The 144179-nt window shown below is 39.7% G+C and overlaps 3 protein-coding genes and 1 pseudogene across 6 annotated transcripts; 2 read left to right on the top strand and 2 right to left on the bottom strand.

Annotated features, from left to right (window-relative positions):
* The first annotated feature begins 33886 nt into the window (after positions 1 to 33886).
* Positions 33887 to 129277, top strand: LOC132106027 (zinc finger protein 883-like). Of its 4 annotated transcripts, XM_059511623.1 has the most exons (4): positions 33887 to 34101; positions 34133 to 34825; positions 57734 to 57749; positions 127900 to 129277. In XM_059511623.1, coding segments are annotated over exons 1-4 (2088 nt in total). In that variant the 5' UTR covers positions 33887 to 34100. The 4 variants fall into 4 exon arrangements, with proteins under 4 accessions (XP_059367606.1, XP_059367605.1, XP_059367607.1 ...); XM_059511622.1 differs by lacking the exon at positions 57734 to 57749 and having other exon boundaries at positions 33888 to 34101; positions 127875 to 129277; XM_059511624.1 differs by lacking the exon at positions 57734 to 57749 and having other exon boundaries at positions 33889 to 34825; positions 127875 to 129277.
* LOC132106115 (E3 SUMO-protein ligase ZBED1-like) lies at positions 45873 to 47236 on the bottom strand. Its single transcript, XM_059511753.1, has 2 exons — positions 46827 to 47236; positions 45873 to 46463 (listed from the first exon to the last, which is right to left on the bottom strand). Exons 1-2 carry the CDS (start codon positions 47205 to 47207, stop codon positions 45915 to 45917), a joined length of 930 nt encoding a protein of 309 aa, XP_059367736.1. The 5' UTR covers positions 47208 to 47236; the 3' UTR covers positions 45873 to 45914.
* Positions 57757 to 59587, top strand: LOC132106051 (zinc finger protein 271-like; annotated as a pseudogene).
* On the bottom strand, positions 119476 to 123887 carry LOC132106154 (uncharacterized). The gene is made up of 2 exons (XM_059511811.1): positions 123003 to 123887; positions 119476 to 119823 (listed from the first exon to the last, which is right to left on the bottom strand). The coding sequence occupies exon 1, from the start codon at positions 123654 to 123656 to the stop codon at positions 123006 to 123008; it is 651 nt and encodes a 216-aa protein (XP_059367794.1). The 5' UTR covers positions 123657 to 123887; the 3' UTR covers positions 119476 to 119823; positions 123003 to 123005.
* Positions 129278 to 144179: the final 14902 nt, after the last annotated feature.

The raw sequence follows: 144179 nt of genomic DNA, 5'->3' as shown, positions 1-144179 counted from the left end.
ACTCAACTGTAATGCAGGTCCAGAAACGCAGTAAAGACATGGGTAAAACAGTCCATGTGGCATCAGTGGCTCAACTTCAGTTTTGCAAAGAAAACAAAAATAACAATGTATTCAACAATTCTTACATACGCACGCTGACACGAATGCTAATTATGCATGTTCATGTGCTGATTACATCGATTACGCTCTTGGGAACTCTCCAAAATGGCAAAAGATGTAACTCGGGAAGAATAGCAGTTGAAATAAATTGTTATTTTTGTTATCTAAATACACTATAAGTACGTGTTAGTACACGTACTGTAAAAAAAAGTGCAACCGTAATACCTATTGGTCTTTATAGTTCTTTTGCACTTTAATCTGTGTAAAACCTTAACTTTATATAGTTTTCTGTATTGCTTTATTGTATTTTTATTTAAATATTCAGGGTTTTTTTTACGAAAAAAGTTTTTAAACCTGTTATACTGCATTATAACCATTTTTTAATACTAAATTTCAATATTGTGATAATACTGTATACCTTGATAAAGCATTAGTAATTAATCGCAACATGAAAATCTGATACCGGTATATCCCTACTCTTGTCATTAAATTTTGGGCAGATCAAATTTATATTTTTACTTTCAATATTGACATTTTAGCCATTCTTATGAGTTTAGTTCCAACCCTCATCCAACAATTATCATCTGGTTGGAATTAGAGAAAAATTTTCAACTAGTTGAATTAAATGGATAAACTATCTAAAATAAGTGACCACACATATTTATTAAGCTTTTGCATGCTATTTCTAGGCAAACATTTAGATCCATTACTTTAAACACAACGACAAAACTTACATTACCTGTTATATTGCTTCCCCAATCACAGAAAGTTCTCTACAGTCAACCACACTCACTCAACAACGATATCCACAGTTCACACTTGATCAAAACCAAGGTATGTGTATTTATTGTGACAGAATTATTAGACATTACGCATTGTCACGCATATTAAACATTGGTTCTGAATTCCAATCTTGGGGACATATAACACTACACATTCTGGATGTCCGTCTCATCTAGCATGCTCTGTTGGGTTAAGGGGATTCTATTATATGATGAGTTAAACCACATGTAAAAGACATCCAAAATGTGCAATGCAAGTGTCTTCCAAAACTTGAGTTGAGAACCACTGCATTTGGCTTATCAGGTTAGTGCACTGCATTTTCTGTGTGTGTTAATATCACAGTACCATGGATTGCAAAAAACCATCTTACTGGACATTGCGAAGAAAAGCCAAGGCTAAGCCTGTCTGACTCGTGGAGAAATCAGAAAACTATAAGCGCAACAGCACACACAAAGAAACCAATGTTAACAAACATACTTCGGTAGAAAAAAAGATAAATATTCTAATTCCATCAGGTGCGTGATTTCACATAGAGCAGCTGTTTTTACACAGAGCCGTTGATCACAGAATCCTAGCATATAATGAGCGTGGATTTGTGCAGCTTGTCTGTGAACCATGGCTCTGTGTAGTAATAGCTGCTCTATGTGAAATCACGCACCTAATGGAATTTACCGCTGATTAGAGAACCGGCTTTACTGAAGAGATGTGCATTAATCATCGGCCGATATATATCGTGCACCCCTATTTAACAAAGTCTATACAAAAATTATGTTAGTCCACCAACGTTTATCCGGTCATTTTTCTCCGGTCTGGTTTAATTGTTGGACTAAAATCACAGATTTTGCGATATGATTGGTCAGCCTGCCTGTCAATTTTGCCAATTTTTTTTTGCCACATTCAAATAAGAAGAGCTTCTTTATTTTATATTTTGGCCTTTTCCTAACCTACCTGGGTTATTGTACGGTGTCAGAAAACCTGTATATAGACCACAGAAAGTAGTATGCACCCTTTTTGGAGTTTGAATTGGAAAAGGAAATTACACTGTATTTATTGCTTTTTTTTGTTTTTGATTTTTTTTTAATTGACAGACATGCTAGTTTATTACCTATATAATCCATTTTTGTAAAATAATCTAATTCCCTGATTTTGCTCTTAGAAAGAAAACATTCTCATCAGATGATGAGCTTCATGAAACCCCCAACAAAAAAATTAAAATTAATAGAGACAAAAATCCACCTACACCAAAAATCCAGCCCGCACCAAAAGTCCCGCCTGCACCAAAACCTCCAGCACCTCTAAAATACATCAAGACAAAAGGTAAAAATACAATAAAACAGTTAAATTACTAAGACATAATAGTGTGTGACTGCTGAGTGCTATTTTTTTTTCAGGTCCTGTTGTACGACCTCTGCTTACAACAAGCAAAGCAGTGAACTCTTTCAGCAATTGTGAGTTTTAAATTTAGATAACTGATATTTGTGGATGTTTTGTTCCATGCTCAAGAATGTTCCTTAGCCATGGTAATATCAATGTATAGCACAGGCTCTCATGACTTGTTGGTTTACATCACTTTTCTTTTTCAGCCTTACCCAATTCTGTTGCTATTTTAACAGTTTGGACAGAACTACTATCATTACATTCATAACTTGAGGATTTACATACTAAGAATGATTTAATAATAAACATTTGGTTGCCAATTAGAAGCGATAGCAATTTCAAGCTTTAGTAAGGCTTTGTGTAGCACAAAATCTTGTTTTGTGAGGCAGACATAACATCTACATATCAATTCTTTCAACAGCACTTGTTAATCACCACCAAAGGGCCATGGAGAAGCCACAGCAGGCCCGTTTTGAGACTTTCCCCAGCTGTCAAGGTAACAGGCTCTACATGAGTACTGTAAACACAAATAAATTCACAGCATTTATGACAACTCAAAAGTCTGACTCCATAACAGGGTGGGTCTTTTACAGGTAAAATTGACCAAAAAAGAGATTTAACTCACAAGTTTACAATTATTAAAGGGGTCATATGATACGATTTCATTTTTTCCTCTCTCTTTGGAGCGTTACAAGCTCTTGGTGCATAAAGAAGATCTGTAAAGTTGCAAAGTTTCAAATCCAAAGAGAAAGTAAACCACACCCTCCTAAAACGTTCTAACATGCCCCCACGTCTATGTCAGTACAGTCGTGGCCAAAAGTTTCGAGAATTACATAAATATTGGAAATTGGAAAAGTTGCTGCTTAAGTTTTTATAATAGCAATTTGCATATACAGAATGTTATGAAGAGTGATCAGATGAATTGCATAGTCCTTCTTTGTCATGAAAATTAACTTAATCCCAAAAAAACCTTTCCACTGCATTTCATTGCTGTCATTAAAGGACCTGCTGAGATCATTTCAGTAATCGTCTTGTTAACTCAGGTGAGAATGTTGACGAGCACAAGGCTGGAGATCATTATGTCAGGCTGATTGGGTTAGAATGGCAGACTTGACATGTTAAAAGGAGGGTGATGCTTGAAATCATTGTTCTTCCATTGTTAACCATGGTGACCTGCAAAGAAACGCGTGCAGCCATCATTGCGTTGCATAAAAATGGCTTCACAGGCAAGGATATTGTGGCTACTAAGATTGCACCTAAATCAACAATTTATAGGATCATCAAGAACTTCAAGGAAAGAGGTTCAATTCTTGTAAAGAAGGCTTCAGGGCGTCCAAGAAAGTCCAGCAAGCGCCAGGATCGTCTCCTAAAGAGGATTCAGTTGCGGGATCGGAGTGCCACCAGTGCAGAGCTTGCTCAGGAATGGCAGCAGGCAGGTGTGAGCGCATCTGCACGCACAGTGAGGCCAAGACTTTTGGAAGATGGCCTGGTGTCAAGAAGGGCAGCAAAGAAGCTCTTCTCTCCAAAAAAACATCAGAGACAGATTGATCTTCTGCAGAAAGTATAGTGAATGGACTGCTGAGGACTGGGGCAAAGTCATATTCTCCAATGAAGCCCCTTTCCGATTGTTTGGGGCATCTGGAAAAAGGCTTGTCCGGAGAAGAAAAGGTGAGCGCTACCATCAGTCCTGTGTCATGCCAACAGTAAAGCATCCTGACACCATTCATGTGTGGAGTGGCTTCTCATCCAAGGGAGTGGGCTCACTCACAATTCTGCCCAAAAACACAGCCATGAATAAAGAATGGTACCAAAACACCCTCCAACAGCAACTTCTTCCAACAATCCAACAACAGTTTGGTGAAGAACAATGCATTTTCCAGCACGATGGAGCACCGTGCCATAAGGCAAAAGTGATAACTAAGTGGCTCGGGGACCAGAATGTTGAAATTTTGGGTCCATGGCCTGGAAACTCCCCAGATCTTAATCCCATTGAGAACTTGTGGTCAATCCTCAAGAGGCGGGTGGACAAACAAAAACACACTAATTCTGACAAACTCCAAGAAGTGATTATGAAAGAATGGGTTGCTATCAGTCAGGATTTGGCCCAGAAGTTGATTGAGAGCATGCCCAGAATTGCAGAGGTCCTGAAAAAGAAGGGTCAACACAGCAAATACTGACTCTTTGCATAAATGTCATGTAATTGTCGATAAAAGCCTTTGAAACGTATTAAGTGCTTGTAATTATATTTCAGTACATCACAGAAACAACTGAAACAAAGATCTAAAAGCAGTTTAGCAGCAAACTTTTTGAAAACTAATATTTATGTAATTCTCAAAACTTTTGGCCACGACTGTATGTGGGAAGATTTGCATAACGCCGCCCAAATGTTCACACAAATAAAGAAGGCATAATTTTCATACTCGCTGTTGCCGTCGCTACCATGTTGTGGAGTCACTGTGTGTTTTGTTTTGAAAGCAAAACTAATTTGTTTGGCCTTCCAAAAGAGGACATGACTAGAAATCAGTGGTTAAGTTGTAGTTCATCCCAAATATACAGATGTGTGCAGCGAGGAGCAACAATAATGTACATTATGTGAAAAATGTAAACCACATAAACACATTGAATTGCACCAATTATGCAACAATGTTCTTTTTAGCAATGTCATATGACCCCTTTAAATGCCCAGGAGAAAGATGCAACACTATAGCAATTGCAAAATTGAAGCTTACTTGAACTAGTGGTGATACCTCAAGAGTCACTCTTAACCTATCTTTATCCTATCCATGAAACCCATCCATAAAACTTTTTTTTTTAAATCAGTCTTCATTTATGACACTTTAGCTTGTGGTTATGGGTTATTATGGTTTGTAATTGGCAAAATACTTGGATTTTTTTTTTATCAGATATATACATGCATAATAATTATGCACACACTGTAGATGTTTAGTCATGTGCTTATTCTGCCTGATGTCAGAAGTTGCTATACACTTTAATGAATAAAAACCAGCCATTAAAATGAATGTGTCATGTAAAATTATTTAAATTTACCAGTTCCATCATTCTCAGCTCCAGATGTTCCCATGAGCTTCTCCCAGGCAGATGAGCCACAAGATGCTTGGGGTGAACACTCACCTGACATTCAAGGTAAAAAAAAACAATTAGTATTTGGTAAAAGAAAACAAAAAGGACAATTACTGTACACACATAAGGTAATTCAGCATGTTATGTACAATCCATCAGAGAATGCATTTTCTTTGCTGAGACCTTCAAGTTCCAAGCAAGAAAGAACACAGCGTAAGTTGTATGACTCACTTTTGGTAAGTACTGTAGGATTTCATGTAGGTGTACTATAGAAAATGTGCTTGTTTAAAGCAAAAATGTAAAGCTAAATAAGCTAAAATACAAAGAAATAGAGAGCACAATTCAGCAGCAGCAGAATGGGTACCTTTTGTAATGTCAATTAAGCTCATTTAACAGAGAGCTTCTCTCATGCAGACCGCCAACTGGAAACTTGGGAAGAACACCCATCTATCACTCAAGGTAAAAAACATTAATTAGTATATGGAGGAAATCAAAAACACAATTGCAAATGAGTCATGGCCTAACACAACCTAATACAATTTTTTTCACTTTTTCTAATTAGAGAACAAATTCTCTGCCTTAAGACTCTCTCAAGACCAAAGACCATCAACCACACAACAAGGAAGAATGCAAAGTAAAAAAAAATAAATAAAAAAAACTGTCAATTTCAGTCATTACTAGGGTATCACTAAAAGGGGTCATATGCTATTTTAAAGACCATTATTTTGTATATTTGGTTTAACAGAATATGTTGAGACGCTTTAATATTCAAAAAACATTTTTCAAATACTGTACTGTAACGATAAAACCTTCATATTCATCCGGAAGAAGGAGGCGGGAACCGGCGGACAATCAAAAACATTTTAATAACAAAATAAACACAAAACAGCGCACCAGCCCCTCACGGACGACTGGTGCGCATAAAATAAAAACCACAACACAACTAAAAGCCCAGGCCTGGTCCTCTCTCGTCCTTCACTGTCGTCGCTCCAGTTTTATATCCTTCCATCTCCTCCATGGGCCTCGAGACCGGTGGGACGAACAGGTGTAGTTCATCTCCAATCACTCCCCCGGCCTCGCTCCCATGTCCCTCGGCCCCGCCCCACTCGTCACATACCCCCATCGCCCCTCGCAGGCCGGGGGGTACTCCCGAGACTGCGCTCTACTCCCCCCCCCCCCCTCCCTCCGGGGGGGACCGCTCACGGGGACCTGCGGGAACCTGGGGGTAGGACAGGCGAGGCGAGAGAAAAGGAGATGGAAGGAGGAGCGACAGAGACGAGAGAGGGGAGAGAGGAAAAAAAAAAAAAATTCCGGTTCCCAGACGCACCGCTGCTCGGCCCTCCACCAGCTGGGTGATCTCCTCCGCGGTGCCTGGCGGTGGCACTGGACGGCCCTCGGCGGACGGCACGACACTCCTCCGCCGCCCGGTGGACGGCGACGGCTACTCCGGTTTTGGGCAGCCGGCAGGAGTCCCCCGTTCCCTGCTCCTCCCCGTTCCGGCGGATGGCAGCAGGCTCCGGCCACCTGGCGAACGGCGCCGACTCCTCCGCTCCCTCACGGACGGCAGCCGTCTCTCCACATCGTGGGCGGCCGGTAGCGAGCTCGCCCGTCCCCGGCAACTCGCTCCAGCCCACCGCCTCGAGCGTCCATGGCGGCACACTCCTCGCCAGTTCGTTGGCACCGCGGATTCACCACAGCGGCGAGGGATCTTCAGCAGCGCGTCCCTCCTTCTCCCGGGTTTCGGCACCACTGTAACGATATCAACCTTCATATTCATCCGGAAGAAGGAGGCGGGAACCGGCGGACAATCAAAAACATTTTAATAACAAAATAAATACAAAACAGCGCACCAGCCCCTCACGGACGACTGGTGCGCATAAAATAAAAACCACAACACAACTAAAAGCCCAGGCCTGGTCCTCTCTCGTCCTTCACTGTCGTCGCTCCAGTTTTATATCCTTCCATCTCCTCCATGGGCCTCGAGACCGGTGGGACGAACAGGTGTAGTTCATCTCCAATCACTCCCCCGGCCTCGCTCCCATGTCCCTCGGCCCCGCCCCACTCGTCACATGTACATTATTGTAGTTCCTCTATGTCCCGCCTCTCTCAAAAACCAAATTTTCAACAAAGTCCCTCCATCCGACAAGCACAGGCTGCTCTGATTGGCCAACTTACCCAATGCATTGTTATTGGCTGAACACCGCAAGCACTCGTCGGAAATGCAACGCCCCTTTCCATAATCGCGAGCTTCATCTTTCAAAGTAAATATCAAGACTGTTAATAATGTCATTAGTTTTACCATCAGTTCAAGCCCGAAAGGGCAACAGAGTCGTGTGACCGACACAGTGATGATGCAGTACACAAGCCACGGTTAAGACAGCTTATGTGCTATGATTTCTGACAGTCTGTTTACTCTGCTGTGATGTTACCCTCACACACACACTTAATCACACAACACGTTACTCTACGCTGCGCAAAACTCTGCATTTGAACAGTCAATAGCAAACACTTAAACTATTAAGAAAACATACTTAAAAGTAGCGATTCAGAATAAGCACCAGATTCAATTCAAGTTTATTTGTGTAGCGCATTTTACAATACAATCGTTGCAAAGATTGTCATAGCAAAGTCGGAATTTACCTTTTTTTTTTTGGAATAGCCTTTGTGCACAGCCAGCCTTGTACTCTCCTAGGTTCACAAAACTGTCATCCATTAAATGTGTTGTACAAATTTGAACATCTGGGTTGTTCTGTTGTAAATAAATCTTAACAATGAATCTTCATTGCATCTACTTTCGGAAGGCCACATAAAGTGCTTTTGCCTAGAAACACGAAGCGTCTCCCTGACATGACTGCTTTAACACTAACTGCGGTTCCTGAAACCACACCTTTTTTTTGAGTGAACATTACGCAAATATTTCCACATCTTGACGTAGATGTGTGGGGGCGTGTTTGAATGAGCCGCTTACCATGGTCTGGATCAGCCTTATCTTTTAGATAGAATAAATCCTTTAGTGGGAGACTTTAAACTTTGTAACTCTTTAAATCTTATACATGTACAAATACCTACATAACACACTGAAGAAAAGGAAAAATAGAAATCACATTATATGACCCCTTTAGGAGCCCTTGAGCCAGATTTACTAAACAGACCAAATTAGCATTAGAGCGCAATTCCATAAATGTGCCGATGGGAGGGAAAATTATGCGTGTGATTTACTGACAATGCAAACTTTAAAGAACAGACGAAGCCAGATCATTCCCACAATAACCAGTGCAATCTACCAAGAGCAGCGCAAATTACCGCCTGCTTTAAGACATGCCTTTTTTGGGTATTAAAAATGTATCAAATACAAATAATTTGAAGAGCACAAATGTTATTAAATCATTGCGTGATTCATCTTAATACTCACCTCCCATAAATGTTGTGTCTCAAAGGAAAACTACTACAAATGCATATTCAAGGTTAAACGAAAAAACAACTGTCCACATCTTTTCAGCACTAATTCTTTACTGCGCCTCTTTAGTAAATCCTGACAGTACTATTTTAACACCAAAAGAAGGTTGGCTGGTGCAAGCTGATAGTAAATCTAGCCCATATTGTATCAGTGTCATGCATTGTCATTGTAGCAAATACAACTTACCAACTTCACCTTTCTTAACTCCAGCTGTTCCAGTGAGCTTGTCCAATGAAAATGAGCAAGAGGATGCTTGGGGTGAACACCCATCTAACTTTCAAGGTAAAAGAACATTCATAAACACATGCAGTAAAAACATACACTGCAAATTAATAACACTAGGTTTATTAACATTACATTTTCTGTACAATCCATCGGAGAACACAATCTCTGAACAGAGATCCTCAAGTACCCACCAGCCAAGAACAAATAGTAAGTCATTTGTAATTTTTTTTTTTTGCCTGTTGACAGCATCGTTGCCCAAAAAGTATGTGTATCATCAGCCTAAGGCTTTAAGCATGTAGCCATATCTTCAGAAAATCAATTTTTCATGATGTGTTAGTTTAATCACATTTAAGAGCTTTATATGTGCTTGCAGGTGCTTCTGGTGTGAGACGATGGAGCTGCATCACTAATCAATGTACACGTACGTTAAATTGAAGTGCTAAATTTGTAAAATTATACATCTTATAGTTTAATTAAAATACTCTCCCAGATAAACCTACTGTGTTGCAGCTGTTGAGAGGACAATTCTGGAGGCACTTAATGAACTGGACATGAAGATGAATCATCTGACTTCAGTGGTCCAGTCCCTTGCAGCAAACAACCGTTCCAGTGCTCCAGTGGTGGACAGCGAGGATGATGTCTTTCCTCTCACAACCATGGAGGAACTAGACAAACTGGAAAGACAATTATCAGAAAAAGCAATGATGCAAAAGATGGTAAAAATCATTGACATTTGAAGGTTTCACAGTTGCAGTGAAGTAAATAATATCTATTATATACCCGGTTTCACAGACCAGGCTTAAGGCTAGTCCCAGACTGAAATGCATGTGTGAGCTGTCTTAACTCAAAATAACTTGCAATGACATTCCTTACAATATGTCAGTGCCATTGTTTCATCTCAAGATGCACACATGCAGCATTTTTATAAAAGCAAAACTAGGACCTGTAGTCCTGATTTAAACTAATCCCTGTTCTGTGCTCAGTAGTAATAGATTACATGTAATCTGGATTACATAAACAGATTCTAGTAAATAAATAACTTGTATTTATATTAAATTACATTATATAAAACTAATAATCAGACTACAGTTACTTTTTATGGATTACATGATTAAATATTATTTACAATATAGCAATAGATTATTCTGAATTTAACCCCCCCTCCCCCCAATTTCTCTTTTTAATCTTTTAAATTTTCCTTTCTAAAATAGAAGGCTGCTTATATACATTCAGAAAGTCTTCAGGTTTTGTGGATACTCACACAGAGACCCGTCGTTAGTCAGGGGGCAGCGTTTGATCACTGGATTTCAAATAATTTAATGTTTAAGAACATAGCATCAGCATCAACACATTGATTTTTATCTGTAGGTTGTTTAACCATGTATTTCTATGTCTTTGGATGGCTTTAGTCTTTTAAACGCATTAAAATGCACAAATTCACGAACTTTTTTTTTGTCATCTGATCACCTAATATATTTACTTAAAAGTACTCATGAGATTTTAAAATATATATTTTTTAATAATTAAGTGTCACATTTCTATGTTCATTGGTTCTGCGACAATGGTTATGGTCACATGACATGCAGGTAAACAAATTAAACTTTTTATTTTTTTTTATTGATTTTAAAATGCTTTATTTTGTTTGGGCATTGTCTATAATGTTTTGAAATGTGTTTTTATTTTTAAGGTGAACAGGTTATCCATCAGTGGAGGACACACACTAAAGAAAACAATATGGAGAATATGCTCCAAGGTGTTTGGTCCTGTAGCCAAACAGCTGAACTGGTGTGGTAGGGGAGAAAAGCGAGGGATCAGGAAAACAAACATAGGAGCACTCCTAATAGGTAAGTTACGTCCAAAATGTTTTCCAATGTACAGTGTACAGGGAACACTTTAAATTAAGGTTCATTAGTTAACATTAGTTGCATGCATCAATGCATTATTAAAATCATACGTTGTTCGTTAAAGCACGATTACCCCTCGTGAGCTTTTCATACAGATTATTAGGCCTACAATAACATAATATATATTATGCATGCCGTTTTAACAGTGTAAAACGCGGTTTCATACTCACAAGAGAAATATTAACTCTAGTTTTACGATTAACAGTTAGGCCAAGTGACGAAGAACTGTTGATGAACCACAAAATCAGCTGTTACCGCCACTTGACTAAACCACAGAAACACCTATTCGTCAATATTAAGCTAATACTTATCTGTTTAATTTACTTTATATAAAATCAAACATACACCACACATATTAATGACAATGAATCAAGCTACGTACCTCAGTTTTTTCCACAGCGATCACTTCCACGTGCGCATCGATGTGATGATTTGTAAGCACATGCACAGTACTGATGAGGAGTCGACTCTAAAAGAGTCGATTCCTTGAATCTGACCAGCCCAGTTTTCGAAGTAGACTTAATGTAAAATTATTAATATTCAACTCAGGCTGTGTCTCCACTAATCTGGGAGTCACTCTAAAAGAGCCTGAAACCGATAGCAGTTTAAAGTTTTTATGACTGAAGCAGAATTTCAGCACCACTGGAAATGAACAGTGACCAATCAAATAGAAAGCACAGACATGAAACTTCCTAATTCCTATGTTATATTACATCACGCTGAGTGATATTAAAAACAGTAGACAAGCATTAACTGCACATCAATTATCTATATTAATTAGATTTTATTAAGGCAGGCTAATCATTCTCAGCTAGTAACTCGACTCGGGATCATATGAACAATTAAACAGACATAAGACGAAATAAATGTCTTATTTTACATTATTTTGCGCAGTTAATGCATAATTCTTAAATGGATTTGTTTGGATCGGCATGCATTTATCTTACATGACTAATTGAATAATGAATAATTTAAGTGATACTGATACAGACATTATAGCTTTAGGGAAGGACGGATGTTGCAATCATTTTTTATACTTTGCTTATCATTGTCTAAATTCATAAGAGCCCAGTTAAAAAAAAACATATTTTGAGGATTTAATTAAACAATAAGTGAAAAAAGTTTTATTTGTTAAACTTATTTAAGTTTTGCTTTTTAACATGCAGGAGCAGCTATGAAGAATCCCGTGCTTCCGTCGTCAACTGAAGCAGAGGCTGAAAAACACATTAAGGATTATCTCCGCTTGGCCCCAGGGAGAATGCCTTGTTAGTCAACTTGCTTTTTTGTTGTTTGTTTGTTTGGTTCAGGATTAAAATAATAATAATAATAATAATAATAACATCAACGACTGCTTATTTTCATTCACCGTTAATAAAAGGATACAAATCATTCAACAGCATGTTGAGTTCTTTCATTCTGAGTGGAAAATACTTGGGTTTATTTATCATACTTTTCACATATGTGAAGACGCATGCATAATCAGTGTAACTAAAGCTGTGATCAAGAACAGTAAATATGAAGGAACGTATAAAATCGTACAATTAAGAACGACGTCTATGCTATGTAAATCAGATGTCTAATAGACATAACATTCAAATATTAAACGTCTGTAATACGTCTACCGGAGGTCGCTGGAACGTCGGAAAAGGACGTCTATGCGACGTCTTCCAGATGAGCAAACGCCCTCAAAACGATGTCTCCCAGATGCAAACGCATACATCGCACAGACGTCCCCGCGACGTACCTGTGCTATCTGGGTATATCCATTAAAATTGAAGCTTAATAAAATTTAGATTTTTAAATAATTTGTATCAAACACTGGTGAAACAACCACTTATGTCCATGGTGTTACCAATATTTGAAGTAAAATTTTGGTTTGTTCTTAAATGAGCAGGGATATGCAACTTTAGGTAATAATTAATAAATACATAAATTACTGTAAGGACTCAGTTGCATTGATCATTTAAATTTAATTTTTCAAAAGAAATGTTTAATTGTTCATCTTGGCCCCTATTTTTGCCAAAGAAGAATTGTTTCGTTTTTTTTAATGTGTATATACATAAAAAAGGCAGGAAAAATGGTTTGTGCTACTTTTATAGTGTTTATTCTAAAATAATAAAACCACTTTACAGTCTAAAAACATTAAATTATATGATCAAATGGCTCTGAAGGAAAGAAATTTCAGATACTTTTTGAAGTAACACCACAGACATAATATTGCATAAAAGGTTTAACAATTTAAAGTTTATTGAGCAAAATACTGAAATTCATCATGAGTAAGATTACAAGAACTATCTTCTCTGATCAAAGAACATTTAAAGAAAAACTGAATAATAATTTACAGTAACAATCCCTTTTATTTGTCCTAAAACCTAACCTGGATGTGCTGGGTATCCTCCTTGGACTATCTGAACTTAATGGTGTGTCTGGTGGAGTCAAGGTGCCCTGTTGTTACTCTCTGTGCTTTCTTGCCCTGTATTCTGCCTTATACACTGCAAAAACTCAAAATCTTGCCAAGTATATTTTTCTAATTTCTAATTTCAAAATATCTCATCACACTTAATATAAGACACAATCACCTAAAGAGCCAGATTTAAGTGAGATAAAGGAGCTTGTTTTTAGACTGTGCATCTTGAAAATCTTGTTAAGTGAAACCGTCTTGAAAACATCTTGTTTTGAGTCATATCTCAGATGAAACAAGCTTTTTTGACATGTCATAAGGTTTTTAAGCTGCTGTGTTATTTATAAAAGATGCATCATCTTGTTTCAAGAAATAGACTTAACTTGAATTGAGACAACAAATTTGCTTTATTGAAAACTGCAGGTCAGCATGCCCAACTCACAAAAACTCACAATGCTCAGTACAGTGTGGCTATTTTTCTTACTTTCCATCAAACCATGTCCATGTGATATGTAAAAAAAAGACAGAAGCAAAAGTTGGAATTATGTTTCCTTCTCTGTTTTGGTGCACTCTGTTATTCCAAAAGTAATAAGTGAAAATAAATGCTGTCATCAATCAGTGTTTGTCAGTGCTTAAAAAAAATTAATTGCGCACAAATACCCACACTCAATACAGACTCAAGAATGATGTTTGATAATGTCTGTGAGATCATACTTCAGTGGAATGTACTTGCTATTATTGACGTTTACACAGTAGTATGTTGTATAATCAATAAGCTTTTCAGCATCCATGAAAATATTGGCTTGAGCTAGGTCAGGAACTTCTACCTCATAAGCTAAATAATGATCAATCCACCCAACTGTAGTGAGAGGTTGGCATTCAAAACAATACAGTGAAGCATTTAAAATATAAATGTTTTTCACAAGTGCAAACTCTGGAGTATCATTGATGATATTAGAAATAACCAAGGATTTTCCACATGTATGCTTATTCCCATGTTGCATAATCCACTGTACCGAAACTATATGTTCAACGTGCTCTATTCCTAAAAAGTCTTTAATCTTTCCTTCTACATAGTGAACATTTTTCACCTCAGAGGCAGGGCCCATGTCAACTTCACTTGAACAAATTGGATGTTTCTCATGCACATTCTGACTACATTCATAAAGTTGGTTGTGCTTCACAAGAGACTTACATATATTTTTAAAACTACTTTTCAAAGCCCACTGCTTAAAAAAGCAATGCTTTGACTCAAAGCGCATACACATATGCCTCACTGTAGGACCAAGTGCCTTAATCTGAGAAGGAAGATGCAGCAAGTAATGCTGTTTAGGTATAATATTTGCATCTGGAAACAGTTGTTTGAAATGTTTTAAATGTTGCTCTATTAAAAGCTTCAGCCTTGAAAGAGTTGAGAGAGCAATAATAGGTGAAAACAGAATTTTGACTATCTCTAACAACTTCAGTAGCATTTGTGTGTAATCTTTTTCTCCAATTTTGTCAATAAGAAATGGCAGGATCTTTAACAAAACCAGCATCTGCCCAGCTGACTGTTTCAATTTATTGTCATTCGATGACAGTGTATTGACAGATATGGGGCAAGGCTTATCCCTTGCATCCTCAGGAGAATAAGGGAAACAAATAATTGCACTGTTGAATGCTTCTAAGTCCACATGCCCTGAAAGCACAAGATGCTTTAAAACACATTTGATTTCATATGGGGCAACACCTTCAAGAATGACATGCATGATGTCCTGTGGGGTTTGATTGATTATATCAAAGTGAGGAAATTCTGTTAATTTGCTTCTCCTGTTTATGCCATATGTCATTTTTAGATTGTCTTTCAGAAAGTCAGTATTTGCCTTTTCAATGTCATTACATTGTCTGTTATGACTTGCCATTGTCCTTTTGACAAACAAATCTTCCTTAAATTGCTCCTGCATGTCTTCAAAGTTGCATACACAGTGCCTGCATTTACTGTAGGCAAATCCCACTCCTATCTTAAATCCAGCCACTTCATGCTGAGCAAGTGTCTCCGCACACAGACATAAGTGCCCCATAAATTGTCCTCTCATCATTTGCAGTGACAACCTGGACACCATCACACAGCTCAGTTAAGTCATGGTTAATCCTCTTAAATATCTCATCAATGCCACAATGGGAAAGATCTTTTGATTTTACCATGGCAAGCAGACGAATGGCAGCAAGTCTTGATCTGTATTTAGGGTTGATGTTACCTAAGGTGTAATAAATCAATAACAATTTGTTTTTGTTTGCCCGAGATCCAAGAGGATTGCATAACTCAATTTCATCTGTATATAAAATTAACTGTAATGCTGTGGGAAATTTCAAAAACAGTGGGTGCGACTTAAAAATGTCTCCATCAATGAAATCATGAAAAAATCCATCCTTGCATGCCTGTGGCCTTGTATCAATCATTGCCATTATTCTTGGATGTGATAGCAGCTGCTCCAAACTTTTCACCAACGGTATATAATGAAAAAAATGGTCCTTAATGGTAAGAACTCTGGAGTCTCCATTTTTCACATAACATACTGTTTGTTTTGCGACAAGAATCTCTGGTTCAACTGGTTTTAACAGTTCTTTGATGGTCTTATCCTGCAAATGGGTGGAAGAAATTTGACAGAAAGGGTCAACAAACTGGTCAAATATCCCCATTGCATCACTCTTTAGCAGATCCAGGTCCCCAGAATGTCTCTCAATCATGTCGCTCATTTGCTGTTTTAGGTGCTCCAATAATGCGGCCTGATATTGCTGGACCCCTCTCACCATTTGGTTAACAGCTCTCTGGGGAGTAGAAAACAAACAAACAAAATTTATATATTATAAAAATTTATATAAAAATGCAGTCAACATGCAAACTCACAGACACTTCTTTTAAAAGTAGCCCTTCAATTACATATTGTTAGTGACATGCAATGATCAAAATAGGCTATTTCCAGCAAAACTATCATGAAATAATATAGACTTCTGCAGCTTTAAGACCTTGATTATACTTTGTCTTAAAATGTGTTTTAAGCAATAGGATCACAAGTGGACAGTGCTAAATAAAAGTGTAAGTGTTGTGTGTATTATGTTGTCTATATTCTTAGCTCATGCTCAAAGAATATAGTAGATGGGCAGATTTTGTAAGCAAAGTATGTGTCCATTTGCATCTAGCGGGGAAGTGAGATCTGATAACAAGTGGTCACTGAAGAAGCATATGGAGACACATTCTAATGTCAGGTGTTCTTCTGACATACCTTTAGCTGTCCACCTGTGATCGGATCAACCAAGATGCCAGGTCTGAACAGTGGCTAAATCTTTCTACAGTTTAAGCGTATTGCTTTTAAGCTTGCTACTAAAAATTAAATATAATTAATTGGAAATCAATGGCATCAATTACCTGTGTCAGTCGATGGGTTTCTCTGGCTTGAAGAAGAAATGCAGTTGCATGTTTAGAAAGGTCAACATTCATGCGACCCTCTGCATCTTCTTGAAATCCACTCTGAAAGAGATTAACAACATATCTATTAAAACAGGGAAAATATTGTAATTTGTAGGTATCACCATCAGACAATCTGACAACTACCTGGGTAACCTAGCTAGCTAGATTTTTTTTTTCTTCCTATAAAAAGGTACAAGATGGGTGTATTTTTACTGATAGGTGTCTTTATTTTGAGTATGTAAAATAAATACAAACACAACAACTAATAAAAACAAAACAGTACTACAAAAAACAATAACTTTGACATCATCAGAAAAAATATGTACTTCATGAGTAAGATTGACACACATACTAAATTGTATGCATTCACTTGCTCTCTTGTCAATAAATTAACATTAAATGCTTTGGAATTGAACTTGTATTCCAATAAGTTAACTAGCCGATTTAAATCTCAGTAGGCTAACTTAGTTGTATTTGCTTTAACATTACTGGTTCATTACTCGTTACTGACAAAAATAGTGGAATTACAGTAACGCATTACTTTCAACACTGCTATTACTTTAAATTAAAATTACAACCTGAGCCTGTCACTGACACAAACAAACATGTTCAGTGGACAGTTGACCTAAATAAATGTAAAAATTTCGCTTGTGTAACGACTTACCGCTGGAATGACGATGTTTGAGACCTCAGCTTCAGCCACAGGGCTTGCATAGGTTTGGTGATTCGTGGCTGCCCTTTGTGCTCCAGGTAAACCGTGGCGAGTCGGTTCTTCCTTCTCCGCCGCTCCAACCTGGAGAAGATGATGCGCGTGTGTCCGCTTCACGTGATAGTAGAAGGAGTTATACACCCTGTACTCATTTGGACAGCCATCAATCCCGCACACGACGCGAAAGTCAGGGCTGCGACTGTGCATGGTGTTAATGTGACTTAAAAGTTGTTTCAGAGTCAATGCCACAAAAATGTAGCATATAAAGCAACGCCAAATCATGTTGGAAGCAAAGATGTCACAGATATGAGGACGGTAAACTGATCACAGGTTGATAGAACAGGACTGCCGTAAAAACTCGTTACTATGGTTACACCCGCCAGTTAGCTGCTGCAAATGAGAATGTGGGCGTAAACTAATGGTTTTTGGGAGCCAGGACCACTTTGGATTTGAACTAGGAGGACAGCGTTTGTCGTTGCAGCCGAACAGAGACAGCGAGGTGAAGCTAACAGCATGGAAGAATTGGATGATGTCGCAGTGTCGATTTTAAGGGGTATGTATGAAAATATTTTTCTTTATCATATAACGTTTTATAAACCTACGAATGCAGACGCTTAATTGAAACTAAAAAAAGAAGCTAATTGCTTCCTGGGATGCTCCACAATGACCCGCTACAGCAGCACACTGTGGGCCTCAAACTTTCTCCCACTTGTCACATCACGCTCCTTCTTTCACCTGTTGTGTGAAGTGTTATGTGTGGTCTGTGAACTGTAGGAATTGCATTGCGCTTTGGGAATAATGTTGTTTTATTATGTTTTGTTCAGAACAAAAGCAGTTACTCGCGCCATTTTGTTCCTGCTAAATTCATAAACCGTGAAGACTAGTCAACTAATGGCGACAAATGACAATTGTTGGTCACTAGAAAAATTCTTAGTTAGTGGCATCTCTAATTATACAAGTAACGTCTATGTGCTGTGAAGAGAGAACTGAAGATGAACATCGAGCCAAGCCATATAACCAAGCTCAGTCTGTTGTTAATGAATGCTCTACTGCCACTAATGACCGGATTTAGGGCTAATGGGTGTGATTGATCTTTATGAGCTCTTTTGGAGCATGTTTTACATGACATGACGTTGTCAATGAACAAGTTCTGTGCCCGAGTATTGATTGAAACTGTCGGGCAGTGTTGTTGATCTGTATTGTTGAAAACTTTAAACAATTAAACAGAATTGTGATATATTCGGAATTATGTTATACGAGCAGAACTAAACTATGTTTTTGGGAAATATTAGATTCCTGGCCACTTTTACAGTCTATAGGCCTTAGGTCTATAGAAAGATGTGCTAAAGCACAGTTGTGGTGTGTAATTGAGATGCACCGAAACTTTTAACAGTGCAACAAAATATTTAAAGAGCATCAAGCTATTAAAATCTCTTATGTAAGCACAGAAAATATAACAGTCAGCTACAGAGTCGAGCTACAGAGAAGGACAGCAGCTTGTGAGTGTTTTGCCTTGTTTTCTCATCAGACTAGTGTGTGACCGTCATTGCTAGGAAAGTTTTTGGTTTAAATTGTGTGTGTCTTACCCTGGTTAATACGTGCTGAAAGTGGCGCTTGGTTTTGCGTTTGCCTATCGCGGGACTGCCTGGTTTCGATCTGCTAAATAGTGAGGCGTGGCCAAAGCCAGTTAAAGTACTTAATTAGCTGTTTAGAAAGCACTTGTCAGAAGAAACAGTCGAGCTACAGAGAAGGACAGCAGCTTGTGAGTGTTTTGCCTTGTTTTCTCATCAGACTAGTGTGTGATCGTCATTGCTAGGAAAGTTTTTGGTTTAAATTGTGTGTGTCTTACCCTGGTTAATACGTGCTGAAAGTGGCGCTTGGTTTTGCGTTTGCCTATCGTGGGACTGCCTGGTTTCGATCTGCTAAATAGTGAGGCGTAGCCAGCTGACTTCAATCACAGATAATCAGGCTAATACAAAAGCGCTAAGTTTCACCGCGGCAGCGGTCGCGGCAGCCCTCGTGTGAGCCCTCCTCGTGTGAAGACGGACGAGTGTAAAGACAATCGACTCTACCTGTGCGACTCCACCGACAAGGACACCGACAGGGGCACTTGAGTATTGCTTTTTTTTTTTTTTTTTTTCTCCTCTTTCTTCACTTTTTGTATACCTTGTTCTCAAATATCTTACACTTGTAGTCACTATGTGCTTCCAGATCTCTACTATCACTGCTAACACTCGGAGAGCACGCTATGGACGTCGCAGGAAGGCCTGTCTGACAAACCTACAGCCTGTCCCTCTGACCTCTACTACTACGCTCTCTATTCCAGTTGGTCTCTGGAACTGCCAGTCTGCAGTTAACAAAGCAGACTTCATTTCTTCTCTTGCTACTCATTCCGGTCTCAACCTCATGGCACTGACAGAGACTTGGATCAAACCTGAAGATACTGCCACCCCGGCAGCCCTCTCCACTAATTTCACTTGTTCCCACACTCCTCGTACCACTGGGAGGGCTGGAGGGACAGGTCTCCTTATATCAAAAGAATGGAAATTTGATCTTCAGCCATCACCTACAGGTACTGGTTCATTTGAATCACATGCCATTACTGTAACCCATCCTGTTAAAATCCACTTTGTGGTCATCTATCGTCCCCCAGGTCAATTGGGAAACTTCTTGGAGGAGTTGGATGTGCTGCTATCAAACTTTCCTGAAGATGGTACTCCTCTGGTACTGCTTGGTGACTTCAACATCCACCTAGATAAACCCCAGGCTGCTGACTTCAAAACTCTGCTCTCCTCATTTGATCTCAAGCTAGTGTCTACTACAGCGACTCACAAATCAGGCAACCAACTGGACCTCATCTACACGCGCTGTTGCTCTGTGGACAATTCTTCAGTTGCTCCACTGCACACCTCAGACCACTTCCTCATTACTGCTAACCTAGCACTTACTCCTGAAGTGCCTCACACTCCAACGCAGGTCACCTTTCGATGGAACCTACGCTCACTCTCTCCATCTCGCCTATCTTCGGTGGTTTCATCCTCGCTTCCTGCACTCTCTCAGTTCTCTGCTCTGGACACGAACAGCGCTACGGACACTCTTTGCTCCACTTTAACATTTTGCTTGGACAACTTTTGCCCACTGTTGTCTAGACCAGCACGCACTGCCCCATCTGCCCCCTGGCTGTCTGAGGTTCTCCGTGAACATCGCTCTAAACTCAGGGCTGCAGAGAGGAAATGGCAGAAATCAAGAAACTCTACAGACCTCAGTGTGTATCAGTCTCTCCTCTCTTCCTTCTCTGCAAATGTCTTCACGGCTAAAACATCCTACTACCACAACAAAATTAACAGCTGTTGTGACGCTCGGACACTCTTCAAGACTTTCTCTTCTCTTCTTAATCCGCCGCTACCACCTCCTCCAACTCTTACAGCAGACGACTTTGCAGTTTTCTTCACAAATAAGACAAGATCCATCAGTGACCAATTCTCCACACCGCAGACTGAGGACAACTTCACAATGACCGACGCACACTCTTTCTTCTCCTTCTCCCCACTCTCAGAGATGGAGGTCTCCAAACTTCTCCTGTCCAATCATCCTACTACTTGTCCACTTGATCCGATCCCCACTCACCTCCTTCAAGCGATCTCTTCTTCAGTCATACCTTCGCTTACTCACGTTATCAACTCCTCTCTTCACTCTGGAACATTTCCCTCAGCATTCAAGCAGGCTCGGGTAAGCCCACTGCTCAAGAAACCATCTCTAAATCCAGCGCTTCTTGAAAACTACAGACCGGTATCCCTTCTTCCATTCATTGCAAAGACACTTGAGCGAGCTGTGTTCAATCAGTTTTCTATGTTCCTTGTACAGAACAACCTCCTGGACAGCAACCAATCTGGCTTCAAAAGTGGCCACTCAACTGAGACTGCTCTGCTCTCGGTTACTGAAGCCCTGCGACTAGCAAGAGCAGCTTCAAAATCCTCAGTACTCCTCTTACTGGACCTTTCTGCTGCTTTTGACACGGTTAATCACCAGATTCTCCTGTCCACCCTCAGGAAGATGGGCATCTCTGGAACAGCACTCCTGTGGGTTAAGTCCTACCTCTCTGACAGATCCTTCAGTGTGTCTTGGAGGGGTGATGTTTCAAAGTCACACCACCTTGCTACTGGGGTTCCTCACCCTTGCTACCACTTCTCTTCTCAATCTACATGACATCATTAGGATCTGTCATTCAGAAGCATGGCTTTTCTTATCACTGCTACGCTGATGACACCCAACTCTACCTCTCATTCCAACCAGAAGACCCGACGGTAGCTGCTCGCATTTCAGCCTGTCTGAGTGACATCTCTAGCTGGATGAATGACCATCACCTTCAGCTTAACCTTACGAAGACATAACTCCTGGTGATTCCAGCTAACCCATTGCTTCATCACAACTTCTCTATACAGCTGGGCTCATCAACCATTACTCCTTCGAGGACAGCTAGAAACCTAGGAGTTGTGATGGATCATCAGTTAAGCTTCACAGACCACATTGCTACAACTACCCGGTCCTGCAGGTTTGCCTTATACAACATTAGGAAGATTAGACCCTTCCTGTCAGAGCAAGCAACCCAACTTCTTGTCCAAGCTCTTGTTCTCTCCAGACTGGACTATTGTAATGCTCTCCTGGCGGGCCTTCCTGCATGTACTGTCAAGCCTCTGCAATTGATCCAGAATGCAGCAGCGAGGGTTGTCTTCAATGAGCCAAAAAAAGCTCACGTTACTCCTCTCCTCATCAAGTTACACTGGCTACCAGTAGCTGCTCGCATCAAATTCAAGGTACTGATGCTAGCCTACAAGACGACCACTGGCACGGCACCAACTTACCTAAACTCATTGGTTAAATCTTATGTGCCCTCCAGAAGTTTGCACTCTGCAAGTGATCGACGCCTTGTGGTACCATCCCAAAGAAGTTCAAAATCACTCTCACGGACCTTTTCCTGGACTGTGCCCAGCTGGTGGAATGACCTCCCAATCTCAATTCGTACAGCTGAGTCTTTACTCATTTTCAAGAAACAGCTTAAGACTCATCTTTTTCGCCTGCACTTAACCAACTAACACTAGCACTTTTCCTTTTCTTGTCTTTTAATTAAAAAAAAAAAAAAAAAAACCTACCTATGCGTTCTATACTAGACTAACTGAGACTTGTCATGGCACTTGTATACTGTTGTTGTTCTCTTGTAGACCTGACTGCTTCTATTGTTCTCATTTGTAAGTCGCTTTGGATAAAAGCGTCTGCTAAATGATTAAATGTAAATGTAAATGTCAATGTATAACAGTTTATTAGTCAGTCATTTTTATTAGGTTAAACTGATTTGATAACGTTTTTAATTTAAGGCACAACCACAATTAGTCTGGCCCATCCAAAACTGGAATCCTGGCACCGTACCTGGTTAGCACTGGCTAGCTTATTTGAATGAAATGTCAACTTCTAATAGTCTCATGCAGTTTCATTTCTAGGGCACTCATCTTGCTATGTTTTTCTTCCAATTTTTTCATAGCTGCAAACATCACAGAGACGATGAGCACCCTGTCTCGTGAAGACTTGCGGGATCTTTTCCCAGGCCCAGAGAACTTTATACGGAGAAAAGCTGTCTGGCATGCCTGTCATGATGTGTTGGAGGAGGTCAGTTTCTCAGTTTAGTGGCCTTAACTAACAACCTATTTAAAAGGAACACGCCAACTTTTTGAGACTTTAGCTTATTCACTGTATCCACCAGAGTTAGATAAGTCCATACATACCCTTTTTATCTTCATGCGTGCTGTAACTCTGTCTGACGCACCCACCGCTAGCCTAGCTTGGCACAAAAACTGGAAGTAAATGGCTCCAGCTAGTATACTGCTCCCAATAATTTACAAAATAATGCCAACATTTTCCTATTTACATGTTGTGATTTATAGTCACTATATTCTCAGAATGCAAAGCACTGCTACTTCCGTGGAGTTATTTGCTCGCAGCCATGTGAAGCACCGTGTTGAGCAGCAGAGAGTAGAGATGTTCCGATACCCTTTTTCCCTTTCCGATACCTGGGCTCAGGGTATCGGCCGATACGGAGTACTGATCCAATACCTGGGCGTGTATCTGTATATAAAGTTGTATCACTGTTTATACAGCCCTGTGTCAATTCTACATTGCATTTTGTGTTGTCACAAAAAATAAAAAATGTTGCTTTTTGCAGGAGTTCTGGCCAAGAACATCCAAAATTATTTGGATTTCACCCATGCGACAGACATCCACTCCTGTGAACGCAAGTCCTCCAAAGTACACAACCCCTGAAAAGGTTGTGAGGTTATCCTTTCCAGAATATGTATTGCACACCGACACAGAACTTGAGCAAGTCCTACAACAGTACTTTGAGTTGTCAAAGAGAGGCGAACAGCGCAACTTCCAAATGTCAAAGGAGCTCAGATGCCGGCTCATTCGAAACACTATGACCAGTATGATTGCAATCCTGAGGGCAAAGGGGGATAGAGAATCACACAGATACCCATCAAAGCCAGAAATTACCGCAATGGCAAAGAGAATGGTACTGTACTACCCCATGCTGCAGGACCAAGGCCTCCATACATGGGTAAGTGAAATGCACCCAGTTGATGACTGTTTCATGTTGGACATTTTTAGTAGTGATTTGAAAAATGTATTAAATGTCTTGTGCAGGTCACTGTGTACTCACAGCTATACAAAAGACTGCAAAATGTGAGATCCCCCCAAAAAAGAACTCCAGATGGGAGACATTCAAAGAGGTGAGCTGTAACTGATTATTTTCATCAAAGATTCTTCTGTTAATCATTTTCAAGATTAATTTATCAGTTGTCAAGGTGATGTCCTCAAAAGTCTTGTTTGGCCCACAACCTAAAGATGTTAATTTCACATAGAGGACTAAAGAAGCTAGAAAATATTCACATTTGAGAAGCTTAAATCATATTTGACATTCCAAAAAAACAAGGAAAAATGACTCAAATGATCAATCATGTCAATGTCCTGGGTGATCTGTCTCCCTCACTTCCTGTTTTTAATGAGTGCTCTTATTTAAGTGTTTGACTACAAAGAAATTGCTTTGGATGTGTGTGGAGGATATTACATTATTACATTTTGGAGTGTTACATTTTGTTTGTATGAAAAGTGCTATACAAATAAAGTCAGATTGATTGATTTAGTAGTTGACAACTAATTGATTAACTGATTAATCTTTGCAGCTCTACAAAGAGGCGCTGTCTTGAGCAGCCAACAGACATGGATGAAATGGATTCAAGTGACTCAATCATTCTAGATCGGTCCACAGAAGGAAGTGGCAGCCCAGGCTCAGACTGCAAAAAAAGTGAGTTAGAAGGTGAGTTTCAACTTTGTTTTTACTAATAAACCCACTTTATTGGTCTAGATCAGAGGATAGGTATTTACACTACACTTGTACTTTTTTATTACCGATTTATTAACATTATTGTAGAATTTAAGTTTTAACAGAAATTTGGTATTAATCAAAAGCTGGTAATGTGTCAGGAACAGCTAGGTAGTTCCTGTAGAAGTATCTTTAAGTATCAGTCTACTGTGCAACAGTATACTTATACTTTATATAACCTCTCCAGCATATCAAATAATGTTATGCATTTAAAATCCTCTCGTGGCATTTTTGCTCTTTTTAATTAAATGTCATTTTTAGTTCCAAAATAACAGAAATGATCCTTAAAGTAGATCACATCAAAGGACCGTGACGTTGCCCGGTATGGCGCAGCCGGGGCCCCACCCTGGAGCCAGGCCCGGGGTTGGGGCTCGTATGCGAGCGCCTGGTGGCCGGGCCTCCCCCCACGGGGTCCGGCCGGGCTCAGCCCGAAGGAGCGGCGTGGGGCCGCCTTCCTGTGGGCTCACCACCTACAGGAGGGACCGTAAGGGGCCAGTGCTTAGAGAATCGGGCAGCAGTCGAAGGCGGGGGCCTCGACAGCCCGATCCCTGGACACGGAAACTAGCTCTAGGGACGTGGAATGTCACCTCACTGGCGGGAAAGGAGCCCGAGATTGTGCGTGAGGTTGAGAGGTTCCGACAAGCGATAGTCGGGCTCACCTCTACGCACAGCTTGGGCTCTGGAACCACACTCCTCGAGAGAGGATGGACTCTTCGCCACTCTGGAGTTGCCCATGGTGAGAGGCGGCGGGCTGGTGTGGGTCTGCTTATAGCCCCCCAGCTCAGCTGCCATGTGTTGGAGTTTACCCCTGTGAACGAGAGGGTCGCTTCCCTGCGCCTTTGGGTCGGGGATAGGTCTCTCACTGTTGTTTGTGCCTCTATAACCTCTACAGGGTGCTGGAGGGTTCATGGGAGTTTGCCCAACAAGTCCTCATGTGCTTTGTGGATTTGGAGAAGGCATTCGACTGTGTCCCTCGCGGCGGCCTGTGGAGGGTGCTCCGGGAGTGTGGGGTCCGGGGCCCTTTGCTAAGGGCTATCCGGTCCCTGTACGACCGGAGCAGGAGCTTGGTTCGTATTGCCAGCAGTAAGTCAGACTTGTTCCCGGTGCGTGTTGGACTCCGGCAGGGCTGCCCTTTGTCGCCGGTTCTGTTCATGATTTTTATGGACAGAATTTCTAGGCGCAGCCAGGGGCCGGAGGGGGTCAGGTTTGGTGACAACACGATTTCGTCTCTGCTCTTTGCGGATGATGTTGTCGTGTTGGCTTCATCAAGCCAGGACCTTCAGCATGCACTGGGACGGTTTGCAGCCGAGTGTGAAGCGGCTGGGATGAGAATCAGCACCTCCAAATCCGAGGCCATGGTCCTCAGTCGGAAAAGGGTGGCTTGCCCACTTCAGGTTGGTGGAGAGTTCCTGCCTCAAGTGGAGGAGTTTAAGTATCTTGGGGTCTTGTTCACGAGTGAGGGAAGGATGGAACGTGAGATTGACAGACGGATCGGTGCAGCTTCTGCAGTAATGCGGTCGATGTACCGGTCTGTCGTGGCGAAGCTCTCGATTTACCGGTCAATCTACGTTCCTACTCTCACCTATGGTCATGAGCTTTGGGTCATGACCGAAAGGACAAGATCCCGGATACAGGCGGCCGAAATGAGCTTTCTCCGTAGGGTGGCTGGGCGATCCCTTAGAGATAGGGTGAGAAGCTCATCTCAAGTCACCCGGGAGGAGCTCAGAGTAGAGCCGCTGCTCCTCCACATCGAGAGGGGTCAGCTGAGGTGGCTCGGGCATCTTTTATTTATTTATGAACATTTATTAGAGGATAAACCCCATGAGATGAATCATCTCGTTTTCATGGGGGTCCTCAGAATAGAACAGAACAGCAAAGCAGCAGAGTAGATGCAATCAAAAAAATTATACAATAATAATAATAATCTTAACACACTCTCTCATTCTCACCCAACATACAAACACACATACATATACACACACACACACACACACACAAGCTCTCACTTTACCTACCCAGTGTACATATATACACACATATCGATGCAACTGTAAGTCTGAAATGCTAGAAACATAGACAAGTATTCTGAAGATGTGTTAACAAAGCAGTTCGGAACAAAGGAAAAGACGTAAGCGAGCGAATAGATGCAGGAAGGCTGTTCCAGTCACGTGGGGCTCTGACACAGAAAGCATATTTCCCAATTTCTCTCTTAACTCTAGGGACAGTAAAGAAGATCTGTTCGTTGTGACGAAGGCTATACTGTGAACTAAAAGGCACAAGATATTGTGATAAATAATATGGATATTGAAAGTAAATACTTTTAAAAATAAGCTGAAGCCAATGATATTGTCTTCTGGCTGAGGGTGCAAGCCAGGACAGCTGTTCATACATCACACAATGATGAGTCCTATAGGGGCAGCAAAGGACGAATCGGCACAGGCTGTTATATACCACATCAAGAGAATGTAGACGAGTGGCAGTAGTATTGGCATATATAGTATCAGCATAGTCCAGAATAGGTAGCAGCAACTGAGAGACTATTCTTTTCCTAACCTGAAAGTTAAAGCAGTCTATCGATTGATATAATGCTTTAAGACGAAAGCTAAGCTTGTTATTAAGCGCATGTATATGAGCCTTGAATGAGAGATCAGTTTCTTGCCAAACACCAAGATATTTAAATTTTTCGGTTGGCTCTAGAGGAGAAGAATCCAGAAAATGCAAATTAAGATTATTTCGCTCATTCTTCTGGAAAAGCATAGAGTAAGATTTTGATTTATTCAGCAGAAGTTTATTAAATGACAGCCACTTGATTCTGTACAGAATCAAAATCATGTTGTAAAGAATAATTAATGTCAGAAATGTTTGGTTTAGAGCAGTAAATAATTGTATCATCTGCATAAAGATGAATATCACATCCTGAACAGCACAGTGGCAAGTCATTAATAAAAATTGAAAATAACAAAGGCCCAAGCGAAGAACCCTGAGGTATGCCTTTATCTACCCCTATATAATTCGACTGACTGCCCCTGAAGGACACACACTGGCGACGGTGATGAAAATATGAGTTAAACCATAACAGAGATGAACGGGAAAGGCCAATTGAATATAATTTATCCAGGAGCAGATAATGATCTACTAAATCAAATGCTTTTGGGAGATCTAAAAAGATGGCACCAGTACACATATTATTATCAAAACTAGAAAAAATATCATTCGTATATTTCAAGAGAGCAGTGGTAGTTGAGAAGTGTTTCCTGAAACCTGACTGGCATTGAGATAGTAAGTTGTTATGAGAGAGATAATTAGATAATTGATCGAAGATAATTTTCTCATAAATTTTCACAATACTATTAATTATTGCGATCGGTCTGTAATTGTTCATATTTTGAATGTCACCTCCTTTATGCAATGGAATGACTTTGGTACACTTCCATGCCAAAGGCACTTCATGGGTTAGAAATGACAAATTAAAGAGCGTAGCCAATGGAGAGGATAAGACATATGAAGAAAATTTTATAAACTTACCCTCAATGCCATCAGGGCCAGGTCCACTACTAGAGGATAGCGTGCTAATGGCCAGCTGGACATCAGCTGAGCTAGCTTGTCGAAATGTGAAAGAGCTATGGAAAGGCTGAGAATTTACAGTCGGCTCAGGAAGAAAGGTAGATGACTGTACCTGTGGAGTTTGGGAGAAATGCAAACTAAATGCGTTGGAGATCGCTGCTGGATCATTAACAATTTCATTGTTGATTGTCATGTTGCTCATTGTACTATTAGACTTACCAAGTAGTGTTTTCATTTTTTTCCAAAATTGTTTAGGATTACTGAAGTCATTTGACAAGCTATTGTAGTAATTGGCTTTCGCATTTCTTGTTTGGGTGGTTCATATTTCGTAGCCGATCTGTTTCGGATGACTCCTGGACGCCTTCCCGGGAAGGTGTTCCGGGCGCGTCCCACTGGGAGGAGACCCCGGGGAAGACCTAGGACACGCTGGAGAGACTATGTCTCCCGGCTGGCCTGGGAACGCCTCGGTGTCCCCCCAGAAGAGCTGGAGGAAGTGTCTAGGGAGAGGGAGGTCTGGGGTTCTCTGCTTAGACTGCTGCCCCCGCGACCCGGCCCCGGATAAGCGGAAGAAGATGGATGGATGGATGGATGGATGGATCCTTAAAGTACATTATCCTATCAGAAATATGTCATGTGTTAAAGGAAAAAGAAAATCCCAAAGCCTACCTGAAGAAGAACCCTCTGCCCTGTCCAGTCCTGATGGTGAGTTTGACCAACTGTGCTACATCTTTGTAGGGGTGTACTTGTGTGCCTACATGCAATTGTATGTAATTGCATGACCATATGAGTTTCAAGCAAATATTTCTCATGTATTTATTATACAAAATTTTTATTTATTTATTTTTTTTTAAATTGCATTTATATCATTAAAATTCCAAAAATGAATAGGTATTTGGTAGTTGTGATCAGGGCTGATATTTGTTAAAATAATTAGTTCCATGAAAGTTTAATCTAATATTAATGTATGATTTTTATGGCAGGTTTTTGACATTTTTGTTCTGCAACAACATGAGATGAACTTTTCTTTAAACTGAAGCATATTATTTAGGTATTTTTGTGTCTTACAGCTAACAAGTTTGCAGATGTTGACGGTGCAGACACAAGTCAAGCAACCTTGGCCAAGCACTACAAGGCCCTACAAACTTTGTATAAAAGAAAAAATCCAAACCACTAGGATGTTTCTCATCTCTTGGATTTGGAATTTGTATCCAGAAAAGCATTCATTGATTCAAATAGCGTTCGTGAGGAGGACAGACATGAGAAGGTTCTAGAAGCATATCCTTGTTTCAAGGACATTGTACATGTAAGTCATTGACTGTGCATGATTAAAACCATGGTATCATACACAAAATAGCAATTTCCTCTTAAATGATATTCAAATGTCTGTATTGGTATATTTGATATTTCATAGGTGAGCTTGGAGGAGCTTCAACGCATTTTGGATATTGACAATATCAACTTCATCGATGAACTGAAGGAAAGATGGCATGACTTCTGCCAGAAGGTACAGTTTTTTGGTGTATGGAAAAAGGTGCTGAAACCCCCAATGGGCATGGACAAAGGTAGGGAATGATGTTTTGGTGTTATTAGTGAATAGGGTTTAGGGTGGACCTTCAGGCATGTTAATTGTCAAGTAGAGCTAGTGTTTTGTCATCCTTTTTTTTCATCTATGATGGCTATTCCATTATTTGTTGTTTTATTTATTTTTTAATAATTGTCAGATTTGACCTTGTGCACTTTGTCCAAGTGCTTAAGTAATGAATCTTTCCTGTACAGCTGAACAGGCTCTTGAGATTCTACGTGTGCTGCCATCACTGTTCCCCTCCACATCTGCTCCTCCAAAGAGGGTACGAGATGCAAGTGAGGCTCTGGTGCATGTCCTCGAGGTGAGCTGTGTAAAATGTTGCAGGATCGTTTTGACTGCAGTATCGGAAAAAATTATAACTGAAGTTGCTGCCCCTAATGACTCCCGATGTATTCCCTATTCACATATTGTATGTTCGAAGCCTTCAAAGACATCTAAAACATTTGTTTTTAGAAACAGGATTTCACTGTATGGTAGCAGGTTTTATCACCCTAATGATAACCAAGCAAGACTAGCCTAGCCTTGGTTTTTACTTCTTTTGGAAAGCTAGACATGTGTAAGCAGTAAATGCATTTGGGATCGTTAAACACAGCACTTTCAGATGGAGCTTTCTCAGTACTGTAACTTTTGTCAGAATTTTGCTTTGTATAGTTATGTGTTTGTAAACAACCCTCTACCCTAGGTTCCAAATGACCAAAATGCATTATCCTGACAGAAGGATGTCTGTGTTATGCGTTACAGGAAACAGAAGACCCCAATTCCTACTTAAAGAAACGCCCTCTCTCCTGCCCAGTCTTGATTGTTGGTCCGTCTAACTGCCTCCTAGCGGTAGGAGATGTGGCAATAACCACCTTTCCAAAAGACAAGCTTACTGAGAGTGCTTTATACCTTATGGCCTACTATTATACCCTACACCTGACTTATCCAAAGTGTGTAGCCACTCTGCTTTGAGTGCTTTTGGGGGAAGTCGTGGCCTAATGGTTAGAGAGTTGGACTCCCAATCGAAAGGTTGTGAGTTCGAGTCTCGGGCCGGCAGGAATTGTGGGTGGGGGGAGTGCATGTACAGTTCTCTCTCCACCCTCAATACCACGACTTAGGTGCCCTTGAGCAAGGCATCGAACCCCCAACTGCTCCCCGGGCGCCGCAGCATAAATGGCTGCCCACTGCTCTGGGTGTGTGCTCACAGTGTGTGTGTGTGTTCACTGCTCTGTGTGTGCACTTTGGATGGGTTAAATGCAGAGCACGAATTCTGAGTATGGGTCACCATACTTGGCTGAATGTCACGTCACTTTCACTTTGTCATACAGACGGAGATCCTCTTAGACAAAATCCATGAGAGAGATCTCACATCGTCTTACAAGAAGAGCATGGCTGAGTGGAAGGCTTTTATTGGCCAATAAAAGCAGTGGTCATGTAGGACAGCACTTCCTCTCTCCCTCCAAGGGTACTAGTAGGGCTGCATGATAAATCGCATGCAATATTTAATGCGCATCTTGTCAGTAAAGCTGGTTCTTTAATCAACGGTAAATCTCTACACGTGCGTGATTTCACATCGAGCAGCATGAACTACACAGAGCCGTTGTTCACAGACAAGCTGCACAAAACGTCCAAAATATGATCGTGGTTTTGTGCAGCTCGTCTGTGAACAACGGCTCGGTGTAGTTCATGCTGCTCGATGTGAAATCACGCACGTGTAGAGATTTACCGCTGATTAAAGAACCGGCTTTACTGACAAGATGGGCATTAAATATTGCATGCGATTTACTGTGCAGTCCTAGGTACTAGTTTTCATTTCTTGGTCGGAATTTTGCTAAGTTAGCCCAGTGTTCATTTGGGGTGCACAACAATATTAGCCAACATGCCGATATCCTGGTATGTGATGTTATGTAATATTTTGTGTTGTTTGCACAATTCAGTGCAGATTCTGCTTAGTTTTAAGTTTATTTTAACTTTTCAGTTAATATTGAGTTTACACAACTAATTGTCTGTTCAGCAGATGCAGTCATTAATTTAGGTGCATCTACTGTGAAAGAGTATTGACTAAGCAGTTAAGTTGGGATAAGTGAATATAGCAACAATGGTTTTTGTCCTGTTGAGTTGTATGGTTCATCCTTAATGGTGATGTCCCTCAATACAACATTGAAACTAGTTGTTTATGTAAGCCCAAAACCTTTAATTTGAATGTTACAATATTAAGCATTTGTATTAAGAATGAATGGTGCAGCAGTTTTAGTGTGCCTAGTGTGTCTATATGCTTTGAGGGTGTCAGATTTTGTACATCTATTGAGGGGCACATTGGTTAGATATTTGGACCTGTCCTTAACTCACTCACATATTCTGCTATGTTTTCATTTTGCAGTTCCATAAATTTTGTGAATCAAAATGTTGAGAAAAATGAAGCTATTTCCCTGCAGTCCTTTGAGACATTTTGCTGCTTAAATAAAATGTGAGAAGTTGGTTATGCAAGACTAGTTTTCATTTTTTCTGTCTTGTAAGAAGTAGTTAGTGTCTTGAATCTAGAACCGTATTACTTTTGTAGAGCTTACAATAAGGTAAATACACTAAATATTTGTAAATTGTGGCTTATTATGGCAAAGAGCACTGCCTAATACGAGTCAGGAATGCTAACTTCAAGGCATTTTGTCTCAAAATGCCAGTTTCTAATCTTATTTCAAGTAGGTGGTAGACTTAAATCTAGAACAGTATAACAATTATAGAACTAGAAATTAGTTTAAATACACTTGAAACAAACAGGATGACAAAAAAAATACTATGCCACTTTTGAGGGGGAAAATACTATTTTTGAGCATCACAAGCTTATTATGAGAGACAAAACATCCCAATACTAGTAAAATATAGTTAAAAATGAGTTTTCCCAGCTAATTTCAAGATCACTCTTATCTTGTAAGGCTTAAATATAATGTCTTATTTCAAGAAATCTTACCAAGATAATTTTCACTTGTTCCATTGGCAGATTTTTTTGCTTATTACAAGCAAAAATATCCTGGTTTAATTTTTTTTTTGCTTATTTTTGGAGTGGCCTTTTTTCCAGTGTACATTCTCCAGTGCTTCCTTGCTGCTCTTTTTCCCCTCTCTGGGAGATCTCCTATTCTCAGTCTTTTTTTGCACTGAATGTTTTTTAAATAGGTCTGCTGTTTCTTTTGAAGGAACTCTGCTCTTCGAACTGGGTCTGCATCTCTGCGCTGTCTATAAGGAGTTAATCTTAATCAGTTAATCTAGCCATACCTGACAAGAGAGATACAATTATGTGATTATGGCTGTTCTATGTGTTTTATTAAAAATACAACATTGCTGGTTGTATATTGTCTGTGGAGTTACTATAGAGTCTGTGGTGTTACCAGGATAGGCAGTAACACCACAGACAAATTAGCCTAAATCCAGACTTTTCTAAAATGGAGGCTGCCATCATGATGATTGAAAGACCAGGGCATATTTTGGAGATATGAATAAACATGCAATTATCAAAATTTTGATTAAAATTTGTAAAATCTGCAAGTTATCAACATAACACCACAGACACTAATAAAGTGCGACACATGAAATTGTCAGGAATTTAGCTAACTTTAAGAAAATTAATAAGAAAGAATGTACTCACCATGCACCCCTCAGATCAACCAGCACCTGCAATGGCCTTTACACACAGTAAGTAGTCCAAATAGATTTCCCCCTTTTCTTAAAGGGACGACGTCCATTGATGTAATATTCGCGTCTTTGCATTAATATGTAAATCACTCGCGCTTAACGCTTCATTCGCGTCTGGTGTGAAAGCACCATCCTCTTCTCGCCGCTTCACGTCTCCAGTCCAGCGGGTGGCGCTAAAACACATTCGTTTGTTTGACAAACACCATTAGACCTCAGAAGAAGAAGATTAGTTTCACCGCGCTCTCTGTTGTTTTGTCGTGGTGCTAGTTTAATACAAACTGTTAGAAATGTTGTTTCTGTAAGTGGAAAAATACAGTTTTTGTATCAGGTCATTAAACGCCTGTAATATTCTCATCATCACAGTCGTGACTAAGTTTTGAATCAAGTCGGAAATTCTGGAGGAGTGTCAGCTGAACTGAGATCTGCTGTGAATATGGAGTTTGTTAAAGAGGAGAGTGAGGAAAACACGAGTGAAATAAAACAAGAGGAACCAGAAACCTGGAAAATACAACACGAGGAACCAGAAACCTGGAGAATAAAAGAAGAGGAACCAGAAACCAGGAAAATAAAAGAAGAGGAACCAGAAATATTGAGAATAAAACATGGGGAACCAGAAATATTAAGAATAAAACATGGGGAACCAGAAACCAGGAAAATAAAAGAAGAGGAACCAGAAAACTGGAAAATAAAAGAAGAGGAACCAGAAACCTGGAGAATAAGAGAAGAGGAACCAGAAACCTGGAGAATAAAAGAAGAGGAACCAGAAATATTGAGAATAAAACACGAGGAACCAGAAACCTGGAGAATAAAAGAAGAGGAACCAGAAACCAGGAAAATAAAAGAAGAGGAACCAGAAATATTGAGAATAAAACATGGGGAACCAGAAATATTAAGAATAAAACACGGGGAACCAGAAACCAGGAAAATAAAAGAAGAGGAACCAGAAAACTGGAAAATAAAAGAAGAGGAACCAGAAACCTGGAGAATAAAAGAAGAGGAACCAGAAATATTGAGAATAAAACACGAGGAACCAGAAACCTGCAGAATAAAAGAAGAGGAATCAGAAACCTGGAGAATAAAACGCGAGGAACAAGGAGGTAGGTTTTTATTCTTCAGTCATTAAAGACAAATGTGGTACATTCACAGATCCTTTGTGTAAAGATAAGACCTTAAATATCATTACATTTTCTTAAATCCATGTTTCAAAAGTTTTTATGGAAATGTGACTGAACTGACACTGAGGATATTTAATTAATTAGACTTTATTTTTGCTTTTTGGAATCATATAACTCTCGAATAACTTTAAAGGTTATTTTCTCAATATTTTAACTTTTTTTCACTCTCAGATTCCAGATATCTTCCAAATAGCTGTATCTCGGCCAAATATAGTCTCATCGTAACAAACTATACATCAATGGAAAGATTATTAATTCAGCTTTCAGATAATGCATACATCTCACAACACATACAGCACACAGTGCATTGTCACAACATAAATGTAAACTTGTTCATTCTAATGTCTGATCTGTAATCAGTGATTTCTGATGTGTAATTATTCAAGTTCAGTCAGATTTTATTTGTCTCAAGTGTTAATGTTTGTGTGTGTGTGTGTGTGTGTGTGTGTGTGTGTGTGTGTGTGTGTGTGTGTGTGTGTGTGTGTGTGAAAAATCAAGCCAGTGACCAAACTAAACATTGTTTTTCATAAAAGCATGAATATAATACATTATTTAAATTGTTATATTTATGGCTGCAATTAAGGATTATTTTGGCAATCTATTAGTTGGCCGATTATTATTTTATTTTTGTTTTTTAAAAAAGCCAAATTTTCTTTTTCTTTATTTTGACAAAAGCACTTTTTCAAATTCTGCCAAATGTCTTTCATACAAACATGCCAATTTAACGCTATGAAAACATGCAGTGCGTAACAATTTATTAGACCACCTACCATAATAAAAAGAGAAAGTGAAATATTTTAGGAATCTGCCAAAAAAAACTGTTTAAATCTAAAAATGTTATTTTCGTTTATTGGGCAAATAACAAACAAACAAATAAATAGTATTTATTCACGTGATAACAAAAATCGCCTCCTATACCTTTCATAACAGCTTGTATTCTCACTGTCATTGTTTAGGGATTCTTTGACTGTAATTGGGCATCTGGGAAGGGGAAAAAAACACTATAAAGTGCTTGACTAGGCTAATTTTCCCCGCCTTTCTTTCATAGACAACAGCAATAATTATAGCATTAGAAATAGCCTACTACTGTTACTAAAGAGCTTACACAAATCGGAGGACTAACCAATACAGAAAGCTAAAACGTGATTTTGGTAATCACCAGTACTGTTAGTTTAGAGCAGCAGTGGCACAAACTAGGGCTGCACGATATGAGGAAAAGCTGCGATGTGCGATAACATTGTTTAATATTGCGATGACGATATGACTTGCGATAAATATTCAAATGTGAATGTTAGCTATACTGTTCCCATGTCAGTGCTTTAATTGGTTATTTGCAAACCTAAACATTGAATAGCCTATTTCCACTGAATAAAGAAACAAAATATTTTTGACATGCTTTTATTGAACAAATTGCACATAAATGAAGCATTATAACTATAAAAAAAATAACGTTCAATTTCCCCTGCTCCTTTTAGATTATTTTCTTGTAAACTCAACAAAAAGATCTCTCTTTAAACAAAACAAATGTGGGGAAAATAACTGCAAACTAAAAACGAAAATTTTAAATAACTGTATGGCTCATAAAATCAGCAAAAAAAGATCTGCCCCTTAGGACAAGTTACTGCCTTGGCCATCTCTTTAGGACAAGTTCTTGGCCAAGAAAACCAGCATGTTAACTTTGCTAGGCTTCAAACATGTTTGTTGACATGTTACTACATTCCCTGAAGTGCCGAAGAGCCTCTCGGAGGGAGAACTAGTTGCAGGTATACAAAGATACTTCCGAGCAAGTTTGGTCAGCTTAGGGTAGGTGACCTGGTGGAGTTTTCACCAGGCCAAAGGGTCGGCTTTACTGTGAATGGTGGGGGAGAACAAGTAGCTGTTAAGATCAGCTTCAACAGCTTGCTCTAGATGCATGAAAGATGCTGTTGAAGTGGGGCTTGGATTTGTTTTGAGCAAACTGCCCAATGATCGCTTTGTTTTTTTTTCGCTGGGTGGCTCCATGGTCTGGGCCTCTGTGTTCTCAGAATGTGTCCCTTCCTTCTGTGCAGAGTCTTTCATTTCTGACATGATCCTGCTCTTGATGTCCTCAACTTTTTCACTGCTGATGTAGGTGACCTTGAACCTGGGGTCCATGAAGGATGCGATGTCCAGAAGTTCTTGTGTTCCTGGGTCATCATACTTTGTATTCATGTAATCCAGGATTTTCACTTTAATGGACTTGGTTAAATCTGTGTCATCTTCCTTTTCTACAAGGACCGATGTCTTTAAAAGATGAAGGACGGGTTTCACATATGAAACACTGACATAGATTTCCCCGGAAAGAGCATCAGTAAATTCCTGCAAAGGGCGTAATGCCAGGTTTACAGACTCTAGTACATCCAGGTCCTGCCAGGAGGGAACCAGATGCCGTGTTTTACGGTCTGCTGAGAGGACATCAGAAATGGCCCGCCGCTGCTCCAAGACCCTCTCAATCATCTTTTGTCTTGAGCCCCACCTAGTTGGACATTCTGTGATGAGTGAGTGCTCAGGGAGGTTGTGCTCCTGTTGTGCTTTTTTCAGTGCCGTCTTCTGTTTCCAGCTGTGGGAAAAATGTCCCACCAATTTTTTGCACAGCCCAGCAGCACGGTCAATGCGGCTGTCATCCTTAACAGCATTTCCTGGAAAGAGGATAAGAAATAAATTGTCACAAACTATTCAAACTACCAGTAAACATTGTAGCCAATTATTTAATTATTAATAATTTAACTAAATTACATTTTATAGTAATATAATTATTTTAATAAAGTAATTTCAATTTCAAATGCTGCATAATTAACTAAAATTCTTACACAGTGATAATCCTGTTAACGTTAGATAAATGCTGACCATGCAGTGGGGAAATATAACTTACAACAAGTGCTCAGAGTTTCCTATTGTTTATAATAAAATAATACTTGCATTAGCCTAATAGTAACTTAGCATCTATTACATGGCTCAGAGCGTATATGAAAAACAGATCGTTGCTATGGATACGCTTCTGTTTAGCAAAAGCAATACACTTATTTTTAAATCAATAATATAATTAATATTTTGTGTCAAATTATTTATTTGGAAGGTAGCCATGTAATAAGTGGGATAATGTAGAGCGAATCTGTTTGTTATGCAGCGAATACAATGCCTTCATGCTGATTAGGACTAACGTTAACTTTAGCTGCTATTGTAACAACCGCCTCGCTCTATCCCTTACGTAACTTAAAGCAAATATTATCATCACACTTACCAATAGCAAGATGCAGCCTATGGCCAAAGCACTGAAGTCTGTCCCAGTGGTTGAGTTCTGTTGCTTTCACAACGTTTGCCCCGTTGTCGGTAGTAATGCAAACCAGCTGCTCTTCCCGCAAATGCCAGCTGGCCAAAGCATCACTTAATCCACAGGCAATGTTTTCTGCGTTGTGCTGCCCGGGGAAATAGGATGTCTGTAGACATCGCGTTTTCAGTTCAAAGTCTTGATCCAAAAAGTGCACAGTGAGGCTGATGTAGGGCTCTGTCGTTTGACTGGACCAAAGATCTGTAGTACACGCGTAGTGTTCAACTTGACTCAGTTCCGATTCCACAGTCTCCCTGCATGCGTCATACATTTTTGGAATGGCGATTTGCGAAAAATAGGTCCATGATGGAATCTGGTATCTTCGGTCCAAACTAGTTACCAGGCTCACAAAACCACCTTTGGTTACTGTGTTTATCGGCATCATGTCCTTCGCCAAATAACGCGTTATTGCCGCTGTGATTTCTCTGTGGCGTTTAGATGTTGTTTCATAAGGAGTCACGCTCGCAAAACTTTGAGAAATTGACTGCTGTTGTAACGTTAGTGATGGCAAAGTTTTAGATTTGCTACTCGGATTTTTTGGTCTTGTTGTTTGGCTAGTTTTAAATTGTTCGTGTAGGTCTTTATGGTTGTATTGCAGGTGGTGATGGAGGTTGGTCGTGTTTCCTCTTGAAGTTGCCACTACTGTTCGGCATGTTCGGCACAGTACCTGTGTTTGTAGCACGTCATCCCTCCTAAATCCAAAATATTTCCAGATATCTGAAGTGCTGTTCTTTTTCACTATCAATTCTTCGTCAACCACCACCTCACTCTCTCCTTCCTCCGCCATCATATAACACACCGTGCAGACTCGCAACTAAATTGACAGCTGTCAGCCACTTTCCCGGGGCTTCATCTGATTGGCCAAATAGCATGAACGCGCCAGCCATGTCTTCAGATCTAAACGTGATAGGTCAAACGTTTATTACATGCGCTTAGGCCATGTTTTCCCTTATTCATCGTGTCAGGCTGTCTGCTGCAATGTGTTCATCGCGCAAGTTCATATCGCGATGACGATGAAAATTCGATGTATCGTTCAGCCCTAGCACAAACCTTACATAATTTATTTAAAACCTTAAATAAATTTGTTTTAATTAAATTAAGCATTGTATATAGTGAATATACAGGGTTTAGCATACATGAGTACACTCCCTCTGAAACTTAACCAATTCATCAATTACTCTTTACTTAGAAGACATGTTAGTGTTCTTTGGAGATGTACTGTTACAACTAGCTTGCTAGATCAATTACCAAAGAAGGATGCCAAAATTATTCAGCAAAATAAGGTTTCCTTATCAAAGCAATATAATTTTGTTGCAAAAATGAGTACATCCTCCTGAAAGTTACTAAATAAAAAAAGTGTATAGGTTTAACGCTATGTTTGATCAACAGGTAAGTATACTGATCCAAAACTTTTAAAGACAAGTAATTTCCTTACAATTAAAAGTGTTATATAGCTCACTGAATCATACTCAGACTTAATGCTGGCAGCAGTGGAAACACTTGAGAGAGAACTGCTAGGAGACTTTTTTTCTTGATAATTTTCTTGATTGATAAAATCAGTTAAGCTTATAATGGCAACAGTCAATAAAGCCTTCCAGTCTTTTGTGCCAACATGTGCAATAGTGCAAATAACTGAGCTACTCTAGTTAAATGAATGAAATGAAACAAATGAATATAAAGAATACAAAAATAAAACTGTTACACTTCTCTGACATTTGATCTTTCACACAACATAAGATCCATGAATCAAACAAGTGCTACACTGCTCTTGAGAGGTTTTTCTTAAAAAAAAAAAAAAAAAAAAAATCAACTGCTCAACATGTTCAGGAGAGAGGACACTGCAAGTTCAAAGATGCAGTGTCTCTGTACTTAAAGGCCATGTTGCAGGTTAACCACCACTTTCGATTAATGGGTACATAAATAACTCAAGATATGTATATCATTTTTAAAATGTCTCAAAAATAGTCTTAAAGACCTATTTTTTAAGTTTTTGGTATTAACGGTTTTTTTATGCAACTCGGCGATGACGTCACGTTGGGGAGAAGTCGAGGAAAGGTAGCCTCAGTCTAGTATGATGCCGCGTTCCAGGCAACCCGTAACCCGTGTTTTTCCAACCTTAAACCCGTGAAAGTGCACAGCAACGGCAATCAAACTCGTGACTTCCCACCCGTGAACTCGCGTCTCGTACTAGATCGATGTACTCCGAGTTCCGAGGTCACACAGCACGCGAAACAACAATGACAGCCCCTACGGATAATACTGCCTACGGATGCAGTTTATGCAAGTGGCACACGTTAAAAAAACAATTTTAGGTCAATGTAACGTTGCAATAAAATAAATAATCTAGTTACAATTCCTTGCACTCAGAAAGTTTGGCGTAACTTGCCTGGAACGGTACAAAGTCGTTAGTCGTGGTATGAAATAGTGATTACGAGCTCAAAAACCTAACGCAGCATCAGAACTAACGTTATAGCGACTGACTGGGATGAGGAAGAGGTGGCAAGAGCCAACATGTATGATGGCCCACAGCCGTGTAATTTCGAACCTGCCAGACGTGAGAGGGCAAATGAGGAATTGCCAAGAACTGATGTCCGTCAAAGCTTATTAAATGCATGGTCCGGGGAGGATGAGTGGAGAGTTGGTGAAGTGTCCTGGTGAGTTGCTATCATTTAGCATCGCAGCAATGAGCACTGGAGCTAGTCTACGAGCAGCAGTGCACAATAACGACACACACACACACATATATATATATTATTATTATTTTTTTTTACTGTCATTGAGTAGCACCGAGTGAAAAATCAACGTTTTCTTTATATCTAGTGGCAGTGATCATGACGTTAGTTCAGATAAGTACCGGTAACCTTTGTCATAGTGTCGTAGAACTGGTAAACTTTGTCATCTAGAAATAAAAGGCATCATGCTAGCTATATGGGCATTTTTAAGCGTTTATCTCTTCCTCCGGTGAAAATGTTGTTGCAAACGTAGCCGCGTGTGTGCCGCTGTGTTTGGCAGGTGCTTGTGTGGGCGGTGCTGTCCTATGGAAACTGCGCTGAAAAGCTTGTGCTGTAGGGAAGTGAGTGCGTTTGGGTCGCTGTTGGTCGATATCTATTTGTCTGTCTGTCTGTCTGTCTATCTATATATGTAGTCTGTCTATCTATCTATATCTATGTATTTATCTATTTATCTATAATCTGCGCTATCTGAATACTCTCGTCTACTATTCGTCTCTCTAGTCACTCTCAGTGCTCTCAAGTCGGGCTTTGGTAAATTCTCTCCCCAAAGTGACGTGATGCAATGCATTGTGGGGGAAAGGAGACCGCTGTAAGATAGTACCTACTTTTTATTATTATATTCCGTTTTGTGATACCCAACAACATAAAATACAATGGATAACAGTTTAAATGTTTATTACCATCAAGCAAATTGCACAAATTCGTAAAATCTTTTACCCTGCAACACGGCCTTTAACAACTTTAGCATGGGCCAGCTCTTGAGGGGTCTTGATAGTCTGGCTAGGGTCCACAGTGCAGAAGGTCCCATCTCACCAAAGAGATCTTCAAAGGGTTTTGATTTCTTGAAAGGAGGAACGTGTTCTAAAATTACAAAAAAAGCATGGCTTAGTTATGTCAGAGAAATATAATGCGTGCCTCTTACAACTGTTACTTGATAAATAAAATATGTCACATTTTCAGGCTGTTAATGGCAAAAAAGAACAGACCAATGTTTAACTACAGCGTGCACATACCTTCTTCAATGGTTTCAGCTTGGAGCACTGGCATCAATTCAGGGTTGTCATCATCATCATCATAGGTTTTGTCAGCAGATGAGTGAGCCGTTGCATTCTCAACCTGTGACACTGTGTCATCCTATAGATTATAACACAGACACACGTTCTCACACACACAGCAAATGGAGAGGCAGTGTGTTTTAATGAATTTATAAAACATTGCTGAAGCAAAAAAATATATATTCTAACTTTCTTGATCATCAATTCTGCAGGCACGTGGATGAGAAACTGGAAGCCTGCATCTCTTTCCTCTTCACTTAAAAAAGGCAGCTTTTTAAATCTGGGGCCTAAGGTAGATGCTCTATATAGAACTTGTCTCACATCCATATATCGATGTTCTAGATCCTTTGCCATTGAAGAGGTGCAATGACAGATACAGTTGGCTGCTCTTCCTTGCACATTATGGTGGTGGCGGTTTTCACTGGTGAGAGAAGCTTAACCATATCTTCAGCTATAGTGATGTTCATTTCATTGAGGGTATGCTGCACATCATTTGAGAGTTTCCTTAGTTTTTTGTCCAGCAGTGAAGCACACACTGCAGCTTGTTGCTCCAAAAATCATTCCAGCATACTAAAGGAGCCGTTCCAGCGAGTGATCACGTCTTGTTTAAGCGTGTGTTCTGGAATTCCGAGCAACCTCTGCTTCTCTTTTAAAACAGTGGTACCAATCGTGCTGAGGTGAAAAAATGACACGATTCGTCTCAATCTTCCCAAAAGAAGTGTTGCACCAGCACATTTCAGGCCTTTCTGTCTTGCCAAGTTAATGTTATGCGCAAAGCATTTAATGTGAGGTGACAGATTTGCCTCTGATAATGCCAGCAATATGGCAATAGCTGGAGCTGTGACCAGTGCAGGATTTTTGTCAAGTATATTCCACTCTTCACGAGCTTCTCTCAAGACTTTACGAAGATTTACCTCAGTGTGGGAGTCATTCAAAACACGTGTCTGCAGAACATAGTTCTTCATTTGCCTGTCAGTGTCAATATAATGACAGGTCAAAGTTACATAACCTTCAGTTGTACATGATGTCCATCCATCTGTTGTGATTTGCGCCTTGTTTTCGAGACTCGAGAACGAGTCAATCTTTCGTTCATTATCTGGCTCTGCTCGGTGTTCATCTTCAGTTCTCTCTTCACAGCAGTTCAGTCAGTGTACTGTTTGAGTAAATGAATTACTAATTAATCGAAAAAATATACCTTCAAACATACTGATAAACTAACGTTAAATATAAAAATACTGTATTTAAAACAGCTAGTTCATATATAATTGGACGCAACTGTCATATCGTGCATCCTGTGACATCTGCCGCATCTGCGCATGGAAGTTATCAGTCTAAATGTTCTGCAAAAATAGAGAAAATCAATAGTAGATTTAATTGAAAGTTCAACAGTTTAATACTAATATTGGATATAAACAAACATGTTAAATATAAAGTATTCAAACAGGTAAGGTCACATATTTGGAGTAAAGTTGAATTGAACTGATGCATCAGTCATACTGCGCTCCGGACCACGCGCCCAATGCACCGCCACATAACTGTGGCATTAAACTCAGTTAACGAGGTCTCATTTAAAATTTTGTACATCTATAAGCCGTTCAGATTACTTGTTAAAGTGCAATGAAATACCTTATATTTGCAGACGATGTACATCTGTTTGTAAATGGAGACTTCTTCACTGGCTACAGGCTGTAATCCTCATTTGGGTGCGCATGTGTGTGTGCAAAATGCGTTGCTGAAGTGAAATAGCTTGGCAGTTTGATAGCTGAATTTTAATAGGCCGCCTAATAAAAATACAAATAATTATTATAATTACATTAATAGAAGAATGAACCTAATATTGTCTTAAATATTGACAGACTCATCTGCTATCATCAATATCTCTGACTATCGTCGATACACAATACTATCGTCTGTCGGCACAACCCTACTAGACATGGGTTGATTACCGGTTTCAAGGTATACCACGATTTGAAAATCTCATGGTTTCAAAACCACTATTATTTTCCATTAAAACAATCCTGCGGTATGCGCCACGTCCAAACAGCTTTCAAAAGAATACAGAACCGCAGATAAGTACGGACGGATGAGCTCGACACATGCGCAGTACCATGGGGTGTGCGGCTGTCCGCGGGCCCTCTTGATGAAAATAACGTAATGCTGACGGTGCACAGATTCTTAATGTGATCGGCAACCAGCTGTTTTTTGCCTCACTGCAACTGGGGTTATATATGAATTTGTTTCTGAGGGGAGCTGACTGTCTTCTGAAAAGTTTACGTGGTATTTTCTTTTCATCTCGTCTCTGTATAGTTCATGATGCAGTGTTTCAATGGAGCTTTGTTTACAGCGGTAACCAAGTAAATGTTGTATCTGGTGTTCCAGAGATGCCTCCTGCTGTCAGAGATTGAATAGGCATCTCATTCAGGGCTTCTTCTGTTTGTTTCGTTCAGGTTGTTGTTGTTTTTTTGTAAGAAAACAAGCAGCAAATTAATATAGTGAAGCCTAGAAGGGACGTGTTTTTTTTTTTAAAGAATAGAATTAGAATAGAGAGTGCTAGAGTTAGAAGGTCAAATAAAGATGGAAGAGATGTGTTTTTAGCTGATTCTTGAAGATCGCTAAGGACTCAGCTGCTCGGATTGAGTTGGGCAGGTCCAGGGCTTAATTTGTGCCGGAAGAAGCCGGATCCGGATCTGGCACCCCCGAAATCCGATCCGGCACCTCATTTTGGCGGATCCCCCACCTCCAGGGGTGGCGTTTCAGTATGGCAGACAGAGAATAGCCAGATATGTGCCGTGAAAAACGATCCAAAATTCAAATCTCTATTATAATTCCTTATTATTATTTTAAATCCCATGATTTTAGAAATATTTAACCGATGATAAGTATTTAAAGGAGCTTGTAAAACTTCGTAATGCCATTGGATTTTCAAGCTCTCGCGAAACCTCGTCACTTCACCCCGCCTCCACTCAGATTGACGCGCGCACAGCCTGGAGGAGACAGATCTCCGCTTATTTGCAAAGCAAGGGTAAACAAATAACTTTCAATAGTACAGCATTTCTTTACTCAAACACTATGTCTGCAAAGGCTATTGCTTTTGTGTGTTTGAAGACTGGAGAAGTAGTTTTTTTTGCCATCTATCCAATCAACTTACCCCGAGCCCGATCTGTAAAAAAAAAATGTCCCCCCTCTGCACCCCTTTACCTAAATTCATTACTTCAGACTTCCGTGCCCTCTAGAAGCTTGCATTCTGCAAGTGAACATCGCTTGATTGTGCCATCCCAAAGAAACTCAAAGTCATATATATATATATATATATATATATATATATATATATATATATATATATATATATTAGGGATGGGCATTCGATTAATTTTTCTTAGTCGATCGTCGGGAGAATTAACGATCGACTATCGATTAATCATTAATATTTTTTATAATAAAATTATTTAACTTTTATAATTCAAAGATGAAATGAATACAAAAATACAGCGTGTTTTTCCTCGATGAGACCTTTATTACAAGATAAACTTGTGGCAGACTACGTTAAACTAGCTACGTTCAGGCAAACTGAACATATATGCGCGTGCATATGCGGTGCTCTGAAGCAGCGGAACCTGCGGCTGCGAGCCGGCGTTCTTAAACGGAGACCTCATTTGTTCCAAAATAATAATAATACAAAAGAATCATGTTAAACAATAACTTAAACAAAAAACATAATAATACTTAGATCTGACAGGTTTTGTCAAAATGTAACTCAAAACTATCCAAGCCAGAAGAAAGTGCTTCCTAACAATTAGGCTTACTTAACAAATTAGGCTACTTAAAGCCTCGTGAAAAATAACTAACTTTAGTAACTCGCATACAACTTCTGCACCAGTTTACTGATTTTTGTTGAGAAATATAAGCATGTTGACATGATCTGAGGTCAGACGCGACCGCAACCTGGTGACCGTCAGTCCAGCCGCCGAAAACACCCGCTCTGAGGGGACTGACGTTGCCGGGATGCACAGGTACCGCCGCGCTAACTTGGCCAGCCCGGGAAACCTTATTCCGTTCACTTTCCACCAATCTGTAGGTGTGCAATTCAGGGGTGGGGGAGTCTCCCTCAGAAAGTTCTGAAGTTCTGCTTCGATGCCAGCCTCGCATTGAGTGGTATAGTGATCCCCAAGGAGTTGTGCCATAGCAGATGACTGGGAGGTCGCGACTTCAGTGTTTGCGCTCCCCTCGTCCGTGTCAGACAACGCAGCCTCGACTCCCCCAGCCTGTTGGATAGCCGCCCTATCGGTCCCCACCGCCTCTCCCAGTTCAACCAGTTTCACATTAGCAGCCAGTCTCTGTGTTGGTGTAAGAAAGCCCAGGTGTTTGTGACGAGGGTCCAGCATTGATGAGATCATGGGGGCGAATGACACAAACTCACCAGACTCAATCTGTATAAATATATGATGAGGAATCAATAATCAGAAAACGTTGTATTTTTTGTTGTTTATTTTATGAATAAAATTAATATTAAAATTAATATTTTTATGGAGTAAGAGTAACAGTTTTATTCTTCGCGGGGCGGGGCTTATTGCTTAAATCTAAATAGGTAACGAATAAACGAATACATGTGTTATAATAACGTTATATTTTTTATTGTTTATTTTACGAATAAAATAAATATTAAAATTAATATTTTTATGGAGTAACAGTTTTATTCTTCGCGGGGCTTATTGCTTAATTCTAAAAAGGTAACACGCAGATAACAGGAAAGTATCCATGTAATTATGTATATGTAAACTAAGATAACTTACATTCATTCGTTGGATGAGAGAGGAACGCACTTTTGTCTTGAATTCGATGAGTCTGGGCCCGTCTCCTTCATTGCGCATGAGGTGGATATTGATGAGGCCGAAGGTGACGGGATAAGTGTTCGAGATGGAGACGTCTTTCTCTGCAGACATAACCGTGGTGGCACATTTAAGTGCTGACAGCACGGGCTGTGTGTCCTCCATCAGCTGCCAGTACTCATCCTTCAACTCCAGGATCCTGGCATCTTGAAGCTTGGTCACGGTTCGGTCCGACAGCACAGCAACAACAGCCCACCGCTGCTCCACCAGCCGATCAAACATCTCGCACACGGAGTTCCACCGTGTTTTACACGACTGGGTAAGCCGGTGAGTTGCGAGGCCCATTTGCTCCTGTTTCTTTTGCAGCGCTTTGGTTGCTGTAGTGCTGTGATTAAAGTGGCTAACGAGTTTACTAGCCGCTGATATTACCCGATGAAGATACAGTGCAAATCCGTCATTTATGGCCAACTGGAGGGTGTGTGCAAAGCAGGCAACGGAAATCCAGGGCACTCTGGTGGGACTGTTGGCAGCTACAATATTGGCCGCGTTGTCATGAACGCATGCAATAACTCGGCCTTTAAGTCCCCACTGGTCTACAGCTCCATTCATTTTCTCAGCGAGGTGGTCAGCTGTATGCCGGCCTGGCAGGCTTTCTGTGAGCAGGACCGCTGAGTTCATTTGCCAGTCATCACTGATGTAGTGGCAGGTTATGGTGATGTAGCTCTCAGCTGTTAAAGCGGTCCAGCAGTCTGTAGTTAGAGCAACTCTCTCAGCTTTGCTCAATTCTTTTAACAGCTGCTGCTTTCGTTCTTCGTAGTGAGTTTCTACCAGTCTGGTTATGGTGCGTCGTGATGGAATTTGATATGCTGGTTCCAATAAATGTATCAGTTCTCGAAAACCATTGCCCTCAACAACACTTAAGGGCAGAATATCCATCTCAAGGAACTTGCAGATCCCTTGGGTAATTTTCTCTGCTCGTTGTGCATCACAGCTCCGAGTCCGTGCTAACGCTGACTTGATGCTAGGTTGAGACCGAGAGCAGGATGCACCGCCACCGACATTAACCAGAGACGGATGCACTTTGTTTAAGTGGTACATCATTTGAGTCGTGGCCGTGTTGTACTTATACACGGCATCGCAATGTTTGCAGTGAACTATTTCGCTTTTTAAATCAAAATGGTCCCACGCCACACTTCGCCGTGACCTCTTCATGATTATTCTTTTGAAATCAAACCGGAAGATCACAGATAACTGAGTATGGTGTCAAATATTGCACCCTGGTGGTAAAATGTTTAATTGCTGGCACACAGTGAAATTCATTTAATTGCTTCAAGACTCATACTACGCTACACAACGCAACATGCATTAGATTTAAAAAAAATGCATTAGATTAATCGATAACAAATTAACGTGATCGACGAAATTCTTAACGATCAATTATCGATCGTCGATTAATCATGCCCATCCCTAATATATATATATATATATATATATATATATATATATATTAGGGGTGGAACCGGTAGTTGATTGCTGGAACAATCGGTTATTGGCATAAACCCATTGCCATTCCGCGTTTCGTCCCTTGCTGGATCGGCTGATAGTTTCCCGGGTTGCGTCTGTTGTTGGAGCAGCTGAGAAGGTTCTGTTTTCATTATACAGTGCGAGAGCGGCCTCTAGTGGTTAAAATCACTGACAGCACATGCTGTTTGTTTAGACACTTGACGCTGCACGGAGAGAGAAACTTCAGACAGAAATTCCTGCCGCGCCTCAGAGCGCCATTCACATAGTTTTCCATTAAATTAAATTATTAATCGCCCCGAATCGTTGTTAATGTACATAATGAATTGTATATTGAGCTTTTTCATCGAAACGTTCATCTTTCTGTGGCTCTAATAAAGTCTGTATGTTTCATTTATAGAGATAAAATATAGATCGCTCTTTCCGTTTGCTCCGTTTTTTAAACACTGAACTTCAAACTTATCTATGCCTCATTGTTCATTCTTGAAGTCAACTTGTGTCCATTTGGTGAATAAATAAACAGTTTTAGAGCGCTGCTGGAGTTGAACCCGACATGTCCAGAGTGAGTGTGATACCGGTGAGTCCTGCAAGACTCAGCGCTGCTCTTTTATTTTGATTAGATAATTATTAAGTGTTCAATAACAGAAGCAGTTTAAGTGTGAGAGTAAACATTGTGCTGGGATGAATGTAGGGCCCTATAGTTTCCCGCGATGCAGAAAACATGAACGGAATCGCAGAATCCATTCATAAAAACAGAATTCACAGTTTAGCGCTCTTAACTTCGTGAGCAGCTGACCATTTGATTTGAGCAAAAGCTGTAAAGGTAATCACGTAAACCCGTCAAAATAAAAGTCCGGTTTTTAAGTCTATTGTTTTCCGTAGAATGTACATGGCCTACTACTACTACTACTACTACTACTAAAATGAATCAAACAATATTTTTTTAAGGAAGAATCACACAAAATTTCTTCCATGTTTTAATTTTAATAGTAAATCCCCTTTGTTTGCCAAAAAATAATGTTTACTTAATTTTCAGTAATTAAAAGACAAATAAAATGTAATGTTTCATGCCTTGATTCGATAACAATAAAAATGCAAATACACAGAAGTTGTGAGGGGAAAAATCAATAGGCTTCTATAAGAAAAAAAAAAATTAATGAAATTGTTTTATGCATTCAAATAATTACACGTTAAAACAGAATTTGGTCGAAAATAAAAAATTGTTAACAAATATTTTTGTTGTCGAGTAGGCGTTTGATTTTAATTTGACCTAATTTAGAGCCTGCAATAATGCGGTTTGACCAGTGTGGCGCTGTAGTGCAAAACTGTAATTCAGCCCTCCTTAATGCAATTCAAGAGAAGAAGAGACACAGCGCTCAGCACTGTTCAGAGAAACCTTTTACTGTGAGGGAAAAACACCCAATATGTTTGGATATGAAAATTTATTACGTGTGCTTTCCTCTCAGTAATGAAATTAACAACAACAACAACAAAAAACAATCACAGCAGTGATCACAAAATTTTCATTTTGGGGTGGAGCATCCCTTTAAAGATTTGTCTTATCCCTTTAAACCATTTTCTCATTAATATTGCATCACTGTATAAAGGTCTATACTGAAGCTGAAGCTAGCGAACGAACCCAGCTTCAGCGCGGAAACTAACTGATCTCTGCTTCATTACAGTTTGCACATATTTTTTTGTCACGAACGTTGATCTTCCTTCAAAACACCTGGTAAAAGAGTCGTGCGATAACGTGTGACATCACTACGACATAGTATTAGATCTGGCTTTTGTTCACACAGCACTCGTTCCGGGACTGAACCCGGCAATGTTACTAGGTACCCGACCCTGGATCAGTCCCAGAATCAATCCCGGGGTGTGTTTGTTTTCACACAGAAGGCTACCCGGCAATGTTCCGGCAATTTGCTGGGTCCGACGTGCAGTGTGAAAGGGGCTTAAGTGTATTGAAAGAATGTATTCCTTGTATGTACACATGTACTGCAGATTATATATATTTAACATAATATAATAATATTTAGTATTTTCACATCTAGGTGGAAAAAAAATATAATTGTACTACTGTCTGTTCAGAATATTTGAAAAGAAACCAAGCATAGTAGATTCGTTTTTTATTGTCGTTGTTTTTTTTGTTTTGTTTTCCCTGGTTGAACACTGACAGGAGATTGAGGTGAGAGCGAGCATGTGGCTGCAGCAATGGCGCGTCACGCCTGTCTATATTAGGGCTTCATTAGTTAACATCAGTTAATTCATTAGTTAGCACAAACGGCCATAGAAAAATTTATCTGAACATTCATTAATCTTATTTATTTCAATATTTAATATCACGTTGGTACAATCGAAAGTTGCAACTGTGTTATTTAATGAGCTAACATGAACTAAGACTTTCACAATGATCAATAGCTACATTTGCTAAGTTATTCATCTTTGTTAATGTTAATGCATTAACTCTATTCCTGTAGCTCAATTGGTAGAGCATTGCCTTACCAAGCACAAGGTTGGGGGTTCGATTCCCCGGGAATATGATGGGTAAAAAATTTATAGCCTGAATGCACTGTAAGTCGATTTGGATAAAAGCGTCTGCTAAATGCATAAATTTAATTTTTAATTAATTAATTAAAGTTTAATGAGGTCTTATTGTAAAGTGATACATATGGGTCTTTATAGTTCTTTTGCACTTTATATATTTTAATGTATTTAAATGTTCGGTTATTTTTGTTATAAGAAAAAAGTTATATAGTCTTGTTATACTATATTATGACCACTTTTTAAAAACTAAATATCAATACCATGATAATACCATATACCGTGATAAAATGGTATCAATTAACCGAAAGAGTAAAATTTGATACCGGCATATCCCTTTTATATATATAGATAGATATAGATAGATAGATAGATAGATAGGCCCTATCTGTGTATATAAAAATTGCAAATATGGTAAAACATGGTTAAATTAAGTATAAATTTGAAAATAAATACATTAATTGTATAGGTAATTTAATGTTCACTATTACATTCATTGAATATGTTTTGAATAGTTATTTATTTATCATTAGAAAAGGTTTATGTAATATTGTGTGACAAATATATCATATGGTGTTACTTAGAAAAACAGTCACACCATATGATACATGTCACACCATATGAGGTTTTGTTCAGTTAAGATAATCTCTTGGTTAACTAAAAACAGCTAGCTTATACTTAGCATGTAAATTGCCACATGGAAGGGATGATTTTTAAGAATTAATAAGTAAAATTTGTATAAAAGTGTTTAATTTATATGTAAAAAAGTCACACCATAAGACACAAAACATTGACCACTAGTGAGCATATCAGATAAAGAGCTTTTCAATTAAAAATTAAAAAGCCAGAACTCACTTCTTGATCTTTTAAACCCCTCCTAATTTTTTGAGATAGGAATTTTGGGTTTTCATGAGCTGTATGCGAAAATCATCATTATTAAAACAATAAAAGACCTGAAATATTTCAGTTGGTGTGCAATGAATCTAAAATATATGAAAGTTAAATTTTTATCATTACATTATGGAAAATAATGAACTCCATCACAATATGCTAATTTTTTGAGAAGGACCTGTATAATGTCATATTAGTAAGGTCACACATACCCCGGACAGTCACACCACATGACAAATTTGATGTTTAGATAAAAATTTTAAGTAGAGGTCTTTAAACACCAACTACAGCTATGGTATGCTGTCATCATATCTTGTCAGAGGAACAACATGAAGATATATATTTTGAACAAATACTCATTTTTATTAAGTTAGGACATCATGGACACGTAGAATTGCATGTCATGTCTCCCAACCAAATACATTACATTACATTGAATCATTTAGCAGACGCTTTTATCCAAAGCGACTTAAAAATGAGAACAATAGAAGCAGCCAGGCCAACAAGAGAACAACAACAGTATATAAGTGCCATGACAAGTCTCAGTTAGTAGAGTATAGAACGCACAGCCCTTTTTTATATATATATATATATATATATATATATATATATATATATATATATATATATATAAATGAAAAGACAAGAAAAGGAAAAGTGCTAGTATTAGTTGGTTAAATGCTGTCGAAAAAGATGAGTCTTTAGATGTTTCTTGAAAATGAGTAAAGCTTCAGCTGTACGAATTGAGATTGGGAGGTCATTCCACCAGCTGGGCACAGTCCAGGAAAAGGTCTGTAAGAGTGATTTTGAACTTCTTTGGGATGGCACCACAAGGCATTGTTCACTTGCGCAAACTTCTGGAGGGCACATAATATTTAACCAGTGAGTTTAGGTATGTTGGTGCCGTGCCAGTGGTCGTCTTGTAGTCTAGCATAGGGGTGAAACGATTCCTCGAGTATCTCGATTACAAAAAATGCAAATTCCTCTGCCTCGAAGACTCTTTTAATTTATTTTAAATCTCACGTCAGTTTCTTTTGCAATGATTTATTTTTATGTGACACAACGCGTTTACGTCACCCACAAAGCGGAAGGAGACACATGCGCTGAGTCCGAAATCGCATACTGCAAGGAGTCAGCAGTGTTTTGATTTGAGGGCGCGGGCAAACGTGAAGAGAACGTTGTGGCGTGTGTCCATTGCAAGATACAGCTGGCATACCACAACTAGGGCGCTATGATTTCCGCGATGCAGAAAACGCGGAGGGACTCGCGGAATCCAGTCATAAAAACAGATTTTACAGTTTAACGCGGAATGGCACGGAATTTGCCAAATTTTGAATGAATTAATAAAAAATAGGTCATTGCACTTACATCAAATCATGATGGACTAATATCTGTAAATATTAAGCCAGAACAATCTGTTTAAATATGAATCCTGCATGTTCTGCATGTCTGTGTTAATGAAAGGACCAGAAGCGCGTGTATGAATGTACATGAATGTACATAGCCTACCACAAAAAAAATATCTAATTTTTTTTTAAGGTTTAATCACACAACATTTCTTCTATGTTTTATTTTTTATAGTAAATCTCTTTTGTTTACCAAAAAGTTAAGTTATTTTCAATAAAAAAAAACAAAAAAAAAGATAAATTAAATGAATGTTTTATGTGTTTAATGTTTAATGTGCATCTCAAAATGCTTTATTTCAAGCCCCAACTGAATGGCACTTAAATGCACTTAATTCATCTGTCAATTCATCTTATTGTTATTGTTCACAGTACAAGTACAGACAGAGAAATAATGGGTAATAGTTAAATGTTTATTTTTGATGTATGCATTGCATTCTATGCATTTAAAAAATAAAAATATTTTTTTTCTTAAAAAGGAATCTTAGTTGTTCATTTTAAGAGTCCCAGGAGTTTAATTTTCTATTGCATAATTAATATTGCACTTTAAGCAAAAACACATTTTTTCCGATTAATCGATGGAATTTTTGGTAGAATACTCGATTACTAAAATATTAGATAGCTACAGCCCTAGTCTAGCATCAGTACCTTGAATTTGATGCGAGCGGCTACTGGTAGCCAGTGTAACCTGATGAGGAGAGGAGTAACGTGAGCTTTTTTGGGCTCATTGAAGACAACCCTTGCTGCTGCATTCTGGATCAATTGCAGAGGCTTGACAGTACATGCAGGAAAGCCTGCCAGGAAAGCATTACAATAGTCCAGTCTGGAGAGAACAAGAGCTTGGACAAGAAGTTGGGGGGCTTGCTCTGACAGGAAGGGTCTAATCTTCCTAATGTTGTATAAGGCAAACCTGCAGGACCGGGTGGTTGTAGCAATGTGGTCTGTGAAGCTTAACTGATGACCCATCACAACTCCTAGGTTTCTGGCTGTCCTCGAAGGAGTAATGGTTGACGAACCCAGCTGTATAGAGAAGTTGTGATGAAGCAATGGGTTAGCTGGAATCACCAGGAGTTCCGTCTTCGTAAGGTTAAGCTGAAGGTGATGGTCATTCATCTAGCTAGAAATGTCACTCAGACAGGCTGAAATGCGAGCAGCTACCGTAGGGTCATCTGGTTGGAATGAGAAGTAGAGTTGGGTGTCATCAGCATAGCAGTGGCAAGAAAAGCCATGCTTCTGAATGACAGATCCTAATGACGTCATGTAGATGGAGAAGAGAAGTGGTCCAAGTACTGAGCCTTGAGGAACCCCAGTAGCAAGGTGTTGTGACTTAGAAGCATCACCCCTCTAAGACACACTGAAGGATCTGTCAGAGAGGTAGGACTTAACCCACAGGAGTGCGGTTCCAGAGATGCCCATCTTTCTGAGGGTGGACAGGAGAATCTGGTGATTAACGGTGTCAAAAGCAGCAGACAGGTCCAGCAAGATGAGTACTGAGGATTTTGAAGCTGCTCTTGCTAGTCGTAGGGCTTCAGTAACCAAGAGCAGAGCAGTCTTATTTGAGTGGTCATTTTTGAAGCCAGATTGGTTGCTGTCCAGGAGGTTGTTCTGTACAAGGAACATAGAAAGCTGGTTGAACACAGCTCGCTCAAGTGTCTTTGCAATGAATGGAAGAAGGGATACCGGTCTGTAGTTTTCAAGAAGCGCTGGATTTAGAGATGGTTTCTTGAGCAGTGGGCTTACCCGAGCCTGCTTGAATGCTGAGGGAAATGTTCCAGAGTGAAGAGAAGAGTTGATAATGTGAGTAAGCGAAGGTATGACTGAAGAAGAGATCGCTTGAAGGAGGTGAGTGGGGATCGGATCAAGTGGACAAGTTGTAGGATGATAGGACAGGAGAAGTTTGGAAAAGCCCATTTCTGAGAGTGGGGAGAAGGAGAAAGAGTGTGCGTCGGTCATTGTGAAGTTGTCCTCAGTCTGCAGTGTGGAGAATTTGTCACTGATGGATCGTGTCTTATTTGTGAAGAAAACTGTTGTAAGAGTTTTCCAGAGTGGATCCTTTCCGCTGTAAGAGTCGATGGAGGCGGGGGTGGGGGAGGATTAAGAAGAGAAAGTCTTGTAGAGTGTCTGAGCGTCACAACAGCTGTTAATTTTGTTGTGGTAGTAGGATGTTTTAGACGTGAAGACATTTGCAAAGAAGGAAGAGAGGAGAGACTGATGCACACTGAGGTCTGTAGAGTTTCTTAATTTCTGCCATTTCCTCTCTGCAGCCTTGAGTTTAGAGCGATGTTCACGGAGAACCTCGGACAGCCAGGGGGTAGATGGGGTGGTGCGTGCTGGTCTAGACAACAGTGGGCAAAAGTTGTCCAAGCAAGATGTTAAAGTGGAGCAAAGAGTGTCCATAGCACTGTTCATGTCCAGAGCTGAAAACTGAGAGAGTGCAGGAAGCGAGGATGAAACCACAGAAGATAGGTGAGATGGAGAGAGTGAGCGTACAGTCGTGGCCAAAAGTTTTGAGAATTACATAAATATTGGAAATTGGAAAAGTTGCTGCTTAAGTTTTTATAATAGCAATTTGCATATACTCCAGAATGTTATGAAGAGTGATCAGATGAATTGCATAGTCCTTCTTTGCCATGAAAATTAACTTAATCCCAAAAAAACCTTTCCACTGCATTTCATTGTTGTCATTAAAGGACCTGCTGAGATCATTTCAGTAATCGTCTTGTTAACTCAGGTGAGAATGTTGACGAGAACAAGGCTGGAGATCATTATTTCAGGCTGATTGGGTTAGAATGGCAGACTTGACATGTTTAAAAGGAAGTGATGCTTGAAATCATTGTTCTTCCATTGTTAACCATGGTGACCTGCAAAGAAACGCGTGCAGCCATCATTGCGTTGCATAAAAATGGCTTCACAGGCAAGAATATTGTGGCTACTAAGATTGCACCTAAATCAACAATTTATAGGATCATCAAGAACTTCAAAGAAAGAGGTTCAATTCTTGTAAAGAAGGCTTCAGGGCGTCCAAGAAAGTCCTGCAAGCGCTAGGATCGTCTCCTAAAGAGGATTCAGCTGCGGGATCGGAGTGCCACCAGTGCAGAGCTTGCACAGGAATGGCAGCAGGCAGGTGTGAGCGCATCTGCACGCACATTGAGGCAAAGACTTTTGGAAGATGGCCTGGTGTCAAGAAGGGCAGCAAAGAAGCCACTTCTCTCCAAAAAAAACATCAGGGACAGATTGATCTTCTGCAGAAAGTATAGTGAATGGACTGCTGAGGACTGGGGCAAAGTCATATTCTCCAATGAAGCCCCTTTCCGATTGTTTGGGGCATCTGGAAAAAGGCTTGTCCGGAGAAGAAAAGGTGAGCGCTACCATCAGTCCTGTGTCATGCCAACAGTAAAGCATCCTGACACCATTCATGTGTGGGGTTGCTTCTCATCCAAGGGAGTGGGCTCACTCACAATTCTGCCCAAAAACACAGCCATGAATAAAGAATGGTACCAAAACACCCTCCAACAGCAACTTCTTCCAACAATCCAACAACAGTTTGGTGAAGAACAATGCATTTTCCAGCACGATGGAGCACCGTGCCATAAGGCAAAAGTGATAACTAAGTGTCTCGGGGACCAGAATGTTGAAATTTTGGATCCATGGCCTGGAAACTCCCCAGATCTTAATCCCATTGAGAACTTGTGGTCAGTCCTCAAGAGGCGGGTGGACAAACAAAAACCCACTAATTCTGACAAACTCCAAGAAGTGATTATGAAAGAATGTGTTGCTATCAGTCAGGATTTGGCCCAGAAGTTGATTGAGAGCATGGCCAGTCAAATTGCAGAGGTCCTGAAAAAGAAGGGCCAACACTGCAAATACTGACTCTTTGCATAAATGTCATGTAATTGTCGATAAATGCCTTTGAAACGTATGAAGTGCTTGTAATTATATTTCAGTACATCACAGAAACAACTGAAACAAAGATCTAAAAGCAGTTTAGCAGCAAACTTTTTGAAAACGAATATTTATGTAATTCTCAAAACTTTTGGCCACGACTGTAGGTTCTGTCGAAAGGTGACCTGTGTTGGAGTGTGAGCCGCTTCAGGAGTAAGTGCTAGGTTAGCAGTAATGAGGAAGTCTGAGGTGTGCAGTGGAGCAACTGAAGAGTTGTCCACAGAGCAACAGCGCGTGTAGACGAGGTCCAGTTGGTTGCCTGATTTGTGAGTCGCTATAGTAGACACTCGCTTGAGATCAAGTGAGGCGAGCAGAGTTTTGAAGTCAGCAGCCTGGGGTTGATCTAGGTGGATGAAACTTTCCTAGCAATGATGATCACACAGACGTGTAATGAGAAAACAAGACAAAACACTCACAAGCTGCTGTCCTTCTCTGTTGCTGGCTGTTTCTGACAAGTGCTTCCAAAACAGTTAATTAAGTACTTTCACTGGCTTTGGCCATGCCCCACTATTTATTAATAAATGGCTTTTATTTATTAATAAAATAAAATAATTTTTACTTTTATTTCAGAGTTCATTGAAGAGAAAGATGAGAATGAAAAATCAAGTGAAGTTAAGGAGAAAAATCTGGTAAAAACTGGAGGAAAACCTTTGAGTTGCTCTCAAACCAAAAAGAAAGATGTAAAGAAAAAAAGAGTCAAGAAATCTTTCACCTGCACTCCGTGTGGAAAGAGTTTCACACACAAAGCAAGTTTTGAGCGTCACATGAGAATTCATACTGTAGAGAAACCTTTCACTTGTGATCAGTGCGATGAAATGTTTTTATGGGCTTCACTTCTTAAGAAACACTATAAATTTCATTCAAAGGAGAAACCACATTCATGTAATTTGTGTGGTAAGAGTTTTTGGAATCTACAAAGTTTGAAAGAACATCAGAAAATACATACTAGTGTGAGAGAGTACAAGTGCTTTGAGTGTGAAAAGACTTTTAGTTCAGCGAGCAATTTAAAACAGCACGAGAGGATCCACACTGGAGAGAAACCTTATAAGTGTTCACACTGTGACCAGAGATTTAATCATTCACCACATCTGAAAACACATGAGAGGATCCACTCTGGAGAGAAACCTTATAAGTGTTCACAATGTGACCAGAGATTCAATTGTTTACCATATCTGAAAACACATGAGAGGACCCACACTGGAGAGAAACCTTATAAGTGTTCACAATGTGACAAGAGATTCAATCGTTTACCATATCTGAAAACACATGAGAGGATCCACACTGGAGAGAAACCTTACAAGTGTTCACATTGTGACCAGAGATTTAATCAATCAACACATCTGAAAACACATGAGAGGACCCACACTGGAGAGAAACCTTATAAGTGTTCACAATGTGACAAGAGATTCAATCGTTTACCATATCTGAAAGCACATGAGAGGAAACACACTGGAGAGAAACCATATAAGTGTTCACACTGTGACAAGAGATTCAGTGATTCATCAAGTCTGATAACACATGAGAGGATCCACACTGGAGAGAAACCTTATAAGTGTTCACAGTGTGACAAGAGATTTAATCAGTTGCCAAGTCTGAAAATACATGAGAACATCCACAATGGAGAGAAACCTTATAAATGTTCACACTGTGACAAGAGATTTAGTCATTCTTCATGTGTGAAATCACATGAAAGGATCCATAATGGAGTGAAACCTTATAAGTGTTCACACTGTGACAAGAGATTCAGTCATTCAGCAAATCTGAAAACGCATGTGAGGATCCACACTGGAGAGAAACCTTATAAGTGTTCACAGTGTGACAAGAGATTTAATCAGTTGCCAAGTCTGAAAACACATGAGAACATCCACAATGGAGAGAAACCTTATAAATGTTCACACTGTGACAAGAGATTCCTTGTTTCATCACATCTGAAAATACATGAGAGGATTCACACCGGAGAGAAACCTTATAAGTGTACACACTGTGATAAAAGATTTAGTGATTCATCAAGCCTGAAAAGACATGAGAGGATCCACACTGGAGAGAAACATTATAAGTGTTCACACTGTGACAAGAGTTATATAGATTCATCAAGACTGAAAAGACATGAGAGGAGGATCCACACTGTAGAGAAACCATATTAATGCACTGTATGTGGGAAGTGTTTCATTCAGTCATCTGTTATACACAGTTATACAAAAAATAATCACAGTAAGGCCCCATACACATGGAGACATGTTTAGCTGTATATGTAAATATTTTGTATGGTATGTGTTTCATCCAGGCGGATCTGGCATTTTTGTAGATTGAAATCACTATTCTTTTTTTTTTACTGGGTCCCAGAGTGGCTGAATCTAAAAACTACACCTTTGCATTTTCGTGCATACAGCCAATCCGTATATTTTGTGAAACAATGATGTCATGGAAGATTAGGGTTGGGAATCGTTACAAATTTTCCGTTCCGATTCTGGTTCCGTTTCCACCTAACGGTTCCGGTTCTGGTTCTCATTCCGGTTCCATTAAAATCATTAAACAATTATTAAGAAATAGAGGTGAGGAAAAATGCACAATACTCAACTACTCAATGCTCAATACTGTTTATTACTTACTGTCAACTTCATTTAAAGGTTGGCAATGTCAAAATGCAACATATATTGCAGTGTACAGATCTTCATAAGTAGGGTGGGGTATTTTTAGAAATTTTCTGGTTCGGCTTCTGGTTTCATTTAAATGAACTATGTTTTTTACTATTTTACCTTCACTGAATGTTGCGTTGCTGGAAGGTAGTAAGTAATGTTGAGTAATGCTAGTCCATCAATCAGCATGTGTTTCAAAGTTGATGTTTTTTACACTATCAATAACGTTTTGCTTTTCAAGCAGGAATAAGCTTGTTGGCCAAATAGTCCCTTGAGGACTGAGACACTTGTTAATTTCCCTTAATTAATGAAAAATAAATGGTTAAACTTAAACATGTATACACACTCTCCTTAAAGTCCCTATTTTGTCAGGAGATGGTGTGATGCAATGAGTGGTTTCCACATTTTTAAAATGCATTTAAATAAATATTTTCTATCACTTTGTTTATCACTCTTGAAATTACCTGTACACTAAATAATCTAACCTCATACTTGTATAACAATAGCAGTCTATTTATTTAGTGGTCCAAGTTGAAGCCAGTATGTATATTAATGACAATATGGGACAAATATAATGTAATTTAGTGGCGGCAGGTGCAGTGCGCTGCCGTTAGATGTACAGTCAGATAAAAACGATGTCCAGTTATCAAAGGCACAAGTGCACATACATTCGTGGGAAACAATGTGTTCGGCAATTAAAGACAGGACAGCGCAACGAGTTTGTGGATGCGCGTCATTGGAATCAATGTGCTCAGTAATTAAAGAGGCAGGGAGGCGTGTCTGTTATTTCGGTTCGTGACATCCTTTACGGCAGCGGTTCTCAGTTCCAGTCCTCGCGCCCCACTGCTCTGCATATTTTGCACATTTCTCTTTGTTAACACACCTGATTCAGATAATCAGCTCGTTAGAAAAGAAATCCGTTCATGAACTGTGTTCCAATTGTTCATTGCTCCCTACTCCCTGGGCAGGGAAAATCTGTTGAAGTTTACCTCGCATCAAAACATTCATTCACTGATTTGTCCTGTGCAGCGTCTTTAAACATGGACAACTGTGACATCATATACCTCTGTAAATCAATACAACATTCACGTCTTCACTTCAATGCACTTTGATTGGAACTTATAGCTACGTTCGCTTCGAACTGGAATCATGGCTGAATATCCTGTGATGTCCACTTCGCAGGGCACTAATGTTTCGAATAGAACAAATGTCTGAAGCAAGAGAAACGTTCAAAATATGCAGAGAAGTGGGGCGCTAGGACTGCAATTGAGAACCGCTGCTTTACGGGAAACACGAATATTCAGAACACCGGCGCAAGGCTGCTCACATCGCTTGGTCACGTGTTGCACCAGAACCGTTTTCAGAACCGAAACTTAGAAATTGCTCACGGTTCCGGTTCTTTTCAAATAACAAAACTGGTTCTGAATAAGAACCGGTTTTCGGTTCCCATCCCTATCCCTATAGATCATGTGACCCTTCGGCAGCAATGCACGCATAGTCCTTTGGTCTGCTCACTTTGTCAAAGATTATATATATCCTGTTAAATTGTGAATAACTAGCACAGTCAAGGATGTTCGGGAAAGACAGATTGAGCAATCACCAATAAAGAAAAAATTTAAAGATTCTGCCATTTACTGAGGAACTGGACGCGGCTATAGCTAACGGTATCAAGCTAGTGCTCAAAGAGCAACAAAGTGCCCTCGATTCAGTTGTGGCTTCAACTGTATGAGAAGCAATAGACTCTGTACTGACTCTAGCACTCCGCAATCTACATTTGGAGATACAAACAAACAACAATTCTGTGAAAGAGCTGAGAGGAGAGGTTGAAAAACTAGCCAACACAACAGACACGTGACCGGGTCGATTGCGTTCAAGCAGCTGCATGTGAGGATAGGAAAACGGTCACAAAGAAATATTAAATTAAGAAATCAAGAATTAAGAAATCAATTGGATCAACTCACCGAAAAATTACGGACATTGAGGATAGGAGCAGCTGAAATAACGTATGACTGGTGGGGTTGCCAAAACGGGCTGAGGGCTCAGATGCAGCAGGCTTCCTCAGAGCAAATATTTCCAAGTAGATCCCCTCACTGAAAGTCCGTGACATCATGATTGTCCGGGCACATTGCGTGTATCACGGAAGTAAAAACTCAGTTTGGCAATGTACTCTCATCTTCCTTGTACTTTAAAGGGATAGTTCAGGATTTTAGACATGAATCTCTATAGCTTCCCCATAAGCAGTGTGGTGCATTGACCATGACTTACCCCCGAGAGCGTCCTGTGAGCCGAGCTCCGGTCCAGTTTTGGTCAAGATGAAATTAGTCCGGCAAGTTTGCTGGGGTCACGGCAATAAAGCTTTTTTCTTCTCAAATCAATATGTGTTCAAAAGAGTGATATATTTGCAGCACAAAACCGCTGTATATGGAGAGGTTAGACCTCGTAATGGCTTGGCACTATTTTCTCCCCTGTCATATCTCTGCGCGCTGCCGCTACCTACAGCCAGCTGCGAGCTGCGCAGGCGCACACCCCTTTTTCAGTTGTTCGGCAGTGTTTACAGCAGTGTTTACGTGCTCAGAACAGCTACACGAACGAGCTAACATAGCTACTCACCAAGAGCGATCAGTTTGTACAAGCTTTGTAGAAAATGGTGCGGACTTGTGACTATCCGGACTGTACAAACAAAGATGTGGCGCTTTCTCCTCACACATTTCAAAGATTTCCTGTGGCAGATGTTGCTCAGAGGCGACTTTGGCTCATTGCTCTGGGCTTCAATGTGAACACCAAACTGGCGAAGATAAAGAAGCTTCGCGTTTGCAGTGCACACTTCAGCGACGACGACTATGTTTCTTCCTGCCCAGGACAGAGGAAGCAACATGTTTTGAAGAGTACTGCTGTCCCAGCACCCTGGGTAAGTACACTGGACAACGGCGTCAAGCCTGCTTGGCCCGATTATTTTCAATAGACCGAAGGGTAATAAAGTTTTGCCTCGATGTTATCAAGAAAACAGGCTATACACGAACAACAAGTAACGTTGTGTGCAGCAAATAGCTCAATGTGGTATTTCCAGTTACGCCCCTATAAAACATAACATTATGTAGAATATTATTACTATCATCAGCAATTACGTCGACCATGTCGATAATGTTGTCTTTGCAATCCAGGATTACAGTCAATAAAGTCAGCTGTATGCAGGGTGCTCAGTGTAAGTTTGAAATTAGTCCATAAAACGTACATGAAGATCAAGAAACGTATGCTTTATGGGAGAATATTCTTGTTAGAAAGACTGCAAAGTGGATGCAGGTATTTTTTACCCTTTAAAAGTTGTAGTTTTAGTGAAATAATTTTAAACAAAACTTTTTGTTACTGTTACTATTTGTAGATAGTAAAATGTTGATATACTGTAACTTTTACTGGGCTTGTAAAACATGATTGAAATTATTGATATTTACAATCAAATTTTTTTTATATTTTCAAAGGCATGCACTCCTGTTGTGATGGCTGCAGCAGCCCAGTCTGGGTGCAGTACTGATTCAATCCCTGACGAAGTGGACCACGCATTCTCTGGACTCCCTCAGTCAACCCCTCTGAAGTGCAGATTTGACCATGAACACTTGAAGATGGTTCTCACCAGCCCACCAGAAACCGTTCCAAAAACAAAGCCATCAACATCTGGTAAATACTTGGCCCTACCTCCCACCTGTGAATTACAGTTACAGGTTAGCAAAAATATATAATTTTATTTTACACACACTTAAAAAAATCTAACAATTTCATAAAGTTAAATCTTGAAGTTGAGCCTTATTGCATATCCTAAATGAGGTCCTTATAAATGCTGTCAGTCAGCCACTTTACTTTGACTAACACTTCACTGTTTTTCTTTTTCCTAATTAGTCAGGGAACCCGAGCTCAACAGTTGCATCTGAGACACTAGATACAAGCATGAGTTCCATAGAGACACCTTGTGTAGGGGATGACTGCACATTTCTTCCTCTGAGTAGTGAATGTACATCCACAAGATCATCTTCCTCAGACGTGAGCATTGTGGGAGCAGAAAGGAGAGGTGATTGGTCTGAGAGGAAGTGGATTGTTAACGAGTCGGCCCTTATGGAACTGTTTTCAACTTGTCACACATGTGGTGTATCCATGACTGACAAGAAAATCACCAGCTGTGGATCAAAGATCAAAATAGAATGGACTTGTCTCAATCACCATACAGGAGTGTGGCAGTCATGTCCAGATGTCCGTGGAATCCCTGAGAATAACCTAGTGTCCTCAGCAGCCATTATTTTCACTGGAACAACACAAAATGAAATTGTAGAGTGGGCCGATCTTCTGAATTTACAGCTTCCAAAGAAGACATCGTACTACTCACTACAGTCCACTTATATGATACCTGTAATTCACAAAGCCTACACTGACATGCAAGAAAAAAATATCGCCGAACTCCAGGAAGCAGCGTCTCATGGTAGACACATAGATATTGCTGGTGATGCAAGGTAAATATTTCCGTTAAATATCATACAGTATATGTGCTCATTACTGTTACAATATTATGTCTTATATTATAATTCAGTCAAATCACGATTGGCCTAAGCCCACAAGTAACTTCCTTACTTGTCATCTGCAGATCTGACTCCCCAGGCTACAGTGCCAAGTACACCTGTTACAGCTTCATGGATGATGCAACAAAGAAGATAATTATGTCAGACCTAATTCAGGTAAAATATATCCAGTATTGTCCTTTTACTGAGTGTCCCTGATCCCTATGTTCTACTTTTATAAGCCTCCCCGCACTTCTTTTCTTCAATGAACAATTTAGGTATCTGAGACTACGAGTTCACCAGCAATGGAGTCTGTTGGTTTCCGGAGGGGTCTGGATCGTCTGCTGGACTCTGGAGTTAGTGTGGATGTTGTTACGACTGACCGGGCTCCATCAATACGGAAGATCATGAGGGAGTCTTATCCGGAGCTCAGACATCAGTTTGACCCATGGCATGTTGCTAAAGGTGGCATTGCTTATTATAGTAATCATCATGGTTGAGCTTTTGCATATGAAAAATGAAAGCAGTGAAGTTGTTGTAGAATTCAGAGTTTACTTTCATGTTCTGATATTTAGAAAAATTATCGTTCACGTTATGATTTTTTATTTTTATCTTTGTGCATTATAGGTGTAAAGAAGAAAGCAACTGCAGCAGCAAGGAAGAAGGAAAACCGGGATCTGCAGCCTTGGATCAAGTCTCTGGGCAATCACTTCTGGTGGTCATGCAGTTCTTGTGGTGGTGATGAGAAGGTGATGCTCTTGGAATTGTTTGGTTATACATAACTAGTGATGGGCAAAATGAAGCCTCAAGAAAAAGGGAAACGTTTGAACCAAACATTTTGAGGCTTTGAACCGTGGTCATCTCCATGGTTCTTTGGTGATGAATAAAATGCACTACCACATAAAATAGATTCAGACCAGGTTTAGTCCTGGTTTAGTACTGGTTTAGTCCAGGTTCAGTCCTGGTTGAGACCAGGTTTAGTCCGCGTTTGTTCTACGGGTATTGTAATTTCTTGCAACGGGTCTGGTCCTTATTTATTGATGACTATGTAAATGATTTTTGTTACACAATGAGCTTACTTTGTGGCAAAGATTTAATTGGTGAAATTTGCTAAGCGGTGTCTAAATGTCCTCAAAAAGGAGTTGAGACGCCGGTGGACCTCTATCCTGTATCATGTGTGTGGTGTTCACCGATGGGAAGAAAATGGGCAGGAGTACAGCTGTTACCATGACGACCTCAGCGATGACCAACAAATAAGAAAGAAATGGTTGAAGAAGGGGTCTGCTGCCTGGAATGCTATCAAGGCTATCGTACTAGATAAAAATCTCTTGAGGGTCTTCAGTCAGTTGACTTTATTCAAGCATACCGGTAAGTTTGCATAATTAAAACAAATAGCCATAAACACTTCTAAGGGCAACACGAGTTATTGAATTGTTCACTTGTCCTTTGAGAAATCAACATCTTACAGCTATGAAAGTAAAACTATGTTTTACAAAAAAATATAAAAAATGAAATGGCGATCATACTAATAATTGTAGGATGTTTTGAAGACATGTAACGTTGAAAATGTGTAAATCCTTGTTTTTTTACTTCAGGGAACCTTGAAGTGTTCCACAGCTCTATGCTGAAGTACGCAGAGAAGAGGCGCCACTTCACATATGTCAGTATGCAGGCAAGGCTTCAACTGAGTGTCATTGACCACAACCTCAATGTTGACCGTCAGCAGGACTGTACTCAGTCTGGTAAGTATGAAGGACACAGACATATACTATTTGTCATGCCATACATTCACTGGATAAATCAGTAATTGTACAACTTTGTGAGTTTTGAGCGTTCAGAGAAAACAATACTAGTATATATTATACTCTCCCTGTCCAACCACCAAGTGATAACACTTCAAGTGATAAAACCAATATTAGGAAAACAGAAAATATATAGAGCTGTTTTTACTGAGAATTGACATTTTAAGATGGATATCTTCCATCTTACTATGTTTTCTTTGTATTTTAAAGTTCACAGCTTTTTATTTGTCTCATCATTCCTCAAGTCACAGGCCACACAATTCAGTTTATTCAATTTCATAGCATGTACCATGATGTACTATCCTCATGATTCTTGTGTCCCCTCCCTCTCCTCATTCACAGGAAAAGAAAAGTACCATGTTATTTACTCCAAGCAATCAAAGCAGTGGGTTGTAAGGAAGCTGTATGAGTCAACATCTCAGGATTTCCGGAAAGAATTGGTGCAACAAGTCATTCAACGGCGAATTGACAAGAGTGTCAGGCTTGGAGATCCAGCGTTCCACATCCATCCTCCAGTCAGCATACCAACCAACATTGCTCCTACTCCAAAGCCAAACAAGGACGACTTGGTTGCCCAACATGCATCACGTTTTCTCCAAAAACATACGGAGGATGTCTGAGACTGAAGAAGCCTTGGCCAGTCTCTTACCAGGCCATATTGCTTTTTGTATATATTTTACTCCATTACACTTTAATTTTTGTATTTATTTGCTAATAATTTTGAAGTACTGTATAGCATCTTTTGGTACTTATGTTGTAATAAATGTGCTTTATAAGCTAACATGACCTTACCTTCACCTTTGTATAACAGTAAGAGTTATAATAAATATTACATCTATCTCTTAGTGAACATAGTTTTATTGAGCAGTACAAAATTATTTGTTTTGTAAAAAAAAATATATTTTTTAATTATTTTCCATATAAAGGTAAATGTAACAAAATGTTACTAATTGTATTTTTGTGTATTGCATGTCTAAAACAATTGCAGTGCGTCCTCTGATTCTTTGAACCCTGCATATTGTCCATTTGGTGATGGGTATGTTTTTCTTATTAGCTCCACTACACAGGAGGGAAGAACTTTCCTGTTGCCTCGGCCGAGCTTCTCTCCTTTCAGGGCCCATTCCATCACGATGCGACAATGCAACCAGCCTGTATTGTCTGAAATAGTAAACACAACATAAACATACTTGATATAACAATGACAGAGCATTTTGTAAGGACATAGCATCAACATTTATGATCAACATAAATGGCAATGGCAGATGCGTATATGTATATATGTATGTATGTATGTATATATATATATATATATATATTCGTACACTTTGGGATTGTACAAAATAAGTAGTTGCCTATTACCTGCACTCATACTAATGCATACAGTAAGCCCTAATTAGTCATTTGAAATTTGTACATTATAAGACTGTAAAATACTATAAAAAGTACTTACTCTGAGGACAACTGACCGTTGGGTCCTGCTGGCCTGGGACGCTTCTTCCAGTTAATTTTCGGAATGTGGAATAAGGTCTGCAAGACACCAGCATTCAGGATTGCAGGAAAGTCCTTGTGATTTGTGATGCAGACCGAAGTTGGTACGCTGGCGTCCTCATCAATAGAAAGGTCTTGGATCTGTCGCATGATGAGATCCAATTCGTGGCAGCAGTAGGACTCCACTTCTGTCTGCATTAGTTCACACTTAAAACAAGTACACCACCATTTGTCGGCCACTCGATGTCTCACTGCAGCAGCTGTGGCTCCAGCTTCAACTTGTTCAACTTCTCTGTCCATCCTCTCTCTTTCTGTCCTTTCTAACTCCATCTGGCGTAACTCGTCATCTGTGTATTCAGGTTCGTAAAGATATCCTTTTGGCTGTGAGTCGAAGTCAATGTTGTCATCGTCGCTGCTGTAGTTAGACATGCTATCGTTCTCTTTACGAGCTGTAAACAAAGTGACACGTGCGCAGCTCGCAGCTGGCTGTAGGTAGCGGCAGCGCGCAGAGATATGACAGGGGAGAAAATAGTGCCAAGCCATTACGAGGTCTGACCTCTCCATAGACAGCGGTTTTGTGCTGCAAATATATCACTCTTTTGAACACATATTGATTTGAGAAGAAAAAAGCTTTATTGCCGTGACCCCAGCAAACTTGCCGGACTAATTTCATCTTGACCAAAACTGGACCAGAGCTCGGCTCACAGGACGCTCTCGGGGGTAAGTCATGGTCAATGCACCACACTGCTTATGGGGAAGCTATAGAGATTCATGTCTAAAATCCTGAACTATCCCTTTAAGATGGCATGACAGGTCAGCGATCCTGAAAGGTGCTCGGCAGACATATCCGGTGAAATATGGATATGTCACGCTACTATTTTTTCAGCCACAACTACCAAGAGAAAGAGCTGTAATCCAGTCTTGAAGAAGACGACAGCCCTCGGTCTACAGCCCTCCTCCAGGTTACTTTATGCTGAACAATTCTATACTTTCCCAGTTTATCTAAAATGTTCAACTACCCAGAATAAAACTTGCCATGTTGCAGCGTCCTATACTTTTGGGAGGTTTGTGTGTACCCAATTTTGAATTATATTATTTGTCCTTTCAACTTAAGGCTCTTCGTATTTGGGCTGATCCTCAATCTAAAGCTTCACGGAGAGCAATCGAAGCTGACGAGGGTAAACCACGTAAGCTCCAAGATAGTTTATTTGCTGGCACAGGAAATAAAAATGATAAACATAACTTTTGCCCCTGTTGTGGCCAATTCTATTAGGATCTGGAAGAAGGTGGTATGCCTGATGGGAGGACCTTTCAAATTTTTTAACAAGACTTAGGGCAGAACTTAAATTTTTCATGTGGAAAACGGCCAATATGTCCAGCCTTCTTGGTCTAAATTGGACATAAACACATGCAATGACTTATATGATGACCAAAGACTCATTTCAAGAACTGAGAACTAAGATTTGTTTACCAGCATCATATTTAGTCTTTTTTCAGTTACGCTCTGCTCTCTGCTCTGCCTATTGAGTTCCCTGGGCATCCCCCATTTCCTCTCATCCTATGTGGGATTCGATTGCACCATCCTCTGGTTGGCCATCTATTTCTATAATATGTAGTAAACTTAATGATCACACTATATAGTAAACTTACTGATCACACTACAAAGCCTAATTTCTATTAAACATATATGGAATTGACAATTAAAAGATTTTGATGTATTGGGAGAGGGTGTGGTCAAATCTAATCGTAACTTCAAAAAATTTGGCTCATCGTTATATCCATTTCAAAGTCATCCATAGAGCATAAATAACTCCTTACAAAAGGTTTAAAATGAATCTTCAATCGACCTATAAGTGCCATATCTGTAACAATGTATTTATCTGTAACACTGTATCATCAGGTTGTTTTCTTCACATTGTTTGGGAATGTCCAATTGTTGTCAATTTATGGACACGTGAATTCTGAACCCATGTTTATGTCTTCTCAATAAGGATTCCAACTGCTCTTTAAGTTCATTAAAGAGAATGTTTTACAGCTGCAAAGTAGACAATAATACAAAACTGGTTCACTCATGTGTCCAAAAACATTTGGATTTACAGCCTACTTAAAATAGTTACTTGTGAATGTACAATGGCACAAATGAACAAGGCTAAATCCAGTACCATTGATGCATGGAAATGTTTATCTACTGGGATTTCAGGTTATATAAAGGAATGATTTGAAGATTTTTTTTCCTTCTTTACTTTCAGATTGTAAAAATATTGATGTGTTGCTTCCTCTTCCGTTTATTTCTATTTCTTTAATGGATGTTGTTATATTGACTCAAAAATAAAAAAATGTTGATCACAAAAAAAAAACTGATGTCATCACCCCATGTCCCGGCCCTAGTCAAACACTGCTACTTCATGTAACACCAGCAACAACAACAGAGGACTACATGTTTGTGTTCATGAACAACAGACAGTCTCAGAAGCATCTCACCTGGGCTAAAGACAAAAAGAACTGGACTGCTGCTGAGTGGTCCAAAGTTATGTTTTCTGATTAAAGTAAATTTTGCATTTCCTTTGGAAATCAGGGTCTTAGAGTCTGGAGGAAGAGAAGAGGGGCACACAATCCACGTTGCTTGAGGTCCAGAGTAAAGTTTCCACAATCAGTGATGGTTTGGGGTGCCATGACATCTGCTAGTGTTGGTCCACTGTGTTTTCTGAGGTCCAAGGTTAACGCAGTCATATACCAGGAGGTTTTAGAGCACTTCATGCTTCCTGCTGCTGACCAACTTTATGGAGATGCAGATTTCATTTTCCAACAGGACTTGGCACCTGCAGACAGTGCCAAAGCTACCAGTACCTGGTTTAAGGACCATGGTATCCCTGTTCTTAATTGGCCAGCAAACTCTCCTGACCTTGACCTCACAGAAAATCTATGGGGTATTGTGAAGAGGAAGATATGATATGCCAGACCCAAGAATGCAGAAGAACTGAAGGCCACTATGGGCTCTCATAACACCTGAGCAGTGCCACAGACTGATCGACTCCATGCCACACGTATTGCTGCAGTAATTCAGGCAAAAGGAGTCCCAACTAAGTATTGAGTGCTGTACATGCTCATACTTTTCATGTTCATACTTTTCAGTTGGCCAAGATTTCTAAAAATACTTCCTTTGTATTGTTCTTAAGTAATATTCAAATTTTCTGAGATACTGATTTTGGGATTTTCCTTAGTTGTCAGTTATAATCATCAAAATTAAAAGAAATATATCAGTCGTGTGTGTAATGAATAAATGTAATATACAAGTTCACTTTTTGAATGGAATTAGTGAAATCAATTTTTGATTATATTCTAATTATATGACCAGCACCTGTATATTTTAGTAAATACCTGAAAAATCTAAAATTGTGCCTGTATCCAAATATATATGTACCTGCCTGTATCCAAATATATATAGGTATGTACCTAACTGTATATCTGGCACAATTTATTTGGGTACACTGAAATGGCTTTAGAGGTACGAGTTGGTAAGATGGTAGTGAGAGGGTTTGCTGGCTGCTTGGGTGTCCAGAGCCCAGAGACGTATGTACTGAGTTCATGAGAGTTGACACGAAGAGATGAAGGTATGTATGTCTTATCCTCTCAGGACCTCCCGGTGGAGCAGGTTCTTCTCTAGAATCCTTGGCAATCTGCTCATCGAGAGCTTACAGAATGGGACTGATGATGATGGCTGGAGGGAGATCTGGTTCAGGTTCGGTGGAGACTGAATCTGGTGAGTGGTCACAACAGTGCATCAAGCTAAAGGGGGCCCCCGATGGCCCCCACGGATGTTTAGGTTGTGTATCTGCCCTAGTCAAACATTATCAACTGCCGTAAACAAACCACCACAGTGAGACAGCGCTATCACTCTCCAGTACTGCTCTGTGAGAGGGGCCCCCCAAACTAGAGGGATTCCCCCTATGCAATGACAAACACTATGAGTGCCCTAATCACTGTAATTTTGAAGTTACATCCACCGTCGCGCACCCCTCATCAGGTCCCCAACTAGCTGTCAGTGGAAGAGAAACTGTCGTTCCCACACTCAGAATTACCGCGGGCATTTGAATTAAAAAATGTCATCATGAAGTGCTCATACTCTTCAGGATTTTCCAAAAGACGTAATTAAACCATTATTATCTCCAAATACAACTGTCTGATGTGTTTTCACATCTCTGCAAGCATAAACCTTGACATCAGTGACCAAACACAACGTTAGATGTGAGCGTTGTTAGAGGGTGAAAAAGTTATAATAGAATAAAATATAATATAATAAAAACTAATAGTCATACACGACTTTGTTTACATAAAATTTAAGCATAAAATACTCACCAGACAACTTCTCACCCCTTCACTGTTGTAGCTACAGCGTTCGAAAACTTCCTTTGAGCTAAATCCTCTTGATGCATGAGCCCAGATTACGATCGCATGAGATTTTTTGCCATGTATCAAGCCAAAAGCTAGTTAAGTGTTGTCACTTACTCTTGACGGCTGTCTGCCCGCGGCTGCGGTCACGGTAAAAATTTTGTCAATTCCAAACAAAATGAGCTAGTCCTATGACTCCCATGCAGTTAGGTCCAAACAAAATAATCCGGTTACATTTTAGGTGTACGCAGGCTATCAATTTCCATTGGTGATGTTTCTATTCCATCTGGAGAAAAATGCCCTTTTTCCTTCGCGTTTGTCCTTTTATTCCTTCTATAAGTCCGCAAGCGTTGCTAAACCTCTTAATTTTGAATGGTTATTCAGTTCTTAAGAATGATAATAATAATATGAATAATTATAATTTTTTTAACTTGTTTTTGCCTTGTTCACAAAAATAAACATTTATCAAATTGTGTCATTCCCATCAACAATGCCTCATTGAAGACACTGTATCCTTTACAACAGAGTAATTCATGACTCTTAAAATGCACCAGAATTATTTTCCTGAGGGAGGACTTGGGACATCACTTCAGTCTTTTGCCTAGGGCTCCCAAATATCTTGAAATGGCCCTGATTATATGAGTGACTTTTGGAATATAAATCGCAGCACGTTTCTATTCGTGAAAATGATCACAGTTTTATAACGAGTGGTCCCCTTTATTATTACAGCAAAGTGCGTCATTACAGTAATAAGTCACTACAATGGAGCAGCTCAAGTGGGTGTAGGACACTATAGTTCATTTATGTAAGTAAATTAAGCAAAATAAAGTAAACTGTGACAAATTATACCCCAAAAATTTTTATTTCTAGGTAGTATTGCCCCAGGCGGCAGGTCTATGGCACAGTCCCATGGCTGATGTGGGAGAAATTTTATAGCCAACTACTGAGTTGATAGTCACTGGATCCGATTAGTTTAGGAGACTTTTCAGGCAGGCTCCTTTCAGAGCTAACTCCACTGTAGAATTTCTACAGTGATCCAGTCCATTCATGACGAGTGTTGTAACATCCAAGGGCATCCCAGGATATTACTCTTATTTGAGGTTTTCACAAAAATGAGTTCAGTATGCCCTCGTCTAGTGATCCCAATGCTCCAAATATTAAACATCCAACATTATCTTTATTTGTACTTTTCTGAGAGGAAGTGACTTTTCTCTGCATAAAGCAAGCATAATACGATCCTGATAAATATACACAGAATTAGTTACTCAATACTCTTTTATAGTTTTAATAATTAATTTATTTGTAATGAACACAATAAAGGGATTTTACATTTGATTATTATTTTTCTTACTTGAATGCCTTTGTTTGGATGCAAAATAAAAAAGTGAATTATTATTAAGAAAAGAACTGGAGGAAAAGATGCTTGATGCTTGATGAAAAGATGTTGCTCTGTGAAACTTTAACCTGATTTTTTTCAAAATTGACTTTGAGCTACACCCATTTGAATTTGGAATTATATATTAAAACATTATACATTAAACAGCATTTTAAAGGACTTTTAATGTAGAATGAAAATTTAGAAAATAATTTTTTAAAAAAAACTCATTTTTGCTCATTGTGACTCATTTTGCCAGCACAAGTCACATATGCTACTTAATTTCTACTTGAGAGTGGTCAGATTTAAAGTCTGAGATTATTCCATCAGTTCTTGAATTTTACATTTTGCTTATATTTGTGTGTGTGTGTGTGTGTTCAAAACAAGAGTGATGCCACACCTCAGAGTAAATAAGTGCCTTCTAAGTATATGGAAATACCTTGCTGAGAAGATCAGTGACATAAACCAGATAAAATTGTCAGTGGTAAATGTTTACATATCCATATCCGAATGTAATTGTTACAACCTATTATCAAATAGAGACTATGTACCATAACAAGTAGACAACGTAATTATTGAAGCCTATTTGTGACCCTGGACTGGAGACCTGTGCAGGAGAGATTTTTTTTTGTCCCGCTCCCGCCAACTCCCGCAAAAATATGTTCTTTTCTCCCGCTCCCACCCGCAAACAATCAAGTTTCGACCCGCTCCTGCCCGCAAACAATCAAGTTTCGTCCCGCTCCTATATTTATATATATTTTTTAATACATTGCATATTCTGCCTGCTACTCTGTTGAATATAAATTTAAAAAAGTTACAAATGTTTCGTTTTATTTATGTTTAATTAAATGGATGAACAAGGAACTTAGAACATAGGCTGCATTTACACCGCAGGTCTTGATGCCTAAATCCGATTTTCTGACTATATCCGATTTTTTTGATGACCCACTTACATCATCTTTTAAAATTTTCCCGTATCCGATTTTTGCATTTACACTCTACACTGCTGAAACTACCAAACATAGGCGTTCTGACCCGGAAAAGGAAGTAAAACAGCACGAAATACAATGGATGCAGATGCAAATAAAATTATAGTGTTTTGATTTCCACAATATTTTGAAAAGTCAACAAAAAATTCAGCAAAACATTGGTCTCGTACGGCGGAGAAAAAAGAAAAGCCCTTGTTGCAGCCTGGGCGAATTTCGTGCCTATAATAAGTCATGTGATCTCAGTTGGTGGTGTCCACCTGAGTTGACGTAACTTTTTTTAATGACGTACGACTTGCATTTGCTGGGGAATATCCGATTTGTCTGCTTACATGGCGCATGCAAATGCACGTATCTGATTCATATCCGATGTATTACCACATATGAATGAGGCCTGAATCCGATCTGAGAACATCGGAATCCATGTGGTTTTTTCCTGCTTACACGTTCACCAGTCATATCCGATCTGTGCCACATCAGAGGAAAAAATCGGAATTGGGTCACTTGAACCATTCAGTGTAGATGGGGCAATAGAAATAAAGTAAACACGTAAGAAATAAAAAAAAGAAAAGAAAATATAAAGACTGTCTGCATGTTTCTCTTTAGAAATGATCAATTACTAAAATAGCAAAATTAGCACTAAAATAGCAGTGCATGAGTATGGAACAGTGATTAAACTGACCTGGAACCATTATTCCAAGAATTCCAAGAGGAGTCCAGTATTCAGACACACCATGGAATAACTAACATGAGCTAATGTGTAAAATATGTTCAAGAGTGTTTCACTTTGGTCTGTTAGGAACATTGGCTTTACATTTCCATGCTCCTAAACATGATGCTGAACAAAACAAACTGTGGTTGTTTTACTCATGAACATAAAATGAGTAATGGACAAAAGTTCACATCTGTCAAGAACTTGAATCTGCTCAACGTGCCCCCAAAGTGTTGGATGAATTTGAGCATGATGATGTTTTGTCAACAACTAAGTTTTTGCAACTTGTTTGAGATTGCCATATAAATATATGATGCATGGATAATCTCACTGGTATTGTGGTTGAAGTGGTCATTGTCCTAATGAATTTTCCTTCTCTTTTTCAGGTCTTAGCCAGCTACAATGAAGCCACAAACGCAGTTAATAGTTCCTGTATTTCTATGATGCATTCATTAATAATAATAATAATAATAAAAAATGTCATGTTACGGTTTTGTGTTAATTCCAGCTATGTTGAGTATTCTGTAAATAATTTAGATTTTAGGTGCGTATTCTTAATTCTTTGTAAAACTGTAACGTTTTATGGCTGATGGCAAACCAAATTTTATTAGTGTGAAGCATTAATAAGCAATGAATATATACATCCTGATTAATGCTATTTCTTTAATGTATTTAACAATTCCTTATATTTTACCTTGTTCTGCGTGCTCTTTCAAAAGGCTTGAAAAATAAATGATTCCACAACGATGTTTCTAAAGTTTTATTTAAAAAAAGCTCTATTGTTTTCTGCTTGATTATAAATAATACATTTACCTGTTTCATGTTTTCCTATATTAAACATTGATTTAATCTTTTTCCTGCACATAATATAATGAAGATTAGTATTAAGTTACTACGTCTTTTGCTTACCTTTTGATATTACTACACTTAAACACTAAAATAGAGTTAGCTACTTTGAAGCACGTATACAGTCGTGGCCAAAAGTTTTGAGAATTACATAAATATTGGAAATTGGAAAAGTTGCTGCTTAAGTTTTTATAATAGCAATTTGCAAATACTCCAGAATGTTATGAAGAGTGATCAGATGAATTGCATAGTCCTTCTTTGCCATGAAAATTAACTTAATCCCTAAAAAACCTTTCCACTGCATTTCATTGCTGTCATTAAAGGACCTGCTGAGATCATTTCAGTAATCGTCTTGTTAACTCAGGTGAGAATGTTGATGAGCACAAGGCTGGAGATCATTTTGTCAGGCTGATTGGGTTAGAATGGCAGACTTGACATGTTAAAAGGAGGGTGATGCTTGAAATCATTGTTATTTCATTGTTAACCATGGTGACCTGCAAAGAAACGCGTGCAGCCATCATTGCGTTGCATAAAAATGGCTTCACAGGCAAGGATATTGTGGCTACTAAGATTGCACCTAAATCAACAATTTATAGGATCATCAAGAACTTCAAGGAAAGAGGTTCAATTCTTATAAAGAAGGCTTCAGGGCGTCCAAGAAAGTCCAGGAAGAGCCAGGATCGTCTCCTAAAGAGGATTCAGCTGCGGGATCGGAGTGCCACCAGTGCAGAGCTTGCTCAGGAATGGCAGCAGGCAGGTGTGAGCGCATCTGCACGCACATTGAGGCAAAGACTTTTGGAAGATGGCCTGGTGTCAAGAAGGGCAGCAAAGAAGCCACTTCTCTCCAAAAAAACATCAGGGACAGATTGATCTTCTGCAGAAAGTATAGTGAATGGACTGCTGAGGACTGGGGCAAAGTCATATTCTCCGATGAAGCCCCTTTCCGATTGTTTGGGGCATCTGGAAAAAGGCTTGTCCGGAGAAGAAAAGGTGAGCTCTACCATCATTCCTATGTCATGCCAACAGTAAAGCATCCTGACACCATTCATGTGTGGAGTGGCTTCTCATCCAAGGGAGTGGGCTCACTCACAATTCTGCCCAAAAACACAGCCATGAATAAAGAATGGTACCAAAACACCCTCCAACAGCAACTTCTTCCAACAATCCAACAACAGTTTGGTGAAGAACAATGCATTTTCCAGCACGATGGAGCACCGTGCCATAAGGCAAAAGTGATAACTAAGTGGCCCGGGGACCAGAATGTTGAAATTTTGGGTCCATGGCCTGGAAACTCCCCAGATCTTAATCCCATTGAGAACTTGTGGTCAATCCTGCGGGTGGACAAACAAAAACCCACTAGTTCTGACAAACTCCAAGAACTGATTATGAAAGAATGGGTTGCTATCAGTCAGGATTTGGCCCAAAAGTTTATTGAGAGCATGCCCAGTCGAATTGCAGAGGTCCTGAAAAAGAAGGGCCAACACTGCAAATACTGACTCTTTGCATAAATGTCATGTAATTGTCGATAAAAGCCTTTGAAATGTATGAAGTGCTTGTAATTATATTTCAGTACATCACAGAAACAACTGAAACAAAGATCTAAAAGCAGTTTAGCAGCAAACTTTTTGAAAACTAATATTTATGTAATTCTCACGCAGCAAACATATTTTGTTTGTTATCAAAAAATATCTACTCTAGAGGGACTTGGCAGTTGTTATTGATTCTATTTGGAAGTCTACCGGAAGTTAAATTAGGTCCACAAAAGCGCGCATGCGCAGTAACGTTTATGTTGTTGCCGTTGAAACCGTCTATATCACATGCCAAACTAATAACATTGTAAGCATTACATCTTTAATTGCTGCTTTCTGCTGTGAAAATTTTGTTTGTGATGAAAATAACAGTATATTTTTGTCAGTTATTTTATCTAAACAGATCGATTAACTTCTTCAAGATTTCAAAATCAGATAGCATGCTGTTAATGTAGTAGCACTGTAAGATTACATTTGTTTGAACGCATTATTGCAAAAGCGATTGAGTGTGAATCTGTTTATATCATGCTTTAACCCAACGCAGTGTTTGTGCAACGCATTATTGCAAGAGCGATTGAGTGTGAATCTGTTTATATCATGCTTTAACCCGAAAATAATCAGTAAAAGAAACAGACAAACTCTTAACATTCCGCTGTACTCTTGCAGTCAACCTTCTGATCAAGCTAAATATGTTGGCTGTTGGCATGAATTTTACTCGTGATAAGAAGCTCATATTCAAGTGATTGTGCAGAAATGATTAATGTGCATTAATGAAAGGGAGGCGCCGTCTCATCACTTTAATTTTTTCATGATAATGTATAATTTTTTATTTAACATAATATCGTGGTGTCTCACATAGGTACATTAAAAATATATCTACAGAAAGCTTGAAATGTTTTTTAAATGAAAACGAATTGTGAAATCTGCGAATGTTGCATTTCTCTCGTCGGAGAGAGCCAGCACTGTGAATATAACCAAAACAACAGTCCTATATAAACCAGTTCAGCAAGTGAAAGCCTCATAAGACACTGTCCATATGAAAGAGCAATTCACACCTTTATCCCGACCCTTACAAGCCATAAATAACTAGCCAAAACCCAACCCCCTCCAGCTGAACAGAATTCGGTCTGTGTTTTGGCTCTGAGGAACGGTGTGTTACTGGGCTGAAAACATGCCTGCACTCAGCAGCACTACTCTTTGTATTCATAATTTTATTAATTTCACAAGACCATAATGATAATAACAAAACAATCAATTAATAATTATTCATTATTTTAAGAAAATCATTGTTATTTGTGATCGTGGATGTTTGAGGTAGGCTTTAAAACCAAGTGGAATCCTCTGTTCCCGCCTCACAGCGAGTCCCGCGCGCTCAGTGATGCAGCTTCACTGTCTGCGGTTTGACTTTACTGAATCAGACTGAGGCCAATACAACTTATTGATCATGAGCCCAACATTTAGCAAGGCAGGAAAAATCTAACAGAAGGAAGACGTATATCATTGAGCTAATGCTGTTAAAGAGAGAGAGAGAAACTAGTCTAGGGCTATTCTTAAACTTGGAGCTCATTATATTGAAGTACAAATCCAAACACCAGAAACGTTATGCATTTTATGAATAATGAAATGTTATGAAAATTATGCATTTAATTAATTCACATGCTGTATGATTGAAATAATATATTAGTTCACAACTTTAAGTTCCGTTGTTTAAAAAATGCTTTATTGGCTAATGTTTCATAAACCTTCAGCTGTTATGCTCTAAAATCCATGCCATTATTAATTTCACAGTATTTTTACCACCTAAATGACTAATCTTTAAAGTCACAATTCTATAATGGTCAAAATTACTCAGGCCAATGGTATTTTTTATTGACATTATTTTATTATTATTATTATTTTTTTTTTTTGAATAATTGTAGCTTACATAAATAGGTAAAGCAAAACAAATATTCGGATTGTCCCTTATTTTTTCCCTTGTTTTCTTAAAGGAGCATTTCACCCGTGGGAACATTGATCTTCATTGAAAGTGGGTCATATTTGTAGTCGAAATCTATTAAAACTTTCAAATTTGGTGCCTTTTTGACCGAGTTATTACAGAAAGTAACTTTAGGGCTCATTTGTATGTAAAACCACAACTCCCACAATGCAACACATTTGCACAGCTCCATAAGCCACTCCCACTTATCCAGAACACCGCTGTTAGGCGATATTGTCTACAAGACATTGAGGACTGTATGGTACTTACGTGCCACAGTAGTAAACAATGCCACAGTAAGCTTTTTGTGCATTAAAAAAGGTACTGCACAAACAGTTTACAGTTGACGTTACGTAACTTATTAACCGGGAATCATTTCGTGATAATAATGCTTGAAGAAATTGTGTACATTTCACGAAATGAATAATAAATAAAATTGAAACACTTATTTTACAGTTAGACGTCCATTTGTCCCTGCAGGCTTCGGCTGGCGTTTCCAGTTTACCTTCGGAATTCTGAAATATGTCTCCAGGACGCCTCTGTCCATATGCGGGGCGAAACTAGGATGGTTCACAACGCAAACATCCGTGTCCTTGTCTGCCTCAGACATTTCTTCGAGGAGAAATTGGCATCTTTCAAATTCTTGCAGCAGACGGACTCGAGCTCTGTGTCCGTAGGCGCACAACGAGAGCACAGGCACCACCAGTCCGCACCAGCTCGAGCATGCCCGGGCTCCTTGGACGCGACAGGCAGGTCTCCGGCCTCGGCTGCAGCCGCCGCCTCCTGTTCCTCCATCAACCTCAGCTGCTCTGCGCTATATTGTGGCTCGCATAGATAGCCACGAACATCTGTTTCGAGCAACAGACTTTGAAAATCCTCTTCTTCCGTATCATGAGTTGTTCCTCCAGCCATTCTCGTAAATCTGACTCCATAAGCGCTTGTTAGCTTAGCTACATAGCTTCCAAACAAGATGGCGGATTTTCATTTTCGTTTCTGTAAGTTTAGTCCCACCCACTGATCTGTAATAGGCCTGTAGGGTGAGTGGGTCCCATCCCCTGGAATAATAATAAGCTAGTGTCTGTAGTCTCTACACTTTTCAATGAATTTTGACTTCCTGCTTATTATGACGCAAAATGACGATTTTTACGTCATAATAAGCAGGAAGTAAAACACTTAAATCCTTATTTCTCCCATCTCAGGGAAAAACAAAGGAAAAATCCATGATCATTATAATATATGACTGGGTTTCTAACAATACAAAGCTAAATGCAAATGGGTGAAGTGATCCTTTAAAGAATAAAAACATATTTTTTACAAGAATAAACATGATAACATATTATTAATTAATAAAAATAATTTAAGCAATTAAAACCTTTTTTAAACTTGAATTTAAATACTATTAAACTAACTTTAAATTCTCAAGGAGTTTATAAGTAAAAAAAAAAGTTCTAAATGAACTTGTGTTAACAATATAATTAGAACTAACAATATAATTAGTTTTTTTTAAATGAACAATTCCTGTATAAAATGGGACCTCAACCTTTATATCAGTGGTTCTCAACCTTTTTTCCCAGCGGGCCGCACTATGGTCTAAGTGCAAGTCTACGCATATAATTTACATATTACGTCAGCAATACAAACCAACCTGATTTATAATATTATAGCCTAACTATTATGATATGTAATCTATTACATTCATTGAAATAAACAATTCTACTCCCCATAAATAAAACACCTGATGCTGTTGGGAGCTGACCAATTTTGTGAGATTCAGCTTGAAAGGAGTAACACAAAGACGTTGCGATTGTAACGCCTGTGTTATACTTTCCGCATGAGCAATCCGGACGCGTACACGGCCAGCGCAGACGCAGACTTCTTCAATTTATACTTCTGAATGCGCAGGCTTGATGGTCCGCTCTGCAATTGCACAGAATTATTGCACATCTGGCTGTCTTTATATTCTTTTATTGACGGATTGCACAGGTTTGAGTAGCAATGAGCTTCTTCACTCTGCCTGCACATGTGCAATTTTGCTTTTGAAGCCTACTGACCACGCGCACCTGTCCGCGCGGTCGTCTGCTCATGAGCCTCGGTACACACTCTCCAATGACGATTTTTACGTCACGCCTACCTAGCGGTCCATAGCGGACTCGTGGACGCAGAAAGTTTGACAGAGGCTTTAAGATGCAGGCTTGCATGACCTGACGTGCAACATTTCAAAAAAGGTGCGTTCACAAATGTAGCCTATTTTGATCCAAATATTGAAAGCACTTTTGAATTTAATAATATGAGGTTCTCTCCAGAGATATTTTGCCACATTTCTTCAATTAAGGATTGTTCCATAGTGTATGGTGTTTCTATTTATCTGAACTTCTTCAAGTGAGTTGTGGGGCAAAAAAAAAACGAAAATCCAGCACTTCTCCTTCAATACTGATACTGCGACTATTCACAGTTTGTACATGTTGATTCGCTGGCATTTTTTGAATTTCTTTTTTTTCTACCTTCAAAAACAAATTTGTCCATTCTGATGTGCAATTTTACCTTAAAGGCAATTTACCTAATGGCTGTTGATGACTATTTGAATTGAATTCTGCCAAAGTGCGCTCTTGTATGTGTTCGTTAAATGCTTATGCCAGTAGGTCTGCTCATGTCTGAAAATAATATATGAAGAAAAAAAATCATAAAAACATTAGGATATAGCTTATATTTCATTAGTAGCATTTTTTTTTAAATTGATGTAAACAATTAAATTTTACAAACTGATAAAGTTTCTTTTTTTTTTTTTAATTCAGCATGTGGTGCGGGCCGCATTTGAATTCGTGACGGGTTGAAAACCACTGCTTTATATCAAACATTTTTAAATCGTCTACAGCTGAGCATCGCGGGAGGCTGATCTGCGCTAGAGCACGTGAAGTGAATGTAATGAACAAAGTCATTTTCAGGTGCAATGAAAAAAAAAAAAAAAAAAAAAACATGGATAACCTAGATTAGTCCCAGGCTCTGTTCTGAAGTAAAATAATTATAATTACTGATAACCAAGAGTAACACATTTTAACGGATTAATCGCCTATTTTCATTTGCTGAATGTTTTCTTTATTTTTTATTTTTTAAACACGCTAAAAAAGAAAGTTTGTCAGAGGAAAAAAATATGAGTCGTGTATAGGTTTCATTTTAACGGATCAATCACCTATTTTCGTTTGCTGCATGTTTTTTTTTAAACACGCTAAAAAATAAATCAGAGTTTGTGAGAGAAAAAAAATAGGCTATAAGAAAATATTTTACAACAAATCCTTTCAATTTAACAAATTTATCAGAACAAAACAATAATTAAAAATATATAATTCTAATAGATAAATATAATTGCAGTATATAATAATATAGGCTTAGTAATAAAACAAAAAAACTAAAAATAATAATAATTTAAAGCTAAGCATAAGGTAAGGTTTGGCTTTCTCAATCGGGAGAAATCAAACGTTTCCATATTTGTGATGTTGCCCATTTGAAGCTTAACTATTATTCATGAGGTAAATAGGCTGTGTGCGTTTCAGTATTGAGGGAAAAAAAATCATAATTAACAATATGTCAAAGTGCTCACGCCGAATGTCTGGTGAACGACTGCTGTTTCCAGTGAACATGTGCACGAGGCACAAGCACGATCAAACAGCTGAAACAAATAATACTTAATTTTTGGTCACACATAAGGCATAATTCAAAAATGCTGGTAGTTTGAAAAATCAAGAATTATAACAGAGTTAATATACTAATTATTGCTAAATCTGCATATGGAACCTGAAGATTTTTTTAAACCAAGAATGAACCGAAATGAAAATGAAATGAAAACATTTAACGTGTATATATATATATATATATATATATATATATATATATATATATATATATATATATAGGCCTTATATTTATTTACTGTTTAATAAAAATAGCATGCATATGATCCTTTGTGTTAAGGTCTTCTTTTAATTTTTGTTTAGTAGACTGTAGCCTAAGACTATCCTACATTTTAAAAATTAACAAATTGTAAAAAAAAATATTTTTTTAAATGTTACAATGTTATATCATAATGTTATTGTTGTTTTACTTCCTTCTTTTATCTCATTTTACAATTACATTCATTTCGCAATCCGTCCCTTTGCACCACCTGGTGGTAGTTTCGCGAATGATTTTAACACGCGATTGCCGCGGCGGTAAGGCCCAGATAAGCTGGCCACCTACTGTATGCACGTTATATAAAAAGACCTTGTTTACCCTATCCACCTTTTTCCTCAATGCGGAAGAATTAAGATATTAAGATAACAGATTAAAATAATATGATAGGACACCTCAACTGTCAATATCAAAGAGCAAAATATATATATATTTTTTTGTACATCTAAAAATAGCTGGACACAAATGAGACCGGAAGCTAGACCCATAGAATTTACAAATGGAGGCGCCCATTTTTACGTCTGGAAAAAGGTTGGATAGATTATCAAAGTTTTGACTAATCTAAGACAACATTTGTATGTGAAACTCTTTCCATGCTGAGTGCAGGTGAAAGATTTCTTGGCTCTTATTTTCATTAAATCTTTTAGTTTTGGTATTTTTCTGCTTCTGACATGATTATTATCCTCAACTTCACTCATTTCTTCTTTCTCCTCATTATCTTCAATCAGCTCTGAAATAAAAGTAAAAACATTTTTAGTATCTTGTTAAAAAAACAGAAAAGTTACAGGACATAACTGAAACAAACATGAACAACAGAAAGTAGACAACTGGATAACTTTGAAGCAATTTTATAAACGATACTTCCACTTTCCATGACCATCTTTAAATTACTATTTTAAAACATTGTATGCACAAATCTCATGTTTCTATGGGGAGAACTATTAATTATTTTTGATCAACAACATGAAGGATCTGAGGATCCTCAAATACAAACAGCGTGTTGCATCAAGAAAGCGACTATACATTAGTTTTTATTTTCTTGTTTTTATCAATTTATAATATATATATTTTTTCATTTAATAATTTATAACCATTAGTCATTTATGTAATGTATATTCTGATTTAATTTTTTTGTAATTTACTTACATTATATATTCAATAATATGTTCACTTACTATTATATGATGTTTTTATATTTCTTATTATTTTCCAAGCTTATGTATTTTCCTCTCTAATCTTATGATTGAGAGGTTCCTTAAACTGTTTTGTCTGGATGAATAAGAGATAAGAGGGAGTTGTTCATGAAGGCTCAAGGTTTGTTGGATATTATGAATCAGTTTGGTGTCACAGTACATTCACATGGGACAGCAGCATTAATGCTTGACATTATATATCAAGTTGCTTAAAGGGTTAGTTCACCCAAATAGCAAAATTATGTCATTAATAACTTACCCTCATGTCGTTCCAAACCCGTGAGACCTCTGTTTATCTTCAGAACACAGTTTAAGATATTTTAGATTTAGTCCGAGAGCTCTCAGTCCCTCCATTGAAGCTGTGTGTACGGTATACTGTCCATGTCCAGAAAGGTAAGAAAAACATCATCAAAGTAGTCCATGTGACATCAGAGGGTCAGAATTTTTTGAAGCATCGAAAATACATTTTAGTCCAAAAATAGCAAAAACTATGACTGTTGTGAGAAAAGTTCAAAACAAAGCAGTTTGTGATATCCGGTTCGCAAATGAATCATTCGATGTAACTGGATCTTTTTGAAATGATCTTTTTTTTTTTTTTTTTTAGAGTTTTTCATTACTGCAATATTTAATACCGTTCAGTTCGATTTAGTGAACTGGTTCAAAAAGATCCGGTTACATCGAATGATTCGTTCGTGAACCGGATATTACAAACTGCTATAAATTTTTATAAATTTAGATTTTTGGGTGAACTATCCCTTTACGTGTTGGGGTGGGCAAGCAATGCAAATCATTCTGAGTTAATCTTACTTTTTAAGTAACAATACTTACATTTATCCAGTATAAAGTAAACAGCCTTCTCCAAAGACCAGATCTTCGAGCAGCTGCCCAACGTCTCCTCTGTGCAGACATGATTGCAAACATTTTGCTAACATTCGGTGGACCTAGGAGTGTATATGGTTGACGATCTACTGATGAAATCAGGTGTTGGTGCACCTGTCAGTCATTTATTTTAAGTTGTTGTGCTTTTTTTATCCTCATATGATAAGGTAAATATGGCGGATCACATTCATACTCAACGAGATTTGGCCGTAGAGTACGTACTCTTTTAACGCTCATTAAGTAGGTACTTACTGAAGTTAAGTTTGCTATTTCGGAAGCACCCACTGTATAGTTAGGATTCTGATTAAAACAGTGTAACTGGTGGCTCTGAAAACACTGCTTGTGAATAATTTGTAAATATTGCAAACTTTCATCTGAATACATTGTGTTTAATGAATAGACTTGTGCACTTTGTTTCCAACCCCACTGTTATTGAACTGTAAAGTGAAAATATTGTATGTGATTTTGTTTTGCATTCAGTTTTCAGTTAAAGATATTTAACAAGCTGATATTTTATGAGTATTTAGTACAGGACCATACAGAAAGCGCACGAGTGGGACAGAGAGGAGGGGACTGCATCAGAAAGGACCTAGAGCTGGGACACTTTCAAGGATCACCCGAAGCACAACCACACTATATGCACGAGGCTGTTGGTTCTAACATTTTATCAGAATTTGAAGAAGCATTTCATATTTTAAGTAGAAATGTATTTCATTCAAGGTAGGGTTTTTCCTTGCATAAAGAATTTCAAGGCGACTGTCTCTTGTCAAATTTAGGGCCACCTCTGGCTGTCGACAAAAATCAAGACGGGTCACTTGCTCCTATAGTCTTTTATCATGGATTCTGTTGCAGGTTCCATTCTCAAACAGTTCAACATTTTCACTGCACAAATGTATACCTCTCTTGTAATGAGACAGATTAGTAAAACATGTTTCACATAAACTATAGTTTTTCACAAAAAGACCAACTGGTTTCAGTCAAAAAAAGTACAAGGGTTTCTAAATATGAGGGATTCTCATGAAAGTGCAAAATATGGATTATTAACAAGGATTATTATTTTTTTGTTTTTTGTTTTTTGTTTTTTTTGTCTTGAAATATTGTATTTGGGTTGTTCTACAATTTTTTAACAATACATTCATGCACAAACACTGCAAGCTAAAGTTTGGGATTATATTCATCTGTTTTATACAGAATGTTTAAAAAATAAAACTTGTTTTAAAAAATTTTTAGCACATGGTAGCTTATTGAAGTTGGTTGTAAAGCCATTGCTTTTTGCAGTGCAGTTTGGAGTCTGGCACTTTAACAAGCAGGGGATCAACAGGCTACATGATATGATGCACAACTTTTAAACACTATCTCACTTATAGGGATGTTTTTTCATTTTGGAAACAATTCTCAAAGCTGTGTCCAGTAATTTACTAATTCAATAGTAAAAGGTATCGGTGTAATAAGTTGAATACATAAAAGGCTGAAGGCAGGATAATTGTTGAACATGAAATCTTAGCAATAACCCTGCTAACACACGACGTAACAGTTACGTAACGTATTGGTAATTTTTGGTAATTCCATGACTTACCAATTGACAACGTAAATAAGACGTCGCATGCAAGTAATTGTATTACCATCACATTACCAACTCACAACGTCTTCAGTACGTCCTTCCAACGTAACAAGATAACCAAGAACGTCCCAGATAGGTCCTCTATTCGTAATATATTGGTAACTTCATGACTTACTGGCAACGTAACTACAACGTCGTATGCACGTAATTTTAATTACCATAATTTTTGTACATTCTTTATATGCTCCCTGAGTATAGTGCTATTTATAAAGTGTAATTAAACTTCAGACACACGATTAAACGTTCCTTAAAGATAAAATGTGTTTCTTTTCACCAAGTCAGAATATGGACATGCTTTTAATATATAGTGACGTGGCATACAGCGCGCGCGCTTCCACAACTGACGCACCCACACGCACAACATTGACAAGAAAGGAAATACATTTTTCGGAGTTGTGAAACTTTCTATTTCGTAAGGAGTTGTGAACGTGAAATAATGACAGACTGGCTACACCATCTCATCTGCCGCAGATACAGTAACATTATCAGGAGGACAGCGCGTTTGTTTGAAGTACTTTTCACTTCAACTGTGTCTGACAGGAGAATTGGCTTTTCTGAGGTGAGTCTTACAATTTATAATAAATAAAAAGGTTGATAAAATGTATAAAACAAAAGTCTTGATCTCCGTAAAGACGCTAAAACCCTTTTTTAATATTATTGTTTTTATTAGCCTACTAGCCGTTGAGAGTTACCATGGCAACCGCGGACACATCAGCTGCTGGAGAGGGGAGGACTCATCTGACAGTTTCTCTGTTTCTCGTCAGTTATACCAAAGAAAAGTTCAACAACTGCGACAGATTGGTTAAGTAACATATGCTAATATTATCCACAGTCTACAAAGTACCTTTGTTAACAGTTATACCTCTGTGATTATGGCATCTTAATTATCTGATATGTCTGCTAGCAAATATTATGCTAGCTTAGAAGCATAAGTATAACATAATAGATTTGAGCACTTATTAATGAACGTTTGGGCTTTTAATCACATCTTATGTGTAAAGGAGCGGTTTTGATAGCTTTGTAAACGTTTTTGATGATAATATGTCAAAAGATAAATGGAATTAAGCTAATTAATTAAAACTAAAAGTCTGCACTGTAGAGTCTATCAGTGACGTCACTCGCGGTCTAAATTTGGCTGACACTATTTCAAACCAGTGTTTCAAACACGTTTTGATTTTTCATTATAAACAAATATTGATTAAAATTGTACTGTGATTTCAGGAGTGTCTTAAAAACCCTCTAAAACAGAGGGGAAGTTCCAAGAAAATTTCTAATGGGAGCTGCTGACAGAGATAGAAAACACAGGTGATCCGAGGAAGCTTATTAAATAACTTAATATTTATTTTACACAACACATCTTTTGCAAGACATGGAAAAGAAATCTAATGTATCTCTTGCTCTGGCTACTAGGGGTGTGACGAGACACTTATCCCACAAGACGAGATGAGACACGAGACTGGGTTCATGAGAGCGAGACATCCTCAATGATTTTTTTTTTTGCATTATTGACACTGTTTTCCTAATGAATGTTGTTCAGTTGCTTTGACGCAATGTATTTTGTTTAAAGCGATATATAAATAAAGGTTACTTTGACTTTGAATGATAAAATAAATATTTCATTTCATTCATCTCCTTTTTCGTAGTACATACATTTTCACATCAATTTATTAAAAAAAAAAACATGTTTAGGGCCCTATGAAATGTTTCATTTTTTCCCCAGCATATTATTTTTTATTATTATTGTTAACAAATTCTGTATTTTAGCATGTCTAACTATTTGAATGCATAACACAACTTAATTTATTCATTTTATTTTTTCTTAAAGGTAGCCTTACTGATATAGATATCATACCTCAAAGTGTTGTTACTGACCACTTCCTTGTATCGTGCATGCTGCATATTACTGATATTAACTATATTTCCAAAATGAGCATTATGAATGTAAGAGCCTTACATTACATTTATAACAATCATTGTTAATGTTTGAATTGTATTTCAGGGCAGTTTGTGAAGACAGATAATCAAGAGAAGTCAGTTCCAGATCCACCTTCCACACCAGACCTCTCTCTCACGAGGATTGCTGTCTACTAGCATATTGTGTTCTCTTCAGACTTCGGGGGATGCAGATATTACTCAGGGACATGAACACTTGAATATTGCAAGAATAGAGAAAGTAAGAATTACTTAAGATTTTAGAATTTAATGTTAATTGCTTAAACATATATACATTTTTTTTTTTTTAAGTTTGTTTGGTCACCAGATTACGTTGCAGTTACGTAACAGTTACGTATTTGTGTTAGCTGGGAAGCCTTACATTAAACTAAGATGAAGATGTGCCATTTTTAATATGTTTAATATTAGTAGAGATGAAATATCCAAAATGTTATAGGGTATCGGAGGTAAATATATCCTATTAATTCATTTGGCTAAAATGATCAGTGCTCAATTAGACTGGTCTGTTTTAGTTTACCATTGATTAGGTGGAAACCGTTCAAACCTGGCTGCGTGGATCAGTGGGCGTGGCTCATTATACTATTAGCAAAACGTCAAATGACGCCCGCTCCTTACAACCAAAACGGCGTTTTTTACGCTGTCATACATGAACGGCTTTAAAAAAACAGCGTTTTTCATGGACACTAAAAGGCCGTCAATTACGGCGTCATTGACGTATTTTCGCACGTTTTTTACGGCGTTTGTAATCACAACGGCGTATTTTGCGGCGCAAATACGGTTTAAAACTGCAAACGCGATTAAGCTATAGCGCAGTTCTGACCCTATAGGCTTGCCATACATGTTGTCTATTCGCGTCTTTGCATTAATATGTATCACTCGCGCTTAACGCTTCATTCGCGTCTGGTGTGAAAGCACCATCCTCTTCTCGCCGCTTCACGTCTCCAGTCCAGCGGGTGGCGCTAAAACACATTCGTTTGTTTGACAAACACCATTAGACCTCAGAAGAAGAAGATTAGTTTCACCGCGCTCTCTGTTGTTTTGTCGTGGTGCTAGTTTAATACAAACTGTTAGAAATGTTGTTTCTGTAAGTGGAAAAATACAGTTTTTGAATCAGGTCATTAATCGCCTGTAATATTCTCATCATCACAGTCGTGACTAAGTTTTGAATCAAGCAGGAAATTCTGGAGGAGTGTCAGCTGAACTGAGATCTGCTGTGAATATGGAGTTTGTTAAAGAGGAGAGTGAGGAAAACACGAGTGAAATAAAACAAGAGGAACCAGAAACCTGGAAAATACAACACGAGGAACCAGAAACCTGGAGAATAAAAGAAGAGGAACCAGAAACCTGGAAAATAAAAGAAGAGGAACCAGAAACCTGGAAAATAAAAGAAGAGGAACCAGAAACCTGGAGAATAAAAGAAGAGGAGCCAGAAATATTAAGAATAAAACACGGGGAACCAGAAATATTAAGAATAAAACACGAGGAACCAAAAACCTGGAGAATAAAACGCGAGGAACAAGGAGGTAGGTTTTTATTCTACAGTCATTAAAGACAAATTTGGTAGATTCACAGATCCTTTGTGTAAAGATAAGACCTTTAACTATCATTACATTTTCTTAAATCCATGTTTCAAAGGTTTTTATGGAAAGTGACTGAACTGACACTGAGGATATTTAATTAATTAGACTTTATTTTTGCGTTTTGGAATCATTTAACTGTCGAATAACTTTAAAGGTTATTTTCTCAATATTTTAACTTTTTTTCACTCTCAGATTCCAGATATCTTCCAAATAGCTGTATCTCGGCCAAATATAGTCTCATCGTAACAAACTATACATCAATGGAAAGATTATTTATTCAGCTTTCAGATAATGCATAAAACTCACAACACATACAGCACACAGTGCATTGTCACAACATAAATGTAAACTTGTTCATTCTAATGTCTGATCTGTAATCAGTGATTTCTGAAAAAAAAAAACTATATGTGCTTGACTAGGCTAATTTTTCCCGCCTTTCTTTCATAGACAACATCCATAATTATAGCATTAGAAATAGCCTACTACTGTTACTAAAGAGCTTACACAAATCGGAGGACTAACCAATACGAAAGCTAAAACGTGATTTTGGTAATCACCAGTACTGTTAGTTTAGAGCAGCAGTGGCACAAACCTTACATAAGTTATTTAAAACCTTATATAAATTTGTTTTAATTAAATTAAGCATTGTATATAGTGAATATACAGGGTTTAGTATACATGAGTACACTCCCTCTGAAACTTAACCAATTCATCAATTACTCTTTACTTCGAAGACATGTTAGTGTTCTTTGGAGATGTACTGTTACAACTAGCTTGCTAGATCAATTACCAAAGAAGGATGCCAAAATTATTAAGCAAAATAAGATTTTCTTATCAAAGCGATACAATTTTGTTGCAAAAATGAGTACACCCTCCTGAAAGTTACTAAATAAAAAAAGTGTATAGGTTTAACGCTATTTTTGATCAACAGGTAAGTATACTGATCCAAAACTTTTAAAGACAAGTAATTTCCTTACAATTAAAAGTGTTATATAGCCCACTGAATCATTCTCAGACTTAATGCTGGCAGCAGTGGAAACACTTGAGAGAGAACTGCTAGGAGACTTTTTTTCTTAGCATTAAAGAGGACAATGGTAAAAGAGAAATACCAAATTATTGTTTGTGGAAATATCAGGGGTTGTAAGAAAATATCAATACATGTATCGCAATATTTTGTTTGGCAATACTGTATCGATTCTTAAAAACAAAATATCAATATTTCGGTGATTCCACGCAGAACATAAATACAAAACCTGTGAAATCCAAGTGGAAAGGTTCGACACCTTTATTTTATTGATTTACAAGTGTAATTTTAATTAAAGCAGGTTCTAAAAACCGATACGATTATGACTCGATTCATTGCTATTAACTCACAAATGCAACCAAAAGATATATAACATGAATGTTTAATTAAACACTTGAAAATTTTACCCTCTTTTCCAATTGGAACATTTACAACAGCACGACAAAAATAAAAATAAATAATGGATGGGGGATTGATAAAATCAGTTAAGCTTATAATGGCAACAGTCAATAAAGCCTTCCAGTCTTTTGTGCCAACATGTGCAATAGTGCAAATAACTGAGCTACTCTAGTTAAATGAATGAAATGAAACAAATTAATATATAAAATACAAAAATAAAAAACTTAAACTTAAACTTCTCTGACATTTGATCTTTCACACAACGTAAGATCCATGAATCAAACAAGTGCTACAGTGCTTTTGAGAGGTTTTTCTTAAATAAAAATCAAGTTCAAAGATGCAGTGTCTCTGTACTTAACAACTTTAGCATGGGCCAGCTCTTGAGGGGTCTTGATAGTCTGGCTAGGGTCCACAGTGCAGAAGGTCCCATCTCACCAAAGAGATCTTCAAAGGGTTTTGATTTCTTGAAAGGAGGAACATGTTCTAAAATTACAAAAAAAAGCATGGCTTAGTTATGTCAGAGAAATATAATGCGTGCCTCTTACAACTGTTACTTGATAAATAAAATATGTCACATTTTCAGGCTGTTAATGGCATAAAAGAACAGACCAATGTTTAACTACAGCGTGCACATACCTTCTTCAATGGTTTCAGCTTGGAGCACTGGTATCAATTCAGGGTTGTCATCATCATCATCATAAGTTTTGTCAGCAGATGAGTGAGCCGTTGCATTCTCAACCTGTGACACTGTGTCATCCTATAGATTATAACACAGACACACGTTCTCACACACACAGCAAATGGAGAGGCAGTGTGTTTTAATGAATTTATAAAACATTGCTGAAGCAAAAAAATATATATTCTAACTTTCTGGATCATCAATTCTGCAGGCACGTGGATGAGAAACTGGGAGCCTGCATCTCTTTCCTCTTCACTTAAAAAAAGGCAGCTTTTTAAATCTGGGGCCTAAGGCAGATGCTCTATATAGAACTTGTCTCACATCCATATATCGATGTTCTAGATCCTTTGCCATTGAAGAGGTGCAATGACAGATACAGTTGGCTGCTCTTCCTTGCACATTATGGTGGTGGCGGTTGTCACTGGTGAGAGAAGCTTAACCATATCTTCAGCTATAGTGATGTTCATTTCATTGAGGGTATGCTGCACATCATTTGAGAGTTTCCTTAGTTTTTTGTCCAGCAGTAAAGCACACACTGCAGCTTGTTGCTCCAAAAATCGTTCCAGCATACCAAAGGAGCCGTTCCAGCAAGTGATCACGTCTTGTTTAAGCGTGTGTTCTGGAATTCCGAGCAAGCTCTGCTTCTCTTTTAAAACAGTGGTACCAATCGTGCTGAGGTGAAAAAATGACACGATTCATCTCACTCTTCCCAAAAGAAGTGTTGCACCAGCACATTTCAGGCCTTTCTGTCTTGCCAAGTTAATGGTATGCACAAAGCATTTAATGTGAGGTGACAGATTTGCCTCTGCTCCAGCTATTGCCATATTGCTGGCATTATCAGTGACCAGTGCAGGATTTTTGTCAAGTATATTCCAATCTTCACAAGTTTCTGTTAAGACTTTACCAAGATTTATCTCGGTGTGGGAGTCATTCAAAACATGTGTCTGCAGAACATAATTCTTCATTTGCCTGTCAGTGTCAATATAATGACAGGTCAAAGTTACATAACCTTCAGTTGTACATGATGTCCATCCATCTGTTGTGATTTGCGCCTTTCACACCTGTCATTTCACACATGACCTACTGTAGCGAAGCTAAATAAACTTATTTAACCTCTTCCGAGACATATTTACAAAATCGAGACTTCTGGGATTCCGTAATCTGCTCTCAAGAGACCAAGTCAATAAATTTGGATCCAAAACATCAACATATTCTGGTGTTGCTAGAGGAGGAGTACAGTGAGAAGTGTTTGGTACTCACAGTGACGTTCAGTGGTAGTAAAGCTTATTTAGGGATGAATAAGAGCTGAAGGTGTGAGGGAGTTGTGCTTCATTAACGCTGGCATGAATTTAGTGTTCGGCAATATGGTCATTTTTCTAATCGTCATATCGTCAGCCCATAAGATCAATGATACACAATATTGTTGTGCATGGGTGGAGCAAGAGAGAGACTCTTTGTTTTTGTCATAGCTTAAGTATTTGGTGTTTTAAACCACGCAGGTGCGCGAGAGAGAGTGCGTGAATGGAATCACCAATAATCTAATATATACCTTCAAACATACTGATAAACTAACGTTAAATATAAAAATACTGTATTTAAAACAGCTAGTTCATATATAGTCGGACGCGACTGTCATATCGCGCGTCCTGTGACAAATCTGCCGCATCTGCGCACGGAATTTATCAGTCTAAATCAGGGGTGCCCAACCCTGCTTCTGGCGATCGACTGTCCTGCAAAGTTTGGCTCCAACCCTAATCAAACACACCTGCCTTTAATTTTTAAGTGAGCCTGAAGACCTTAATTAGTTGCTTCAGGTGTGTTTGATTAGGGTTGGAGCTAAACTTTGCAGGACAGTGGATCGCCAGGAGCAGGGTTGGGCACCCCTTGGTCTAAATGTTCTGCAAAAACAGTCAACGGTGAAAATCAATAGTAGATTTCATTGAAAGTCCCAACAGTTTAACACTAATATTGGACATAAACAAACATATTAAATATAAAATATTCAAACAGGTAAGGTCACATATTTGGAGTAAAGTTGAATTGAACTGATGCATCAGTCATACTGCGCTCCGGACCACGCGCCCAATGCACCGCCACATAACTGTGGCATTAAACTCAGTTAACGAGGTCTCATTTAAAATTTTGTACATCTATAAGCCGTTCAGATTACTTGTTAAAGTGCAATGAAATACCTTATATTTGCAGACGATGTACGTCTGTTTGTGGATGGAGACTTTGTCACTGGCTACAGGCCCCAATCCTGATTTGCGTGCATGTGTGTGTTTGTGCAAAATGTGTTGCTGAAGTGAAATAGCTTGGCAGTTTGATAGCTGAATTTTAATAGGCCGCCTAATAAAAATACAAATAATTATTATAATTACATTAATAGAAGAATGAACCTAATATTGTCTTAAATATTGACAGACACATCTGCTATCATCGATATCTCTGACTATAGTCGATACACAATACTATCGTCTGTCGGCACAACCCTACTAGACATGGGTTGATTACCGGTTTCAAGGTATACCACGATTTGAAAATCTCATGGTTTCAAAACCACTATTATTTTCCATTAAAACAATCCTACTGTATGCGCCACGTCCAAACAGCTTTCAAAAGAATACAGAACCGCAGATAAGTACGGACGGATGAGCTCGACACATGCGCAGTACCATGGGGTGTGCGGCTGTCCGCGGGCCCTCTTGATGAAAATAACGTAATGCTGATGGTGCACAGATCCTTAATGCGATTGGCAACCAGCTGTTTTTTTTGCCTTATTGCAACTGGGGTTATATATGAATTTGTTTCTGAGGGGAGCTGACTGTCTTCTGAAAAGTTTACGTGGTATTTTCTTTTCATCTTGTCTCTGTATAGTTCATGATGCAGTGTTTCAATGGAGCTTTGTTTACAGCGGTAACCAAGTAAATGCTGTATCTGGTGTTCCAGAGGTGCCTCCTGCTGTCAGAGATTGAATTGGCATCTCATTCAGGGCTTCTTCTTCTGTTTGTTTCGTTCAGGCATGTAGTATAATTTCAAAAAGCTAATTTCAGCTGCACATGCTGAATTAAAGTAACACTGCATTGTTTGCAGTAAATATGAACATGCATTGACACAAATGTTGTAATTACACCATAAATGCATATATTTATAGTCTACCATTACATTTCGGCTAGGTTTAAAGGTAAAGAGCACTTTTAAATAAACATGACAGACAATTACAAATGAGGACAATGGAAGCAATCAAAATCAACAAAAGAATGATATACAAGTGCTATAACAAGTCTCAGTTAGCTTGACAGTAGACATAGCAAGGGCTTTTTAAATAATATAATAAATTAAAAGAAAACAATGGAAAAAGAATAGAGCAAGCTAGTATGAGATCTTTTTGCTTTTGTTAGTTGTATAATAAATGAAAAGAAAACATAAATACAAACATTTTAGTAAGGTTGTTTTTTTTTGTAAGACAACAAGCAGCAAATTAATATAGTGAAGGGACATGTTTTTTTTTTAAAGAATAGAATTAGAATAGAGAGTGCTAGAGCAAGAGGGTCAAATAAAGATGGAAGAGATGTGTTTTTAGCTGATTCTTGAAGATGGCTAAGGAGTCAGCTGCTCGGATTGAGTTGGGCAGGTCATTCCACCAGTAGGGAACATTTAATTTAAAAGTCTATAAAATTGACTGAGTTTCTTTGGTATGGCACAATCAAGCGATGTTCACTTGCAGAACGCAAGCTTCTAGAGGACACGTAAGTCTGAAGTAATGAATTTAGGGGTGCTGAGGGGGGCCATTTATTATTTATTTTTTTACAGCTCGGGCTCGGGGTAAGTTTGCTTCTCTCCTTTTATTGTGCCCATATACATATACTGAGTTACGTTTTTTTCTTTATTTTATAAAAGCACAACTTAAAACAGTTCAAGCATATAACAATGTTTAAATATTAGACCCGCATAAATGAGCACTATCCAATAGTTTGTACAGAGACGCTTCAGGACATGGAGGCTACAGAGTGATCACTGTTGAATTTTTTCAGTGGATACGCAGTTGTTTTTGCTCATAAAGGTAAGAGTAATACATCATTTGTAACTGCAAAGGGTCTTTTATTTTTGTGCACTCACAATATCAACAAAACGTTGTGCTTTTATACGATAAATAAAACAAAAACTTTTAACAGGAATACAAAAATGAACCGAAACTCAGTGAAAACATGCCTCACAGACATGATAAAAAAATCCATAGAAAACTTAAAATGATTACTTAACAAAATAAAACAAATCAAAAGCAAAAACTCTTTAATCATAATTATAATCTGTAAAGATGTACTTCTCACTAATGGCGCGCCTAATGAGATGGTGAGTCAGGCTCGGCAACTTCATGCTAAAATTACAAATGGGACACACTACGGTTTCGAGGACTTTACGGACATGTGCACGCAGTGGCCATTGTTAGTCCACCAGACCGAAAGTGCAAATGAAGTGTTCCATTTCGGACAGGGCTTAAGTCTTCCCTGTCATTCAAGTGGGGAGCAGGATCATTAAAACTTTCCATTTTTGGTAGGTAATGTGTCTGCTGGTGATTGAGAGACAACAGGAGGGTCATCATTAGGAGTCTCATTCTCATCTTTGGAGAATGCCGCATAATCGGGGTCCTCCTCAAGATTATCGTCTGTCTCAGGCACATTCTCCTCTGTCACTTTCACTGTCAAATGCTGTGACAAAATCTCATTGACAAAATACATTTGCTTTGAGTCCATTTTCAATTGAGAGAGAGAGCATAAGAGAGCTTTTATATGATAGCTCCTCCCCTCTAGACTATGTGAATTATGTTTTTGGCATGAGAAATATAAAAGTTTAATCCGAATTAGAATTCCCCCTACCCCCATGTCATGTCAACTATCAGTGGTTCTTGCAATACTACAGGTCTGGTTATGTTAGGTTTTTCATATATTATACTTAATATATAAAATTATAGTGAATATTATAAAAATAACAATGGATATTATAAAAATGATAGCATGTTGTAGTGACCTCGATAACCCCCAAAACAAATGTGTGTAAAATTTAGGGCTGTGACGGTCATGTGACAACCATATCACCGCACTGTATGTATGAATGTATGTGTGTGTATCGAGTGGCAACCTCCCGCTCTCTCTCGTGAAGCCAACAAGGAAGTGACTAAAACTGTAATTCATACACTGGCCGTTTGAGGCTGGCTGCAAAAGGGAGTCAGTCCCATAGACTCATCATGTTAAAATGTCCAAGTTTATAGCAGAAAAAAACGTTTACAGCCTGGTTCAAAAAAAGATTTTGTTCTATAGAGTTCATTTTGCCCTTCATGACAACTGTGAGGGGGGTGAATTTTTTTATAACTCATCCGTTTAAATTATAATAAGCCTTAAAATGCTGCATAATTAAGGGCGTGGCCACTAGCGTGACAGGTGGATTGCCGCTTCTGACACTGCCCATTTTTGATTGTCCGGGAGAGTCATGCGGTGATGCACTGCTAAGATGGCAACAGCCCGCTCTGCACACTTTAAGCTTCAAAAACGCTCTTCAGGAGTCTACGGGTGACGTCACAGACACTATGTCCATATTTGTATACAGTCTATGGTGTGTGTATATAAATATATACAGTATATTAGGGGTGGAACAATACATGTATTCGTACATGTAAAAAAATTAAGTTTTATGTATTCAAACAATTAGACATGCTAAAACAGAATTTGGTAACAATAAAAAAATATGGTGAGAAAAAAAAATAAAACATTTCATAGGGACCTAATCATGTATTTTTTGTTAAACTTTTATTAAATTGATTTGAAAATTTATAAGTTTCATGATTTTAATTAATTAGACTTGCTTTATGAGTAATAAACTAATTTAACTATTAAAAAGGAGTGGAGTAAAATTTAAATAATATAAAAAAAAACAATCAAGGAAAATTAAATAATGGAATTTAGAAATAAATAAAATGGAATTTAGGAAACAAATTAAACACTTTAACACTAGTATAGTGTGGTAATTTCAATATTTACTATTACTTTTATAGTTATTACTTTTATTACTAATACTATTATTAGTATTGTTCAGTACCGTTTCCTTTTTCTTTTTTTTGTAAATAAAGCACTTTTTTATTTATTTTTTACTATTGGTTAATTAATCGGTATCGGCCAGTGTGGTCCAACCTAGCTATCGGTATCGGCAAAATCCAATATCGGTTGACCTCTAATCGCAGCAATACAATGCTGTTTGATACAATGCTGACTACCAGCAGAAGAACACTGAATGCAGTGAGTTGCGCACTTGAAAACAAAGCCTGCTAGACAGTAACCATGTGCTTGAAACTGAATGTGTCTCTCACAGACTGAATATTCGATATTCTGTGTCAGCTGCACCACAATGTGCTGTTTCTACATGTATTTATGCTTTGATTTGAAAGAAAACAGTGCATCCTTGTGGCGCGGCTGACATAGAAAAGCATAGGCAGTTTGAGTGATGTGGGGAGACACAGAGGAGACTGTTGACAAAGGAATTGTTGAATAAAGTAATTTTTGTTTTCTTTGTTTACAAACCGTATTCTTGTCACTTTATAACGTTACAGTTGAAACACTGATGCAGATGGACTATTCTGATGATGCTTTCATACTTTTCTGGACCTTGACAGTGTAACTTACTTGGCATATAACCTCCGGCTTTTCTACCGTTCGGACGTTCTAGCTTACTGCTCTGCGCTTTGCTTCTTATTTCTGTACTTTTCTCTGATTTTTCTAAGATTTCTACATCAGCAGATCAGCACAGTGCTCAAAAAACAGATTTTTTGGCACAAACGCTAAAACTAAAAACTCTTTGGAACTGGAATAATACTACAAAAAGAAAACTTTGCCTCCCACTGCCAGCAGCTTACATTCCAGAGAGGGGAAAACAACTTCCTACATTCAAACAGAACAGAGAAAAAATGCCTCCTGTTGGATCTACTTGTTGCATGAACTGCGGCAAACTTCTACAAAGGATTGTGATTCTTGAAACAAAGTTACTTGCTGGACTTCCAAAACAGACGGAACACTTAGTAGACCGTCGTCATGGACCCTCTCAGCATACGGTGAGTCCCATGAATCTTCTGAATCTCAACAGTTTATACCAAGTGTAGAGGAACAAGCCGAAACTGATCGCCACACGAATCGATGGCACAAACAGGGAGCGAGACCCAAAGGAACACGAAATATCAGATTGTCACGAGTTTCTCGTATTGCTGCCGTAGCTTCCTCTACCCCAGATTCGACTATGACAAGGCTTGTGAATACTGGCATTCAACCACCCCCTATATATCTTGAGAACAGATTTGAAGCATTAAAGAATGTGGGCGAGGAATCCCCAAATGTATTTAAACATGGATCTGATCAGCCAGCAGATAACATCGCTACTAACAGGCGCTCAAGGACGAGCAGACAGCGGCTTTCAGCTCAGAGCGCAGCCGAGCCCAGGACTCTAATAGTGGGTGACTCTGTTATCAGAAACATCCGTAGCAGGAGTACAACAACATGCTGCCTTCCTCAAGCAACGGTCTCTGATGTGAACAAGGAACTTCAGAACATTCTGATGAAGCACAAGACTGCAAATCGAATCATCATCCATGTGGGGAAGAATGATATTCAGAAAGAGCAGTCAGAACTCCTTAAGAAGGACTTCAGTGAACTCTTTGAAACACTTCGAAGACTCAAAGTTCAGTCGTTCATCAGTGGACCACTCCCAGCAAGGGGAACAAATATGTTTTCACGGTTGCTTGGGCTGAACACATGGCTACAAAGATCTTGTAATATAAAAGGAGTGAATTTCATTGACAACTTCAATCTTTTCTGGGGCCATAGACAATTGTTTAAACCGGATGGCCTCCACCCAAACAAACTTGGTGCTAGAGTGTTTAAGGACAATATCTACTTTTCCCTCCGTCATCCTTCAGCAGAGTGTGTCAATCCATTCAGCACACACACACCGGGTCCGAGTCATCATGTGGTTGACATATCCCACAAGGAAACTGATAACACCATGCAGACAAAACAATCACTGTGTGTCTATCTGCTGAAGGTGAACCAAAAACAACTGATAGCAGCTCTCAGTGATATGTGTCGTGTCCCCGCTATAATAACAGCAACATTCACAAATGCCTACTGAACAAGCGAGAACCCAGTGTGCCTGTAGCTTTCTCTATTTCAGTTTTATCACGTGTTAGAAAGTCTAAGGCCATCTCAAGCCGAAGGGCAAACTCATCTAATCTGCGGCCTATTATGCATCAAACTAAAATTGATGTTAAGACACAAAGCACAGCCATCAAGTTAGCATCTTTAAACATTCACTCACTAAAAAATAAATCATTTCTAATCAATGACTTTATAACCACAAACAATCTGGATTTTATGTTTCTAAACGAAACATGGCTTGAAGACAGCTGCAATGCAACAGTCCTTAATGAAGCAGCCCCTCCTAACTTCACTTACATGAGTGTCTGCAGGACTGTTAGGAGAGGTGGGGGTGTAGCTGCTCTATTTAAAGATGTCTATCAATGCAAGCGTCATTTGGTCAGTACTTGTCTTTTTCAATATCTAGGGATTGTGCTGAACGGTGCTCCACGCATTCTGTTTATTATTATTTACAGGCCTCCAAAATACTCTCCAGCCTTTGTTGAAGAGGTCACAGAAATGTTATCAATGATTTCCTCAGAGTTTGACTGTTTTGCTATTGCAGGGGATTTTAATATTCACATAGATTATTCAGAAAACAAAACTACAAAAGAAATGATAACGGTTCTAAACACTTTTGACTTGACTGGTGGACACACTCTAGACTTAATCATCAGTAGGGGTCTAAACATTTCATCCATTGTTATTAAGGACATAGCACTATCTGATCACTTCTGTATTTTCTTTGATATTTTGATGTCTGCTACAACTGAATCTAGATCGGTCTCTGTCAGAAGGAGATGCATTAACGAGAACACAAGTGTACTATTTATGGAGGCTATATCTTTAACACCAAGCATTTCTGCAGACTCCGTTGATACTCTCCTTGATTCATTCAACTCAAAAGTTAAGAATGTTATTGATGATATTGCTCCAATAATAATCAGTAAGAAAACAGACAGAAATCAGTTTGGAGAAGATCAACAGCAGTTCAGACTATGAAAAGACAATGCAGAAAAACAGAGCGGATGTGGCGGAAGACAAAACTTGAAATTCACTATAGCATCTACAAAGACAGCCTTCATGCTTTTAATGTGAAACTAGCCACAGCTAGACAGAATTTCTTCTCAAACCTTATAAACAGTAACTTAAACAACACTCGTACTCTTCTTGACACACTTCCCACATCTTTTTTCAAAAGTGTGCCTAACCTCTTAGAAGCAGATCTTCTAGAAGTGGTGAACACCTCACTTCTTTCTGGGACATTTCCAAACTCCTTAAATGCAGTTGTTAAGCCCCTCCTGAAAAAGAGCAATCTTGATAACACCATTTTGAGCAATTTTAGACCAATATCTAATCTTCCTTTTATAGGTAAAATTATAGAAAAGGTCATTTTTAATCAGCTGAACAAATACTTAAACTCAAATGGATACCTTTCAATCTGGTTTTCGACCGCATCACAGCACAGAGACAGAACTCATTAAGATAATAAATGATATTTGCTTAAATTGTGACTCTGGCAAAATATCGGTGCTGGTATTGCTAGATCTCAGTGCTGCGTTTGACACTGTCGAACACAACATACTACTAGAGAGACTGGAAAACTGGGTCGGGCTTTCTGGGATGGTACTCAAATAGTTCAGGTCATACTTAGAAGGGAGAGGCTATTATGTGAGTATAGGAAAGCATAAGCCTAAGTGGACGTCCATGACATGCGGAGTCCCACAAGGGTCAATTCTTGCACCGCTCTTGTTTAGCCTGTATATGCTTCCACTAAGTCAAATAATGAGAACGAACCAAATTGCCTATCACAGCTATGCTGATGATACCCAGATTTACCTAGCCTTATCTCCAAATGACTACAGCCCAATTGACTCCCTCTGCCAAGGCATTGAAGAAATTAATAGTTGGATGTGCCAGAACTTTCTTCAGTTAAACAAGGAAAAAACTGAAGTCATTGCATTTGGAAACAAAGATGAAGTGTTCAAGGTGAATGCATACCTTGACTCTAGGGGTCAAACAACTAAAAATCAAGTCAGGAATCTTGGTGTGATTCTGGAGACAGAACTTAGTTTCAATAGTCATGTCAAAGCAGTAACTAAATCATAGGGCTGCAACTAACGATTATTTTGATAATCGATTAATCTGTCGATTATTTTTTCGATTAATCGGTTTATGTACTTATATTTTAGTTTTTTCCATTTTTCCCCCAGCATAGATTTAAGAGATTTTAACCATTTTGCACTGTCATATCCTCATCAAAAATATACCTGGAGTTGTTTTATTGTGTTAGTAATCCTTTGTCGAACTCTTCTGCAATCAAAACACTGACCCATACTCTAGCAAATTTCACAAGGAGATTTCAAATAATGTTTTCACCATGGCAGTCCTTAGAGCTCCTAAAGTAGTTTAACATCCTGAACAAAGCTTATTAAGGAATCTTTCAGAACATATTTTCACAAAGAATAAGGATAAAACAGAATAAAATTGCAGTGCATTGTATTTTATTATTTACTGGGAAAAAGCTTTATAACTTTTGCTGTGAAATTGTAAACAATCCTTCAAAAAAAGTGCCAATGGCATGAAACCTGAATGGAACTCACAATTTAAAGTAAAATCCATCAGAAGGTTGTCCAGAAAAAAAATAGGACACACACAAAAAACCTGCTGTGTGAAAAAGAGGAGTGAATAATACTTAGAAAAAAAAGTGCATTTCAAATATCTAGATTTACCTCTCTCATTCAGTCATAATTAGGCTGCACGACTGAATTTTGAACTAGTAAACGACAAACTGATCACAGAACATGTTTGTAAAGCTTTAAATGTTAACTGTTAAAAAGCAATGTTATCAGCTTTTACGACTAAACATTTGCAAACAACATTGTACTGGAGAATCTGCACAAATAAAAGTCTTAGGGGCCGTTCGCATATCGTGCCTAAAAACGTGTGGAAAACGCTAGGCGCACCGCTTTCTCCTTCTTTCCAAAGCGCTCGGGCAGAAGCGCCCCTGAGGCGTCTGCCTTTGCTAAGCAACCATGACATGCTCTCTCCTTGAAGACGCGGAAATTTCAGCAAAGGATAAATGGATTTGCAGCTCAAAAAATCGCTTGCAGTAGCTCTGCTACTAAATTTATTTCAAAATGGAAATCCATATACAACTATGATCAGCTGTTCCTTTTATCTTGACTGAGCTTTTAACGTTGTTACGGGAAAGGATGAAGCTGATTGGTTAGTTCTTGTCACATGACCCGCGGTGCGGTTGCGGCATTCTGAAAAGTTTAAATGTTTTTAACTCGATGCGGTGCGGTGTTGGAAATAACGAACTTGAGCGTGCAAAAGACGCGATATGTGAACGTCCCCTTAAACAGTGCAGTAGTGCAGAGTTTACAGGTTACTCTTCTTTTTTAAAGGCTCAATGTAAAGTACTCCCACATCACGCTGAATGCTGCAGACATAGACATCATATGATGTCTATGGCTGCAGAGACGCTGTTCGGGAAGCACGTGACATAAAACAAGGCCAGCTATTGGCTATTCGCTACTTCTCCTGCTGTACTGGCTGAGTAAAACCTCCGGTGGCTCATTACTGCCACACTTTGGTCACCGCAGATTTGAAATATGCACGAAATGAGCCGCTGACGGCAAATAAAAGTTATTTAGCAACGAATCGATGACTAAATTAGTTGACAACTATTTTAATAATCGATTTTAATCGATTAAATCGATTCGTTGTTTCAGCTCTACTAAATCAGCATACTATCATTTAAAAAAAACATTGCAAGAATTAGATCTTTTGTTTTCAGCCAAGACTTGGAGAAACTTGTTCATGCCTTCATCACCAGCAGGGTGGACTATTGTAATGGGCTCCTCACCGGCCTTCCTAAAAAGACCATTAGACAGCTGCAGCTCATCCAGAACGCTGCCGCCAGGATTCTGACTAGAACCAGAAAATATGAGCATATCACACCAGTCCTCAGGTCCTTACACTGGCTTCCAGTTACATATAGGATTGATTTTAAAGTACTTTTACTCGTGTATATAAGTCACTAAATGACCTAGGACCAAAATATATTTCAGATATGCTCACTGAATATAAGCCTAACAGAACACTCAGGTCATTAGGATCGAGTCAGTTAGAAATACCAAGGGTTCACACAAAACAAGGGGAGTCCTCCTTTAGTTACTTTAGATCAGATGTGCTAAAACATTAGTCACATTTAAATCTAGACTTAAAACTCATCTGTTTAGCTGTGCATTTATTGAATGAGCACTGTGCAATGTCCGAACTGATTGCAATATATATTTTCACTGTTTATTTTATTTAATGTAAAATCATTTTCTAAGTGTTTTAAATTCATTTTAAATAAGTACAGTTTTAATAATTTTAAAAGTTTTAAAATTGCTTGTTTTATTCTTCATCATTATTTTACTTTCTTTTATGTAAAGCACTTTGAATTACCATTGTGTACAAAATGTGCTATATAAATAAACTTGCCTTGCCTTGCCTTGCCTTGCAGTCTATGGGACTGTTACGTCCCTTTTGGTCTGTCTGTGTTTTTATGCTGTTGTGAGAGGTGTTTGTTTTTATCCAGGAAGAAGACCGGATTGGTTCCTGCAGTCTGATTGATGCCACGCCCTGATTGATCAGCTGACTCCTGGACGTGTATAAATGCCTCCTTTGTTGCTACTTCATTAGCCCTTTTGTGCTCACTTGCTGGTTTGCTTGCCTGACTTTGTGCTTGCCTGACTTTGTGCTTGCCTGACTTTGTTATCTGCTGCTAGAGGGTAAAGATTTGAGAGTGTTTGTCTTTTGATTGTTTATTTGAGTGTTTGGACTACAGCCTGTTTAACGACCTTGAGAATAGATTATCCCCTAACATTGTTCTGTTGGAACTAAATTGTATATATTGTACATAGTAAATTAGGAGGTAGGGAGACCGATGCCACCTTTTTAATTTGATATTTTTCTGTGCCTGTTTTGGATTAGGGCAGGAAGAGGTATATTCCAAATTAGTTGTTTTTGTTTGTTATTTTGGCCTCGTCGGCTCCTGAGGTAAAATCCCAAGGTAACATAAATCTGTTAATTTACTCAAATAAATACGGTTTCATACACTTTTCTATAACGAACCGCACTGTCGTTGTTGTTTTTTTCCATGTTAAGTCCTTTACCCTAGACGGGGCGTAACATGAAATTGGGGGCTCGTCCTATTTTTTTTCTAAATCAAAATTACAAACTTGTCGTTTTTCATCAGTAAAACAGATCGATTTAGGTATTATTCAACTTGTTGTTTTCCTGGGGTTTTTACTTTGTGTGGGAGGAAACGTAGGCTGCGTGATGGCGTCAAAATTTGAATTGGACAAATTTACGATCGCGCCCACACATGAACAATTTGATAAGTGCCGCAAAGACGATTTATTAGTGATTGCAGATTTCTTTGATATTTATGTACCTCGTCACGCACTTAAAAAGGAAATAAAGGAGATGTTGCGCATTGAGCTTGTAAAACAAAGGGTCTTACCGGAAGAGGGTTGGCTCCGGGTGTTGCTTTTAACCCAGAACTATCTGAAGGTTTGGGTGCTGCTGAGGCGGAACACAAATCTGGTGAAGTTGATGGCATAGATCCCGTTGTCCCTTCACCGGATGAGAAACGGTTGGCAATCCGTTTAAAAGAATTAGACCTGGAACTAAGTCGGCAACAGTATCAGAGTCAGCTGCTAAATGTCCGGGCACTTGAGCTTGAGGCACAGCGTGATATCCGACTGAAAGAGCTGGAGGTCGAGTTAAAGACCCAAGTTCAGCGCACTTCTCCGAAAACAAAGGAGAATGTTATTCCAGGATCAGTAAGTGCCTCATCTGGTGCAACATCTCCTCTACCTACAGCATCTCGAACTGCGCCGGTAAGTTCTTCTGAATTTGATATTAGTAAGCAAATTTCGCTTGTTCCGTTGTTCAGAGAGAGTGAAGTAGACACATACTTCACTGTTTTTGAACGCATCGCGACCACATTGAAGTGGCCTAGAAATATTTGGCCTTTGCTTTTACAGTGCAAATTGGTAGGAAAGGCACAGGGAGTGTGCTCTTCTCTGACGTTAGAACAAAGTTTGGAATATGATGCGATTAAAGCGGCAGTGTTACGTGCGTATGAGTTAGTTCCGGAGGCTTACCGTCAGAAATTTAGAAGACATGTAAAAATCCCCAGCCAAACATTTGTTGAGTTCGCTCGCGAAAAGACCACTTTATTTGAGAAATGGTGTACTGCGAGTAAAATCACGACTTTTGAACAGTTGAAAGAGTTGATTTTGGTAGAAGAGTTTAAAAACTGTATATCTGAAAAAATTGTGGTCTATTTGAACGAACAGAAAGTTTCATCTCTTTCTGATGCGGCTATCTTTGCAGATGAGTTTGTGCTCACTCACAAAGTTGTTTTTTCGTCATCACGTCCTTCGCCAAAACACACCTCCCACTCTTCGCAGCACACCTCAGTAGATCGTTCTCACGGTTCGAAGCATGCTGTAGTTACTCAAAGGGATGATCCATTGCTTGACACCTCTTTGGTTGCCTCGAGAATGTTTCTACTATCATGAGAAGGGTCATTTGATTGCTGTTTGTCCAGTATTGCAGCGGAAAAATCTGCGGAAAAGTCACAATGTATCTAAGAGTGTAGCTTTCATTCGTATACCGTCTTCTGAGTCCTTAAATTCTGTTGACCCTACGTTTGAACCTTTTGTATGTGATGGAGCAGTTGCTTTGTCTAACTCTGATTCTGAGTTTACACCTGTACGCATTTTGAGAGACACCGGGGCTGCACAGTCGTTTATTTTAGCAAGTACGCTATCATTCTCACCTCAGTCCAGTTGTGGATCGGATGTGTTGGTTCAAGGAATTGAACTGGGAGTACTAAGAGTTCCTTTACATACCATTTACTTCCGTTCTGGCCTTGTGACCGGTGTAGTTAAGGTTGCTGTACGTTCTCAATTGCCAGTAAAATGGATTTCTCTCATTCTTGGAAATGATCTTGCTGGAAGTAGCGTTAGTGCTCTACCAGAGGTTACAGATATACTGTGTGTATCAGGGGAAGATAATGTGTTAGTGCAGGAGTTTCCCAATGTGTTTCAATCATGTGTTGTTACTCGAGCTCAAGCTTGAAGATTTGAGAGTGAGGTTGATCTTTCCAACTCATTTATGAGTTCAGAGGTGTCAGAGGTGAAAGCTAATGATGAAAATGATGGTTCCTCGGATGTGGTTGTTGGGCTTAATTTTGATTTTCCTTTTGGCAAGCCACAGCTAATCAGTGCTCAGAAAGCTGACGAAACCCTGTTGACATGCAGTTCCTCTGTGGTAGACAAGACTGATTTACCTAAACATGCAATTGCATATTTTCTAGATGACTGTGTACTCATGCGAAAGTGGAGCCCTGAGAAAGTGAAACATGATTGGAGCACCGTATTTCAGGTAGTCGTTCCACAATCTTATCGTGGGTGCGTACTGAAGCTAGCCCATGACCATGAACTTTCTGGACATCTAGGAGTTAGGAAAACCTATCATAACCTCTTGAAACATTTTTATTGGCCAGGAATCAAATTCTCTGTGTCACAATATTGCCGTTCATGTCATGATTGCCAAATTGCAGGAAAGCCTAATCAGGTTATTTCTCCTGCACCTTTAAAGCCAGTTCCTGTATTAAGTGAACCATTTGAAAAGCTTGTGATTGATTGTGTTGGACCTCTGCCTAAGACGAAGTCAGGACATGCGTATATGTTGACTATGATGTGTTCCGCTACTAGATTTCCTGAAGCCATCCCACTGCGTTCATTGAAGACCCTCAACATTGTGAAAGCCCTTGTGAAATTTTGCACTACTTTTGGTCTACTGAAGGTTATACAATCAGATCAAGGAACCAATTTCACCTCGAGCATGTTTCGTAAGGTAATGAAGGAACTGAATGTTACTCATGCTGTGTCTAGTGCCTACCATCCTCAGTCCCAGGGTGTCATCGAAAGGTTTCACCAGACTCTAAAATCCATGATTCGTACTTATTGTTTACAGCATCAGAAAGACTGGGATGAGGAGGTACCTCTTTTGCTGTTTGCAGTTCGTAACACGGTGCAAGAGTCGTTGGGATTTAGCCCAGCTGAGTTAGTCTTTGGACACTCACTGCGTGGACCATTAAAGTTGCTTCAAGAGCATCTCCTCTCTGAAACCCGCCCATCAAAACCTTCCTCCAATGTGTTAGATTGTCAGTTCATTTCGCGAACGTCTACATTCTGCATGGAAGCTCGCACGTCAGTCTTTAGACTCGTCCCAAACCAGAATGAAGGATAAATATGACAAAAAGTCTGTCAAACGGTCCTTTGAGGTTGGTGATAAAGTGCTTGTGTTATTACCTATACCGGGTTCCTCACTGCAAGCAAAGTTTTCAGGCCCATATGAATTCGAAGAGAAACTAAGTGATACAGACTATATTGTACGAACCCCTGAGAGACACCGAAAGTCCCGTGTTTGTCACGTAAACATGCTGAAATTGTACGTTTCTCGTTCAAACTCAGAAAATTCTAAAAATGCTCCAATGATTTCTCCTACTGTTGCTGTTCCTGTTGATGTAGTTTTGCCCGCTGATTCTCCTGGTGTAGATGGTCTTAGTTTGGGCAGTTCCGCCATATTTGGAGCTCGTTTACAAAATTCAGAAGCTCTTACAACACTTAGTTCAAAACTCTCCCATTTACCCGAGTCATCTCAAGACGAATTGTTACAGTTAGTTGAAAGATTTTCCTCACTTTTCTCTGATGTGCCAACTGTAACTAATGTGCTAAAGCATGATATTGATGTTGCTGATCATCGCCCAATTAAGCAAAATGCTTATCGTGTAAACCCTACCAAACGCGAAATAATGAAACAAGAGACTGAATACCTTGTGAAGCATGGTTTAGCTTTGCCTAGTTCTAGCCCCTGGTGCTCTCCATGTTTGCTGGTTCCGAAAACCGATGGGTCCTCACGCTTCTGTACAGACTACAGAAAGGTTAACCAGGTCACTAAATCAGATTCCTATCCAGCCTTTGCTACTCCAGATGCCTTCTTACAGTATAAGGTTTTAGCTTTCGGCCTTAAAAATGCTCCAGCAACGTTTCAGCGTTTGATGTGTAAAGTACTGTCTAATGTGAAAAATTGTGAGGCATATCTTGACGATGTCGTGTGTTATTCAGAGACCTGGGAGAGTCATTTGAAGGTATTAGAGGAAGTATTTGTTAGATTTCAAGAAGCTAATCTAACCCTCAATCTTACTAAATGTGAATTTTGTCATGCTACTATTAAGTATTTAGGAAAGGAAGTAGGTCAGGGTACTGTACGACCGATAGAAGCCAAAGTCAATGCCATTGTTAATTTCCCTATACCACAGACAAAAAGAGAGCTACGAGGTTTCCTTGGCATGGCTGGGTACTACAGAAGTTTCTGTAGGAATTTTTCTGATGTAGTGAAACCTCTTACTGATAACCTCCGAAAAGCAATTCCTTTTTTGTGGTCTCCTCAGTGTCAGATTGCTTTTGACTCTTTGAAGAGTTTATGTAGCGCTCCTGTCTTAGCCACTCCTGACTTTACCAAACCGTTTAAACTTGAGGTTGATGCGAGCGGAACTGGTGCAGGTGCTGTACTGCTACAAGAAGATGAAAATGGAATTGATCACCCATTGTGTTTTTTTTCTAAGAAGTTTAATCGCCATCAATGTAACTGCAGTACCATTGAGAAAGAAACGCTCGCCCTTCTGCTAGCTTTGCAACAGTTCGAAGTTTATATTGGTTCAAGCTCACAACCTGTTGAAGTTTTTACCGATCACAACCCTCTTGTATTTTTGCAGAAGTTCTGTAACAAGAATCAAAGACTCATGCGCTGGGCTTTAATTTGTCAAGATTTTGACTTGCACATCCAGTACAAGAAGGGTACAGATAATGTTATTGCGGATTCTTTATCTAGATCTTGTCTATAAACATGTCTTCATGTTTATTTTTGTGTATGGGGGTGTTACGTCCCTTTTGGTCTGTCTGTGTTTTTATGCTGTTGTGAGAGGTGTTTGTTTTTATCCAGGAAGAAGACCGGATTGGTTCCTGCAGTCTGATTGATGCCACGCCCTGATTGATCAGCTGACTCCTGGATGTGTATAAATGCCTCCTTTGTTGCTACTTCATTAGCCCTTTTGTGCTCACTTGCTGTTTTGCTTGCCTGACTTTGTTATCTGCTGCTAGAGGGTAAAGATTTGAGAGTGTTTGTCTTTTGATTGTTTATTTGAGTGTTTGGACTACAGCCTGTTTAACGACTTTGAGAATAGATTATCCCCTTACATTGTTCTGTTGGAACTAAATTGTATATATTGTACATCGTAAATTGGGAGGTAGGGAGACCGATGCCACCTTTTTAATTTGATATTTTTCTGTGCCTGTTTTGGATTAGGGAGTTAGGGAAGTAATTGTATTTTTCTTTTCTTTTCTGGATTAGGGCAGGAAGAGGTATATTCCAAATTAGTTGTTTTTGTTTGTTATTTTGGCCTCGTCGGCTCCTGAGGTAAAATCCCAAGGTAACATAAATCTGTTAATTTACTCAAATAAATACTGTTTCATACACTTTTCTATAACGAACCGCACTGTTGTTGTTTTTTTTTCCATGTTAAGTCCTTTACCCTAGACGGGGCGTAACATGAAATTGGGGGCTCGTCCTATTTTTTTTCTAAAAAAATATATTTTGTGATATTTTGGTTTTCATCCAAAATATCTTCAATTGTGTTCCAAAGACGAACGTAGCTTTTACAGGTTTGGAATGACATGGGGGGGCAAAGTCGCAAAATTGCAGCAAGACATCATGCTTAATAAAATAGACTGTAGTTCCTTGTATGGTGTAATATGTAATTTGTGTTCCCTACCACTTGGTGAGTTCTCGTGTCATTGATGCTGAAGCAGTTCAGTTCATAGCAAGGGTGTTAATTGTGAGATTTATGAGAGAAAATTGGCTAATACAAAGTTGTACTTTGAGGATGTTGCAAATGTTGTTCACCGATTCTGACTCTGAAGGGGAATATTTGCCTTTTGGAAATGATGATCATCGTCTAATATGATTTCGCTTCTCGCAGTACATCTTTGCAGCGCAATGTTGCCGCCGTGCAAGGTGAGAGTGTTCACGAAGCACAAACAAATGAACATCTCGACCCTTTGCCCAATGGGGCTGGGGGTTGCAGGGATGAACGTGGTCATAGTGTCCATAGGAAAGCTGTTGCTGATCGTGCACGCTCTAAGGGTCGCTGGCAGACAGTGCAGGTCCAGTCAATGTGGAGTAGGTGCGCTTTGCTCTGTGCCATGCAATGAGAGGTACCATATTCTCAAGAACCATAATCTGTAACCTAGACATCTGATTGGGCAGATAGCTGATCAATTTATCAAAAAATAGGCACCAAGTTTTTTATCCTGATCATTTGGAATGAGAAAAAAAAACACAAACGAAAAACCTTGCAAATGTTCAAACATCCATTCAATATCTTTTATTTCCTAAATATTACTGATGAAATGATCAAAAAGTAGGCTACTCTTCACATACATTTTAGTACTATATAGTGTAGTAATACAGTAATAATTTAGTACTTTCTCCTGTTTTATTGTTGGCTTCCTCTTTTCTGATCATTTGGAATGAGGATAAAATACACACACAAAAAAACATGCAAATAACAAAACAAACAAACAGAAACGGAAAACCTTGCAAATAAGTTCAAACATTAATACAATCTAAAAATTCCTGAATATTATGAAATACGAGATGGCTGCCCCCTGGTGACATCATAATATGCAAATTAGATGAGTATATTTACAGCCCAAAAAACTTTTGATCATGCCCAACATTTTTTTCTTATTTCAGGGGTGTGATTCTTCCGGAAAAATCCGGAAATCCGGCTTTTCCGACCTGAAAATGATGCTCTCGCAAAGAGTATAGAAGCCCAAGAGGCGAAACTCAATAGAACGCTCCATAGCAACAGTTTGCCCCCATGATGTGACGGCGCGGCCGCCGTTATGCACTGAAAACTGAAGGAAAACGCAGAGAAATAATGGGAGTCAATGGCACTGAAAAATGGGGTCGGGGCGTAGGCGGTTGCGATGGGTCGGGTAAACATAATGTCACTCTGCAAGTAGTCCAATCATTTGTCACGATTGAAGTTCAAAGTGTACGTGCACCGTTATGAATGCACGCTCACCCAACCATCTACTCATGTGTACAGCTTCAGTTGACTGACAAAGACAGTGAACAAGGATGATTCATGTAAGCAAATCCAATATATTGACTTACATTCTTATATGCAGGTCTAGTAAAGTTTAACCAATCTATAGATCACTTTTGTCATGCTTCCATAATATTAATGTTAAACGATTCTGGGCTAACTTAGCAAAGTAACGCTATGTTGGTTATTGCTTACTTCTAGCTAGAAAGTTTAGCAGCTTCTACAAGGCTCGAAATTGCCAACATGTTTGTCACATATACTCCTGAAATTTAATCTGTGCGACCTTAAAATATATTTGGGAATAACATTATATGCGCGGAGCATATGAGCATATCTGTCCACTAATGACACGTCCGTTTTGCGAACTAATGACTCCTTTGAACCGATTCACTTTAATGAATGCTTAAATCTGATCTGGGTCGAGTTTCCCGATGACGATGTATCTTCGCTCTGAAGAGCGCTCTCAACGTGCAAGGTTATAAACGCTCGCCTCAATTCCACGCGCTTTTCCCAAAAACTTTAGTTGACATGAACGCGCTCTACATGCTACTTAAGAGTCACTGTCCATTCGCGAAATTCGTGCTGAAATATAACCTATGGAATCGTATTCTGAACGTTTAACCTAATAATCTTCATCTGTTGTGGATTAGCAATCATAGAAGTCTATAATAAAGCAATGACAAAATGGCTGAACAAAAACACGAGAAAAGATAACTTTCAAAAATATAGAGGGAAATAAAGATGTTATTTTTATGGATGTATAGGACACCATAGAAATAAGGAAAAACAAAACCTCTGGGAGGACAAGAAATGGCCAATAAATGGCTAGTTTTCGAGCACGTCAACAGGAAGTTATTGACAGATTTTTTTGGAATTCATCCCTATTTTGCCCAGTCTTTGAAGCATATTTCCCACATTACTCCTTTTATGATTTTTCTTTTGTTCAATCATTTAATTTAGATGTGTATTTAATTTTTCTTCCCTTTTTAATTATTTAATTTATAAATTCATTTAAACAAAAAACAAGTACAATAATTTATTATTCATTTATTATTATACTATATAAATTATGTCACTGTGTGTGTGTGATGTGGGGGTGGGGTGGGGGGGGAGTCGCCGCCTCATGGTAAGTGCACCGTATAGTTTCCTGCTTTTTTGTCCTTTGCCAATCACACCCATGTTATTTACAGTAGATCTTTATCTTTAAGCCCTTTCAGGCCACAAGCCTTTGAAATCTTGATGTCAAAATACAGCATTTTTTTTCAAAAAACCCTGGCACCTAAACGAAAACTTTCATTTTGGGGTTGAGTATCCCTTTAAACACTTGTCTTATCCCTTTATACCATTGTCTTATTAATATTGAATCACTGTATAAAGGTCTATTTTTTGCGTAAACTCACAATGAAAAAAAAAATACATTGTGTTTCTGTAAAATAAATAACTCAAATGGCAGAAAGTAACAGCCTATTTGTTTTATCTAAATTAAAGCCCCTTTCACACTGCGATTCAGGCAAATACACGGGTAATGTGTCCCGGCAATTGTTCCCGGGTCGCTAGATTTTGCACTTTCACACTGACTGTGATTACCCGGAATACACACAACCCGTAAAGGTCCTGTCACATGACATCAGGGCGTGACGTGTAATGTATGAGTCAAAAATGTTAGGCATGTTAACTTTCACTGAAGCTGGAGAACGAACTCAGCATCAGCATGTAAAGTGAGGAACTAACTGATCTCTGCCTCGTTACAGTTTGCACATTTTTTTGTCACGAACATTGATCTTCCTTCAAAACACCTGGTAAAAGAGTCGCACGATAACGTGCATCATCACTACTAGTGTTGTCAAAAGACCCGGTACTTTGGTACCAAGTCGGTACTTAAAAAAATGAAAATGTAACAGTACCAGGTTTCTTTAAGTACCGGTGGTACCGAGGACCAGGTAAACCCGGTTCTTGACGCATACAGCCCTATGATTTCCACGAAGCAGAAAACGCGGACAAAATCTCAAAATCCATTCATGAAAATGAAACTTACATTTTAATATGGGCAGTCATGGAATTTGTCAAAGTTAGCACAAATTAATCAAATTGAATCTCCATATGGACCAGTATCTATAAATGTTAAGCCGCAAAAGTTGGTTGAAATATGAATCCTGCATGTTCTGTGCGTCTCTGTGTGAATAGATGAATGGTTTACTACATAGACTGAAGCGCGTGATGCTTGCAGTAATTTCATCATCTCCCGTTTACTGAGGACATAAATACATAAACAGCATCACCAGAACTGTTCTGAGTCACTTCACAAACATTTTACCTTTTCATTTGAGTAAAACCATTGTCAAAATAAAAGTAGCCCGTCAAAATAAAAGTTCATTTTAACCCTTCAAAGTCAACTGACGCTCTAGAGCGTCAAAGTGCGCATGCCTGACATATCTATTAATAGCTTCGGAATGGATTAAGGTATTAACTTACTTTTCTTTGTATGAAAAAGCTGACATTCGTCTGTGTAATAATGAGTAGACTGTGTTGGCTTCCGCGAATGATAAGCCTTCCGATCTTCTACAAGCATTTAGTAAAAAAAATAATAAAAATTAAGCCTTCCGTATTTGAGTGCAAATCTATAGCATTTTACCGCAAAACAGAGAACTAGTACTTTACCCTATCAAATGATATATAATGCTGTTGGTGTGTGAACCAATCACAGACCAATATAAAACAAACAAGGACATTATCAGGTGTCCTGGGAACGTAAAAAAGGGAGGGGTTATGAATAAATTTCACGCGTCTTCTCCTCAGACACAATCTTTTATATATACTGTCTCGATAAATTTGGATTACTGTGGAGATAGACGTTTTTGTACTGGTCAGATTTTACATAAAATCAACATGGCCAAACGAAGATTCACTGCCGAGCAAGCTACTGCAATTATTTTTTTGGAGAGCGACGAGAGTGATAACGGATCTGATCCAGACCCGATTTGATTCAGATGAAGAGGATCAAATTCTGGACGGAATCGATCCATTTGGGGAGTAAGTATGAATGCAATATATTGCTAATAATATATTGTCTAATATGTATTGTGTAATTTTTTTTTGTAAAATTATTTTATTGTCATAATTAACGGTGCAGTAGTCAAATAATGTGTGCCATTTTTATTAGTAAGTAGATTTAAAAATTCATGGGCCTTTGTCTGCTATATAAACGGTGGTACAGTAGCCTATTGCTAAAATGAGATTGCAGATTAGGTCGCATGTAGTCCATCTTCTTTTTTTGCATAGTAATAAGCTATATTTCGTTTACTTGTCTATTTTATTGTATTACTTTTAGGGAAATTTTATTGTAGCTTTTCAGAAATAATGGGGCAGTAAGCCTTATCTAAGGCCTATACTATTTGTCTACATAAAGCTGAAATGGGGAGGGGGTTTGGTTTAGACATTGTATTTATTCATATTTTCTTATTTACATCATATTTACTATGATAAAGTAGTATCATTTACATGATACTAATAACACACTTTACATCATTACTATGATAATAGTAAAAATAATTTTGTGGTTAGAAGTTCTCTTCTAGTGACTCTTTACTTGATGTAAAAAATACACACATGATGATGAATAGCTAATCTTTATTTACCACACTGTAATAAAGGCTGTATAACTTTTGATATATGGAAATGTTAACTAATTAAAAAATCTGTGTGTTTTAGTCTAAATCAGGAAACCCCAGAGCAGCCGAGTACATCTTCTGCTGAACCCAGGACCCAGACTGCTCGCCCTTTTCTACACAGCAACGCTTCTGCTCCTCCTGCAGCCCACAGATCCAGGTCTCCTCCTGCAGCCCACAGATCCAGATCTCCTCCTGCAGCCCACAGATCCAGGTCTCCTCCAGCAAGCCCACAGATCCAGGTCTCCTCCTGCAGCCCACAGATCCATTTCTCCTCCTGCAGCCCACAGATCCATTTCTCCTCCTGCAGCCCACAGATCCAGGTCTCCTCCTGCAGCCCACAGATCCATTTCACCTCCTGCAGCCCACAGATCCAGGTCTCCTCCTGCAGCCCACAGATCCAGGTCTCCTCCTGCAGCCCACAGATCCAGGTCTCCTCCTGCAGCCCACAGATCCAGGTCTCCTCCTGCAGCCCACAGATCCAGGTCTCCTGCTGCAGCCCACAGATCCAGGTCTCCTCCTGCAGCCCACAGATCCAGGTCTCTTCCTGCAGCCCACAGATCCATTTCTACTCCTCGACCCAGCTCCTCCAGCACTGCCACAGAGCCACCAAGAGGACGTTTTGCGACCCCTACCTTGAGGTTACGTCGTAGAGGAAGGAGGCCCTCTGTGTCACTGAGTCAGTTTGGCTCCCCTGTAGGATGCAGCCAGTCACTTTCACCTGTCAGATGTCCAGCACCACCAGACCAGCCAGAACAAGTATGGAAGACAGAAAAGGATCCTGATGTGGCTCCCATTCCACAAAGGTTTTGCCCCAGACTGGAACCTTGAGTGCAATTGGACACGTCTGTAGAGCAAAGCCCCCTCGGCCTTTTCAAGCACCAGTATATGAAAGCCAATCCCACCAAGTGGGGGATAAAGCTGTTTGTGCTGGCAGACTCCAGCAATGGCTATACCTGTGACTTCAACATATACACAGGTAAAAGCAGGTTGGCCTCTGGGCTTTCATTTGACTCTGTAGTGGAATTGATGAGGCCATCTTTCCTAGGCAGTGGTTATCACCTCTACTGTGACAACTTTTACACCAGCCCAAAACTCTTCAGGTACCTGCTGTCCCTCAAATTTGGAGCCTGTGGTACCATTCGTGAAGGGAGGAAGGAGGCTTCAAAAACAAAAATAAATAAACGGACCAAGAAATCCCCCAGAGGATCTCTCAGGTGGATAAAAGATAACCTTGTCTTCACCAAGTGGATGGACAGCAGGGAGGTGGCAATGTGCAGCAGTGTCCATGTTGCTTATGATGGGGACACTGTCAAGAGGAAGCAGAAAAATAGGGATGGATCCTGGGAGACAACAAACATACCAGTACCAAAACCTGTGGCATGATGCCAATTACTTTCCAGTGTATGGAGTGGCGTGATGTCAATTACTTTCCAGTGTACAGAGTGGCGTGATGCCAATTACTTTCCAAGTGTATACAGTAGCGTGAGGCCAATTACTTGATTGTAAAAGTGTATCTTTCTTCTCTGTCATTATGTAATGTGTTTGTTTTATATGTTTGGCGATGCAGTGGCTGTATTCGTGAGCCCCCAAAAAATGTCCCATTGGGACAATAAAGTATACCTAACCTAACCTAATATTCTGTGTTTTTCCCCAAAAAACGTATGGTGTCTACAGTCACAGAAATGTAAATATTTATTTTGTTTCTTTATATTTTTTTACCCAATTTTTTACAGGTGTTCTAAACCCTTTGAAGAATCGATATTTGATGTAAAATCCTTTATTCATTATGGTTTACTATTTTTATATAATAAAAAACAAAAAATTTTACTTACGTTTTTTGTATTTCTTGGTGATATATCACATCAGAACCCATACAAGTGTCTCAAGAAGTGTATTGTCAATGAATGCACCTTACAGCTGAGAGTCTATAGAATCCAGAAATATGACTCTCTTCACTCTGCTATGAAAATTGACCCTTCCAGAAGCCGAAATATTAACATAGTGCCTGGCGGACTTAAAACCCCTTAGACCTTTGAAGGGTTAACATAAAGGCATTGTGCTATTGAAAAAATTAAAACTTTATTTTTTAAAGAAATAAATCATACAATATTTCTTCCATGTTTTAATTTTAATAGCAAATCCCCTTTATTTACCAAAAAATAAAATGTTTAAATTTCATAATTTCATAATTATATTACTTGTAGAAAAACTTTAAACACAATTGTAAATTACTATAAAGAATGGCATTGGTTTAATTTTTAGTGATAAAGTTTTTTTTTATTTTTTTATCAGCATATTTTTGTGTTTTGCTTTGGTACCAAAATTGGTACTGAGAACCGTGGATTTTCACTGGTATCGGTACCGAATACTGAAATTTTGGTACTGTGACAACACTAATCACTACGACACGGCATTAGATCTGGCTTTTGTTCACACAGCGCTCGTTCTGGGACTGAACCCAGCAATGTTTCTAGGTCCCCGACCCAGGATCAGCCCCGGAATCAATCCAGGGACGTGTTTGCTTTCACACAGAAGGTGACCCGGCACTGTTCCGGCAATTTGCTGGGTCCGACGTGCAGTGTGAAAGGGGCTTAAGTGTATTACAAAAATGTATTCCTTGTATGTACTCATGTTCTGCAGATTATATATATTTAACATAATATAATAATTCAATTCAATTCAATTCAAGTTTATTTGTATAGCGCTTTTTACAATACAAATCGTTACAAAGCAACTTTACAGAAAATTATGTTTCTACAATATTTAGTAGTAGCTAGTAGTTTGTGCACGTTTGACAGGATTTTAGAAAAATAAAAAAAATAATAATAATACAAGACGTAGTCAGCTAGATGATGAACTATCAATATTATTAATTAATAGTAATTATATGATGCAGTCACACATGTAGCAATAATTGTTAGTTCTGTTTGTTGATTCAAGGTTAGCATCATCTGAGGTCCTCTGAGGGTCAGCATCATCTCTTCTCAGGTGTTCTGGATCCAGACTGGAGCTTGTGTAAATCCTAGTTACCACGGGATGTAAATCCCGTGGCAAAACATAGAAACAAGATAGAGACATCATTAGCATAGCTGCTGATCCAACAAAGTAAAATTAGTTTAACCCAAGCTAAAGAATAAAAATGCAGATGCAACTACACTCACAATTTAAGAGATACATTATTCGAATGCTTGGCGAAAGAGATGCGTTTTTAATCTAGATTTAAACAGAGAGAGTGTGTCTGAACCCCGAACATTATCAGGAAGGCTATTCCAGAGTTTGGGAGCCAAATGTGAAAAAGCTCTACCTCCTTTAGTGGACTTTGCTATCCTAGGAACTACCAAAAGTCCAGCGTTTTGTGACCTTAGGGTGCGTGATGGGTTGTAGCGTGGTAGAAGGCTAGTTAGGTACGCAGGAGCTAAACCATTTAGGGCCTTATAGGTAAGTAATGATAATTTGTAACAGATACGGAACTTAATAGGTAGCCAGTGCAGAGACTGTAAAATTGGGGTAATATGATCATATTTTCTTGACCTGGTAAGGACTCTAGCTGCTGCATTTTGGACTACCTGTAGCTTGTTTATTGACGAAGCAGGACAACCACCTAGAAGTGCATTACAATAGTCTAGTCTAGAGGTCATGAAAGCATGAACTAGCTTTTCTGCATCAGAAACAGATAACATGTTTCGTAGCTTGGCAATGTTTCTAAGATGGAAGAATGCAGTTTTTGTAACATTGGAAATATGATTTTCAAAAGACAAATTGCTGTCTAATATAACACCCAGATTTCTGACTGTAGAGGAAGTAACAGTACATCCGTCTAGTTGCAGATTGTAATCTACAAGATTCTGTGTGGTGTTTTTTGGTCCAATAATTAATATCTCTGTCTTATCCGAATTTAATTGGAGAAAATTATTTGTCATCCAATCTTTTACATTTTTAACACACTCTGTTAGCTTAGATAATTGGGAAGTTTCATCTGGTCTCGTTGAAATATATAGCTGAGTATCATCAGCATAACAGTGGAAGCTTATTCCGTATTTTCTAATAATATTACCAAGGGGCAACATGTATATTGAAAATAGAAGGGGACCTAGGACGGATCCTTGTGGCACTCCATATTTTACGGATGATAAATGAGATGACACCCCATTTAAGTAAACAAAATGGTAGCGATCGGACAGGTAGAGCCTGCCCTTGAATACCTGTATAGTTTTGTAATCGATCTATGAGTATGTCATGATCTATGGTGTCGAACGCAGCACTAAGATCAAGTAAGACTAGAAATGAGATGCAGCCTTGATCTGACGCAAGAAGCAGGTCATTTGTAATTTTAACAAGTGCAGTTTCTGTGCTATGGTGGGGCCTAAAACCTGACTGAAATTCTTCATACAGATCATTTTTATGCAGGAAGGTGCTCAATTGAGCAGACACAACTTTTTCTAAAATTTTAGACATAAATGGAAGATTTGAAATAGGCCTATAATTTGCCAGTACACTAGGATCTAGTTTTGGTTTCTTAATAAGAGGCTTGATAACCGCCAGCTTGAATGGTTTTGGGACGTGACCTAAAGATAACGACGAGTTAATGATATTGAGAAGCGGTTCTTCGGCTACAGGTAACAGCTCTTTTAGTAATTTAGTGGGTACAGGATCTAATAAACATGTTGTTGGTTTAGATACAGTGATAAGTTTATTTAGCTCTTCCTGTCCTATATTTGTAAAGCAATGCAGTTTATCTTTGGGTGCGATGGATGAAACTGAAGTGTTAGACGCTGTAGAATCTACATTCGCTATTGTATTTCTAATGTTATCTATTTTATCAGTGAAGAAATTCATAAAGTCATTACTATTTAACGTTGGTGGAATATTTGAATCAGGTGGCGTCTGGTAATTTGTTAATTTAGCCACTGTGCTAAATAAAAACCTTGGATTGTTTTGGTTATTTTCAATGAGTTTGTGGATATGCTCTGCCCTAGCAGTTTTTAGAGCCTGTCTATAGCTGGACATACTGTTTTTCCATGCAATTTTAAAAACTTCCAAGTTAGTTTTTCTCCATTTGCGTTCAAGACTACGAGTTACTTTCTTGAGAGAGTGAGTATTACTGTTATACCATGGCACAGTACGTTTTTCTCTAACCTTTTTCAATTTGATGGGGGCAACAGCTTCTAATGTATTAGAGAAAATAGTGCCCATGTTGTCAGTAATTTCGTCTAATTCATGTGTATTTTTGGGTACAAATAGCAGTTGAGATAGATCAGGCAGGTTATTTGCGAATCTGTCTTTGGTGGCTGGAACAATAGTTCTGCCCAGACGGTAACGCTGAGACATATAGTTAATATCAGTTATACGCAGCATGCACGATACAAGGAAATGGTCTGTAATATCATCACATTGGGGTACAATATCTATAGCAGTAAGATCGATTCCATGCGATATAATTAGATCTAGTGTATGATTAAAACGATGAGTGGGCCCGGTGACATTTTGCTTGACTCCAAAGGAGTTTATTAGGTCAGTAAACGCAAGTCCTAATGTATCATTTGCATTATCAACGTGAATATTAAAATCTCCCATGATTAGCGCCTTATCAACTGTAACTAGAAGGTCTGAGAGGAAATCTGCAAATTCTTTTAGGAATTCTGTATACGGCCCTGGTGGTCTATACACAGTAGCCAGAGCAAGAGATACATTAGATTTCTTTTGCATGTCTGACAGTGTAACATTTAGCAGAAGTATTTCAAAAGAGTTAAACCTGTATCCGGTTTTCTGGGTAACATTGAGAATATCACTATATATTGTTGCAACACCTCCGCCACGACCATTCTGACGGGGCTCATGCTTATAACAGTAGTTTGGTGGAGTAGACTCATTTAGACCAAAATAATCATTTGGTTTTAGCCAGGTTTCAGTCAAGCAGAGTACATCAAAACTATTTTCTGTGATCATTTCATTTACAATAACTGCTTTGGGTGTGAGTGATCTAATATTTATGAGCCCAAACTTTAAAAATTGTTTTTGTTCATTTACTTTACATTTTTCTGGTTTAATTACGATAAGATTTTTTCTAGATCCTACATTATATTTTGACCTCACTATCCGGGGAACAGACACAGTCTTAATAGTTTTTACAGCACAAGTACTTTTATCATTTAAGCGGGTGGAACAAAACTCATCATAATAGTTATTAGAGAATTGTCTTACTAGTCACATGGAGCGAAGTGTCCTGGAGATGTTGTCAGAGAGCAGCTCAGCTCCGATTCTGCTGGGGTGTAATCCATCAGCGCGAAACAGCCTAGGACGCTCCCAGAAAAGATTCCAGTTATTAACAAATAGCAGTTTCTGTTCTTTACACCATGACAACAACCATTCATTTAAAGCAAAAAGTCTACTGAACCTTTCGTGTCCTCGTCGATACGTGGGCAGTGGTCCTGACACGACGATCGTCGCCGCGGGCGTCGTGCTGCGAACCGTCTCGATCAGGCTGCTGAAGTCCCTCTTCAGCGTCTCCGTCTGCCGCAGCGTGGTGTCGTTAACCCCGGCGTGAAGCACGACCGCTCTGGGGCTCTCGTCGACCTTCAGGATCACGGGTATCTGCGCAGAAACATCGAGAACACGAGCACCAGGCAAACAATGAGTGTGCACTTTACCTTCGGCTAACGTAGCACTTACGTGTCGGACGATGGAGTCTCCGATGATCACAGCGTCGCGTCCTGTCTCGCGGAGGGGAGCGAAGCGGTTCCGGATGGAGATGTCGAAGGCAGGAGGGGGAGAAGTCGTCGCCCGGGACCCGGCTCGCGTCCTCCGCTGTGGATGCACCCAGGGTCCGTGGTGTCCCGGCGTCGCAGTGAAGGACATCTGGGAAGATCGCGTCCTGGGTGCACCGGGCCTGTGCAGAGAAACACACGGAGTAGACGTGGTGGGACTGTTAACAGATCGCTGTATACTTACCCCGGACTTGTGAGCGTCAGCCCGGGATGATTCCAGCGCGGTTCTCCGCTCTCTCAGCTGGGCCTGCCTCACCTCCAGGTCGCGAATCTGCTTTCCCACGGCCTCGAGCTCGAGCTGCACAGAGTGGAGACATTCATCCGCCATTAAAGCAAGTAACAGTGAGTACAGCAGTGGTAATGTGTGTGAATAGAGTATTAGCAATGTTAGCGCAGTTAGCTGCAACCACGCCGCTGATGCTAACGGGCTAAAAGCTAATAGCGGACCCGGGAGATCAAAATAAAACTAGTGATAGCGAGGCGCTCTGATTGTTTTTGTTGTAGAATACAATAGAGGATATATTCACACGTTATATAAACGGAAACGATGATGTATACAATTGTTTTTTGAGTTAAAAATAGTCAATGAAAAGAATATAGTGACGGAGCTCAAACGCAGTACAGCCGCCAACAACAAACAGGAAGTGACGTCGTAATTAGTGGTGGGCCGTTATCGGCGTTAACGTGAGACTCTTATCGGGCGATAAAAAAAAATATCGCCGTTAATCTATTCTCAAAGTTGGGTTGGGAGCTGGGTCTATACTAAGCAAGCTATGATGACTTTCACCTAGATATTTTATATAACCGACTGGCTGAGGCCAGCCTAAAAAGATGCTGCACATCATCACGAAAGCTTATCTTTTTCACATGTTTTTAAGCCTTACCGCTTGTCGATTTAAACATTAAAGCATCCAAACACAAGACGCGGAAAAGCTGAACAGAGTAGCTGGTTACTCACGCGCTGTGCTCGGTGCGCAAGAGAGAGATCGAGAGCCACGTATCACGGCCAGCGACACTGAACCGAGCTCTCTTCTGCGAAGTTCTTCTCGAAGTCCCTCCTGCAACTGAACGAACAAATACAAATCTTGTATACAGTCCGTGATGCATTTTTGAAACGGGAGATGAGCCCCTTTTCTAATGCACCACCTAGCTTGATAAACCCCTTCTCAAAGACTTACTGTTTGTCAATTTTATTTGGGTAGCATACATATTCTGAATGCCTTCGGCAGAATTCGAATGAGCCATTTTAATCTAGATTAATTTCAAGATCACAGTGAGATTAATCTAGATTTAAAAAAAAATAATCTATGCCCACCACTAATAATAATATTTAGTATTTTCACATCTAGGTGGAAAAAAATATAATAGTACTACTGTCTGTTCAAAATAAATGAAAAGAAACCAAGCATAGTAGATTAGTTTGTTGTTGTTTTTTTGTTCCCTGGTTGAACACTGTGACGAGATTGAGGTGAGAGCGAGCACGTGGCTGCAGCAATGGCGCGTAACGTGTGCTTTGCCTGTCTATGGTCTTCACTGTGAAACCCATTTTTTATAATTCTGTTTACATGTTTATTTACGTATACATTAATATTAGGGGTGTAACGGTTCACAAAATTCACGGTTCGGTTCGTTTTAGATACAGCAAAAAGAAAAAATTGGCAGATAAATTTCCTTGATTTTTAAAAAATGTTTTTTTTTTTTTACATTGAACAATGATGAAGCTATTCTTTACCCATCTTCTATGGTGTTTTCTTAGCAGCATACTGTATAAAACAAAAACGGCTCCTTATAAAAAAAAATGAAAATGTTATATTAGTTATGAACAAATACAAAGATGTAACTTTTTTTATGGAACTCTATAACTCTTTATATTGAGTGTGTTTTTACTCAATTGGTTCTCTATAGGGCTTATGTTTTTTGGAACAAAGCAGGAATTACGGTCTGTCTGAAATGAGCTCGTGAAGGAATATTGTAACGGGGCTCAATTACATTAAGCATGTTCTTAAAACCTACGTTTTCCACTACAGAGTAAGGTGCTCACTCACTCAGTATGCGCTGAAGGCTCGTTGCAAAATGGCTAATGCTTTAACAGACCAGAAATAGAAGATCCTCCAATAACCAACAGGTCTGGTGTTTGGGTGCACTTTGGATTCCCTGTAAGCTATAATGGTGATGATAGAATCAATGGTAAATAGTAAGGTCTCATATCCGCGGCTATAACGTAAATGTAGCCTACCAATCGCCGTGGTGATGTCTTTTGCCCTGTTTGAATCCGTTGGAAAAGTCTGTCTAAATGCTGCGGGGATAGTTTTGTTGCGTGTATGTTTCTCCTTTTTTCCGTCTTTTCCCAGATACTGACACACTAAGGTGATGTCGGCGTAAATGAGTTGACATGTTTCAAGTAATCCCGCTGGTGTTTTTTTTTTTTTTTTGTATTCCCCCTGGTGTACCCTAGATGCGACATATCGTTGTTTTTTTTATCCACCACACTCTTGCCATCACCATTATAGCTTACAGGGAATCCAAAGTGCACCCAAAAACCAGACCTGTTGGTTATTGGAGGATCTTCTATTTCTGATCTGTTAAACGCATTGGCCATTTTGCAACGCGCCTTCAGCGTGTATTACTGAGTGAGCGAGCACCTGACTGAGTAGCCTAACATAAACATATAAGTTGGGGTGTTTTTTTCTTCTTCTGGGGTGTCAGGGGCGTTGCCTGTTACGTCGTTTGGGTTATTGGGCTACCTTGTTGAACGCATATCATTATATTTCACAATTTTTTTTATTTTCCAAATATAATTAATTAGTCCAACGAACCGTTCGGTCCATAATGTGTACCACGTACCGAACCGAAAGCCTCGTACCAAACGGTTCAATACGAATACGCGTATCGTTACACCCCTAATTAATATACATATAAAACTAATGGGTTTTTTATGTTTGTTTGTTTTTTGAGCAACTGGGATGGTGCCCTACTGCGTTCTCTGTGTGGGACCACAGGACTGGACATAGACATAAATAACTGGATGTAGCAGCTAGGGAAATGCTAATATTCACATTTTTAGCCGATGGTTTAAGGTAGATTTTAAGATAGATGGTTTGTGTTGGATTGGTATCAGACTTATGTATCGGATCATATTTTTTTCAACCCTCCGATCTAGCGTCACGGAGGAACACATGAGAGAAAGAAAGCACATTCACTCTCTGACAGCAGATGGCGCTAAACTGCAGAAAATGCAGCCCTTACCCTGGAATCCCCATAAATAAAGCAGCTGTGCTACTTTCTAAAAATAATTTAAATAATTTTAAATAGCCATTCAGATTTGTGTATTTGCTATGGTGTTTATCACAGAGCCAAATACTTAAATATTTAGATTAGGCTACTTATTTAAAAAAAAAAATCTATTTTAATCTGGACTACAACATGCCCAAGATATTGTTTGAAATGTTTTGATCCTTTATTGTTCATTCACACTTTACATTAGGGCTTCATTAGTTAACATCAGTTAATTCATTAGTTAGCACAAACGGCAAAAGAAAAATTAATCTGAACATTCATTAATCTTACTTATACCAATATTTAATATCATGTTGGTAAAAATCGAAAGTTGCAACTGTGTTATTTAATAAGCTAACATAAACTAAGACTTTCACAATGGCTAAGTTATTCATCTTTGCTAATGTTAATGCATTAACTAAGATTAATTAATGAGGTCTTATTGTAAAGTGATACCTATGGGTCTTTATAGTTCTTTTGCACTTTATATATTTTTCTGTATTGCTTTATTGTATTTAAATGTTCAGTTATTTTTGTTATAAGAAAAAGTTATATAATCTTGTTATATTACATTATGACCACTTTTTTTAAATTAAATATCAATACCATGATAATACCATATACCGTGATAAAAGCATTATCAATTAATCGAAAGAGGAAAATTTGATAGTGGCATATCCCTTTTATATATATAGATAGATAGATAGATAGATAGATAGATAGGCTCTATGTATATATAAATATAAACAAAATTAGTAAAGATCTGCCACCACCACAGCCCTAGTAATATTTGTATATTTCTTGTTTTATACAGCTCAAAGACCTTTGGGTCATATTGACCCCAAAGAACAACGATGCTTCAAAAAAATAACATTGTGTGAATTTAATGTTAAAAGGGTTGTCCCGATTAAATCTCAAACAAAAAAATGTAATTGTGTATTTACAGACGTTAAACATTGAATGGGGTCACTTTCACGTTCACTTTTCTCAGCTTTTAACAAATTAACATAAATAATTTTTACTTTTATTTCAGAGTTCATTGAAGAGAAAGAGGAGAATGAAGAATCAAGTGAAGTTGAGGAGAAAAATCATATTAAAACTGGAGGAAAACATTTGAGTTGCTCTCAAACCAAACAGAAAGATATAAAGAAAAAAAGAGTCAAGAAATCTTTCACTTGCACTCAGTGTGGAAAGAGTTTCACACACAAAGCAAGTTTTGAGCGTCACATGAGAATTCATACTGTAGAGAAACCTTTCACTTGTGATCAGTGCGGGAAGAGTTTCAAACAATCAGCAAACCTTAAGAGACACATGAAGATCCACACTGGAGAGAAACCGTACACATGTGATCAATGTGGGGAAATGTTTTTATGGGCTTCACTTCTTAAGAAACACTATAAATTTCATTCAAAGAAGAAACCACATTCATGTACTTTGTGTGGTAAGAGTTTATTGAATCTACAAAGTTTGAAAGAACATCAAAAAATACATACTAGTGTGAGAGAGCACATGTGCTTTGAGTGTGAAAAGACTTTTAGTTCAGTGAGCAATTTAAAACAGCACGAGAGGATCCACACTGGAGAGAAACCTTATAAGTGTTCACACTGTGACCAGAGATTTAATCAATCAGCAAATCTGAAAACACATGAGAGGATCCACTCTGGAGTGAAACCTTATAAGTGTGCGCACTGTGACAAGAGATTTAATCAATCAACACATCTGAAAACACATGAGAGGACCCACACTGGAGAGAAACCTTATAAGTGTTCACAATGTGACAAGAGATTCAATCGTTTACCATATCTGAAAACACATGAGAGGATCCACACTGGAGAGAAACCATATAAGTGTTCACACTGTGACAAGAGGTTCAGTGATTCATCAAGTCTCATAACACATGAGAGGATCCACACTGGAGAGAAACCTTATAAATGTTCACACTGTGACAAGAGATTCAGTGATTCTTCATGTGTGAAATCACATGAAAGGATCCATAATGGAGTGAAACCTTATAAGTGTTCACACTGTGACAAGAGATTCAGTCATTCAGCAAATCTGAAAACACATGTGAGGATCCACACTGGAGAGAAACCTTATAAGTGTTCACAGTGTGACAAGAGATTTAATCAGATGCCAAGTCTGAAAACACATGAGAACATCCACAATGGAGAGAAACCTTATAAATGTTCAAACTGTGACAAGAGATTCCTTGTTTCATCACATCTGAAAATACATGAGAGGATTCACACCGGAGAGAAACCTTATAAGTGTACACACTGTGATAAGAGATATAGTGATTCATCAAGTCTGAAAAGACATGAGAGGAACCATACTGGAGAGAAACATTATAAGTGTTCACACTGTGACAAGAGTTATATAGATTCATCAAGTCTGAAAAGACATGAGAGGATCCACACTGGAGAGAAACTGTATTAATGCAATGTACGTGGGAAGTGTTTCATTCAGTCATCTGTTATACACAGTTATACAAAAAACAATCACAGTAAGGTCCCGTACACATGGAGACATGTTTAGCTGTATATGTAAATATTTTGTATGGTATATGTGTTTCGTCCAGGCGGATCTGGCGTTTTTGTAGAGTGAAATCACTTTTTTTTTTTTTTTACCGGGTCCCAGAGTGGCTGAATCTAAAAACTACACCTTTGCGTTTTCGTGTGTACAGCCAATCCGTATATTTTATGAAATAATTTACTGCTCACTTTGTCAGAAATTATATATATCCTGTCAGTCAATTGTGAACAACTAGCCACAGTCAAGGATGTTCGGGAAAGACAGATTGAACAATCACCAATAAAGAAAAAATTAAAAGATTCTGCCATCTACTGAGGAATTGGACGTGGCTATAGCTAACTAGAGCTAGTGCTCAAAGAGCAACAAAGTGCTCTCGATTCAGTTGTGGATTCGACTGTATGAGAAGCAATAGACTCTGTACTGACTCCAGCATTCCGCGATCAAAAGGGGCTGAGGGCTCAGATGCAGCGGGCTTCCTCAGAGCAAATATTTCCAAGTAGATCCCCTCACTGAAAGGCTGTGACATCATGATTGACCGGGCACATTGTGTGTATCACGGAAGGAAAAACTCAGTTTGGCAATGACCTCTCATCTTCCTTGTACTAAGATAGCATGACAGGTCGGCGATCCTGAAAGGTGCTCAGCAGACATATCCGGTGAAATATACGCAGGGAATTGTCACGCTACTATTTTTTCCTGACTTTAGTCCAGCCACAACTACCAAGAGAAAGAGCTTTAATCCAGTCTTGAAGAAGACGACAGCCCTCGGTCTCCAGCCCTCCTCCAGGTTACTTTATGCAGATCAATTCTATACTTTCCCAGTTTATCTAAAATGTTATACTACCCAGAATAAAACTTGCCATGTTGCAGCGTCCTATACTTTTGGGAGGATTGGCTGTACCCAATTTTGAATTATATTATTTGTCCTTTCAAATTAAGACTTGTGTGTGTGCGGGATGCGGGTAAATAAAATGATTCACAGGACTCCCGCAAAATAGAAATATCTAAACATGAAATATCTAAATATAAATTGTTATTCCTCTATTGCACAAAAGCAACATTAACTAATATAAAATGTATACAATTAACAGGTGCAAGCATATACAGAGTTTCTATTTAGGCTATAATAGGGGTTTGGTTGGTCACCTGACACTGATGCGAGATTCTGATGCAAAAGCGCACCTTTTGATAATAAAAGTTTAATTTCTTCCTTTAATATAGGCTAACTGAGTTTGTCATTATTGTAGATGTTTTCATTTAAAATAAATAAATGAATAAAACATTGAACCTCATATTTGCCATTGTACTATTTTATGTCTTATGTGTTTCAATCAATAAGCTAATAATGAACCACAAACTACGATCATTTTAAAGGGGAAATCTTAAACACTTAGAATCAGGTCCAGAACTTTTACCTGCTTAATTGATGATGATGAAAAAAATTAAGGAATAGCCCACGCCTGTCCACGAAAGCTTTTGATTTGACTCTCCAATTACTTTTGGTTCCTTTGAAAAAGGTAAGTTGACTACTCTCAAGTGTAATTCATTAACCTTCCTGCAATATGGAAGTAAATACTCTCTCATTAAACCTGAGAGTGTACTTTTAGTCCATATCCATTATATAATTATAGTATGAATTTATTTAAATTTTGATGATTTTAACTGACAACTAAGGAAAATCCCAAATTATAATACATGTATTTCTTGGCGATGTCATCACTGCTTGCGCACGCAACCAGGAGGCAAAAGACCCGCGCTCTTCGTACCAGAGTAAAGGGTTTAGGCTAGTAGCATAGTGGTGGTGTTGTCGCTAGTCAAAAGGAGTTGTTGCGTGGTTAATTGTACTAACCGAGCCAGTGCTGGGTGTCAGATGTTCACAGTATGTCCGGATTTTGATTCGTAAACAGTTGGACGTTTTACATAATGTTATATTAATATGAAACACAAACAAACAGATCCAACTCTGAAATTGCAATTTATTATTGAGTCAACAACAAATTACAAACAATGCGAAATCTACGTTAATTACAATGTTGTCTTACTGAACTCGGCATAACAGATAGCGGTTCTCTTACGAGAGTTCTCTCGTACTGCGTCTTAGCTAAGACGCTACGGGAAAATTATCCTTAATTTTGAATTTTTGTAAAGCGCATTTGCAGCAGTACACAGCCATAGGCGAGACGGCTTGCTCGCTCATTGGCTGCTTCTGCGGCAAGTGCACAGCCTATCGAGCGCAGGCTGATGCCATATCAGACCAATAAGGGCGCTTCGCGCCCTTCACGCCCCTTCCCGCCGAAACGGGTGTGGCCCAACCTTATAAAAGGAGCTCGAAAAGGCTGACTCACCTGATTTTTCATCTCTTCAGCGAAGCTCACGCATCGCTGGATCACGGAGGAAGCAATGCGCTGAAGGCGCCGTAAAAGCGCCGTTTCCAGCGGATTCCGGATCCGTCTTCAGCTCAACCGAGCTCGCCGGTTCGCCCTGCTTCACTGGCCTCCCCTGCATCGTTTCCCCATGGGCAGTGCCCGCTATTTGCCGCCGCGTCGTCCGAGGAAGTCGATCTCAGGGCCATGTCGGGGGAAGAGGACACGCGCTCTCTGCTAGCTTCGGACAGTGAGGGCTGGGCGAGCTCCGAGGATCTCGCGCCTTCTGCTCAGAAGCCCAGCAGACGAGTTGACATCGAGAAGGAGCCGGGGCGAGTGCTCGCGCTGGCCGCGATGAGTCTCGGCCTCGAGTGGTCTGCACCAGCGCCCCCCTCTTGTTCCCGGCTGGATGGTATGTTCCTTTCGGATGAGAGTACTTCTCAAAGCCCGCCTCATTTCTTCCTGAGCTTCACGAAGGGGTGACAAAGGCTTGGAACGCTCCATATTCAGCGCGAACTCGTTCGTCTGTCTCACTAGCATTCTCCACACTGTATGATGCTACAAACAGGAACTACCAGTCACTTCCGCCGGTGGAACAGGCGATAGAGACGGACCTTTGTCCGCCCTCTGCTGGACGGCGGATGAAAGCGGTGTTGCCATCTAAAGCCTGCTGCATGACGCTGCGTCTGCACTACTCACGATGGCTGCTTCATCGAAGCGCAGGTGTACGAGTTCCGCTGTGGCCGAGCTCTCACCCAAGCGCGCCGCTGTTTCAGTTCTAGGAATTGTGACTGTCTCAGCATTTTCTGCAACGCGCAAGCCTGCACAGTTTTCGGATTGGGTTCTAGGCATTATAAAGGCCCATACTGGATCTAATGGCGCTTTTCCATTACCAGTACCAGCTCGGCTCGAACTCGCTTCGGCTCGGCTCGCTTTTCGCTCCATTTTCCATTGCAAATAGTACCTCCACAATAGTACCTGGTTGTCATAGCGACGCTGCAGGAAACTGCCGTGACTTAATCTTCTACGCGACACACACCCGCTACCCACACACACACAGGACAATGGAGGAAAACGAGTGCATGTTGTTTTTGATCCTCGGGATGTGGCTGTTTCTCACAGCAAGAAGACAAACGTTGTTTCAGGAGAGGCTGAGGACAGCAAAACGAAACACTGCTGAAAAAAACAGGAGAGTTTGGGAATTACTACAGAGTTCAGACTACGAGACGAATCCGTTTGTTCAAAGCCGACGCAAGAGGGTAAGTGATGCAAAAAATTAAACTTTCAATCCAAGTCAGACGGTGGGCTGGTATTTTAGTATGCAAATTTATTCAAAGAATATAGGAAATGAGAATACAACTCATAACTTGCAAACAGATTAGTAAGTATTAAAACCAGCTTCAAATATAGAAAATACAATTCCCAAAATTAATATGGTTTTAAAAGCAATCCATATATGATGGATGTTGCCCAATTAAGATTAATACGAATGATTATAATATTCAAATGTAATCAAACTGTCCAAAATGTATTTCAAAAATAATAATACAAAGTATATAAGAACTTGTATATCAAAAGTCCAAATAACACAAGTCAAGGTTTTAGAATTCAAAATATCTAAATAAAATCTAAGTATTTAAATAAAATCAAGGTATTCACCAAAGTATCTAAATAAAACCAAAGTATCGGACACAATATCTAAATTGAATAAAAGTATCTAACACAGTATCAAAACTGAATAAACCTGTAAGATTTTCAAAGTATTCAAGTGAGCCCGAAACAAAAGATAAAGCAAAGATGAGAAACCCGAGACCAGTCAGGTAGAGCCTGGCCTGAGCTCAGTCAGAGCTGAAAAAGGGGTGAAAACTACCCACCTCTTATACTCTCAAGACTTCTGTTGAAACAATAAGCCTTGTGATCAAACCGGAGCCACGTCTCTGCAGCCACGTTTCCGATGAGATGCAAAAACGCTGATCTCATGCTTTTCTACTCCACAGTACCCAGAGGGTCTTACAGACCAGATGCAAAAACGCTGATCTCATGCTTTTCTACTTCACAGTACCCAGAGGGCCTTACAGACCTGTTTCACTTCCACATTTTAGAAGGTCATCATAAGATCAAAGCTGTTATGATCAGCTGAATTGAATACAGAGTTGCAACATGCATCAAAACTCAAAGGATTAAAAATAACTCAAGATACAGACATGTGGAACTAAAACCCAGACATACAGAATCGCAAATAGCTCTAAAACAACATTGTGGAACTAATATTCAGACATACAAAATCATAAAGCTCAAAATATAAATGTTCTGTTTAGCTAATGGAAAATAACTGCGTATCTATCTTCATATTTATATCTTCTTTTATGCATCTATATTCATATTTATATCCTCTTGCAAAAGTCTGTGACAGCCAGTTAGGGCCTCTGGAACAGACTGTCTTGTGCTCTTGAGCACGTAGCAAATGTACACGTGGCAGAGATCAGAAATCCGGATACATCAGTAAGTTATGCTAATGTTTGCTTATGTGTAAACACTATACTATATACTATATTTTATCAACTTTATAGCTACCAGTATTACGTACTAAAATGTGGATTCTTTATATGTTTCAGATCTGTTTCAATTTGCAAAGTCTGTTTGGGCTTTCAACCGAGCTACCGAGTGGTGGGATGTTATTGTTCCCGGTTTCACAAACGCGCAGTGGGTTCAGAACTTCAGAATGTCCGAAGAAACATTTACATACTTGTACAACAAACTGCGTCCAGTGATGGAGAGACAGGACACAAGCTTCCGCAAGTGTGTTCCTCTAAAGAAGAGAGTGGCCATCGCACTATGGAAGCTTGCGACCGGTTCAGAGTACAGAACTGTCGGTCATCTTTTCGGAGTAAGCATAACAACTTTTTGCCGGTGTGTTCAAGAGTTCACTGCTGCTGCAGAAACTTTGTTGGTTCCTGAACAAATTCGTTTCCCAGACCAGGAGAAATTTGAAGAAATGGCTGCCTACATTGAAAACAGATGGGGGCTCCCGCAGTGTGTTGGTGCAATTGATGGGTCACACATACCCATTTTGGCACCACAGGAGTACCACTGTGACTATTTCAACCGTAAAGGCTGGCACTCCATTATCCTTCAAGGTGTTGTAGATGGAAAAGGACTGTTCTGGAACGTGTTTGAAGGACTGCCTGGCAGCTTGCACAATGCCCGTGTTTTAAGACTGTCCACATTGTGGGAGTTGGCTGGCCGTGGCAACCTCTTTCCAGCTTACACCAGGAATATTGGTGGGGTGAATGTTGCCTACTACATCCTGGGAGATTCTGCCTATCCCCTGCAGAACTGGCTCATAAAACCATTCACTGACACTGGAGGGCTGACAGCAGAACAGCAGATCTACAACAAGAAGATATGTCGAGCACGGGTCGTGGTTGAAAACGCTTTTGGTAGACTGAAGGGAAGGTGGCGTTGTCTCATGAAAAGAAATGACTGTGATGTTACAATCGTGAAATCTATGATTCTTACTTGCTGTGCATAACCTTTGCGAGAGTCATGGAGAGGACTATGACAATGACTGGGATGCACCTGCAGCAGCAGAGCCTGTGGTGGCAGTGGCACAGGGTGTAGAGGAGGAGGGCAGGGATGTACGAGAGGGTCTGATGCGTTACTTTAATTGCTAAGAAATAAATACATTATCTTTAAAAATGTTGTCTCTGCTGTTTTTTTAAGGTTATCACAGTATAACATCTGAAAATACATGGTCAAATCCTTGTAAAAAAAAGCAACCCATCAAAAATGACACTTGTAATAAGTTTCAAAAAGGTTTTATTTAAACACACACACACAAATAGAAAGAACTATAATATAAATATAAATTCAAACACACAATATATATAGGATTCACAAACCCCTTATGAAAAGATCACATAAAAGGACCGTGACGTCGCCCGGTATGGCGCAGCCGGGGCCCCACCCTGGAGCCAGGCCCGGGGTTGGGGCTCGTATGCGAGCGACGTGGGGCCGCCTTCCCGTGGGCTCACCACCTACAGGAGGGACTGTAAGGGGCCGGTGCTTAGAGAATCGGGCAGCAGTCGAAGGCGGGGGCCTCGACAGCCCGATCCCTGGACACGGAAACTAGCTCTAGGGACGTGGAATGTCACCTCACTGGCGGGAAAGGAGCCCGAGATTGTGCGTGAGGTTGAGAGGTTCCGACTAGCGATAGTCGGGATCACCTCTACGCACAGCTTGGGCTCTGGAACCACACTCCTCGAGAGAGGATGGACTCTTCACCACTCTGGAGTTGCCCATGGTGAGAGGCGGCGGGCTGGTGTGGGTCTGCTTATAGCCCCCCAGCTCAGCTGCCATGTGTTGGAGTTTACCCCGGTGAACGAGAGGGTCGCTTCCCTGCGCCTTCGGGTCGGGATAGGTCTCTCACTGTCGTTTGTGCCTACGGGCCGAACGGCAGTGCAGAGTACCCGGCCTTCTTGGAGTCTCTGGGAGGGGTGCTGGAAAGTGCTCCGACTGGGGACTCCGTCGTTTTACTGGGGGATTTCAACGCCCACGTGGGCAACGACAGTGACACCTGGAGGGGCGTGATTGGGAGGAACGGCCCCCCTGATCTGAACCCGAGTGGTGTTCAGTTATTGGACTTCTGTGCTAGTTACAGCTTGTCCATAACAAACACCATGTTCAAGCATAAGGGTGTCCATGCGTACACGTGGCACCATGACACCCTAGGCCGTAGGTCGATGATCGACTTTGTGGTCGTTTCATCCGACCTCCGGCCGTATGTCTTGGACACTCGGGTGAAGAGAGGGGCGGAGCTGTCAACTGATCACCACCTGGTGGTGAGTTGGATCCGATGGCGGGGGAGGAAGCTGGACAGACTCGGCAGACCCAAACGTACTGTGAGGGTCTGCTGGGAACGTTTGGCAGAGCCTCCTGTCAGAGAGATCTTCAACTCCCACCTCCGGCAGAGCTTTGACCGGATCCCGAGGGAGGCTGGAGATATTGAGTCCGAGTGGACCATGTTCTCCACCTCCATTGTCGAAGCGGCCGCTCGGAGCTGTGGCCGTAAGGTCTCCGGTGCCTGTCGAGGCGGCAATCCCCGAACCCGGTGGTGGACACCGGAAGTAAGGGATGCCGTCAAGCTGAAGAAGGAGTCCTATTGGGCCTGGTTGGCTTGTGGGACTCCTGAGGCAGCTGATAGGTACCGGCAGGCCAAGCGGACTGCTGCCCGGGTGGTTGTGGAGGCAAAAACTCGGGCCTGGGAGGAGTTCGGTGAGGCCATGGAGAAGGACTATCGGTCGGCCTCGAAGAGATTCTGGCAAACCGTCCGGCGCCTCAGGAGAGGGAAGCAGTGCCCTACCAATGCTGTTTACAGTAGAGGTGGTGAGCTGTTGACCTCAACTGGGGATGTCGTTGGACGGTGGAAGGAATACTTCGAGGATCTCCTCAATCCTGCTGTCACGTCTTCCATTGAGGAAGCAGAGGCTGAGGGCTCAGATGTGGACTCGTCCATCACCCAAGCTGAAGTCACCGAGGTAGTCAAGAAACTCCTCGGTGGCAAGGCACCGGGGGTGGATGAGATCCGCCCTGAGTACCTCAAGTCTCTGGATGTTGTGGGGCTGTCTTGGCTGACACGCCTCTGCAGCATCGCGTGGCAGTCGGGGACGGTGCCTCTGGGATGGCAGACCGGGGTGGTGGTCCCTCTTTTTAAGAAGGGGGACCGGAGGGTGTGTTCCAACTACAGGGGGATCACACTTCTCAGCCTCCCTGGGAAAGTCTATGCCAGGGTACTGGAGAGGAGAATCCGGCCGATAGTAGAACCTCGGATTCAGGAGGAACAGTGTGGTTTTCGTCCAGGCCGTGGAACACTGGACCAGCTCTATACCCTCTACGGGGTGCTGGAGGGTTCATGGGAGTTTGCCCAACCAGTCCACATGTGCTTTGTGGATTTGGAGAAGGCATTCGACTGTGTCCCTCGCGGCGGCCTGTGGAGGGTGCTCCGGGAGTATGGGGTCCGGGGCCCTTTGCTAAGGGCTATCCGGTCCCTGTACGACCGGAGCAGGAGCTTGGTTCGTATTGCCAGCAGTAAGTCAGACTTGTTCCCGGTGCGTGTTGGACTCCGGCAGGGCTGCCCTTTGTCGCCGGTTCTGTTCATGATTTTTATGGACAGAATTTCTAGGCGCAGCCAGGGGCCGGAGGGGGTCAGGTTTGGTGACAACACGATTTCGTCTCTGCTCTTTGCAGATGATGTTGTCGTGTTGGCTTCATCAAGCCAGGACCTTCAGCATGCACTGGGACGGTTTGCAGCCGAGTGTGAAGCGGCTGGGATGAGAATCAGCACCTCCAAATCCGAGGCCATGGTCCTCAGTCGGAAAAGGGTGGCTTGCCCACTTCAGGTTGGTGGAGAGTTCCTGCCTCAAGTGAAGGAGTTTAAGTATCTTGGGGTCTTGTTCACGAGTGAGGGAAGGATGGAACGGGAGATTGACAGACGGATCGGTTCAGCTTCTGCAGTAATGCGGTCGATGTACCGGTCTGTCGTGGTGAAGAAAGAGCTGAGCCGCAAGGCGAAGCTCTCGATTTACCGGTCAATCTACGTTCCTACTCTCACCTATGGTCATGAGCTTTGGGTCATGACCGAAAGGACAAGATCCCGGATACAGGCGGCCGAAATGAGCTTTCTCCGTAGGGTGGCTGGGCGATCCCTTAGAGATAGGGTGAGAAGCTCAGTCACCCGGGAGGAGCTCAGAGTAGAGCCGCTGCTCCTCCACATCGAGAGGGGTCAGCTGAGGTGGCTCGGGCATCTGTTCCGGATGCCTCCTGGACGCCTTCCCGGGAAGGTGTTCCGGGCGCGTCCCACTGGGAGGAGACCCCGGGGAAGACCTAGGACACGCTGGAGAGACTATGTCTCCCGGCTGGCCTGGGAACGCCTCGGTGTCCCCCCAGAAGAGCTGGAGGAAGTGTCTAGGGAGAGGGAAGTCTGGGGTTCTCTGCTTAGACTGCTGCCCCCGCGACCCGGCCCCGGATAAGCGGAAGAAGATGGATGGATGGATGGATGGACAATATATATATATATATGTTACATGTAGTGCAAACATGAGGTTCAAATGAGCAAACTGGGGTTTCAGTCCAGGGGTGGTGGAACAGCGTCCCGCCGGTTCAGTGCCTGTACAATCTGGCTCAGGGTTCCCAGAAAGGCCTGGTTGAAGGACGACATTGCAGCAATCTCCTCCCTCCTCAAAGCCGCCTCTAACTCTCTTTCTTGCCTGTGCTGCATTATCGAGTGCCATCTGTAAATGGCGCTCCCGCTGTGCCCGATTCAACTCCATCTGCTCGACATCAGATGTCTGCATCTCCCTCAGGACAGTGAGATGCTCCTGTTCCCTCCGTTGTTTCCTCTGTCCTGGACAAAAAATAATTACAATGAATGAGTTACAATAAAGAAAAACAGACAACACACATTTCATTCACAGGTTGTGTATGTTTTAAATTGTTCACATGTATTATCATTACATCTGCTACATAAAAAAAGACATAAAAAGATAAAAAATACATACATAAAAGCCCACAACTTACTATTACTTATATAGAATCTAACAATATAACGACTTAACATCTGAGCCCACTGTTTATTAGTAAATGTCAACTTTAAATTACCATGTGTACAGTAAAGGCGTACACTGTGTACATCTGTAAAGTTATAAAAATACTGAACAGGTTTATTAATGAATCCTTGATTCCCATAACTGGGAATGCTTCCTGTTGTTATGCAAGTACGTTTACGTTATATTAATAATAATAATATATTATATATTATTGAGTTATTGATACGATTAATGATTCATATTAATTATATATTAATAGGTGTGTATAGATTCACAGACAATAGGCTAGAAGGGTTTACATTTTCTCCTATTATACTAACCGTTTGCTGGTGTCGACGCTGCTGCGGGTCTCGGTGTTGATGCTGCTGCTCGTGTGGGTGTCGATGGTACCACTGGTTCTGGTACCGTTGTTGGATCTGGCGCCGGTGCCGAAGCCGATGCCAACGTGGCATCAGTGGGAGACAATGAAGCATTCTCGCTCGTCGAAAAGGAATCTTGAATAGAAAGATAATACAAAAGTCAACACACTATGAAATAGCAATAGCAGCTAGCAACTAGTTAACGTTAGAGCTAGCAGCAATTGTTATCTGCGACACAAGTTTACAGTGTTCGTTGTTATAAGTGAGCTTCAGCTTTCCAAAAGCCAGCCTACAGAAAACAAAACTCTCACGCAGAGAGTGCCTAGCTACAGGGTTAATGTAATGTAAACTTAAAACACTTACCATCCTCCTCCATCAGCGACTCCAGCAAACTGGTGGCCGAGTCAAGTCCACCCTCCCTCCCGTTGCTCGCCGGTCTATGGCCGTAGATACCATCCATCTGTTCGTACCACTTCCAGCTTTTTCGGTTTGAACCACTGCGGCCGTTGTGGTCCTTTACAGCTCTGTAGTCACTTTTCAGTTTTTTTAACTTTTCCCTACATTGCTGGAAAGTCCTGTTGTAGCCATGTGTGGACAGCAGTTCGGAGATTTCTTGGTACACTTTTACGCTCCTCGTTGCCCCATCAAGCTCTCGCTGGATCCTTTCTTCAGCAACCAAACAAAGGAAAGTCTGCACCTCCTCGTTTGACCACGGCGTATTCTTCCGAGTTGCCATAATATGTAATGGATTGGATATATCACGCAATCTCTGGCCAAACTTTTTAAAAATGGCGGGGTTATTCTGGATACTATCTGGATACTATTGCTGGCGCGTGTAATGATGAAGCAGTGAATAGTGACGATTCTCTCTGACCAATCAGCAGTCTGCTGTGTTTTCACGTCACATTATAGTATCGCCTCAGCTCGCTTGGAACCTCACCGGAGGTGGTACGAAAAAAAGTACCTGGAAGCCGGTACAGGTACAACTTTTACACAGTGGAAAACCAAACAGAGCCGAGGCGAGCTGGTACTGTGTAGTGGAAAAGCGCCATAAGACAGCTGAGCAAGGCATTGATGAAACGCAGTTTTCAGAATGCTTACGCCCAGGAAGCTCCTCGCGCAGATTCGCAGAGGGGCCTGGTTCATGTCAATAGATCTGAAGGACGCGTATTTTCAAATACAGATAGCGTCAAGTCACAGGCGATATTTGAGATTCGCCTTCGAGGGCCAGGCATACCAGTTTACAGTCCTGCCGTTCGGCTTGTCCGTGGCTCCTCGTACGTTTACGAGGTGCATGGATGCAGCGCTCGCTCCTCTCAGAGGCATGCGAGTGCTAAATTATTTGGACAACTGGCTGATTATGGCTCGATCACGAGCGAAGCTCGGTCTCAGTGTCAATTGGGTGAAGAGTTCGCTGAACCCCAGTCAGACGATTCTGTTTTTGGGTATAGTTCTGAACTCGTGTTCCATGATGGTGCGGCTGTCACCACAGCGCACGTTGGGCATTCAGCGCGCAGCGAGTTCTCTCTCACTGCCCGGCGTTCTTTTCCAAGGACGAAAGCGCGCTGTCACGGAGATGGCCGTGCTGTCCGCTTTATGCTTTCCCTTCCGTCGGTGATAGAATGGGTGAGAGAAACGAGATGTTCAATACTGCTTGTAGCACCTTTTTGGAAGAACCAACCATGGTTCCCAGATTTGATGCAGTTAGCAGACATCGCCCCGTGGCCAGTGCCATTGAGGAGGGACCTCCTCTCGCAGGCCAGGGGCTTGATTTGGCATCCTCAACCGGAGTTGTGGTCCCTCCATGTGTGGGCGCTCAACGGTTACCCGCTGATCTCTCAGTGGGAGTGCTAAATACCATCACTCAGGCTAGAGCACCGTCGACACGACAGCTGTATGCCTCGAAGTGGTCGGTGTTCTCCAGCTGGTGCACGGCTCGGGAATGTTCACCCCTTAGTTGTGAGGTGACGGAGGTTCTCTCCTTCCTACAGGAGCTGTTGGATAAGGGCAGAGCCCCATCCACGCTCGAAGTTTATGTGGCGGCCATCGCAGCGTTTTCTTAACAGCGCCCGGTCAGTCAATAGGAAAGAACAATTTGGTCATCCGCTTCCTTAGAGGAGCTAGGAGGCTGAATCCTCCCAGACCTCCGTCAGTCCCTATATTGGACCTCGCGGCGGTTTTTGGAGGCCATGAACGGTCCCCCTTCTGAGCCTATCCAATCGATTAGCCTCCAGCATCTGTCGTTCAAGACAGTATTCTTGTTGGCTCTCGCTTCAGTGAAGCGTGTGGGTGACCTGCACGCGCTCTCGGTGAGCTTGTCGTGCTTGAAGTTTGGGCCTAATGACTCAAGGGTCATACTCAAACCTAGGCACGGTTATGTGCCGAAGTCCCTCAACACGCCGTTTCAGGCTCATGTTATTGCCCTGTCTGCCCTGTCAGTGTCAGGAGAGGATGGAGACTCGAGTCTTCTTTGCCCTGTTAGGGTTTTAAGAGCTTATGTGTCTCGCTCCGCTGTCTTTCGCTTCCAGGGGCCTTCAGTGCCCACTGGGTGTCAGAGCACACTCCACAAGGGGCGTCGCCTCATCGTGGGCGTGGTCTACTGGGATCTCCTTGCAGGATATATGTATGGCGGCAGGTTGGGCCTCGCCGTCTGCATTTATCAGGTTCTATAACCTGGAGGTTCCCGCCTTGCAAGCAAGGCTGCTGTCGGTATAGCCGAATCAGGGCCCTGATGGGAATTCTGAGTTCGTGAGCGTTATGCGCTGTCGACTGTTATATGGGCAGTATTGCGTAAGACCCGCATTGCGACATTGGTCAGGCCTTGGCTCGACTGTGTGATGATTGTATTGCCGCATCTACGGGTGCTGGTAGATATGGGACGGAGGGCTCCCCCCCTCTCCTGTCCTGGGCTCTCTGTGAGTCCCTCGGGTGACTGTGCACTGTAAATCTGTTGCTTCAGGTTTATTGGTGTGTGTGATCCCTGCGTGGCGTTTTACATGGGGTTCCCGTAGCGTCTTAGCTAAGACGCAGTACGAGAGAACTCTCGTAAGAGAACATACTCGGTTACTAACGTAACCTCGGTTCTCTCTAGAAGAGGGAACGAGGACTGCGTTCTCTGCCGTGCGTACGATTCACTCTGGTTCTCTTCGGCGATGAAATAAATCAGGTGAGTCAGCCTTTTCGAGCTCCTTTTATAAGGTTGGGCCACACCCGTTTCGGCGGGAAGTGGCGTGGTGATTGGTCTGATATGGCATCAGCCTGCGCTCGATAGGCTGTGCACTTGCCGCAGAAGCAGCCAATGAGCGAGCGAGCCGTCTCGCCTATGGCTGTGAACTGCTGCAAATGCGCTTTACAAAAATTCAAAATTAAGGATAATTTTTTACTTCAGTATTTCGTGAAAAGAGACTTTTCCCGCAGCATCTTAGCTAAGACGCAGTACTCGTTCCCTCTTCTAGAGAGAACCGAGGTTACGTTAGTAACCGAGTACGTTTTCTGCCTCCTGGATGCGCGCATCAGGTGTTGTTTGTATACAAGAAACCTGTGTATATTGTGAAAAAGTTCAATATTGAAGACACCTGGTGCCACACTCTAATCAGCTAATTAACTAGTTTTGTAGGCTACACAATCATGGGAAAAGACTATTAACTTGTGGTAGAAAAAAGTGCACAAGCAATAGGGATAACTGCACCCTGTAGACGATTGTGAAACAAAACCCATTCAAAAATGTGGAGGGGATTCAAAAAGATTGGACTGCAGCTGGAGTCAGAGCTTCAAGAACCACTACGCACAGACGTATGCAAGACATGGGTTTCAGCTGTCATATTCCTTGTCAAACCACTCTTGAACAACAGACAGTGTCAGAAGCGTCTCGCCAGGGCTAAAGACCAAACGGACTGGACTGCTGTTGAGTGGTCCAAAGTTATGTTTTCTGATGAAAGTAAATTTTGCATTTCCTTTGGAAATCAGGGTCCCAGAGTCTGGAGGAAGAGAAGAGAGGCATACAATCCACGTTGCTTGAGGTCCAGTATAAAGTTTCCACAATCAGTGATGGTTTAGGGTGCCATGTCTTCTGCTAGTGTTGGTCCACTGTGTTTTCTGAGGTACAAGGTCAACGCAGCCATATACCAGGAAGTTTTAGAGCACTTCATGCTTCCTGCTGCTGACCAACTTTATGGAGATGCAGATTTCATTTTCCAACAGGACTTGGCACCTCTAGACAGTGCCAAAGCTACCAGGACCTGGTTTAAGGATCATGGTATCTGTAAGACTCAAAGTAAGACTTGAAAGTGACTTGCTCGCGATGCAAATTCCGCAGACCAAGTTACTTTGTGTACCATTGGCTCGTTTTTTACCACTCGAAGGTGATCGGGCTCTCGGGCGAGATCCCATTCGTAATGTCTCCGTTCCCTCCTTCATTTTCCAACAGGACTTGGCACCTGCAGACAGTGCCAAAGCTACCAGTACCTGGTTTAAGGATCAT

This window comes from Carassius carassius, chromosome 26 (assembly GCF_963082965.1).
Source record: "Carassius carassius chromosome 26, fCarCar2.1, whole genome shotgun sequence".
Lineage (NCBI taxonomy): Eukaryota > Metazoa > Chordata > Actinopteri > Cypriniformes > Cyprinidae > Carassius > Carassius carassius.
Note: the sequence above shows the minus strand (reverse complement) of the source record. Positions and strands in the feature narration are given on the sequence as shown.

Excerpts from the sequence above, each read along its gene's own strand:
- LOC132106027 (XM_059511622.1), top strand. Across the intron at positions 34,826-127,874 it reads AAAACGCGAGGAACAAGGAG|AGTTCATTGAAGAGAAAGAG; the intron begins GTAGGTTTTTAT and ends CTTTTATTTCAG.
- LOC132106115 (XM_059511753.1), bottom strand. The coding sequence starts at position 47,207 with ATGGGCCTCGCAACTCACCGGCTTACCCAGTCGTGTAAAACACGGTGG. Across the intron at positions 46,464-46,826 it reads CTCTCATCCAACGAATGAAT|ATTGAGTCTGGTGAGTTTGT; the intron begins GTAAGTTATCTT and ends ATATTTATACAG.
- LOC132106154 (XM_059511811.1), bottom strand. The coding sequence starts at position 123,656 with ATGTCCTTCACTGCGACGCCGGGACACCACGGACCCTGGGTGCATCCA.